We start from the raw sequence: 134,874 nt of genomic DNA, 5'->3' as shown, positions 1-134,874 counted from the left end.
TTGTTGTTATTGAGAATATACACAGCAGAACATATGCCAATTCAACCGTTTCTACATGTACAGTTCAGTGACATTGATTACATTGTCCCAGTTCCGCAACCATTCTCACCCACCTTTTCTGAGCTGTTCCTCCCTCATTAATGTAAACTCACTGCCCCCTAAGTTTCCTCCCTAATCTTTCAAGTTGCTCTTGTCAATTTTATCCCATATACATATATATCTGAAAAAAGCATAATGCTCAAGGCAGACATTCTTTACTAGTTAAGCTAAACCATTGCTTGATTTTAAGAAAACTTCAGGGAATATTTTTGGTTTAAGGTTTAAAGATTATCTTAGGGCAATAGTTTCAAGGGTTCATCCAGCCTCCACAATTCCAGAAATGCTGGATTCCATGAGAATTTTAAATTCCGTTCTACATTTTCTTCCTTTTGATCAGGATTCTTCTGTAGAATCTTTGATCAAAATGTTTAGCAATGGCAGACGGGCGCCATCAAGTTCTTCTGGTCTCATGGCAAAAGAGGCAGTTATTCATGGAGGCAATTAGCCACACACTTCCTCCTCCTATTCCTGACTCTCCTTCTTCCTCTGGTCTTTCAGGAAAATAGATCAATTGTTGTGTCTTGGATGACCCCTTACAAGCTTTTAAGACCCCAGGCACTACATAAGGAACTAGGAGGAATAGAAGCACTGAACATGTTATTAGGCCAGCTGACTGGGATGTTCCATGAAACCATGACCCTAAACCTCCAAACCAAGGAACCAAGTCCCATGAGGTGTTTGGTTGTACATAAGCAGTCTCAGCAGCCACTCTTTTTTTTCCCATTGTTGTAAATATATCTATCACACAACTTTGCCAATTCAAGTTTTCATGGGTATGTACAACCTATTGACAGCAATTACATTCATCAATATATCTGATTTTAAAACTATCCAGTTATTTGATTAACAAAGAAAATATCTCCAAATACTTAAGTATCACTTAAAATCCAATAAACTAAAAATTAATATGGTAAATATATTTTTTAAAGAAGACATTTATTATGAAAAATTTCAAACATGTAGAGCAGCAAAGGACAGTATGACAGACACCCATGTATCCATGTATCACCATATATCCACTACATAGATTGGAAATTGCTAACGTTTTACCATATTTGCCATATTCGTCATATTTAAATTCCAAAATTATGAAATAAATCCAACCATTATGTTAATATCTTTGTGTTAAGAAAAATTGTGCAAGTATTTAAAATGATTAAAGGAGCCCTGGTAGTGCAGTTTAAATATAAACCTACTCAGGTGTAGTGGTTTCAATTGTGTCCCCCGCCAAAATATCTTTAAGTCCTTACCCCGTACCTGTGAATGCAACCTTGTTTGGAAATAGGGTCTTTGCCAACATAATCAAGTTAAGAAGAAGTCATACTCTATTAGGGTAGGCCCTAAATCTGGTGACAAGTAGAGAGAAAGTTTTAGATACATAGGCACAGAGGGTGTTCCCGCAAATTGCAGGTTTCAGCCGCCTGCCTCAAAGCCAATGCTGAGACAGGAGGAGGTAAGCAGTAAAAGAAAAAAAGGGCTTTATTGAATACCGGTATTCAAGAGACAGAGGGGGTTAAATTTCTCCCAAATTCTGTCTACCCTAAAGGGTTGATGGGAGGGTTTTATATGGGGAAGATCAGGGTTACCTAATGTTTTGAGCACGTAGTCCACGTCACAAAACAACTACAAAATAACTCTTTATTAAACTAAAGATATGCATATCAGGCGTCTGGACTCTAATCAGTATGTTTGTAACAGGCTGAAAAACTCTCATAAGAATCTCTCGGCTAGTGGAACTGTTTTGCCAAGTCAAATGTGGCTGAGATAGGCAACAAGAAAGAAAGTTGCAGATTAAAAATGCCAGAGAGCCTTCCTGTGGGTTTACAGGCTGAAGGCCATTTCTCCAGAGAACAAAGAAAGAAGAGAGACCAAGGCCACAGGAGCTGAGAGAGCTCCACACCCCTTTGGAAGAGACCAGTGCAGCTGGTGCAGTTAAAAAACGTTTAGAGATTAGAGCATCATTATGGCGTTAGTCATGTCAAGCTCTCAAGCACCTATTTTGAAGAGGGGAAAACATGTAGTAAGGTATTAGGGTGTTTGTTATGTTTAAGAGTGGCACAGGCTGCTCAGCTATATTTTGAACAGAGCCTGCACCATTTTCTAAGGACTAGAGATTATTCACAGTTTATACAGCTATACTAAAACAAATGAGAAAATATATTCTCTCTAATACTAAAACACTAAAGAAAATGCATTTTCGCTACTTCAAGGAGACACAGGGAAGGCTCTCATGTGGTGAAGGAGGCAGAGATTGATGACAAGAGCTATAAGCCAAGGAATGCCAAAGGCTGCTAGTAACCACCAGAAGCTAGGAGAGAGGCAGGGAACAGGTACCCCATCACAGGCTCCAGAAGGATCTAACCCTGCCAACACCTTGAGTTTACACTTCTGGCCTCCTGAGCTGAGAGAATAAATTTCTGTTGTTCTCAGCCACCTAGTTTGTGGTAATTTGCTATAATAAACCAACCAAACCAAACTCTTTGCTGCCATGTTGATTCTCACTCACAGCGACTCTCTAGAACAGAATAGGACTGCCCTTTAGGGTTTCCAAGGAGCTGCAGGTGGATTTGAACTGCCAATCTTTAGTTAGCAGCCGAGCTTTTAACTACTGCCCCGCCAGGGCTACAATTTGTTACAATATCTCTTGGAAACAATACTCCAGGGTTAAGAGACATTAGCTGCCATGTAAGTGTGTCTTCCAAACAACTGCGGGGTGGGTGGCCTCTCCAAGCAAATCTCTGAGGACATCTCCTCGGCTGGCTATGGTCGCATACTAACCAGAGATTTGTGGTCAAAAAGTGAGTCCTAAGCTACAGATATGAAGGATGATTTCTTCTCAGATTCCAGCTGCTACTCTTTTATATTTCTGTGCCATTAAATAAAAAAAGCCTTCTAAATATCCACCCAAGGGGTGTTCTCCCAGCCGAGACCCCTGCAGGTAACCTGCACTTTACCCAATTGTCTCTCATAACTAATTTGCTGCAGGGCTTGGCTGTATAAATCACCTCCAACTGGACTCTGCATTTCTCTAGCCTGACAATCAGGCTTAAGGACATTCTACTGACAGATACAAGTTGCAGTCCAAGGGCCCGCCAGTTGCCAATGAGTTGACTCCGACTCAAGGTGGCCACATGGGTGTCAGAGTAGAACTGTGCTCCATAGGGTTTTCGATGGCTGACTTTTTGAAAGTAGATCAGCAGGTCCTTCTTCTGAGGCACCTCGCAGTGGACTCAAACCTCTAAATGTTTTCTTAGCCCAAGCTATCGGTGTTGAAACATGTCTGAAGAAAGAATGCTCAAGGAAGGGGGTGAACAGTGAAGACTCATGAGGGACTTGAGGGAAACAGAAAACAACATCCATGGGAGTGGATAGCCTAGACCCCAAGAGGAAAATTCAACTCTGCATCCATCAAGTGTGTGGAAGAGAGAGCCTTATAGGCTGTGTTAGGTGAAGGGGTGATTCATTAAAATTATCGCCTGGTTCGGACTCACCACGTCATCAATGGATAACAAAAGTAATCTGGTTTCTCATGTTAAATTTCTTATCACGAAGCAAGTGCCTCATCCAAGCTGAACCTTGAATTCCAGTTCTCTCATCAGTTAACATTCAGCCTATAAGGTAATCGGCGTAGTGTTTGTCGTGGGTTGAATTGTTCACTCCCAAAGTATGTGTCAACTTGGCTACTCCATGATTCCCAGTATTGTGTGGTTGTCCTACATTTTGTGAACTGATTATCCCCCATTTTGTGATGTGTTGTAAATCCTAGCCTCTACGCCGATGGCTTGGAGCCCTGGTGGTGCAGTGGTTAAGAGCTCGGCTACTAACCAAAAGGTCAGGTAGGCAGTTTGAATCCACCAGCCACTCCTTGTGAAACCCTATGGGCCAGTGCTACTCTGTCCTATAGAGTCGCTATGAGTCAGAATCTATTCAAGGGGTATGGGCTTTTATGCTTGTGGTTATGGTCCCATTTGGGAATGGGTTGTCCATTATGTTAATGAGACAGGATTAGGTCATGTTAATGAAAATTAGGGTGGGATTCAACCCCCCTTACTCAGGTCACTGCTCTGATCTGATGCAAGGGGAGTTTCCCTGGGGTGGAGCCTGCATCACTTTTTATCTTACAAGAGATAAAAGGAGAAAGAATTGAGCAGAGAGAGGGGGATCTCATACCACCCAGAAAGAATAACCCGGAGTGGAGCATGTCCTTTGGTCTGGGAGTCCCCGCGCTGAGAACCTCCTAGGCCCAGGGGAAGATTATTGAAGACCTTCCCCACAGCAGGCAGACAGAGAAAGCCTTCCCATAGATCTGACACCCTGATTTCAGACTTCTAGGGTCCTAAACTGTGAGAGAATAAATTTTTGTTATAGCAACACTAGATAACCAAGACAGTGTTCCTATTCCAGTCTCTTGTGATCTTGGTTAAAGGGAGCCAGACCTGTTCCCACCTGCGTCTCAGTTGCGTTCAGGCCAGTCCCAGCTCTGACAAAACCAGGACCTAGCCCTCAGCCTCAGGATCTGACCACATGCCTAAGTACTGAGCCCTTGTGAAGTCCTAAAGAGTATTGGCTTTTCTGGCCAAAGGATGGGGGCAAGGAATGCAGGGGTCACAAGGCTGAACCCACTCTTAAAGATTCCATTAGAAGGGACAGTTACCTAATAGTACTAGGAGTTTCTTCCTAGGCCCTGGGTACTTCTGAAGATAGTGTTTATAGTCCTCATTGATAAAGGCATGGTGGTGGTGTGCCAAGCCTTTCTCCTTCACCCTTTCTACCGTATCCTGGGCCTTGGGAGTGTCAGCATGCATTCCAGCTAAGTGACTCCTGCTGTAAGAGAAGTAGACCTGTCCCCTCACAAACGTGTTTCCAGAAGCTCTCAGAATTGCCATCCTCCTGGGGATCACAGCCCAGAGCCATCTGCAGAATGTAAGGCCCTGGTATCCCAAAGCCCCTCCAAAGGAGTGTTATTTCAGGCCAGAGTAATAAAAGATCCCATTTCCTTTTCCCTGGGCAGCATTTGGGCAGAGAGAACCTGCCACCCTTTCATCACAGAAACCTTAAAGGGAGGTTAGACTCCCTAACAGGTTCTAGACTTAAAAATGGGGATGAATGGGCGTCCGTGGGATCTACCCCTCCTGATCTTGTCCCCACCTCATTTCAGAGCTCATTTTCCCACTCACTCTGGCTGTTGTGCTTCATGGTGTCCCACAGCAACACTCTGGATTCCCATCTGAAGAGCTTCATATTCTTCTCCAGCTCCTCCCACTCCTTGGAGTCCTCCAGGACCTCCCATAGACCTCATCTTTGAAGGCTCTGGCTCCTAATGTCATATTTCAAAAAGTGGTTCATTCACTTATGCAAGGAACTGCTTCTGGACTGAGCTATGCTCACGTAGAGAATGTGAATATGAGCATGCAAGAGAGATGCTCTCTTCAGAAATGAATTCTCCAGCATGGGTGGTGGCAGCAAGAAGGAGTTGTCTCAAGATGGCAGAAGAGCCCACCTAGAGCCACCCCAAGGACCTCTGATTTCTGTTCATTGAGAACATGGTATCCCGTGATCCCATGGCCACCCCAAGGACCTCTGATTTCTGTTCAGTGAGAACATGGTATCCCATGATCCCATGGCCAGGACATATTTTCTTCCCAGTTGGATGTCTTGGTGAAATCATTCCTTACTTAATAGGCATAGGAATGGGTGGAGCTTTGGTTCTGATTCATCCTTCCAGGATGTAGAAACAGACTAACCTATATTAATGGAAGTAGAACTCTGAGGCCATTGGTTCCAGACAAACCTTTCTAAAATGCAACTGATCAAATGGCTCTCCAGTACAACCTGCTCTCCTGCTCAAAGGTCTTCAGTAGCCGTCTCTCATCTCCTGAAAAGTGTTGGCACACTTGATGGCATAGGACCTAAGGCCTAAAGCCAGGTGCAGCCCTGACCTCATCCATAAATGGTTTCCAGCTCTTGGTTTCTTAGTGCTGCTATAAAAGAAATACTGCAAGTGGGTCGTTTAAGAAATTCATTTTCTCATAGTCCAGGAGGCTAAAACACAAAAACCAAATCCGTTGCCGCTGAGTCAATTCTGACACATAGCAACCCTACAGAACAGAATAGAACTATCCCATAGGGTTTCCAGGGAGAGGATGGTGGATTCAAATTGCCAGCCTTTTGCTTAACCAAGCTCTTAACCATTGAGCTACCAGTGATCTTCAGAAGGCTGTAAGTCCATATCCACTGCACTGGTTATAGGGGAAGGCTTTCTTTCTCTGTGGGCTTGCGGGGAGGGGGAAGGTCTTTGTCTCTTTTAAACTTCTGTTCATTGGTTCCCTGGTGATCTTCATTTGGCCTGGAATCTATTTTCCCCAGTCTGTTTGTGCTTCCTTCTCTGTGCCTAATTTTTTTTTCAATCACAAACACACCCTGTACTGTTACGGCCTCATTAATGTAACAAAGAAAACTCTATTCCCAAATAGGATTACATTCACAAGTATTAATCACAAGTATTAGGGGTTGGGATTTACAACACTTATTTTTTAAGAACACAATCCAATTTATAACAAGCTCCAAGATTCTATCTTTGCCTTCCCCTCAACTGTAATCTCAAATTGTCTGAGTTCTATTTATCATTCAGAGGGAGAAAAGAAAAATGAAATAAAATTTTCAGAATGCCAGCACTGAAGCAAGGATCCTGCTAAGCGGTTTACATATGAAAATCATATTTAAGATTCTCATCTTTTTTTTGAAAAATACTTTGCCCCTATTTTGCAAATGGGGAGATTGGAGTTTGGTAAAGCTGAGTTTGAATAACTCACAGACATAAATAAGTTTTTGCCTTAATCACTTAAAGACCACTAACGAAAGCTATCCTTAGAGAGAGAGGCCATGCCAATTTCAATAGATGGTACTTTTTATTCTACTTTACTCCTGACCTTTTTTTTTTTTTTGTCTTGCAATGCATCAGCTGGAAACCCTGGTGGTTAAAAGTTCAGCTGCTAGCCAGAAGGTGAGCAGTTCGAATCCACCAGGTGCTCCTTGGAAACCCTATGCAGCAGTTCTACTCCGTCCTATAGGGACACTAAGAGTTGGAATCCACTCGACCGCAGAGGGTTGTTTGTTTGATGCAGCCACGGGTATAAACTCAGGATGTTAGGAAAACTTTTTTCCCTTTTCATCTATTCGTCCACACAAGAAAAAAAATACTGTGCACTTTTAGGTGACCTTCACCACTACCCCACTCCTCTCCAAACCCCTTCTCCCAACACCTCCCTCCCTCCCTTTGACTCACTACTTGTGGTGTGGGGGGGTCCCCTTCCAGTGGCTCCATCCGCCCTCTTACTCTCTTGCCCAGAGCAGGTCTCCTGCTCCAGCTGCCTCTGCCCAGCTCTTCCCAGTTTAGTCGCGGAAGAAATCCTGGACACATCCCGAAGAGAGGCGCGTAAGGAGCACGGGACTTTTATTTATTTTTATTTATAATTTATTTTAAGGAAGAGGAAGGTGCCTCGCGGAGGAAGAAACAAAAGAGGCCTGGGAAAAGACGGCGCCTGCTGGAAACAGGACGACACAGGGGCATCCGCAGACGCGGGCTCGGCCCTGGGCACCCGGGAAACGGTGGGAAGAGAGCGAAGGGTGGCTACTCCAGGATTCACTTGCTCTGCCTCCGGAAGGGAATCGGTCCTTGAGAGGCCAGACCATGTCTCGGGGAGAAAAATAAAATAAAATAAAATAAAAAAAACCAAGTCATTTTGGTGCAGATTAAATTTTCCCAAAGGAAGCGCTGCTGGGAGCTAGCGGGTGTGCTCCAGAGGGCGTTGTAATTTCCTTTCAGATGCCAGGAGATTAGCGCCAGTCTGCGAGCCTGCCCACGCTGGCAGCCACCTCTTACTTGCTCAGGGCCTGCACCACACCCACTAAGCAACTCCTCCCCAAAAAGTGGAACAGGTTGGGAGTGCTCAAATCGTGATCACTGGACCTCCGTACCAGTGTCGCCTGGGAACCTGTTAGAAATGTGAATTCCCAGGCCCAATCCCAAACCTACTGAATTACAAGCTCTAGGGGTGGAGCCTACTAATCTGTTTTAAAAGGTCCTCCAGGTGATCTGATACACCATCAAGCTTGAACACCACTGCTTTTAAGGTTTCCTGTCATACTTGGGGAAACCCTGGTGGTGTGGTGGTTAAGAGCTACGGCTGCTAACCAGAAGGTCAGTAGCCTGAATCCACCTAGGCACTCCTTGGAAGCTCTATGGGGCAGTTCTACTCTGTCCCATAGGGTCGCTATGAGCCGGAATCGACACCATGGCAGGGGGTTTACGTTTTTTTTTTGGTCATACCTGGAAAAGGTCCCTGGGTGTTACAGATTGTGTTTGACTACTAATCTAAAGGTTGGCGGTTGGAACCCACCCAGCAGCACTGTGGAAGAAAGGCCTGGCCATCTGTGGCCATAAAGAATGTAGCCAAGAAAACCCTATGGAGTGCAACTCTGCTCTGTAGGGTGAATCAACTCCGAGGCAATGAGTTTGGTTTTGTCATACCTGGGGAGCATCATGGGCTGGGCAAGACTAAAATTCCATGAAATCAGCTTCCATTCCCTGCCCACCTCTTGCTTCTGATGTTATCATTTCCGTATCGTTCCAGAAGTTACTCAGCCTTGCATCTTCAGCTCACACCACATCTCAGCTCAAACCTCTGACAGCCTTTGAAAATTCTACTACTTTTTCGTGTGCCAACAGACTTGGGGCATACTGCTATCATAGCAGTTGATTTACAAACTCCATACACATTTATAGGAAAAAAAAAAAAAAAAAAGAAACCAAACAAGTAAAAAGGAGAAAATATAAAGCACTTTCAATCTGACCTTCTAGAGATAAACCTCATTAACATATTTGTGTTATTTTCTTCCAGTTTTTTTTAATAGATTAGAGCTACAGCTAAGATATAGATATATGTGTGTATGTGTGTGTATAAACTTTATTTTCAAGAGAAAATGGAATCATACTGTACACATGGTTCTGTGATAGTTTTTTTTTTCTTACTTCATACCACAAAAACTTTTCTCTGTGGCTAAAAATTCTTCTGCAACATAGTATTTCAGTGTATGAATATGCTATTATCCAATCCTCTATTAGGGAACTCTGGTGGCATAGTGGTTAAAAGCTATGGCTTCTAACTAAAAGGTTGGCAGTTTGAATTCACCAGGCACCCCTTGGAAACCCTATGGGGCAGTCCTACTCTGACCTATAGGGTCACTATGAATCGGAATCTGCTTGATGGCAGTGGGCTTTTGATTTTTTAATCCTCTGTGGTAAGCAAATGAATTATTTCTAAATTTTTCAATATTATAAACACTATTGCCATTGTGATCCATATCTAATATTTAACCTAAGCATATTACAATATTTCCTTGGCCTACGCCTCTATTCATAACGGAATATCATTGCTGATGTCAGATGGATCCTGGCTGAAAGCAGAGACTACCAGAAGGCTGTTTACCTGTGTTTTACTGACTATGCAAAGGCATTCAACTGTGTGGATCACAACGAATTATGGATAACATTGAGAAGAATGGGAATTCCAGAACACTTAATTGTGCTCATGAGGAACCTTTACATAGATCAAGAGGCAGTTATTCGGACAGAACAAGGGGATACTGATTGGTTTAAAGTCAGGAAAGGTGTGCATCAGGGTTGTATTCTTTCACCATACCTGTTCAATCTGTATGCTGAGCAAATAATCCAAGAAGCTGGACTATATGAAGAAGAACAGGGCATCAAGATTAGAGGAAGTCTCATTAACAACCTGCGCTATGCAGATGACACAACTTTGCCCACTGAAAGTGAAGAGGACTTGAAGCACTTACTAATGAAGATCAAAGACCACAGCCTTCAGTATGGATTGCACCTCAACATAAAGAAAACAAAAATCCTTACAACTGGACCAATGAGCATCATCATGATAAATGGAGAAAAGATTGAGGTTGTCAAGGATTTCATTTTACTTGGATCTACAATCAACAGCCATGGAAGCAGCAGTCAAAAAATCAAACGATGCATTGCATTGGGTAAATCTGCTGCAAAGGACCTCTTTAAAGTGTTGAAGAGCAAAGATGTCACCTTGAAGACTAAGGTGCGCCTGACCCAAGCCATGGTATTTTCAATCACATCATGTGCATGTGAAAGCTGGACAATGAATAAGGAAGACCAAAGAAGAATTGACACCTTTGAATTGTGTTGGCGAAGAATATTGAATATACTATGGACTGCCAAAAGAACAAACAAACCTGCCTTAGAAGCAGTACAACCAGAATGCTCCTTAGAAGCAAGGATGGCGAGACTGCATCTTACGTACTTTGGACATGTTGTCAGGAGGGATCAGTCTCTGGAGAAGGACATCATGCTTGGCAGAGTACAGGGTCAGCGAAAAAGAGGAAGACCTTCAATGGGGTGGACTGACACAGTGGCTGCAACAATGAGCTCAAGCATAACAACGATTGTGAGGATGGCTCAGGACCGGGCAATGTCTTGTTCTGTTGTGCATAGGGTCACTATGAGTTGGAACCGACTCAACGGCACCTAACAACAACAACAACAACAACAACATGCCTCTACACTTGAAGTTGCTAGATCCAAGACTGGGGCTTGGATCCCAGAAAGACTGTGCTTATTTAACTAAAAACAGCATTGTGTTTATTCCCTAACAAAAATCCCTAAATCCTTGCTAATAGTCTCAAATATCAGATAAAAATGTCTTTCAAACATTGTCCAATTGTGTTACCTTGCATTGCTTAGACTACTTTTGAAGTTATTTTTTTCCATTTGACTTCTTATTAATAAATTGCCAGTCCATGTTCTTAGTTCGTTTTTCTTTGGAGGGAAGGTTGCCTTACTTAAATGATATGTATAAGCTCTTTATAGTTTACAGATATTAACCCTTTGCCATATGTTTTTGTTAGGTGCTGTCAAGTTGATTCCAACAGAGTAGAAGTGCCCAGTAGGGTTTTCTAGGCTGTAATCTTCACAGAAGCAGATCGCCACGTCTTTCTCCCACAGAGAAATATTCATCTTCCTAGATCACTGCACCATTGCAATGTCCTACATTGCTGGCTTCAGTCTCTACCCCTTCCAATCTATTTCACACATCACTACCAGGCTGAGCATAGCTCCTAGCATGTTGGACTCCTGCTAAATACTATTTAACTCAAACGATCTATCTAACCTTATCTTCCTTATATAAGTCTACCATCCAATAAACACAGCCCACGATTTTTCACTTCTGTGACTTTGCTGAATCTGTGCTCTCCATCTTGAATTCCCTCCCTATTCTCTGCACATCAAGGGCTGCGTTCCCTCAGATGTCTGCATGTCCTTCTCCCCATGGAGTGAGTCTGACCTCTGAGAGCTCATCACATGAAACACTTATACATCATCTACTATGCTTTATAAATTATTTGTGTATACACCTTACCCTGTTCCTGTACCATATATTCATTTATTTATTCTTTCTTTCATCCCATAGATAATTAAGGATCTGAAATGCTTGAGGAAATGTGCTCTTACTAGAGGAGTGTTGATGGAGAAATCAGACCTTCAGACCTGGTGCTTGACCCTCAAGTTTACTGTCTAGTTGGAGGGATAGACTTGAGATATACTTACATACATACATACATACATATATATATATATATATATATCAAGCATATATGTGTGTGGATGATCATATATACATATATGATTACATTTATAGGCATGTGTAGATCATATATATATTATCTGTTATTGATTGAATAGTGTACTCTGAAAAGATTTGTTGAAGTCTTTACCTGAGAGCCTGTGAATGTGACCTTGTTTGGAAATAGGGTCTTTGCAGATATAATTGAGATCATGCTGGATTAGGATGGGGTCTAGTCCAATAAGATTGGTGTCCTTAGAAGAGGAGAAAAGACAAACACACAGGGAGAATACCATGTAGTGATGGAGGCAAGCCAAGGAATGCCAAGGATTGCCAGCAATACCAGAAGCTAAGATAAAGGTATGAAACAGATCCTTCCTTAGAGTCTTTAGCGAGAGCATGGCCCTGCTGATGCCTTGATTTCAAACATCTAGCCTCTAGAACTGTGTAAGAATAAATTTCTGCTGTTTTAAGACATCCAGTTTGTGGCAATTTGTTACAATGGTCCTGGGAAACTAATATATTACCCATGAAAGGAAAGTTAAGGATTACAGGAGGATGGATAAGAGGGAGACCAGACACCTGCTAGGGAGGTTAGGGAAAAGCGCATTTCAGCTTACATCTGCAAGATGAGCAGATTTAGTCAGGGAAGATAGAATAGGGATGGGCGTGGGAGTAATCCATGCAAAAGAAATATCACATGGGAAGGCCCAAGGCCTTAAAGAGAGCTTGGCTTATTTTAAAACACCTAAAGAAGGTGGCCAGTGTGGCTGGAAGTCATGAGCAAGGACAAGATTAGGAGGCTAGAGCAGAGGCTGAAGCTGGAGAGGTAGAGGGAAAGCCGTGTAGTCTGTGATGAAGACTTGAATCTGAGGGCCACGGGACTCTGTTTGAGGGTCTCTGACCACAGGACATTACAGCATTCCTCTCAAGGTTTCTTGTTAAATATTAGAGCACCTTGTGGTCCTACTGCACATGACTAGTACATCACTCATACTACACGTGACTGACCACACGATTCTGCAGCATCCAAACTAGCCTATACCTTGCTCAATGAGAGGAGCTCAGTGATCATGCACTTGGAGGTCTCAGCAATGTCAGATTGATACAATAGCCTCTAATTGCTTATTCTCAGTTGTTGTCCTTATTTTGTGGCAGGACAGTACTTGTCTGTGGATCAGCACTTGTCCACAGACCACGTTTTCGGTTGTGCGGGTGTAGCCTATCTATTTGGGTCTTCTTGATATATTCAGCCAAACTCAGTCCTAACTGATAAAAAAAAAAAAAAAACTGATACACCTACAATAATCAGTCACTTCAACTGACCCATGTTTACAGGGTGCTTATGAGTCAGAATCCAGGGGTTTTTATTACAGCATTTACTAATGAACATCAAAGACTATAGCCTTCAGTATGGATCACACCTCAACATATAGAAAAAAAAAATCCTCACAACTGGACCAATAAGCAACATCATGATAAACAGAAAAGATTGAAGTTGTTCAGGATTTCATTTTACTTGAATTCACAATCAACGCCCATGGAAACAGTAGTGAAGACATCAAATGACATATTATATTGGACCAATCTGCTGTAAAAGACCTCTTTAAAGTTTAAAAAGCAAAAATGTCACTTTGAGGACTAAAGTGTGCCTGATCCAAGCCATGGTACTTTCAGTTGCTTCATATGCATGTGAAAGCTGGGTGGACAATGAGTAAGGAAGACCGAGAATTGGTGCCTTCGAATTCTGTTGTTGGTGAGGAATATTGAATATACCGTGGATTGCTAGAAGACTGAACAAATCTGTCTCAGAAGAAGTACAGCCAGAATGCTCCTTAGAAACAAGGATGGCAAGGCTTTGTCTAGTGTACTTTGCACATGTTATCAGGAGGGATCAGCCCCTGGAGAAGGGCATCATGTTTGTTAAAGTAGAGGGTCAGCAGAAAAGAGGAAGCCTCTCAACGAGATGGATTGACACGGTGGCTGCAGCAATGGGCTCAGACCTAGCAATGATGGTGAGGATGGTGCAGGACCGGGCAGTGTTTTGGTCTATGGTACATAGTGTTGCTGTAAGTGGGAACTGACTCTATGACACCTAACAACACCACCATTACTTACCAGGCACTATTCTAGCCTAAAACAAACCAAACCAGTTGCCATTGAGTGAATGACAGCTCACAGTGACCCCATGTGTGTCAGAGTAGAAATGTTCCCCTTAAGGTTTTCGATGGCTAATTTTTCAGAAGCAGACTTCCAGGCCTTCAGAGGTACCTCTGGGTTAACTCAAACCACCTATCTTTTGGTTATCAGTGAGCATGTTCACCACATGTATCCCCTAGGGATTCTACATAATCTGGTCTTAGTCTCCCTCATCTGTCTTATTTTTTTTCACTCCTTCATTCAAATTCTTACTCTATTGACACCAGACTCTTCATCTATTTATAATAGCATCCTTCAGACCTTGTTGCTCCTTCTTTGACTTCAACCTAGCCTGGAAAAATGTCTTTCAGGTAGAATATACTAGGCTAGTCACTGGCACCATAAAGTGTTTTTCTTGGGTTGAAATCCTTCACCCAGTTCCCAGCTACCTGGTGTACTGGCCTCTTGGGTGATAAAACAGTGACAAGATGACTCCAGTTACTCTTCCTAAAATGGGTTTGCCTGTCCTATCTCCACCTCTTTTACATGCTCCTCCCTCAGTTTGAGGTGTTTCTCTCTTCTTTTTCCTTCAAACTCCTCCTAGACAGGGAGCGCAGGAACCTTGTCTATTTTGTTTACCACTTTCGCCTGCCATGACTATGCACACAATAAATATGTGTATGCTGAATAAATGAATAAGTAAATGAATGAATGTTCAAGATGAAATTGGCTCCTCTATAAGCCAACCACAACCCACTAGAAAGACTTACTGGCTCTCTACTCTGTGTTCCCAGAGCTCCTTGTAGATATCAGTATTAGAGAATGAATTGCACTGACTCACAAATATATATTAATGTATAATAATATATTTAGCTCCCCCATTAGATTCCTCAATGTCTGGGGTCATCTGTTTTTTTTCTTGATAATTCTACCTCTAGTTCAACATTACCAAAGAAAAACCCTGTCTTCTGCTGAGGTTGGGCTAGGGCAATCGCCTGAGTGTCTGTACGGTAGGGAGGAGATCTGGGCATCAAAATGTTCCTCTCGCAGATTTCTAATGAATTGTCCCGTTTTTTTTCCCAGCCATATCCCTGGTGTCATGTAGGGTTTTATCTTAGAAAATTAATGGAGAGATACTCAGGTTTGAATGCATAAACTCACTTCGTTTATTGCACGATAATCACATCAAGGCATGCAAGTAAGACCTCACAACATTCTTTCAGGACTGAAGAATCAGAATTAACAATTTCAATTACAATGTTAGTTCAATGGTTAGAGTTCAAGTCTTTAGACTTCAGGCTTTTACCTTTAATGAGAGGTTTTGGGAGGAAGGCTTAACCATGGCTCCAACTTGGCAGAGGTCCCTCCTACCTAGGGTCCAAGGTCAGCGGTGGTGAACAGAATCTCCGTTCCATCTCTGCCTTCTCTCAGTGAGTGAGCAGAAATTTAGAGTTTATTTGTGAATTTGTCACATTCACTCCACACAAGAAGGGCCAGGGTGATGTTATGTCTTTTCTCCAGAGTTAGTGTTCACCTTTTCTTCAAGGTCAGAAATTAGGGAGGCTGTTTAGATTTATGTTTTCTTGTGTTACAGCATGCCAGGTCAAAGTGAATTTAAAAGTTGTTTACATACGTCACATACTTCTATGTCTAAGTTCAAAAGTTTTCTCAATAACTTTCTCATGGCGTGTAAGTTACTGATGATTCATAGTTAATGTTAGTGAGTCTCCCAGAGGTAGGCATATTTCTAAGTTTATGAGAGCTTATACATATGTATTTTGAAAGCATAATGTGACTTATACCTTATGGGATTTGAGATCATTATAGAAACATAGGAAACGCTGGTGGCATGGTGGTTAAGTGCTACAGCTGCTAACCAAGGGGTCGGCAGTTCAAATCCACCAGGCGCTCTTTGGAAACTCTCTGGGGCAGTTCTACTCCGTCCTATAGGGTTGCTATGAGTCGGAATCGACTCGATGGCACTGGGTTTTTTTTTATAGAAACATACAGAACACCTGGCATCAGAGATACCTGGTGTCTAGCGTCCTGCAGCCGGAAATGCATTTGTGTCTTATTTGTTGTTCTCTCTGCAGTTGTAATATTCAGCCTTCTCTGGTCTAACGAGTAATCTAGCTGCCCTCCAGCTTCCAAAATTCTGTTTATATCTCTCATGGGGTGTCTCTTCTCGATTCTCTTTGTATTCGAGGGTTTATGCCTTCTTTGTAAATCCTATTACTCTCATTTGGGTGGGGCTTAGAGAAGGAGCAAGACTGACGTGTGTTGAGTCATCATGCGTAACCACAAGTTGGTTCCTTTAAGTAAATACTAATAGTAAGAGATGTGATAGTGGTAGGAGTAAACGCTATGTTCCAGGAACCATGATAAACCCTGTGAGTACGTTGTCTCATTTCATTTTCAAATTTATCTTGCTTTCAAGGAGTTTATAGTCAGGCTGAGGAGATATGCCATAATACGTTAAATAGGCAAATAGCAATGACCTGGAATTCTATTGTATTCATGAGCAATAGCAGTGATATACTTCCGATCCTCTTGACAATGCTATTTCTTAGAACAAATATCATCTACTTAAGAGCCTAGGGCCCTGCTTGCTTCTTCCTGGCCCTCTGCTGTACTATGGACTTCCTCCAGCTTTTCTGAGCCTTAGTCCTCTCGTTTTTCAAATGGGGGTGATAATTTCTGATCACCAAATCATACTTTATGAGAACAACCTCTTACAACCGTTAACAGAGATAGATACCACTGTTGTTGGTGATAGTTGCTGTGGAATCAGCTCTGATCCATGGTGGCCTTAGGTATAACAGAACAAAACGTTACCTGATCCTGTGCCATCTTCATGATCATCGGTATGCTTGAGCCCATTGTTATGGCTGTTCTGTCAAACCATCTCATTGAGGGTTTCTCTCATTTTCACTGACCCTCTACTTTACCAAACATTATGTCCTTTTCTAGTGATTAGTCTTTTGTGATGACATGTCCAAAATATGGGAGTTGAAGTTTTGCCATCCTCAATTCTAAGAAGCATCCCAATAGACACCATTAAAGCAAAAAACAAAACCCACTGCCTTCGAGCCAATTCTGACTCATAGTGACCCTATAGGACAGAGTAGAACTTCCCCATAGGGTTTCCAAGGACTGGCTGGTGGATTCGAACTGCCAACCTTTTGGTTAACAATGCGCTCTTAACCACTGCACCACTAGGGCTGTGTACACCAATGCTGTTTTTAGGTGCCGTGGAGTCAGTTCTGACTCGGAACGATCCTATGTACAACAGAACGAAACACTGCCTGGTCCTGCACCATCCTCATAATTGTTGTTATGCTTGAGCCCATTGTTGCAGCCACTGTGTCAATCTATCTCGTTGAGGGTCTTTCTCTTTTTCTCTGACCCTCTATTTTACCAAGCATGACGTTCTTCTCCAGGGACAGGTCAGGCCTGGTAGATTAGGAATAAGCTGTATATAATACGATTTGGTTTAGAGAGTCATCTAAGAGCCTGGAGTCATATTAATATTAATAGAATAATATTAATAATTAGATGAAAAATCATGTTTGATAAATGAAACCCTTAGCACATTGCCTGGTATATAATCAAGGTTAACCCAGTGTTTGAGAACCTTGGTGGCGCAGTGGTTAAGTGCTGCTCTGCTAACTGAAAAGTCGGTGGTTTGAACCCACCAGCCTCTCTGTGGGAGAAAAATGCGGTGGTCTGCTTTGATAAAGATTAAAAGGAAATCCTATGCAGCAGTTCTACTCTATCTTGTAGGGTGGCTATGAGTTGAAATTGGCTCGATGGCAATGGTATTGGTTTTCTTTTGCGTGTTAGTTTTTTTTGTTAATTTACATGAGGTAGGGCTTTTGAATACTTTCCCAAATACTTGGAAACCCTGAAATGGGAGAATGGGAGAAGAGACATCCCATGAGAGATAGAAACAGAATTTTGGAAGCTGGAGAGCACGTAGATAACTTGTCAGACCAGAGAATGCTGAATCTTACGCCTGCAGAGAGAACAACCGATAAAAAACAAATACATTCCTGGCCACAGACCTCTAGACACCAGTTGCCTCTGTCCTACAGAGCCGCTATGAGTTGGAATCGACTGGATGGTAATAGAAACCCACTGTTTACCATTGGTATTATATTAAAAACAAACAAACAAACCAAACCCGTTGCCATGGAGTCAATTCCGACTCATTGCGACCCTATAGAACAGAGTAGAACTGCCCCATAGAGCTTCCGAGGAGCGCCTGGTGGATTCAAACTGCTCACCTTTTGGTTAGTAGATTTAGCTCTTATCCACTACACCACCAGGGTTTCCATAGGCACTAAAGGGCTAACCAAAAAACAACAACAACAACAACCAAAACCTAAAAAACAAACTCATTGTTGTCCAGTTGGTCTGACTCCTGGCATCCTTACGTGTTTCAGAGTAGAACTGTGCTCCATAGGGTTTTCTTGGTTGTAATCTTTATGGAAGCAGGTCACCAGGCCTTTATTCTGGGGTACTGCTGGGTGTGTTTGAACCTTCAGCCTTCCTGTTTGCAGCCGGCTTCTTTAACCATTTGTACCATCTAGTTATCATTACTTCCCGTTTAATAATTGGGGGAGTGAATGAATCAACCAACTTGAGGTTCTCGCCCACTTGGCAACTTAATTATTTTATAAATAGTACTGACTCCAAAGTACAGATCAGCTGACCTGACAGCCAGCCTCCTACTTGCCGGCCCTGGGCTTTTACTCTAGACTCATGGCTTCTTACTACTGTCAATTGTGGGTGATAATCATTTCTGTTCACCAAGAAACTATGTATATGGATGAGTTTTGAAATCTGCCAAGTGATGCAGTGTCAACCCAGAGTTGTTAATTGATCACACAGCCAGGCAACCTGGGCTTCAGCTGTCACTCCAGTCAGTTTTAATTTGGAGCACCATCTAGTGCCTATGGGTACAAACAGCATGCCACTTTGTAAATGCTTTCAGCTGGGCAGCGAGTGTTGCGCCCAAAGCAAGATCTGTTAGAGGTAATTGTTATTCTTCAGCAATTCTATTAGCCTTAGAGATTTTAAAGGTAAAAAACAGTCTCTATATGCCATTCATTCTCTAAAACTCTTCAAAAGTACTAATTAGCAATCTGGGAGTTTTTAATTAAATTAATTAATATAGCGATTGCCTAGTGGTTAAGAGCTACAGCTGCTAACCAAAAGGCTGGCAGTTTGAATCCACTAGGCGCTCCTTGGAAACCATATGGGACAGTTCTACTCTGTCCTATAGGGTCGTTATGAGTCGGAATCAACTGGACGGCAATGGATTCTTTTTAGTTAGTTATGTTTTCATTTCATAGATGAGAAAACTATGGGTAGGATGGGAGGATCTTCTGTTTGACTTTTACACAACCTGCACTTTAGTACAATCTTCTTTTGGGGTCTTGATTGGGTTCCATTGTATTTAAGGGAATGTAGTTTACAATTGGAGTCCCGGGGTGGCGAAAACAGTTAAACACTTAAATGAATAATTTCTTTCATAAGGATCAGCACAAATGTAGTTCTTATGAGGTGGAGGTTAAAGACGTCCCAAATGTCAAACTTTTCCAAATTGCCGTACCACTCTATGATCTCTTACATAAACTACTCCTCCTCCCTCCAGTTGTCTCCTTCCCATCTTTGGGTTCCATAATTTGGTGCAAAATCTCACAAAACTCACAAACCATATTAAGGAAATGGCTCATGTGGTTGGGGAAGCCGGCAAATCCCAAATCCGTGGATCAGGCATAGGCTTCTCCTGACTCATGTGGTCTCAGGGGCTGACAAACCCAAATCGGCAGGCCAGATGACAGGTTGCTGGCTAACAAGGCTGTGTAAGCTGGTCTATCAGGTCAGACGATAGGCTGCTGGCCCACAGGGTTGCATAAGCTGGCAAATCCCAGAACTGGCAGATCGGATGGCAGGCTGCTGGCTCAAATCCCAAGAACCAGAGGTCAGACACTGATGGGCTGGATGCAGGATCCAGATGCAGAGAGGGAGAGCCATGCCAGAGCAGCCACATGTACACAATGGATGCAGGTCACACCTCAGTGCAGGGCATGACTTGAGTAAGGGCGGGACTTGAGTCATGCCCTCCTGTAAGGCTGTAACTTAGATACAGCCCACACTAATCCTGCCTCACTAACATACAGACGTTACGATTTAAGACATAAAATGAAGGATAATTACATCAATCACAAAATGGAGGATAGCCACACAGAAGTGGGAATCATGGCCTAGCCAAGCTGACACATAACACCAACTACTATACCTTGTTAAGGTTCCATACACCTTAATGGTTCCACCCAATCATTGTGTGGGAGTTACAAAGACTATGGCTAGAAGGGCCATTTTAAGTAAATCACTTCACTGCAACACTGTACTACTAGCCAAAAGGTTGGTGGCTAGAATCTACCCAGAGGCACCTCAGAAGACAGGCTTGGCAATCTGCTTCTGAAAGGTCACAGCCTTGAAAACCCTACAGAGCCGTTCTACTCTGCATACATGGGGTAGCCACCAGTCAAAATTGACTCGACGGCAACAAACAACAACTGTAGTTTACAATCGAGGTCCCTGCGTGGTGCTCACAGTTTGAGCTTGACTACTAACCTAAAGGTTGGCGATTCAAACCCAACAAATGGTGCTGTAGAAGAAAGACTTGGCAATCTGCTTCCATAAAGATTACAACCAAGAAAACCCTATGGAGTACTTCTAATGTGTAACACTACTCTATAGGAATGGGTAACAGGTAGTTTACAATTAAGGTACTGGTTTGGTCCTAGGCACATAGTAAAGTCACAAACCCCTCATATCTCTTTAAGTAGATACAAAACCAACCAACCAACCCACTGCTGTTGAGTAGTTTCCAACTCATAGCAACCCTATGGGACAGAGTAGAACAGCCCCATAGTGTTTCCAAGGAGCAGCTGGTGGATTGAAACTGCCAACCTTTTGGTTATTAGCTGAACAGTTAAGCACTGTGCTAAGAGTTGAAATCGACTTAATAGCAACTGATTCTGGTCTTTCTTCAAAACCACTATTACCTACATTTTTCCTACCTTTTTCCTCCGTAAGCATAAAAACCAAAAAACCAAACAAGCCGTGTAGAGTCAATCCCTATTCCTGGTGTTTCGGAGTAGACCTGCTCTCCGTAGCATTTTTATGGCTGTCACCTTTCAGAAGCAGATCACTGGGCCAGGCCTTTCTTTTGTGGTGCCCCATGGGTAGGTTTGAGCTACTAGCCTTTCAGGTAGCACTCGAGCACTTAACTGTTTGCATTACTCAGTTCTCCTCTGTGGTGTAGAGCTTGCCTTATTAACTTTCGTATCTCCTGCACCCAGCACAGTGCTGGGCCTGTGGAAGTGCTGATTAATTCCTTGTGGAATGAATGGAATACCCAGCATTAATCTTCTAGACCACCTGACAATTAAGTTTCTCCTTGTAGATAAGCAACAAGGAAAGCCACTTATTTGTTCCTTCCATATTCTTCCCTGTCTTTGGATTTATTGCAATCTCATGGTTTCCCAGTGCTTGTCCTGAATCTATCTATTATCATCTGTCAAGTAGAAATAATAATTTCTGCCTACCAAAAGGGAAACCCTGGTGGTGTAGTGTTTAAGTGCTACAGCTGCTGACCAGAGTCAGCAGTTCAAATCCTCCAGGCACTCCTTGGAAACTCTGTGGGGCAGTTCTACTCTGTCCTATAGGGTCGCTATGAGTCGGAATCGGCTCCACGGCACTGGTTTTTTTTTTTTTTTTTTTTGCCTACCAAAAGAGATGGAAAGCTGTTAGGGAATATAATGCACATTTTTTCCAGTTGCCATTGAGTTAATTCAGGCTTATGGAGATAATCACGTGCATTAGAGTAGAACTGTGCTCCATAGGATTTTTAATGGCTGCTTTTTTGAAAGTACATCACCAGGCCTTTCTCCTGAGGTGCCTCTGGATGGACTCGAACCACCAACGTTTCGGTTAGCAGCAGGGCGTTTAACTAGAGGTTAACAATTACATAGAGGCCAGAAGAAATTTGGTAACTCAGTGGTTAAGTGCTCGGCTTCTAGCCAAAAGGTCAGCGGTTTGAACCCAGCAGCTGCTCTGCGGCAGAAAGATGTGGCAGTCTGCTTCCATAAAGATTACAGCTTTGGAAACCCTATGACAGTTCTACTCTGTCCTATAGGGTCGCTATGAATTGAAGCCACTCGAAGACACCCAACCACAGCCTCCAAAATCAGCGTTGGTTGTTTCGGAGTGCCATCTAGTGCCCATAGCAACAAACAACACGGGGTACTGTGGGCAAGGGTGTATCTGCATGAACGTTGCCCTCCATCTCTCATAATGGCCTTTGACATTTTTTTTTTTTTCTTTAATCCAAAGCCTTTATTTGATGGAAGAAAAAAAGAAAGCACAGAGAAATTATGACTTTCTCCAGATCACACAATTAATTACTGGCAGAAGTAGACCTAGGATGTGATTTCCCTCTTACCATTTCCTTGGTAAAGCGCACTGCAATTTAAAAAGCACCGATCATAGCCCTCATCTCGACTAACTAAACTAATGTCACAAAACCCAAATTTGGCAACTGCCTACGTCTGCGATGCGTGTTTATAAGGCCGGAGCTAATCAAAGCTGTTGACGCGTAGCTATAGAAGTCATAATTTGGCTAAAGTTAAACTCTCAAGTACTCTATGTGTATAATAAGCATATTGCTCCTTTGCTAATTTCCTTCTAGTACTCACTCTTTACTGTTCCCACTTTCATTATGTAATAATTCGTTGAATGTTATGCAGTTAGTTGACTTAATTACCTTCGCAGATTTTCCTATAACTTTTGGTTAAACAGTAGCCTTTATGCACAGTGAGCAAGGAGCCCTGGTGGCACAACAGTCAAGCGCTCGGCTGCTCACTGAAAGGTCTCTGCAAGAGAAAAGATCTCGTGATCTGCTCCCTTAAACGTTAAAATCCAAAAAACCCATTGCCTTCGAGTTGATTCTGACTCATAGCGACCTTATAGGACAGAGTAGAACTGCCCCATAGCGTCTCCAAGGAGCATCTGCTGAATTCGTACTGCCGACCTATTGGTTAGCAGCCTTAACTCTTAACCACTACACCACCAGAGTTTCCCCTTAAAGATGACAGCCTAGAAAACTCTGAGGGGCAGTTCTATTCTGTAATATAAGGGGTCCCTATGAGTCAAAACTGACTCACCGGCACCCAACAACAACCACCTCAGTGAGTAGCCCTGAATAGAAAGGAACTCTGAGTCATGAGATAGGAATTTGTGACAGTTGTCACTCATTTGTTTCTAAAAGAACTTGAGCAATTCATAAATGAGAGACTCTTAGTACATTTTCTGTATTCCTTCTGTCTTTCTGCCAGTGTGTTCACCCTTAGTTTCTGTTTTTTTTTTTTTTTTTAATAGTACTTCAGATGAAGGTTTACAGAGCAAACTAGTTTCTCATTAAAGAATTCATACATGTTATTTTGTGACACCTGGAAACCCTGGTGGAGTAGTGGTTAAGTGCTACGGCTGCTAACCAAAGGGTCGGCAGTTCGAATCTGCCAGGTGCTTCTTGGAAACTCTATGGGGCAGTTCTACCATGCCCCATGGGGTTGCTATAGGGTCGCTGTGAGTTGGAATTGACAGCACTGGGTTTTGGTTTTTGGTTTATTTTGTTGCCAACTCCACAACATGTCAATAATCTCCTCTTCTCAACCTTAGGTTCTCCATCACTTTGCTGTCCCTTCCTGCCTTCTTGTCTTCGTCCCTGGGTTGGTGTGTCCCTTTAGTCTCATTTCATTTATGGGCCTGTCTAATCTTTGGGTGAAGGGTGAACCTCAGTAGTGACTTCATTACTGAGCTATAAGGGTGTCCGGGGACTATACTCTCGGGGTTTCTCCAGTCTGTCAGACCAATATGTGTGTTTTTTTTTTTAGTTAAAATATTGTTGTACATTTTTCTCCAGCTCTGTCCAGGGCCTTGTGTTGTGATCCCTGTGACCTTTGAAATTTTAACGGTGAAAATTGCTTCCATTTAAGACTCGCTGAAAATATTAGTAAGTCGTTAATAGTTGAGGATGTATTTTAATTTTCTGCACTTTATAGATAAGAAAAACAAGCCCGTGAGCAACAAAATCCTATTAAAATTTGTCTAAAGGAAAAAATTTAGGCTAAAGGTGTGGTCCTCCCACTTGGAATTCATGGTATCAAGATAACCCAAAAAACCAAACCCATTGCCCTCAAGTCGATTCTGACTCATAGCGACCCTATAGGACAGAGTAGAACTGCCCCACAGAGTTTCTGAGGAACACCTGGCGGATTTGAACTGCCAACCTTTAGGTTAGCAGCCATAGCATTTAACCACTACGCCACCAGTGTTTCCGGTATCAAGATAGCCACCAACAAATTGAGGACAGCCTTAAAATATTGCAATGCAATATATCGTGTATTCTCGTATTTACACACATTGTGAATATTAAGGGTTTTTAATTTTCTTTCCCACCATATTCTTCAGGCTGTGGAAACACTGGTGGAAAGGAGCATTTTGGCTCAGGTATAATGGCCTAATTGTTGGCCATTTGCCTGCAAAATTTAAAAAGAGAACAGGAAACTTCCTCTGGGCTATTTGTAAGAATGGTTTTAGGGCAGAAGCAAGGAAGCTGACTAGAGGGCATTTAAGATGCCAGTCTTTCTTATACTGCCAGTCTCCTGAAGTCTCTTCCTGTCCACTTTTTCTCAGGCTGGCCTATGCTGTCTATCTCCTAGTGGATGGCAGCACTAGCACCACACTCTTTGAAACGGGCCCTGCCAGTGGTGTGGGAGCCTCATCCCTTGGTGAGTCTGGAAGACGCAGGTTTTAATCACTCCCAGCTGGGGCCTATGACAGGGATTTGTTTATATTAGGTTAAACTCACATGCACACACACAAAACAAAAAAACAGTGGCCTTTGAGTCAACTCCAACTATGGTGACCCCGTTTGTGTCAGAGCAGAACTGTACTCCATAGAGTTTCCAAGGGCTAGTTTTTAAGAAGTAGGCAACCAGGGCTTTCTTCCAAGGCTGTATGGACTTGAACTTCCAACCTTTCAGTTAGCAGCAGAGTGCATTAACTGTTTGCATCACCCAGGGAATTAGCTAAATCCCAAAGCAGACAGAACCCTCCTCTGGTACGCTTTAGAAGGAGAAAAGTGGTAGTAAAGTCAGCCGTCAGCCCCTGTTCCACACACCTCTTCCAGAAACTCCTCTCAGTCTCCTTTGAGTGCATCATGCTGTTTGAGCTTCTCCAGCTCCATCATAGCCTTTTGGATGTGACATTCTGCTCTGCATATTTACCTTTGTCCATCAGTGTTTCCAGAGCCTGAAGAATGTGGTGTGAAAGAAACTTAACTAATCCCTAATATTCATGATGTGTGTAAATACAAGAATACACAATATGTTGCAACACAATATTTTAAGTCTGTCCTCAATGTATTGGTGGCTACTGGAGCCTTGGTGGTACAGTGGTTAAGAGTTTGACTGCCAACCAAAAGGTAGACAGTTCAAATCTACCAGTCATTCCTTGGAAAGAAACCCTGGTGGTGTATGGGTTAAGAACTACAGCTGCTAACCAAAAGGCCAGCAGTTTGAATCCATCAGGTGCTCCTTGGGAGCTCTATGGGGCAGTTCTACTCGGTTGCTTTGAGCTGGAATTGACTCAATGGCAATGGATTTTTATCTTGATACCGTGAATTCTGAGTGGGAGGACCACACCTTTAATATAAGTTTTTTCCTTGGGGCTAATTTTAATAGAACTTTTGTTGCTCACAGCCTTGTTCAGTCTTACTCCAAAGCCTGACACTCCACAGGACACCTACTGGATCTAAGATCGCTTAAAGTTGAAGGTCCGAAAGTTGGTAGCTTCCACTTTTCAGAATGGCTTCTAAAGGTTCTGATTCAGAAATGAACCCATAGAACAAACAAGTCTAACTGACTAACCATATATGAAAGCATAATTTTCAAGAAGTTAAACATGACTCTCATACAAGTGTATCACTAGAGAGCTTGTGCACGTGTCAAAAAATGATATAAGTCCCTAATGAGGGAACAAAAAGGATGGCCAAGCTAGGTCAAAGAGAATAAACCAGACTTAAATGTGTATCTAGTCAGTGAAAGAAAGAACACTGGAAGATGACTGCAAAATTGGTAAATACAATCAGAACCCATAGGGTTCTCTCTTCTGGAAAGAATTCATTTGCCTCTCTACTGGACCAAAAAATGAATAATTTATTAATCTCCTGTAAGTGAAGAGGAAATTAATAAATCATTATTATTTTTTTGTCCAGTAGAGAGGCAAAGTGAATAGGAAAATCTGGTGGTGTAGTGGTTAAGGGTTTGGCTACTAACCAAAAGGTCAGCAGTTTGAATCCACCAGGTACTCCTTGGAAACCCTATGGGGCAGTTCTATTCTGTCCTATAGGGTTGCTATGAGTCGGAATGGACTCCACGGCAACTTTTTTTTTTTTTTGGTATAAGTGAGCATGGAATTTTACATAATCTGTCTCTAATTGGAAGTAAATAATAACCAAAAGTTACCCTCCCTTAAAGCCAAGCTGTCCAATATGGTAGCCACCTGGGGCCAATGAGGACTCGAAGTGTGGCTAGTTTGAACTGAAATGTTCTGTAAATGTAAAATGTGGATTAATTTTAGAAGATATAGTGTTAAAAAATGTAAAATATCTAATTTTTTTGAAAATAATGATTAATGCTGAAGTGATAATATTTTGGATAGTTAAATAAGACATAATATTACAATTAAGTTGACCTTTTTAGTTTTTTCAATGTGAGTACTAGAAAATTAAAAATTACATATGCGATTCACATTGTATTTTATTGTATACTGCTGCCCTAGAGCATCAGATAACATGTAAGCGAAACTTTTAGACAATAATCTAATACAACCTCAAAGGACAAGCAGTAGTAGTTTTGTCGTATTTCTAAGTTTTGAATAAGTTTTGGATAGTTTTTCTCAGCAAAAACGAAAGGAATCTGAAGAAGGGTTGGAATCCCTGGGTGGTGCAAATAGTTAACATGCTTGACTGCTAACTGAAAGGCTAAAGGTTTGAGCCTACCCCAAGTCACTTCATAAGAAAGGCCTGGTGACCGACTTCAGAAAAGTCACTCATGGGAAACCCTAAGGAGCAGAGTTCTACTCTGGTCAACATGGGGTCGCCAGGCGTTCAAATTGACTAAACGATAACCGGTTAGATTTGGTTTAGTTAGCTGCCCTGATGACTTGAAGTCTGGTCTTCAGATTTGCAGGTAGAGAGATGTGATTTGATTGATTTATATCCTGATGATTTATAAATTGGGACACCAATTTATAGTGAAGAGAGATCCAGTGACCTAGCAATCAAGACTCCACTCAGCTATTTTCCTGGTGGATAATTTAACTAAATGTCAGGAGAAGGGAGCTTGTTACACATAGAATCAGTACGAAGTGGTATGTCCTTTTATTTTTTTAATTTTTTAGCAAAATATATTAATACGATGAAGGCGCTTCACCTATTTGTACACTTTGAATAATGTCTTACAATTGCTAGTGGAAAAGTGTGTCTAACACACTAATGGACAGTCAGTCTAAGGCGGTTTTTAAGGCTGTTAGTTCATCACTAATCTTATTAGGCTGCTAATTCCCAGAGGGCTGTTTTTAAATGTTAAATGAATGTTATTCAGTGAAACCATGGGGTCATTCTTAGTTTAAGAGAAGACACCCCATTTTTTGATTTATCACTCTGCCTTATTTGTAAAGCCCCTTTTAACTTTATCACAATGGAAGACAAGCGTCTTTAAGCCATATTTTCTTCTGTAGACACATATTTGAACAGGAATTTCTGGTGAGATGTAGTATTTCCTCTGTCTCTAAATCTATAATTATACTAAATACACAGGTACAACGTTTACTCAATCTTTTCTCTCAAGGCAAAATTTGCAATTGCTTGTGACAAAAGAGCAAAATACGAAGCAGCAAACCTAGAGTAGCAAAGCAAACTTCCGAACAGAATACAGACGTCCAACTTTAGAGTGGATGAGAAGAGGTGGTATCAGTCTCATCAACAACAGATGGCATAGCTGTTCCTATCTTCTAGTACTTTTCCTCTATTTCTCTTTAAAACTTTCTGTGTTTTTCTAGCTCCAGTCTATGGTTCATCTTATAAGTAAAAAGTATGCTTTATGAACGTCAGTAACTTTATTTTTCCATTCTGTATGTTTGAGCTGCCAGGTAGAGAGTGTCCTTCTATATACTATGATATTGTAAGATATTGTTACTGGAAGTAACTTAGAATTTTCATGGGGTGAAATCCATTTCTGTATTTCAGTATAGGAACGTAAATAAATAAACACTTCTTACTTTGAAAACAGATTATCTCAATAACTCTAGTGCCAAGTCTGTTGTGAAGGGGGGAGGGTTTCCCTTTTTCTCTTATTATCACTCTTTTTGAGGACCAGAACCCCTGCTTTGCACAGACCAGAAGGGACCCTGAGCGCTTTTTATAAACAGCTCAATTTTTTGCCTTTGGAGAAGTGAAAAGGCTGCCCCGCCCCCATGTATGAAAAGACGGAGTTGATAGAGTTTAAATGTCTTCCAGTCAAGGATTTAAGTCTCTAACCCCCAACCATCAACGACCACCCCCCAAGGTTTATGTACCCTCTCCCATCACGCCCTAATTGCTCTGGACTGGTCCCGGAATCCCTGTCCCAGTCCACAGTTCCTGTGGGTCTATACGCAGAATTCACAGAGGACCTGTGTTACTTCCCTTGCGAAGAAACAAAATTATCGTGAAACTTGATGTGGAAACCATTCCGTTTTAGTTCCTACAAGAAGGGAAGCATGTGCCCAACCACTCCTGGAAAGAAGAACTTTCTGGGGCAAAGGAGTGAACAGGTAATTTAGAAGAAAAACAGAAAGTGGTGTCTGACTGCCCTGGACTTCGCACAGAGTTGGGGGAGTTGGGGCCCCCTGGATGCGTTGTGTTTGTGGTTGCGGAGAAAATAACTGGAGAGCACGAAGCCTAAGGCTTCTCGGACCCTTTCTCGACCAAACTCTGGTGATTTGGTGCAGGGCATTTTGCTATTTTCCCCCTTTTGTGAGGTGGAACAAACACAACTTGGGCGCATCGCGGCGGCTCGGAGTCTGCCAGCCAGGCGGGCGACCGGAGCACCAATCAGCGCGCGCCTGCGCTCTATATATACGGCGGTCCGGCCCGGGTGTCTCTCCACTGGCTCTCTGCTACTTGTTTTCGAGTTCCAGATCTTCATCATGTCGGAGACAGCTCCCGCTGCCCCTGCTGCTGCGCCTCCCGTGGAGAAAGCCCCGGTGAAGAAAAAAGCTGCCAAGAAACCTGCGGGGGCGCGCCGCAAGGCGTCCGGGCCCCCGGTGTCCGAGCTCATCACCAAGGCGGTGGCCGCCTCCAAAGAGCGCAGCGGCGTGTCCCTAGCCGCGCTCAAGAAGGCACTGGCGGCCGCTGGCTACGATGTGGAGAAGAATAACAGCCGCATCAAGCTTGGGCTCAAGAGCCTGGTGAGCAAGGGCACCCTGGTGCAGACCAAGGGCACCGGCGCCTCCGGTTCCTTCAAACTCAACAAGAAGGCAGCTTCCGGGGAAGCCAAGCCCAAAATCAAGAAGGCTGGCGCTGCCAAGGCCAAGAAGCCCGCTGGGGCAGCCAAGAAGCCCAAGAAGGCGACCGGGGCGGCTACCCCGAAAAAGAGCGTCAAAAAGACCCCGAAGAAAGCGAAGAAGCCGGCGGCTGCAGCTGTAGGCAAGAAAGTGGCTAAGAGCCCAAAGAAGGCCAAACCTGCCAAGCCCAAGAAGGCCGTCAAGAGTGCAGCGAAGGCTGTCAAACCCAAGACAGCCAAGCCCAAGGTTGCCAAGCCTAAGAAGGCTGCACCCAAGAAGAAATAGGCTGTTGGTGAACGCCTGCTTCTAAAACCCAAACGGCTCTTTTCAGAGCCACCACAGATCTCAAAAAAAGAGCTTAACACTTCAATCTCCGACTCGATGGGGTCGTTTATGGGAAGGCTAAGGGTAGCTTGCGGGGGAATAAATTGTAAGGATGTTGCTGAACCCTCTTACCTCCTCCCCGGCTTGCCGATAAGGTGGGGTAGGCAGGGCAGGGTGGAGAGAACAGTGGCGGCCGTGAAGTTGTCCCTTCTACCTCTCGATCTAAAGCTTTCCCTATTCTACCCCGCTCTTGGTTAGCTTCCTGGTCAGCTGTTCCGAGGCTCGGCTGTTGCTGGTGTACTTGGGATATCCGCCAGCCCCGCCCCGCGCCAGTGAACAGCAAAACAACCAGAATTAAAGGAAAAGCTAGTGCTTTGGTCTTAAGGGAATCCCGATTGGACTAGAAAAAAATCATTCAAAAGTCCCGCCCTACGAACGGGTTGGCCCACACCTCCAGCCCCTGATGATAAACCTGAATATAATTGGATAGTGATAGACCTCCTGTCTAGTCTCTGTTTTGGTTCATTTGGGTTTAGAGAATCTGCCCCTTTCACTTGTTGCAGAAATGGGTCTGGTATTTCCATGTTCTCGAAAGTCAAGACACTGTTTCCTGGGGGCGTTGGCAGCATCCAACCCTGGGAAGGAAGTGGGTGGAGGCGTCTTTGTTTTGCGAAACCCAAAACCGCTGCCGTCGAGTCGATTCCGACTCCTAGCGAACCAGGAGCTGGGTTGCAAGGCTGTATGTAATCTTTTTGGAAACAGACTGCCACATCGTTCTCCCCGTGGAGCAGCTGGTGGTTTCGAACCGGCGTCGTTTCGGTTAGCAGCCGAGCAAGTAACCGCTGTGCCTCGAGGGGTCTTGCATTCCTCTGCTAATTCTCCTTTTAGGTGCCAACAAAGGACTTCTAAAAATAGCAGCTACAGCAGCAGCTATGACCCTTCCACCAGGGCGAGGCTGGACTCTGATCTTTCCGTTCCGAGTATCCTGCAGTTTTGCAATAGTGTAGTGAATTTGTGTGTATCAAAAAGAGAACTCTTAAGCGGCCATTTTGTCCCGCCAGGCCGGCCACCCATCCACACTTTAAATAGACTTAAGTATCTGGATATTGAGGTTGCTTTAACCGCATATTTGCGCAGTCCAAATATTTCAGCGCAGAAGTATTGATTAACTATTGAAAATATATGTATGGGCGGGGGGATGTCTGATAAAGGCCTTTAGTTTTCATTAGCAATACTCTGAATTCTTTTCATATCCACGACTTTCCTCTTGAATACGGAAAGTGCAGTTCTGCTTTTTATTCTGGTGCACACACATTTTCTTGAGATCCAAGTTCTGGGGACAGGGACTCTGGAGACCTGCAATTCAGTTCTTTATCCATTGTCCCACCGACCAATCTAGTGTGCGTTAATTTCCCCATTATAGCGGTGGTGCTGACCGTGGGGTTTACCTAACCGCTCACTGCAAATGAATTGAGACATTTTAATACTTTTTAAAAACAGTAAATAAGAAAATAAGGAACACCTCTTTACTGTCACAATACAAAAAAAAAAAAAAAAAATTCCGTTATGCTTTCTTTTAGTAATTTTGTGTTATTTATTTCATTTAAGTTTTCTGTATTTTAGTGTAAAGTTTAGTATACAGAGCCACCCCTCCCTCCCCGATCTTTTATGAATTCCTCCATCTCTGCCACCCTTCTCCATTTGAGATGCCAACTTCCTCATAGGCTAAATTCTGTGGACTGGTAGACTAATTCTCAGCTCTCTATTCTGTTCTTTGGGTTTCTCTGGCCATTCCTAAAGTGAGGCTGCCCTGTTTCAAGTACTGTTTACAGTGCTATCTTCAATGCTGACTGAGAAGAATACCTCTTTTAGTAGCTACTCAAATAATGATGAAATGATTAATAACTGAGATGTTATAATACGTTTTTAATAGTTGATAAGGCTAGTCACCTTTCATTGCTGTTTTTCAGAATTTTCCTGGTTATTCTATTTGTTGTTTGACTATTCATTTTTCCATATGTACTTTGTACTGCCTTCACCTCCTACCCCCATCATTCATAAAAACCCTCAATACTCTATTGGTAGTTTGTTGGAATTGTGTTAAATTTATAAGTTAATTTGGGGAGAACCAGTACATTTATGATGCTGATTTTCCTATTCAAGAACATTTTATGTCTTTCCAGTTGTTCAAGTATTTTGTATTTGTTGGGAGAGTTTTAAATTTTCTCAAATCTTCTTGTTTCTTATTACACATTGACCTCCTTTATTGTTGGAAGTGGAGATAGAATAATTTTAGATACCTTGAGGTCGAGCATCCCATAATGTGCACATCAAAGATCCCCAGTTATGAGTGAATTAACAATCTGCAGAAAAGTACTGTCCGTAGCTATGGACGGTGAGCACAAATGCAGCTACGTATATAATTTCAAACCATTTAGAAGTCACATGAGAAAGGAAAGAGATGAAATCAATATCAATTTTAATAATGTTATTTATTTAAACCAGTGATATTTTACTTTTTTTTATCCTTGTACTAAGTCTTTGGAATATGGTGTGTATTTTACACTTAGAGCACAATTTTCACCAGCCCCTTTCAGGTGCTAAGTTAACCGGCTATGGTTTCTGGTCACCATAAGGCCATGCAACTATAAAATACTCTCTGGTCCCAAACATGCTAGTCTTCTCTGACCTCACCTTTGGTCCAAAGCTTGAGAGCCAATATTTCTCAATATAAACTATCTTTTGTGTACAACAATTTCAGAGAGGAGAGATGACTGACCTTAAACAATGGCTGACTGGTCCAGATAGAGACCATTGGACCAATTTGAGTCAATCAGATTTTCTATTAAATATTGAATTAAGTTACAGAAACTCAGGTGGCCTGTTCTCAGGGCTGAGAGCTGCCTTCTTAGTCATCACGTGGAAGAAATCAAGAGATCTGATGGACAAAAAGAGTAGCATGGAGCAAAAGTTCAATAAATAAATACATAAAATAAATTAAAAGCAGAAATGAGAGAGCTGGACAGTCTGGGTTTCTGACATCTCCTGAGTTTCCAGTTCTTTGGGCCATCTGAACTCTTATCCCAAGATCTGGGGCCACCTCACTTAGCTCAGTTTGGGTTAAGTTGCAGTACCAGATGGCCTAATTATGACAGTCCAAAGGTAATCACAATTAGTTTTATAATAATGACACCATACGCTTCTTATGTCCCTTTACTTTTTCAAATACTTTCAGGTTCATCCAGTCACTTGATCTTCACATCAACCCTATGAGTTAAATAGGGGAAGAATCAACCTAAGCAAAGAGAGTCAATTCTCTAATTTTCCTTCAAATCTCTTGGGAATGTCCAAGAGGTTGGGGTCTCAATCTGTTGGGTTTATATACTTTCAATTGATTCTAATATTGAATGTTTCCTGCAAGCATATTTACTTTAGATGCAAGATGTCCCTTACTTTCAAATTAAATGTACCCTTCAAAATCAATACTTGTACGTGTACGTTTGCATTCACACACATATATACATATATATTCACCCTTCATATATATACACACATATATATTCACCCTTATTGGAGCCCTGGTGATGTAGTGGTTAAGAGCTTAGCCGCTAACCAAAAGGTGGGCAGTTCAAATCCACCAGCTGCTCTTTGGAAACCCTATGGGGCAGTTCTCTGTCATACAGGGCAACAGGTGGGAGAGTTCATTCACAGAGAGCTAAAAATTATTACAAAAATCTCTAGATTTACCAGTTCTTTAGATACAATCTTCAACAATATTTTTGCTCAAATCTGTCCATGTTCTTTAATTTTGTTCCATTCACTTATAATTGTTCTGATAATTGACTGGCTTAAGATCACTGAGCCACAAAGATGAATCTAAAAATTGGCTACTTAGAGAAAAACACAATTGATCCTTGTCTCAATTTTATTTAGTTTATACGACCTATACTTTAATTTGACAGTGTTAATTTTTATCATTTTCAATTTTTCATTCAGTTTTATAAAAAATATTAACAATGGCAAAAATAAACTTAAAGAATTGTCCAAACACTGCTAGGGAGCCAAAAATGGCAATGAATGCTCCATAAACTAAAGCGCTGACAGATAATTTAACCCCCAAAATGCTTTTTCATAGTGCATGAATTGTTCTAATTGACCATGTATGATAGAAGTGTGGATAATACAGAAATTTAGAGTTACTTGTAATGCATTACTCCAAACTTTATTTTTATTTTTTGTATATACACAGTGCTCTTGTGGCTGACAATTTAAATGTCCTATTACCTCCCTCCCCAGGCAAAGCTCCAGGTTTTTCTTCTGTTTTCCCTGAGGATATGTAGAAGGTGACTTTGTGGCTGAAATCCATGCCAGAGTTGAACAGGTCCAGTGCCAGACAGGATTACATCATTAGAGGATTTCAGAAGGGAGCAGGGATTTAGGGCACAGTGACAACAACAGCATTGAGAGGTAACATTTCTTGAGCACTTACAAGGTGCCAAACACTAGTGCTGAACACTCTACATTTATTTTCATACACTTTCTCGTCACAGCACTTTGAAACAGGTGCCGTTAACAAAGAACCAAACCCCTTTCTGTTGAGTTGATTCTGACTGACAGCGACCCTATAGGATAGAGTAGAACTGCCGCACAGTGTTTCCAAGGGGTGCAAGGCTCTAGGGAAGGCGACTGCCACATCTTTCTCCCCATGAGCTGCGAACCACTGACCTTTCTGTTTGCAGGCAATCACTTTAATCACTGCACCACCAGGGCTACTACTCCCATTTTAGAGATGAAGAAACTGAGGCTTGGTGATGGTAAGAAAAGCGCTCAAAGATGTAGAAAATAAGTTTCTGATCCTTGAGCCAGTGTGATTATCCACTATAAATACATGTTAGCACTCTTCTTTAGAAATATAAGGGGAGCCACGATATAATTTAAAAAATTTTAGTAGCTACATTTAAAAAAAACTAAAAAAGCAAAACAAAACTCATTTTAATCCACTTTAGTTGTAATATTATAAGTTTAGCTTGTTATCAATATGAAAATATTAATGAGTTTTTTTTTTTTAATTCTATATCTTTAAGATCTGGTCTGTATTTTATTCTTAAAGCACATCTTAATTTGGACTAGCAACATTTCAAGTGCTTAACAGCCACACATGTCTAGTGTCTTGGAGAAACCAGCTCAATAGTAAATAAATATACTTGTTCTGGAGCAGAATCTAGAAGTTTCTAGGGAAACAATTATTCTGACCTTGTTCTGAAGCCCTTGGAGCCCTGGTGGTGCAGTGGTTAAGCATTTGGCTGCTAACCAAAAGAAAGGCAGTTCGAATCCATCAACCGCTGCTTGGAAATCCTATGGGGCGGTTCTACTTTGTCCTATAGTGTCACTGTGAGTTGAAATCAACTTGAGGGCAATGGATTTGGTTTGGTTGTTTTTTTTCCTGAAGCTCAGGGAGCGTCCCTAAGACCACTCTACCCATTTCACTTCACATCTGTTCTCTGGCCACACAACCGGATTTCGCCTAGGCTACGCCACCAGGCAAATGGTTTGCCCTCCGCTATTAATCTAAAGGTTGGCAGGTGGAACTCACTCATAGAAGAAAAGGCCCGGTGATCTGCTTCTTTTAAGACTACAGCCGAGAAAACCCTACGGAGCTGCTCTACTCTGCAGCACATTAGGTAACTATGAGTTCAGATCACGGGATGGTAACTAACAACTAGGTCATCACAGCCCCTCCCCATCTACCCTGACGCAGCCCAATGGGGTGTACTCCCACTTCTGAAATCGAGTTAGCCTTTAGGAGGAAACTCTAGATCTGATAAATCCCATGTTTGGGTAATCTTATTCATTAGAAGATATTAAGAGTGTGAGTGTGGCGTGAGATTGCCTGGGATTAAATCCTAGCAATGATATTTGCTAGTGGGATGACTGGCCAATTAACCAAAATATCTCAGGCTAAAGTTCCAGCTCTATAAAATGGATACAGTGAGAGAATTTGCCATACAGTGTGTAGTAAGGATTATACATAATAATTCAGGCTTCGGATGGTACTTGACCCATGGAAAACTATCAAGGTTAGAGCTACTACACAGACTTCTCTAATGAATTCATCTCTATTATCTCACTTTTATGGTGACCTTTATAAAGGAAGGTCATTTTCAGGACAGAACGAGCCTATAAAACCCTGCAAAATTGTTATCCCAGGCAACTCATTTTAGCACTGAAGAGTTCAGGTTGCTTAGAGGTGACCTTATATCCTCCTCACTAATCTTTCTCCTCCTGATATCTCTGAGAATGGTACCACCAGCCATACCCAGTACCCAGAGCCTTCGAGTCGATTCCGACTCATAGCAATTCTATAGCCATAGCATCATGCAAAGCAGCGATACATCTGAGGGGTCTGGGAGTATCCCAGGCCAAAGCAAAACAAAAACAAACCCTTTGCCATCAAGTCGATTCTGACTCATAGTGACCCTACAGGACAGAGAAGAACTGGCCCCATAGGGTTTTCAAGGACCGGCTGGTGTATTCAAACTGCCGACCTTTTGGTTAAGCAGCCAAGCTGTTGACTACTGCGCCATCAGGGTTCCAAAAATGCTCATAGTCAGCAGGAACCAAACCTGCACAGAGAAACCCCAATGGATTTCTAGCCCATCACCTTAACCACTAAGCCCCGACTACGCAGACACTCCAGACCAGAGATACTCAATTAATTCCTAGGGTGCTCACATCGAAGTGTATTGGACCAGACTGGCAGGGGGCAGAGAAACCCCATGTATAATTTTGAAAAGCATAGCCAGTTCTCATGAGTCAGAATTGACTCCATGGCACTGGGTTGGGGACGGGTAATGGAAGCATCAGGCTCAGCAATTTTTTTTTTTCCAAGGCCCTGGGAAAGGCCTTAACAGTGCGTTTACTTGGTCTTAATAGTTTTTGGTTTGTTTTTAATTTCGCAATAATAAGGTATTTTACTTACAGTTGTTTATGATGGTTGCTGATTTCCACTCAGTCTTCCCTTCCATTACAATTCACCTTGTGTCTGATTATATTGGAACGTTGGTGAGTGTATTTGGGATTTGTGTAAGAGAAAATTTAGTTGGAGATACGTTTAGTTTGGGGTTAATGAGGTAAGTGATTTATAGGCGTGCTCCTATATAGCTCAGTTTTTGTTAACTAAACTGATGAAAGAATGGCTTCAAAGAAAACTACTATTTGCTGGGATACCTGGAATGCTCACAAGAAGATGCAGGGCAAGATGTCACAGCAAGACATCCACATACCCGTTGCGCCCCCCACTGAGAGTAAGTGCTTAGTGCACAGGAGAATTAAGATTTAAAATATACTGACCCTGTAGCTAATCTGTGAAGAGTTCTCCCGATTTTTTTCATTCACATAGGAAAGAAGCTTGATACAGGATTTCCTAAATTGGAAAAAAATCCTGAAAATTACTGGACACCCAATAATGTTTTAAAACTGAAACTTCTAAATTGTCAATAACAGAAAAGAAGCTGTGATCAAACATGCTAGGAAATATCTTCCCATTGTCCATGTAGAAAATACAAATTAATTTTGAAGACATAATCTGAGTATACAGACAAAAATACAGAAAAACACTGCGGTGTATTCATAAAATATCCTCTTTCTGAATATTGTGGATACGAACTTTTTATAAATTGGAATGTGAACTTTCCATCCTAAGGGAACACTAGATTTTACAAACTTTAAAGCCCTAGGGTGTCCCCGCCAATCTACCTCAGCGAGACAGAAGCTCTGCAGTTTAATACCTCGTCAGCCATCAAACCTTAACAGATAGTGGCCTCTTTTAAAAAGAAACGGTTGTCTTTGACTCAGCTGAATTAAGCTTTCAGTGGGCATTTACATACATACAGGTGGCTAGTAAGCAAAATAGGTAAATTAAGAGTACAACCACTTTTGAGTGAAAGTGTGGGTGGCTCTGAAAAGAGCCTTTTTGAAGTCAAAGGGAAAAGTGGCAATTTACGCCCTCTCCCCGCGGATGCGGCGGGCCAGCTGGATGTCCTTGGGCATGATGGTGACGCGCTTGGCATGGATGGCGCACAGATTGGTGTCCTCAAACAGCCCCACCAGATAGGCCTCGCACGCCTCCTGCAGCGCCATGACGGCCGAGCTCTGGAAGCGCAGGTCGGTCTTGAAGTCCTGCGCAATCTCGCGCACCAGCCGCTGGAAAGGCAGCTTGCGGATCAGCAGCTCGGTGGACTTCTGGTAGCGCCTGATCTCGCGCAGCGCCACGGTGCCGGGCCGGTAGCGGTGAGGCTTCTTCACGCCGCCGGTGGCCGGGGCGCTCTTGCGGGCAGCTTTGGTGGCCAGCTGCTTGCGGGGTGCCTTGCCGCCGGTGGACTTGCGGGCTGTCTGCTTGGTACGAGCCATCACGGAGAGACTGAAAACAAACAAAAAGTCTAGCAAACTGGTGGTAAAATTGCCTTTAAATATAGTTTGAAGCGACCTGATTGGCTTTATGAAGTTTCAAAAGTTCCGCGCGATAAAACCATTGGCTGATGACTGACTGGTGATTGGTTAATAACTAGAGACTGTGATTGGATGAACTATTCCACTTCATCATCCGGGATTCCTTTTGTTAATCTCAGATATTTGTAGGGGATTAATTTTCTAAAGTTCTAGTTCTGCCCGTCTCCATGTACTGTGTGCATGAGGAACCCTTTAGGGATCTTGTTAAAATGTAAATTCTGATTCCATATATCTGAATGGGACATGAGATCATGAATCCTTAACATGCTTGCAGGTTATGTCAATACTGGTGGTCCCCACATATTAAGTACAGTTTTATCGTCTGCACTTAACCGTCTGTTTTCTTTTCCAGTTAAATTATCGCGAGTCGCCTGGACTGACACAAGCCCTGGTCATTGTAGCTCCCCTAATCCTGAGTTTGTGAAACCTTTGTGATCTATATGTCAATGTACCTGGGTGGAATATCTGGCGAAGCAGTTAAAGCGACGGTTTCAGATTTGGCGGGTACACACAGAATAGCAACAAATTGTCACTGGTTAATGTTGGACAAGATTATTTTTCTAGATTCAGAATTTGAGGAACTAACACTGCTTTATTATTGGTTAAGGACGTGGTGAATTTCCTTACTTCGTTTTTCGAGCCCCAACATTTCTCGGCCCCGCCTGTTTTGTAAAACACCTTATTTTGCTTGTTAGGTTTCTTTTTATACAAAATATTCTGAACGACCTACTTTCCTGGTGCTCTTTAAACTAATGTATCTTATTGGTTACGACACAGGCTTTTCTTATGTTACTTTTAAACACTACGTAGTTTAGGAATATACAAATACAGAGTTATCAGCTTCTCTCTTGAAAGTGTGGATGGCTCTGAAAAGAGCCTTTTGTCTGGTTGAGAACAAGGAAGTGTTTTTACTGCTTATTTGTGGGCTTCACTTGCCCTTAGCCTTATGGTGACTCTCGGTTTTCTTGGGCAGCAGCACGGCCTGGATGTTGGGCAGGACGCCACCCTGCGCGATGGTGACTTTGCCCAGCAGCTTGTTGAGCTCCTCGTCGTTGCGGATGGCCAGTTGCAAGTGGCGCGGGATAATACGTGTCTTCTTGTTGTCGCGGGCCGCGTTGCCCGCCAGCTCCAGGATCTCGGCCGTCAGGTACTCCAGCACCGCCGCCAGGTACACCGGTGCGCCGGCTCCGACTCGCTCGGAGTAGTTTCCCTTACGGAGCAAGCGGTGCACTCTGCCCACCGGGAACTGCAACCCGGCGCGGGAGGACCGAGTTTTGGCTTTGGCGCGAGCCTTACCACCCTGCTTTCCCCGCCCAGACATCGCACTTTACACTATAACCAACACGCAAATTGAAAGCGTTTTAAGCTGGAAAAACGCACTTATAGGCAATGCAGGGCTATGAATGTACCCTGCCTGATTGGTTAAAATAGACAGCCTTGTTTTGTCCAATAGGAAAAGAAAGTGTGTATTGCTTATTTGCATAAACACCGTACTTGGCAAAGTGTACTACTATCCAATCAGAGGTGAGAGTTCGTAAACCCTCATTTGAATTATGCAACTATAAAGAGAGGGCTCCAGGATTTTTCCTAACTTCGGTGGTGAAGAGGTTGTTAAGCGGTTCAGTTCCAGTTCTGAACAGTTATGCCTGAGCCTTCTAAATCTGCACCAGCTCCTAAAAAGGGGTCTAAGAAAGCTATAACTAAGGCGCAGAAAAAGGATGGGAAAAAGCGCAAGCGCAGCCGCAAGGAAAGTTACTCTATCTACGTTTATAAGGTGTTGAAGCAGGTCCATCCTGACACCGGGATCTCATCCAAGGCGATGGGTATTATGAACTCCTTCGTCAACGACATCTTCGAACGCATTGCTGGGGAAGCTTCTCGCCTGGCGCATTACAACAAGCGCTCGACCATCACGTCCAGGGAGATCCAGACGGCCGTGCGCCTGCTGCTGCCCGGGGAGCTGGCCAAGCACGCGGTGTCCGAGGGCACCAAGGCCGTCACCAAGTACACCAGCTCTAAATAGACGGGCTTGCGTAGGTTTTTCTTAATTCAAAGGCTCTTTTCAGAGCCACCTACTTTCTCGGAAGAGAGCTGTAATTGCGATCATTGTGCATAAGAGAGAAAAGCTGAGGTACTTAAAGACCAAGTTAAACTGACAAATTTTTTCTGCTGCCCTAGCTCCCTCCGAAAAAGCTGTTTTAACTTAATTAAACTCGTATTTTCAGTGTTTGATGCAATCCTTGGGATTTTTATTTATTTATACTCGAGAACGCTCTTTCTCTCCTGCGTCCCAGCACTTTCCTAGTGGTGACTGGAAGGTCCCTGGAGAATAACGGAGTGGTTAAGACGTTTCCGTGCGTAGTTACCCCTGAGAGCGTGGTTAGCCAGGCTCTTGCCCCAAGAGTGAGGAGGAGGAGGATGTCGGGTCGTTTTCGCCCGAAACATGAACTCAAGATGTCAGACGTGGCTGCCTGCATTGGGGCACAGGTAAGGGAGATCTCCGGTTGTTTTTCTGGGAAATTCTGGAGCGTCTACTCGACCTCTTTGCCATTGCACAGCCGTTTAAAAAAATTTTTTTTAATCGAATGCAAGAAATCCGGACCTCATTTCATGTATCACTTACCGTTAGGGGCTTGTCACCAGAATGGGGCGGGATAATGGCTAGAGCTCCGGGAGGACAAAGGGTTTGAATTTCCCTCTATTTCCCATCTGGCGCCACCTTGTGTCTGACTGGGAAGATCTCAGTTGGAGGGGCCCACTGCCGGTTTTTCTTGTAGGCTCTTTAGCAAGAATCTAGAACCTCAAAAGTACCGATTTTGAGTGCAGGGTACGGGGAAGGTAGGAAGACAGGGAAAAAAGACAGCTGCCAATTAAAAGGAAAAGTATGTTCAGTCTGTTTATCAGTCTCTTATGTAGATGACATACAGCAGTGTCTTTGGAGAACAAAGCAAAATTTAAAGAATTTCTCAAACAGGATCTTTTAAAGGAAAGTAAAAATCACCTTCTCCAGGATCCCAGGGAAGATGTCAGCCTCAGTATGAGAAGCACTTCCTATCCCAGTGTATGCAAGATATTATGAGACATTTGTCTTGAAAATGAATAATGCTTGGTTTTTTTTACATTATAACAATGGTTGCCTGCCCCCCAAAACAAGAAGTAGTGAACTCAGGCTGCAGTTTAAGGATCACTGTCCTGTAGGTTCCTCCCTTGGAAGGCTGACACGTAGGTAGTAATATTGTATCTTAACATCTGTTGAGGAAATATAATTTAAAAAATCTGCAAACTCAGAAAAGATCACAAAGTTGGAAGAGAAAGAACACAATTTTATTATTGAATAAGCATTAAGCCAGGAGGGGATGCATCACAGGGAATCTGCTTTAGATATTGCAAAGACAAAGAAATCTCACCCCTCTATGTGGCTAAGTGGATGCAACCTGTCTTAGTTATCTAGTGCTGCTAAAACAGAAATACCTTAAGTGGTTGGCTTTAGCAAAGAGGAATTTATTCTCTGACGGTTTAGGAGGCTAGAAGTCTAAATTCAGGCCACCAGGTCTAGGGGAAGGTGCTCTATTTCTGTCGCCTCTGGGGGAAGGTCCTTGTCATCAATCTTCCCATGGTCTAGGAATTTCTCAGCACGAGTACCCCAGGATCCAAAGAAAGCACTCTGCTCCCTATGCTTTTTTCATGGTGGCATGAGGTCCCACTCCTCTCTGCTCAATTCTCTCTTTTATATCTCAAAAGAGATTGACTCAAGATACAACCTAATCCTAAAGATTTAGTTCTGCCTTGTTAATATAACTGCTTCTAATCCTGCCTCGTTAATATCATAGACGTTAAGATTTACAACACATAGGATAATCATATGAGATCACAAAATGGTGGACAATTGCGCAGTACTGGGAATCATGGCCTAACCAAATTGATACACATTTTGGGGGACACAGTTCATTCCATAACACAACCCATTACATACATGTTCTCAAGATAATCAATTAATAATGTCTCATATCTTTATGGTTGGAGGTAGGTTTGTAGTTTGGAGCTAAGTCTGCAGGCATGCTCATCTCCTCCCAGAAAAATGGGAGTTGGGAGCGCTATCTTTCTTGACATTTACATTTCAAAGAAATGGCCCACAGGTCCCTTTGGAAATATTCCTGAGTTCTGAAATTGGCAAGAAGCTTATTTAATATTTGATTTTCCACATTTTCAAAATAATCTCTTGAGGTAGGGATTATTTTCTCTCCAATTTGTCCTTCATAAGTTTTGCCTGCTTGCTTTCTTTTGTTCTTTTATTTGTTTCTCTCTTTCTCCTTTCAAATAAGAAACTGAGAATGTTTTATCTAAAACTTGTAACCAAAAAGATCAGCAGTTAGAATCTACCAGGAGATCCTTGGAAACCCTATAGAGCAGTTCTACCCTGTCCTGTAGGATCACTATGAGCTGGAATCAACTTGAGGGCAATGGGTTTTTTGGTGTTATACCCTTAGTTGAAATGCTGGTGGCGTAGTGGTTAAGTGCTACGGCAGCTAACTAAAGGGTCAGCAGTTCAAATCCACCAGGCGCTCCTTGGAAACTCTATGGGGGCAGTTCTACTCCATCCTATAGGGTCGCTATGAGTTGGAATCGACTCGACGGCACTGGGGTTTGGGGACCCTTAGTTGACAAGCCCAAATTACATTCCAGGCTTAAACTCAAAACTAGGCCTTTCTGCCATCGCTATTTTATCTGGCTGATCTTTACAAGTGAATTAAGAAAAAAAAAAAAAAAAATCACGTACCTGGGCTGGCTGGTAGGCCTTGGGTCTATGAGGGGAGATGTGAGAAGCCAGAAATTTTCATATTTACAAATGTCAGTTGATTCTGATGAGGTTCCAACTTTCGATACAGCAAGGACAGTGGACAAGTCCATCAGCTTGAGGGAAGTACTAAAAAGGTTTATGTACCCTTTTCCTAGTTAACTAACACCCACATTTTCTCCAGAGCTACAGTCTCAAGGTGTTGAAGCAGGGTCCACAATAGCCAGCAAAAGACCACATACATGGTCTGTCAGTGCATAGGAAAAGTTTTACTCACACAGAGAAGAGACAGAGCATGAGTGGCTTCACTAGTGGGCACCAGCCTCCCATGGCCAGCACGTTCATCCCACATATGGCCACTGCAGGGCAAATGTTCTATGTTCACCCCTCTTGTACCATAGTACATAGTATGAGAGAGCTCAGTTCCATCCCTGCTGTGAACAAATATAGAAGTGGGGTTGACCAGGTGCTTTATGTTGATTGTGCATATAAGAGAGACAGAGAACATTACTGTGTGTCCAGGACAGGGGCAAGACTTCTCTGATAAGGAGAAGGAACTGGGAGAGAAAAGGCGATCCAATTTTCAGCTTGTCAGAGGAATGTTCTGGTCCCAAAGCCTTTACTTAGGCAGCCTGGATGGGTGGTGTAGAGGAAGACCATTCCTCTACCACAGGGTTAAAATAAAAGAGACAGAGAAATAACCTACACTGCATGCCCAATTTTTTCGGTCATAGTAAGTTTTGACTACCACCCTATCCAATAAAGAGAACCTGAAGAAAGGAGGAGCTGAACTGATGGAGGGAGGGAAAAGAGGAGATACCCTTGGCTGAGCTGTGGGCGCTCAGAACCAGATGGAGGGGACTTGGGAAAATTTTGATTTGGAGGTAGGGTGACAGAATTAAGAAAGGAGAAGAAAGGCTCAAAAAGAGACAGATGACAGGAGGTTCGGAGACAGCTTATGATTTGAGAAAAAAGGGGTGACAGTCAGGAGATAAGGACAGCCCTGCCCAATGCTTCATGGCAGGTGAAAAGGCATAGACTGTTCTTAGTTCTGTCTTCAGCATCCCTTAGAAACATTTCATTATTTTCCCTTGCTTTTAATTTCCATTAGATGATACATGTCTAAATCTGAGAAGAGGGACTATATGAAAGAGATCATGGTGGCAGGATTGCAGGAAGACTCATTAGCCACTGGTAATATGCAGATGATACAACCTTGCTTGCTGAAAGCGAAGAGGACTTGAAGCTTTTACCAGTGAAAGTCAAAGACTGCAGCCTTCAGTATGGATTACATCTCAACATAAAAAAACAAAAATCCTCACAACTGGACCAATAAGCAACATCATGACAAATGAAGAAAAGATTGAAGTTTTCAAGGACTTCATTTTATTTGGATCTACCATCAACACCCATCGAAGTAGCAGTCAAGAAATCTAACCACATATTGCATTGGGCAATTCTGCTGTAAAAGACCTCTTTCAAGTGTTAAAAAGCAAAGATGTCATTTTGAGGTCAAAGGTGCACCTGACCCAAGCCATGGTATTTTCAGTCACCTCATATGCATTTGAAAGCCGGACAATGAATAAGTATGACTGAAGAAGAATTGACACCTTTGAATCATGGTGTTGGTGAAGAGAGTACTGAATATACCATGGACTGACAAAAGAATGAACAAACCTCTCTTGGAAGAAGTACAGCTAGAATGCTCCTTAGAAGCAAGGATGGCGAGACTTCTCACATACTTTGGATATGTTATCAGGAGGGACAGTGGCTGGGGAAGGATGTCATGCTTGCTAAAGTACAGGCTCATTGAAAAAGAGGAAGACCCTCACTGAGGTGGATTGACACCGTGGCTGCAACAATGGGCTCAAGTATAACAAAGATTGTGAGGATGGAGCAGGACTGGGCAGTGTTTCACTCTGTTGTACATAAGGTCTCTATGAATCAGAGCCGACTCGACGGTGCCTAACAGAAACATGTCTAAATGAGTTTTTTTTTTTTTTAAACTTCCTGGAAAAATAATGCCTGCTTATTATTTAAAAAAAATAGTAATAACCACTACACATAATTGTAAATAAACAAATAAAAGTCAATGGACATTCCATCATCCAGGACTTTTTGTCTGCTTCCATTGGCATTTTCATGTTGCCAAGTTCTCCAGCACACAGTCAGGGATATATGAGGCAAGAAGAAAACAGAGAACTCACCACCCTGTTGTCCTGAGGTTCCTAGCTGGTCTGATTTCTCTTTACCTTTCAGATTCCTTTTACCTTCATTTCATATAAAATTAGGGCAAGGAATAGGAATTCCTTGGATGGTGCAGATGTTTAAGTGTACAGCTACTGATTGAAAGGTTGGTGGTTCCAACACACCCAGAGGTGCCTAGGAAGAAAGGCCTGGTGATCCACTTCTAGCTCATTGCCGTAAAAACCCTATGGAGTACAGGTCTGCTCTGGAACACATGAGGTTGCCATGAGTTCCAATACACTGGACTGAAACTGCAAAGGGTGAGGTAATAAGGGGAAGTAAGGCATTCCACCTTGGTCCAGAATCAGAAGTCAAACATCTGGCTCGAGACTTTTGAAATAATTCTTATTCATTGTTTCTAAGAAAACAATATAAAAAGACAAAATGACTATTTTTAGATGAATTTCACAAAGAACACATTCTGCGTATGAATAGCCTTTTATACTCAATAAATATAAATAAAATTGGATGTTGTTATGAGCTCTGCTAAGTGAAAGGTTGGTGGTTTGAACTCACCAGCCATTCTGTGGAAGAAAGATGTGGCAGTCTGCTTCCATAAAGAATCCAGCCTTGGAAACCCTATGGGGCAGTTCTACTCTGTCCTACAGGGTGGCTATAAGATGACGTAGGCATATAGATGGCAGCAGGAGACAGCATGGGGGCCTTCCCAACCACAGAGTGAGAAAGCTGAGTGCCTTTGGGCAGAGACTGAAGGCCAGGGAAAGGCATATCTGTGAGCACTGCTGGGAAGAGGCTTTCCTAATGGAAGAACTGTATTGTTAGTGTTCCTGAACCTGAACTGTAACCTCTTACTTCTGTAATAAACCCTATAATCATGAGTATTGCCTGTGAGTTCTGTGTGGCCTTTGCAATGAATTATGGAACCCAGCAGAGAAGTAGAGAGTGCCATGGGAGGGAGAGTTGGTGTCATAATTGGTAAAGATGGCAGAGAGAAGAGGCTTGTGTGGCCTCTGCCTCATAGGAATCAGCCTTGGGCTGTTGATGTTGATTTTCCTTTCCCCTTGTGAAGTTAGAGTAGGTCAGATGCCGCCCCCAGGCCATTTTTACACCAAGGAACTGATGAACTCAGGGCTTACAGACCTGAGACAAGGCTCTTGCCTCAGTGCCCATAGAGAAAGAACCTTCCTCTAAAGCCAAAAACAAAAAAAACCCAAAAAACCAAACCCATTGCCTTCAAGTCAATTCCAACTCATAGTGGCCCTATAGGACAGGGTAGAACTGTCCTGTAGGGTTTCCAAGGAGCACCTAGTGGATTTGAACTGCCGACCTTTTGGTTAGCATCCATAGCTCTTAACCACTACACCACCAGGGTTTGGAGCAGGTCCCCTGATTTTGGAGAGTCACTATGAGTCAGAATCAACTCGACGGCAGTGGGTTAGGTTTTTTTTTTTTTTTTTGGTTTAGCTTCCTTTAATGTCTGTGAGAAAATAAATTTCTGTTCTTTAAAGCCACCCACTAGTGGTATTTGTTACAGCAGCAAAAAAAAACTAAGACAGATTTAGTGATTATTATTATTATTATTTTTTTTAACAATGGCTTTTGAAGTACTGGAAGCCTCTTAACTGGCTTTATTAGAATTTCTGTCAGATGAATGCCACATTCCAGTTGATCTGGAAAAGGTAAACTTGAGCTATCTTTGAAAATATATTATCATTTTTAGGCTTCTGTTTCAAAATGAGGGATCTTATTGTCCCCTGTTCTTATTTGGTGTTTTGTAATGTCTATAAGGTAAACATAAAAACCAAAGTATTCATGGTTCTAACTCTTGCAGTGTAAGCTGAGTCTAGTCTGGAACACAGTCACTAAAAATTTATATTTATTTATCTGTGTCATGATCGTGTTATACACCTGACCTTTCCCCCTCCATATACATAAACATATACCACATTGGGAAGCCCATGGGAGTTCTAGAACCATGGACATGCAATGGATGTTCTTTGCAATAACTTTGTAATAATCAATAAATGACTTTGTAATTCTTTCTCTTGTTCCCCCTACCTCTCCCCATGCACTTCACCCACACTCTACAAAAGAATATTTTGGGGACTTTGGTGGAGATGACATTAACTCTATAGATAAATGTAGGAGTCATTGCCATTTTACAGTAGTGAATGTGTCCATTTGGCATTGTTTACATCTCTCCGTTCTAGATCTTCTCTCTTTCTGACAGTTAATGATTCTATATATTTCTTTTCTATGCTTTCCAAGTGCTTGGATGATACTACCACAGCCCAGCCTTGAGTCTTCTCTTCCATTCCTTAGCCTGCCTTTGTCAGTGGCCTCAGTGAGACTTAATTCAGATATTGGATTGATGTCTACAATCGGGTCTCAGGTTTTCAGTTCTTTCCACAGCTGAAGTCCACACATCTGGTTGAGAGCCAGAGAATCCAGGTGTATAGTTTGCTGTCATATCAACAGCATATAGAATGACACACCATCATATTGCTCTTCACATTTCTTCTTTTCTCATTCCCACTTCTGTTAAGATTAATATAGTCTTAAATCTGTGAAGATTGTTGACCAGTCCTTATCCGGTATTCTCTGTAGTTTATCTGTCACTGAATCTTTCAGGTTCTTACTTTCAAATAACTCTTCTTCCTTCCTGTCCTTCCCCTCTTTTCATTCCAATGCCACTGTCTTTGTTCACGCATTTCCCACTCCAGCCTGAACGCCTAATTCCAGTATCTACTTTCCAATTCATTTGACTTCTGGAATAATTTATTTTCCTTATATGTCACTTTTAAACTTGTCTGTTCCTGGTTCTCCCTAGTAAAAACAGGAACATGGGAGGAAATGCCCTCTTTCTTCAGCTGGATGTTATTTTGTTTGCATTGACTCCTGGCACCAAGCCAGCCATGTTCAGACCATGAGGAGACAAGCATTAGCTATAGCCAACACACTGAGCCTGACCTGGGTCACGATGACGTTGTTTTAGAGTCAGACCAACTCTGGATCTCCCAGGCTCTGAACATCTTCTTATGCAAGGAAATAAATATCCTTATTGTGCAAACAACCTTTGGTTGGCTTTTTTTTTTTTTTTTTTAATGAAGCCATTCATCTACTCAACAAAAATGTATTCAGAACCTCTGTATTAGGCACCTTTCTAGGTGCTGGGAATATAGTAATGAACAAAACAGGCAAAAATTTCTGTTCCCAAGGAACTCAAATTCTAGTACCTGGAGCCAAAGCAGTCCTGGCTGATGCCTAGTAAGATTCTGTGATCATAACATGAATACTTCCTCAAATGTCACAGTGCAAAATAAAAACAAAAACAAAAACAAAAACAAAAAACAAACCAAACATACTGCCATCGAGTTGATTCTGACTCATAGCGACCCTACAGGACAGAGTAGAACTACCCCATAGGGTTTCCAGAGCTGTAAATCTTTAGGGAAGCAGACTGCGACACCTTTCTCCTGCAGAGTGGCTGGTGGGTTCAAACCGAGTCAGCAGCCAGACATTTTAATCACTGTATCATCATCAGGGCTCCTAACTGTGTAATAAACCAAAGGAGGCGGGGGGCGGGGGGGGGGGGAGCCAAACCCAGTGCCGTCGATTCGATTCGATTCCGACTCATCGCAACCCTAGAGGACAGAGTAGAACTGCTTCATAGAGTTTCTAAGGAGCGCCTGGTGGATTCAAACTGCGGACCCTTTGGTTAGTAGCCGTAATGCTTAACCACTAGGCCACCAGGGTTTCCAAGTGTGTAATAGGTACCTAATATATTACTTGGAAATCCTGGTGGCATAGGGTTAAGTGCTACAGCTGCTAACCGTAAAGGTTTGCAGTTTGAATCCACCAGGTGCTCCTTGGAAACTCTATGGGGCAGTTCTACTCTGTCCTATAGGGTCGCTATGAGCCGGAATCAACTCTACGGCAATGAATTTCGTTTAATATGTTACTTACAGATTGGTTAACAAAAAACAAATATGGGCACTGGTGGGAGAGGGGGCTGTATTTAGCATTGTTTAAATATTGTGAGAGAAGGTAAAGATAAAACATTCTAACACAGTGCTGACCAACGGAAATAGCCATGTATGTCATTTTAAATTTTCTAGTAGCCTCAATAGTATATTTCATCTAAACCACATAGCCAAAGTATTATTGCAACATGCAATTCATGTGAACAATTATCAATATTTTACATCTTTTTCATACTAAGTCTATTTTACATTACAACACATTTTATATCACACTTACCACATTCCAAGTTCTCAGTAGCCACATATGGCTAGTGGCCACTGTTTTGGATAGCTCTCCTCTGGCTAGAGATCTGAGAGAATATGCTTGGAATTACACATTTATTCAAAAGCAGAAGCTCTTCCTTTCTTTGTTCACCCTGGTTTTCACCTTTAACTCCTTCAGGGAATTTGTCCCACTTCATGGTTCAAGGTAGGCTTGTATATCTCCTTCCTTATGTTTCCATCTCACCACATCCAGTGAGTGGCTGGGTACCTCGTACCACCAGATTTGTCTTCGGAGTAGCTCTTTCTTAATAATTACCTCAGTGCTAGCTAGTTTTTCCTCAAGTGTGTTCAAACTAAACTATACTTCTTTGACTTATTTGAGCAAAAACTAGATATTCACTCTCTTGTCATAGCTTATAGACACCAAAAACCAAATACCAAACCTCTTGCCATCAAGTCGATCCCAACTCACAGAAACCCTATAGGATGGAGTAGAACTGCCCCATAGGGTTTCCAAGGAGCAGCTGGTGGATTTGAATTGCTGACCTTTCGGTTAGCAGCCTGAGCTCTTCACCACTGTGCCACCAGGGCCCTTTGTAGACACCAGTGCATGTCCAATTATCTCACTTTCACTCTTCCTGAACTTGGAGTTATAACTGGTGAAAAACTACTTTTCCTTGCATTTTATATGGAATATAATATTCCTCACCATCTTTCCTGCAAAAGCTGTATTCCACAAGATTTGTTTTCAAAGGCTAGTGTCTATCTAGTGTTTACTTATTTTGAGGCTCTTACTGACAGGATTTTGTTAAATTGTTCTATTCATATCAGATGTCAAATGCTTCTTGACTCTGACTTTGGGTGACTTCAAGTGACTGGTGCATTTATTTTCCTTTATGACTCAGTGGAATATAGATTCTTGATGTTGTGACTGTCTGTTCTCACCCTTTTAGCTTGGGTTTTCAAAGCAACCCTTAATCTAGGCTTTTTTTTCCCCCTAATGTAACCCTGTGTATTTCTACTATTCCATAACACAGCCTACTGTGTCTTCAGGAAATTAAAACAGTTTTACCTTCTCGTTTTTGGCTCCTAACATTTCCCTGGCTTTGAATACATTTAGCCTTTTATGATATATTTATTCTACCTACCTGGCCAGCTTCTTCATATCCTTCAGGTCTAAACTCAAATGACTTCCTCTTGGTGACATTTTCCCTGTCCATCCTGTTTGCCTGCCTTGTCCCCACCTCTCCTTGCTTTTTCTCCATTCATCACCAAAATATATATATATTACACATTTATTATGCACTTACCTTATTGTATATCTCCTCCTACTGGAATAGTATCACCACAGGGCACAGGTTGTGATCTACTTGGTTCACTGCTTTACACAGTGTGAATGAACCCTGATGGTGCATTGGTTAAGTGCTGAGCTGCTAACAGAGGGCTTGGTGGTTGGAACCCACTAGCTGCTCCTCGGTAGAAAGATATGACAATCTGTTTCTGTAAAGATCACAGCCTTGGAAACCCTAAGAAGCAGTTGTAGTCTGTCCTGTAGGGTCACTATGAGTTGGAATTGACTCGTGGGCAGTGGGTTTGGTTTTTTGTTTTTATATACACTGGAACCCTATCATGCTCAGTTATTGTATGGTAAATAAACACTCATGCACATTTCCCTCATGAACTTTTTCTTGACCCTTCTAATTAATAACTATTGCCCCTCCTTTCTGTATTTGGAGTCATGGTGGTATAGTAGTTAAGACCTACAGCTGCTAACCAAAAGGCCAGCAGTTCCAACCCACTAGCCACTCCTTGGTAACTCTATGGGGCAATTCTACTCTGTCCCATTGGGTTGCTATGAGTCAGAAATCCACCCAAGAGCAATATTTTTTTCCCTGTATTTATTACTGCTGTTGATGGTGAAGTTTTTTTTTTTTTTTTTTAAGATAAAGTAGAATATTGTTAGAAGAAAAATTCCTAGGTGTCAGAATATTTGTAAGAGAAAGATACAGAAACTGAACAACTTTATTTTCTTGCCAGGTTCCCTGGATGAAACTAACCAAATGAGGGTTCTTGTCCTGTCCTATTAGCTGGTCGAAATGAGGCGGACACCACACCACCAGTTGCAAGAGAAACAAAGTGGAAATTTATTTTGCACAAACAAGAAGCAACATGAGGTTTAGAAGCCCAAAAGACCACGTGTTTGAGGGGGTTGGGGAGCTTTGTCACTTACAGTGGTGTCTGGGGTTGGGTTTGGTGCCCAGAACTCTCCACCTTCAGCCCTCCCATATCCACATTTGGAGGTCCGGATGTTGAATCATGTCAGTGATGTTCAGGTCCAAGGACAGATTGAGGACACAGCTCTCCAGGTCCTAGCGTGCACCAAAATCCTGGTTCGCACATGAGCAGGATTCTGGCACCAAATTCGAATTGTGGTTAGGGCCGCAGTGTGGTCGGGCCAAACTGCAGTTAGAAGCCTTGGCTTGGCGGGCTGCTGGGGGGAACATGGTAGAATGGAGGGAAGTCTTGGCAGAGGCGTCAATCCCCCATCTACCAGGTTCCTTTTAATCTTAAAATGGGTTAGAGCCGAAGGTCTCATCTTCTATAGCTTCTTCTTGCTGCCTAGGTGAGCTGGCATAGGACCGGGCTCTAGCTGGAACCTGTTGGGGTAGATGGGGTGATATCCCCATCACAGCATCGTCTGCAGGTGGAACTTTGGGAAGACACAAACTTTACTAAAAGATTAAACAAACAAGGCCCAAATACAAACAGCAGGACCCCCACAGCCAAGGATCTTAGAGGGGGAAGACACCATGTTAAGTTTGGGATTGCTGCCTTTACTGTATATCCCACATATCCTGTGGAATTGGGCCTGGTTGAACTGGTGGGGCGGGGGGGGGGGGAGGTGGGTGGTGAAGCAGGCCCAGTGACCTTTTAAGTGGAGGGTGTCGAGGTGTTTATGAGATAATTATCTTGCCATTCTGGGGGCCCAGCTCTTCCTCCAGAGAGACACAGGAAATAAGCAGGATATAAAGGCACATATAGGCGGTAAACGTAAACAGAGTCAGGTAACAACCTACCCAGTCACCAGGGGATGACAATCAGCTGGCACAATTGTCTATCACTTGAAATCCTCTGAAGCCTGAGTTTCGCAGTTATTACTGTCCTGCCAATTCTTACTGTTCTGCAGGGCCTGTTGGTCGGTACCCTGAGTAGAGGCTGGCTCAGTGTGAGAGTGGGGGATCCATACTCCCTTTCTGGTGATCTTGATTGCAGTGCTGGGGGTTTGTTCTCCTGCCAGGTCTGTAGTGCTCCAGGTCTTGACCCGGAAAGAGAGACTGCAGGTTGTAGAAGGGTCCATCATGTCATGAACTGGTAAAAAGAGTCAAGCACCCCTGCCACAGAATACAAATATGTTTAATAACAGGCTAGCTTTGTGCATGTCTCTAGCCTCCAAGGTATTCTCAGGACCCAGAGTAATCACGCCCTCCCACAAGTTACAGAGGAGAAGACGCCCATACATAAGCTCAAAACGGCTTACCTTAAGTTTGGTTCGAGGTGCAACCCTAGTCCTGAACAGAGCCAGGGGAAGGGCCTTAACTCATGTTAATTGGATCTTCTGGCAATGTTTGGCCAGATGGGCTTCAATAGACCGATTCACCTTTTTTTCCGTGCAATCTTCTCCTGGAACATATTCCTGCTTGTTCCTCTCCGATGCTGCTGAGAAGGTCTTGTTTTCTCTTTTTTTGCAAATAATGGACTTTAATACTGAGGGAGACCTCTTCCCTCTCTTCCTACTTCCTGCTCACCTTCTTTTGCTTCTTCTTTACCTTCTTTCCTCCTTTCTTCCTATTTTTCTTTCTCTCGATATTTTACCTTTTTCCTTCTATGCCTTTTCTTATTTCCTTTTCCGTTTTCTCTTCATTCTTCCTGCTTTCTACCCTTTTACTCCTCCAAGACTCATTAACTGTTTCTCCCCTGTCCGTCTCCTATTTCTGCAATTATCGTGAATGGCCCATATAAAGGTCTTCTGTAACTTGTGGCAGTTAGAATCAGCCACTACTACTGGGGTCATGGTTCTTCTCGCCCAGTTGGCCTCTAAATTGGCCCTTTGGTGGCCCTGGGCCACTACTGTTTCTTCTTGCTGATGTCCTTTGCAGTGTACCACAGCCAGAGCAGCAAGGAGTGACACCGCTTCAATGAGTTGTAAAATCTGTTGGCCCTGTCTGATTTCTTTACTGTCCCAATTCAGAAGCTCCCTCTGCTTCCACAAAGCCCCATATATGTGTAAAACTGGCAACACGTACTCGGAACCCGTATAAATGGTCACTCACTTGGACTTGGCCAGCCGCAAGGCCGGGACCATCGCAATTGGTTCAGCTTTTTGGGCCGAGGCTCTGTTTGTGAGAGTGTTTGCCTTGAGGACCTCAGTGCAGCTGACAACTGTGTAGATTGCTCTCTGTTGGCCACCCTCAACAAAGCTACTTTTGCCTGTGAAGACTTCTAAATCAGCATCCACTACAGTTGATCTTGTGGGCCTGGGCAGCTGGCATGGATCAGGCCCACCGCCTGGACACAGTCCTGGTGGATGGAGTCTCCCAGGGGCGGAGTGAGGAGAGGGGTGGCTGAATTTGGAGCGACAACAGGTCGAGCCACCATGCTGGGATTATCAACCAGAGAGGCCTCGTGTTGAATTGCTTGGTATTCGCCCTTTCTCTTGGGACACTCTCTTTTCCAGTGGCTTTCCTGCTTACAATATACACACACTGGTTACTTCCCAGCAGCGTTTGGGGTCTGGCCCTGCAAGTGCGCATGGTCTTCTCCTCTCAGAGGGCCCATTCTGTACTTCTGTTGGTGGTAAGGTAACCTGGCATTTTCTGCTTTTGTCTTCCCTGTGGTTACAGACCTTGAATGCCGTCTCGCCTAGGTGTCTGATACTCATAGTTACTCCCCTCTCTATCTTACAAAGTTGTTTCCCAATGTCTGGGGCACACTGTCTTATAAAAATACTATTGACCATTTGAGCATTTGCTGGGTCCTCTGGATCCTGATCAGTAAATCCTTTCGAAAAAAGCTGAGAGATTCTTATCTTTATGCTGTTTAATTTTATATATCTTGTTCCAATTTAAGAGCCTAGGCACTCTACCTTTAAGGCCCACTAAAAGACAGTCCTGATACAGGGTGAGCCTACCTTACTCTGCTGTGCGATTGTGTTCCCAGTGGGGGTCTTGGAGGGGGAAGATGTTTTCAACTGCATCTCCAGTTGGCTGAGCGTCATGTCGCCTTTGAGTTCTTCTGGGGCCTTGTCTAGGACCATCTCCCTCTCTTCTCGGGGGGAAGAAGGTGTTTAAGAGAGATTGACAGTCTGCCCATGTGGGATCAAAAGAGTTAAAGACGGCAGTAAACAGTTCATACATTTTCTTTGGCTTCTCTCGACATCCTGAGGTGTTATTCTTCCAGTTAATCAGGTCTGCTGTACTAAAGGGAACCTGAACCCGATCCATGTCCCCGTCGCCAATGGAGTTGTTTGACAGAGGGGATACTGGCAGGAGGCTGGCTCTCCCTGTTGGCTCTGTTCTGGCTTTGGGACACCCTGGGCCACATTACTCCCTTGATGGGGTGTCCCCCACCTCGTATAGGGTGACAGCAAGGGAGGATCGCCAGGACATTTGGACGGCCCTTGCTGTTTGATTCTCTGTCCCTTCCCTCCCGGCACAGGTTGGGGGGCGGGGAGAAGTAAGCTGTGCGCGCTGCTGGGGTCCAGAGGGTCGCGGTGGACTTTTTCTTTTTCCCTACGATCACAGCTGAATTAAATCCCACTTCTCTAAAGTATACCCTAAGGGTGAACACTCCGGAATGCTTTAGTATTATCCATGTTCTTACTCCTATACACTCGCACAAGGACAAACAAAAAACACTCCAGTCGTACTCAAACGAAAGGAAGCCCCCCCGCCAACCTAGAGGAGCATCCATGAGAAAGACAAAGAACACTAATACAAAAAGGACATCCTCTGAACCAAAACCACACACAGAACCAAAACCTGAGCCTAACCAAAATCAAGGACCCAAAACTAAGTTGCCCGTTTTCTCCTGTTGGAGAGCAGAGGTAGAGAGAGAGAAACGGAAAGAGAAAAGGAAAGTGTTCTGAAAGAAAGATCTTCGCCAATGGCAGGGTGATCTCTGGAGTGACAGGACAATCTTAGCAGGGCTTTGATCCCCCCTTACAGCTCAGGCCTTGAGATGGCTTAGTCCTGCCTCAACCCCTCCCACCATCGCTGATGTTAGGGCAACCTGATACCCTTGGTTTCAGATGGGGTGAGGGACACCAGCTAGGCTGAGGAAGGGTCCACGGAGCCAGGACCCCCACTTCCCTTATTTTACAAACCTTGTGGTCGGGTCTTAGGGCTGCGCTGTCGTCACCCTCTTCTTTGCCTTGCTCCCCAGGGGGACTGTAACCCCTCTGAGGGGGGGAGCTTTAACCCCCCTCAGGTGACCAGAGGAATAACCAGGTTCCGCATGCTTACCTTAATTCAGAGGCCTTTCCCATCAAGTTTCCAGTTTCTGTTTCCAAGGTGAGGTGGGGACCCAGCGGACCTCATCCTAGGGCGGGGATCACGGCGGCCACCTGAAACTCCTTACCAACCAAGTGGGGTCGTGGCGAGACTTAAGGGTTTGGGGGTCCGGATGCTCACCGCTCAGGTTTCAGAGTTTGCAAGTCCTGGCAGAGTTGCCAAAATCTGTAACCCAAGCATTCTTGCCCTGTACTATTAGCCGATGGAAATATGAGGGAGGCCACACCACCAGCTGCAAGAGAAACAGAAAGTGGAAATTTATTGTTCGAGCAAACAAAGAGCAACATGGGGTTTAGGGGCCCAAAGATCACGTGCTCACTGTCTGAAGGAGTTGAGAAGCTTTATTATTTCCGGTGGCATTTGGGGTTTGGGTTTGGTGCCTGGAACTCTCCGCCCGTAGCCCTTCCATGTCCACATTTGTAGATCCGGATGTTGAATCATGGCGGTGGTGTTCAGGTCCAAGGACAGATTTAGGACACACCTCTGCAGGTCCTCCCCTGCACCAAAATCCTTGTTCCCATCTGCGCAAGATTCTGGCACCAAATTCAAACTGTGGTTAAGGCCGCAGTGTGGTCCGGCCAAACCGCAGTAGAAGTCGTGGCTTGGCGGGCTGGGGAGGGGTGGGGGGAGGACGGAGTCTCCAGGAGGCTTCAAAACTATAGTTCCCGACAGAGGGCTTAGGAGCAGGTTTTCTCAGGCCTAGGTGCTTGTTCCTTTTACCATCCTGTTTGGGAATAAAGAGACCCTTAGGCCTGAAACCTCAGAAATTTCCGAAAGCATTCTCCGCCTTCTCCAGGACCCCATGTGCTTCTATCTCATGGGCCATAAAAGGAAAAACAAAATTTCTCGTGGAAATCGCTCTTGATTTTAAGTTCCTGAATGTGAGAGGCTAAACGAACAAACATACAACGTGAGAGGTTAAGACTACATAAAGATTCTGTAATATCCTCGGTGAATGCACTGCTTTATAATACCATAATCTCAATTTGTGTGCAATGGATGGGTTATTCTTCCATTTCCTGAAACAATCCCGTGACTCTTTATAATCTCGTACTTCAGTGTTGCCAACCCTCTAATCTGAAGGGGTACAGTAAATTAGGGAGGAAGATGGGGGAGTTTTCTGAAAGAACTAGTCTGATGTGTTGTAGCTAAGTGAGAAAAGAGAAGGGATGGGGGGTTGGGAAGGGCATACGGGAAGGGTAAGAGATTTTACAGCAAGTATTTGGGAGTCCTTGGCGTCTTAGCTCAGTGTGGCGTTGGGCAAGGTAAATAACCTTCTAAGTCCGTTTCACAGTCTTCAAAATGGGGATAATACTCACTGTATATACCTTCAAAGTAATCCTGAAGGCATTATATGTAAGATATGAGAGTAAAATAGACTTGCTCTGTTAGGTCACAGGCTAGCTCATGCAGTCTTTGCGTTCGTATTTTTGTTTGTAATTTAAGGAGACTTGTAAAGAATCACTTAAATTGTTCTCCCTCTCTCTTTTCCATTCTCGTGAGATTTAAAAGAGTTACAACAATGTCTGGAACAGAAGTGCTTCTTAATTGTTTACTTAGTAATTGTCTGAGTCTATGTAGGGTCGCTAGGAGTCGGAATCCACTGGAACGCAAAGTTTGTTTTTTTTTTATTATTCCTTTTCGAAATTGAGTCAGAAGCCCGATAAAGGACCAGTAGCCAACGTTCAGAACAATACGGTAATCCCTACACTCCAGATTACGTTAAGAAGGGTGTTTTAAGAGAGCATAATTATTTCAGTTTTTAATTATTAGTACTCAAGTAAAGGCTCATCAACTCGGATTACCGATTGGATCAAACATAAACCTCACACAAGAACGAAGGGTTATATGCAAATGAAGGATGCAGGTTCTGATTTTCTATTGGGTATTTGACAATAGCCAATGGGAGAAGTGCACACAGCATGCCCCCTATCAGTATAAATACCTCTCTTGTGTAGCAACGTAATTTATTTTTTCAGGCCTTGTCGGGTTGGCTGTTTATATTGACCGGCAGTTATGTCAGGCCGTGGGAAGCAAGGAGGCAAAGCTCGCGCGAAGGCTAAGACCCGGTCTTCCAGAGCCGGCTTGCAGTTCCCTGTGGGGCGTGTGCACCGTCTGCTCCGCAAGGGCAATTACTCCGAGCGTGTTGGTGCTGGTGCTCCCGTGTACCTGGCAGCGGTGCTGGAGTACTTGACCGCCGAGATTCTGGAGCTGGCGGGCAACGCTGCCCGCGACAACAAGAAGACTCGAATTATCCCGCGCCATCTGCAGCTGGCCATCCGCAACGACGAGGAGCTCAACAAACTGCTGGGCAAAGTCACCATCGCGCAGGGCGGTGTCCTGCCCAACATCCAGGCCGTGCTGCTGCCCAAGAAGACTGAGAGCCACCACAAAGCCAAGGGCAAGTAAAGCATTCTATACGTGTATTTCCACACTGACGAGCAAGGAGGTAATAAAAGGCTCTTTTCAGAGCCACCTACAGTTTCTGTTAAAAGAGCAGTCGCGCTGCGGACATTAGTTCTTTTCTCAAAAAGGCTTTGCCACAGATAAAACTATTAACTTTCGGGAGCACATTGCTAGGTCTTTTTTTCCCCAGTGGAAGTACTTGCTAGAACATTGGGTGTGAGGTAGAAAAGCCATAAACAAAGTTCAGCGTAAGAAGCTTCAGCCTTAATGGGGGTGAGGGGCAGGCAATTAGATTTGTAGCCAAGCGGAAGGAGTAAACACAAATCTGTATTCCAGAAGTGCCTTACGGAAAGTTTTCCAGTAAAAAAGAAATTTGCCATCTCGGGAAAGGACAAGTAACAGCGAAAGCCTTTTGATTTTTAACCGTTGCCCTCCATTTCCTGATAAAGATTAAGGAACACGTTATGCCCTACCTTATGTTCAACAGTTTATAATACATAAGGTAAATTACACACCTTAACATTTAGATCATAAATTCTCTGTGTCTTCCGAAATGGAGTTTTTTCCCTCACTGCACGTGAAGGTAGCATACCCAAGAGAGTAATTATATATATAGATAGCTATGCGTGTGAATGGCCGGCGAAGTTTTTTTTTTTTTTTTTTAAATAGGCCATACGCAAATCCCCCCAATTTCATACAAGATATCTTCGAGAGATTGCTTTTTTAAAAAACAGTATTCACTGGAGGATTTCGTAGTCTTCGGATTTCTACACTACTTCCCAATTTTAAAGCTTTTGAAACGTGCAGTGCAAGATTATTTGTCCACAGTCGAGAGACAAGAGAATGGTTAAGTAAGACGACATCAGAATAGACGGTGACGCGAGGGCGTGATTCCTTCACCAACCGGAAAGCAGCTCTTAACCCAGGTCGCCTATGGCGATGGACCAATCCGGAGAAGGCGCGGGGACTTTTGAATATTCTCGGGCCCACTAGTTGGTTGTCTGCTTCTATAAAAGAAGGGTAGCTCTTTCATTCCCTCAGACGCTTCTGTCAGCACTCTAGTTTTTACAGCCCTAGTTATGGCTCGTACCAAGCAGACAGCCCGCAAGTCCACCGGCGGCAAGGCGCCCCGCAAGCAGCTGGCCACCAAAGCTGCCCGCAAGAGCGCCCCGGCCACCGGCGGCGTGAAGAAGCCCCACCGCTACCGGCCCGGCACCGTGGCGCTGCGCGAGATCAGGCGCTACCAGAAGTCCACCGAGCTGCTGATCCGCAAGCTGCCTTTCCAGCGGCTGGTGCGCGAGATCGCGCAGGACTTCAAGACCGACCTGCGCTTCCAGAGCTCGGCGGTCATGGCGCTGCAGGAGGCGTGCGAGGCCTACCTGGTGGGGCTGTTTGAGGACACCAATCTGTGCGCCATCCATGCCAAGCGCGTCACCATCATGCCCAAAGACATCCAACTCGCTCGCCGCATTCGCGGGGAGAGGGCGTAAACTTGGACTTTGGACTTTTTTTTTTCCCAGTAACCCAAAGGCTCTTTTCAGAGCCACTCAACTTTTCTAAACAGAAGCGGCTGTAGCAGATTATGCACATGTGATATGGTGATAGGATTATGTAAAAGCTACTAAATTGTTTCAGTAGCCACATTGTCAGTAAGTGGTGCGTGCCCTTTATCGTATGAGGAGAGAAAACGAACAATGGGATGGTTTCTCCTAGAAGGCAGGAGGTTTCCACGTTCCCAAAAGCTATATGGAAAGTGCATCAAGTTGGGCTAGTCTTGTTAAAATACCTAGTTAGTATCAAATTTAAATATGAGAAGAAGAGTATTCAGTCCTGTAATTCCATGTCTTAAAATATAAGGAATAACCTGTGAAGTCCTCCCTGATGCCTACTGTTTTTCTTTGTAAAGGATTTAAGGTAACTTTTAAAGTTGAAGTGTAAGACTTTTCAATATTAAAAAGCCTTCGCCCTGATACTTTACCTAGGTATGTATATATATACATATATGTATATACATATATATATACAAATTCCTTTTACTTTAGACTACCCATGGGAGGGGTCTGAGAGGCACCAGTGTCCTTGTCCTAAAATAAGGTTACTTTCTCCCCGACTCAGCCCTGGGAGGGGAAAGGCCAAGTTTTTTTTTTTTTCATAGATGCCCTTGTTCTCACATACACTACTTGACTTTTTTCCTCAATATTTTTTGCGTCTGTAGGAGAAAAGGGAGTCCTGGTGATGTGGTGGTCAAGAGCTCAGCTACTAACGAAAAGGTCGGCAGTTCGATTCCACCAGGCGCTCTTCGAAATCTTGTGGGCCAATTCTACTCTGTCTTATAGGTCTCTATGAATCAGAATCGACTCAACGGCGATAGGTTTGGTTTTGCTTTTGGGTAGGAAAAAAGGTGAGTTAAATAGTAGGACTGATAGGATAGCATTAAGCTGCTGGTAAAAATGCCCATTACTACCAGAAGGCAGTGGCTTAGGTCGGCAATTCCAGGAGCTGCAGAACATGAATTCTGGCTTCAGTCTTCACTCCCTTGCACCCCTCAACACAGCAGCCGCCACGTGTCAAAGAGAAAAAGGTAAGCACTCTTTTAGAATGCATCATCCTTTTGGAAAACGTGGTGGTGTTAAGCATTCAGCTGCTAACCAAAAGGTCAGCAGTTCAAATCTACCAGGCGCTCCTTGGAAACTATGGGGCAGTTCTACTCTGTCCTGTACGGTCGCTGTGAGTCGGAAGCGACTGAGGGCAATAGATTTGGTTGGGCTTTTTTTTAGCCTTTCTGGGGAAGGATTCCAGAGAACCCTGGTGGTGCAGTGGTTTAACGCTTGGCTGCTAACCTAAAGGTCGGCATTTTGAACCCACCAGCCTTTCCCTGGAGGAAAAATGTGGCAGTTTGTTTCCCTAATGATTTATAGCCTGGGAAACCCTATGGGGCATTTCCATCTGTCCTACAGGGTCCCTATGAGTCGGAATCGACTCAATGGCAATGTGTTTTGTTGTTTGTTTAGGAAAGACTCTGGAAGCTGGCAGAATAGAGCAGCATTTGAATGCTAGGTTCCCCGTGTTCAACCCCAGCTTTACTATTTACCTACTCTCTTACTTTTTGCCTTGGTTACACAGTGGTTAAGGGCTCAGCTGCTAACCAAAAGGTTGGGAGTTGGAATCTACCAGCTGCTCCTTGGAAACCCTATGGATCAGTTCTACCCTGTCTATAGGGTCACATCTACAGGGATGTATTTACTTATTTTGGTGTGATCTTAGACAAGTCAGCCTCTCCATCGTTGGAAAAATGGGGTAACACTACTTACCTTATAGGGTTGTTGTTGGCATGATATGAATAGATTTTGGGGCACATAGCATTGTATAGTTACTATTAATTTTCCCAGGGGCTGTGTATAATTTTACCTTACGCTTTAGGATTTTTTTAAAAATTTGAAAAGAAAATTCAAACTAGCCTCTGAATTTTCTTCTCAGGTGGAATTAGGTAGGTGCATAGATTCCGCACAGTTTAGAAACGAACTTCAGTAGATATTTAAAAATCAAAGAACAGAAGAAATTGACAGCTGTGAAAGAAAATGTAGTGAGCATTTTGGAGAGCAGTGCCAGCATTTTAATATAATTGCACGAAACATCTATTTGTATTCGAGGTGTGACTAAATGGGCTCTTGACAAAAAAATCTTGTTTAATGTACAGATAGGTCCCTGGTTTCTAAAATGGTTTGCACTCAGTTAACCCAGGGGTTGTTGGTTTGAACCCACCAAGAGGTATTTCAGAAGAAAAGCTGTCGATTAGATTCCTTAATAAAGTTTATAGCCAAGAAAACCCTATGGAGCTCAGTTCCACTCTGTACAACATGGGGTCACCATGACTCAGAGTCGACTGGATGCTGAGAGGTTCGGTTTGGTTAATGTACAGATCATAATGTATATACATCTATTAAGAGTTAGTTGTTGCAAGACATAGGAAGGACTTTTCTTGCCCAGGAGTCTATATGGTGATTTGTGAAAAAAAGATGACTTGCAGAGGAGAGGAGAAGGTATAGTTTGGGGTATATTTTTCTGATGATCTTTAGTAGTAGCCTTTCCAGTTTTTCAGGTATTAGGGAGATTAACACAACAGTGAGAAATTAGTGTAGAAGTTTGAACTGTACTGTAGGCCAGACTGCAGGAAAGGCCTATGGTCTTGATTTCCAAGGCACTTTGGGGAGAAGTGCAAAGCAAAATTTTTGGACAGTCATTTTTAATATGTCATGTATGAAAAACAAAACACTGAGTCCATCAGTATCTTGTAATCTTTGAAATGCTGTGATAAAAAATACAGTTCTCACTAATGTGTGCATATTTGCTGTTGGTAACGTTGTCGTTGTTAGGTGACATTGTGCTGGGAGTAAAAGCTTGAAAATGAGATCCCAAGGCAATATCCCTTCAAACCCAAGCATGCTTTAAGTAATAATAAGTTCAAAGAAAAGTACATTTATGTAGGCATTGTTTGCACCAATCTGTCCTAACGCTTTGCTTGCGTTAACTAATTAAAATCTTTACAAAACTTTCCTAAGTACTATCATTATCCCAGCTTTATAGGTGAAGAAAATGAAGGCAGCATTGTAAGGACCTATCCAAGGTCACACAGCTAGTGCGCTCATACACCTCTGAATGAAAAGAGATAGTGCTTTGTCAATAAAAAGAACCATTGCTATCGAGTTGATTCCAACTCATCGCGGCCTTATAGTACAAAGAACTGTCCCATAGGGCTTCCAAAGAGCGGCTGGTGGATTCGGACTGCCAGCCTTTTGGTTAGCAGCCGAGCTCTTAACCACTGCGCCACCAGGGGTCCATTTTTATTAAAGTAAAAGCACGTATTAAAATCCTCAGCCTAAAACACAGCTCAGATTCAAATAGCAGTGCAGTGAACAGGAGCAAGAAATCGAGGGATTAAAATTATGTCCCCTCCCTCATAGCCTGTGAGTCACTCACTGCCTGGGAGGCGGAAGCGCTGTTTCCCGCCTGAGCTTTCAGTTCTCAATGAGGTCCGATGCTTCATTATAAAGTACTCGTGGCTCAGCGTTCAGTCACTGCGTTCTGTGAGCTTCTGAGTAGAAGAACTTAGTCATGTCTGGCCGTGGAAAGGGCGGGAAGGGCTTGGGTAAAGGGGGCGCTAAGCGACACCGTAAGGTGCTCCGGGACAACATCCAAGGCATCACCAAACCCGCTATCCGGCGCTTGGCTCGTAGAGGTGGTGTTAAGCGTATCTCTGGCCTCATCTATGAAGAGACTCGTGGGGTACTCAAGGTCTTCCTGGAGAACGTGATTCGCGACGCTGTCACCTACACCGAGCACGCCAAGCGCAAAACGGTTACTGCCATGGACGTGGTCTACGCGCTCAAACGTCAGGGTCGCACTCTTTACGGCTTTGGAGGTTAAGGTTATGTACCTCCTTTTAAAAAGTTTTGTCTTCCCAAAGGCCCTTTTAAGGGCCACCCACTGATTTACAGGAGGAGCTGTGCTCTAATGTGTTTTGCGGTATTCAGAATTTAGGGTGCCAAAGCAGCTGCATTACAGTGTGGACTAGGCATACCTATGAGTGCCTTGAGGTTTTAATAGTGTTTGTGATTTACTCGGAAGTAGATCCCCGGGTCGCCTGAAGCGCCTCTACCTGGGCTCAAATCTCAGTTCCCAGGTTTAAATGCAGCCGAGTAAGTTAACCCTTTTTTGCCCCTTATTGCCTTTACCCCTTGGTTTGCCTTCAGTGGCCCGCCCTCTTCCAGTCAATTGGGTAGCGCACTGCTGAGCGCGGAATCTTTAGCCAATCAGAGAGCAAGAGCACGAATGGTATTGGGGCTGGTTTAGAAGAGGAAACTGCTGAGGCAGCTGGAAGTCCTTGTCTTTTCACCTCAGTTCCTGTGGCGTTTGTCAGGGCCATAAGCACTTTACCCCTTTGGGTTCCGGTCTGCCCCGCGCTGAATGGAATTGGACTATTACATACCGGCTATGGTTAATTTGGAAACACTGGTGGCGTACTGGTTGAGTGCTACGGCTGCTAACTAAAAAGGTGGACAGTTCGAATCCACCAGGCGCTATGGGGCAATTCTCTGTCCTATAGAGTCGCTGTGAGTGGGAATCGACTCAACGGGAACGGTTTTCTTTTTTTAATGGTTAATTTGGAGGGAGCCTGTTAAACGGTAAGATCATTTTTAGTATTAGGGTTCAGCCAATGCACAAGGACCGCGAGCTTGCAAGAGTACTGGCCAGCGGCTTGCAGGCGGGCAGTTGGATTAAAATACATCAATACAGAACGTCGGGTGTTTATTCCCAGTGTTTCTGCCTTTGGACATGTCAGAGAAGATCTGCAGTCTTTTGGCTTTATTAACTGTTGTTCCTACACCCAGCTCAGGCTGGTCGCACCCCAAACCTTCGTCAACTCGGTCTGCGTCAGCCCAGCTTGCTGAGAAATAAGGCGCTTCCTGAATTTGAGCCTGGCATCACGACATGCCATGTCCCCACCCCTCGCCCCCAAACTCCGTGATCTCAGTTTTAAAGGAGCCTTGGTATTGCTGATTTTTGCTTAAGAAGTTTGTAAGTCCCCACTTCCTAGATAAAGGGAATGTGTGTGCTACCTAATTCAGGTCTCTGATTCTTCCCTCTGAATTCATTCCAACGAAGGCCTCTGGCAGGGCCTTAGGCTGAAGCTGTAAGGGGGAAGCCTCCTCTGAGGCAACAGTTGCTCTCATCTCCTCTCACACCTCCCTCCTCCCCCACCTTTTTCCAGCTCTCTTTCCCTCCCCTTTTGTAAAGTGCACATTTGTTTATTTTTACTACGAATATTTTAAACTCTACAAAATGGTTATGAAAAGCTTAAAAAAAATGATGTTCCCAAATTGAGAAATCAACCAGCTGAATATTCAGCAAATTAAAAATGATTTAATGCTTGAGAAATGTATTAATGACTACTTGGGCAAAAACAGAACTTTGTTGCCTGGTTATTCTGTTTGCTAACAGGCCTCTCTCTGAAGGAGATATTGAGTGGGCAGTTGAATAAATGAAATTCTTGAGTTCAGGTGAGAGGTCTGGACTACAGATAAAAATGCAGAAGTTAGTGGAAACAAAGTAATTGTTGATCAGAAGTGACTGGATAAATATGGTATGAAAAAACCCACTGCCGTCGAGTCAATTCCGACTCATAGCGACCCTATAGGACAGAGTGGAACTGCCCCGTAGAGTTTCCAAGGAGGACCTGGTGGATTCGAACGGCCGACCTGTTGGTTAGCAGCCGTAGCACTTAACCATTATGCCACCAGGGTTTCCAAAACTATGGTATGCATATGTGCATATGTGGAGTCCCTGGATGATGCAAATGGTTAATATGCTTGGCTGCTAACCAAAAGGTTGCAGGTTCCAGTACACCCAGAGGTGTCTCAGAATAAAGGCCTGGTGATCTGAAAAATCATTGACAAACTTGTTGAGCACAGTTCTAGCCTGACGCACACGGAGTTGCCATGAGTCCAAATCAAATGCACAGCAATGGCTACGAGATATATGTTGTTGTGTTCCACTGAATCAGAATCATAGCATCCCTACAGAACAGCGTAGAGCTGCCCCATAGGGTTTCCAAGAGGGGGCTGGTATATTCAAACTGCTGCCCTTTTGGATAGCAGCTGAGCTCTTAATCACCATGCCACCAGGGCTCCTCGAGATACATAATCTCCATAAAATAGGATACTACACAGCCCTACTAAAGAAGGGAAAGTTCTGTGTGTACTGTCTCTGGAGTACTTTAGCTTAGTTCTTGGACTTATTTGTTCTAAGTGATGGACATCATCCATGAAGAAAGCAAAAGGTCACTGAAAAGACAGGAAAGAAAGAAAAGACCAAGACGGTTGTCAGAGGAGACTCTGAAACTTACTCTTGAGCTTCGAGCAGCTAAGCAAAAGGAAGATTGATAGACATATTATTAACACATTATATAATGTATAATATAACTATAATATTATATTTTGATGTCATAGTGAACAAGACTTTATTGATGGTTAGATGTGGGGTCAGGGGAAGAGAATAATCAAAGGTAATTCCTAGGTTTGTGTCCTGAGCAACTGGGTAGAGACTGGGTAAGGAATAAGATTCACAGGGCTGAAGGGGTTGGGAATTAAGAATTCTATTTCAGACACGTTATTCTTGTGACGCCTTTTAGAGATGTAAAGGCGAGATGTTTAGTAGAGAGTTTGTTATATAAATCTTGTGTTTAGGAGAAGTTTGGGATTAGAAATGTAGATATGGGAGTCATCAACATACATAGGAGTGACGTTATAAATTAAATAAGATCTGGTGTGTGTAAGTGCCTTGTACACAGCAGGTAGTAATGAAATGCCTGTCTTTTTCCTGTTCCTTCCCTTCTACCATTGCACCTCTCCCTACCCTCCCCACACCCATGCAGCTTTCATATTTCCACTGGGATCTGTCAATGCCCTCCAACCAAACCCACTAAAACCCAGTGCCGTCAAGTTGATTCCGACTCATAGCGACCTATAGGACAGAGTAGAACTGCTCCATAGAGTTTCCAAGGAGCTATGTTTCCAAAGTTGCCAAAGGCTATGAATTACAATGCAGTTGACAAGCTGGGTTTATTAAGTGGTTACAACAAGGGAGAACATGATATGAGGAATTGTAGAATGTCTCAGAGCTTGTTAGAAAGGAACTTACGATATCTGGACTCGTGTTAGGTGATTTTGAGAAGAGGTCTAGGAAGTTAATTTCTGCTTTATTACTGGATGAAGTCAGGAAAGAGAAGTACTTCTATGATTGGTGTATTAGTTTTCTATTTTGTACCGTAACAAATTACCACAAGCTTAATGGTAAACAACACAAATGTATTAACTTACAGTTCTGTAGGTCAGGGGTCCAACACAGGTCTCTCTGGGCTGAAATCAAGGTGTTGGCAGAGCTGTGTTCTTTCTTGAAGGCCCTGGGGGAAAGAATCTATTTCCTTGCCTTTTCTTTCTTTTATAGGCCACCACATTCCTGGGCTTATGGTCCCCTTCCTCTATCTTCAAAGCCAGCAATGGCTGGTCTAGTCCTTTTTACACCTAATCTACTTTGACCTCCTCTTCTGCCTTCCTCTTCCACTTTTAAGGACCCTTGTGATTACACTGGGCCCACCTGAATAATTCAGGATCATCTCCCCACCTGAAGGAGGACGATTATCAGGTGGAAAACAGAATCCAAAAATTTAGAAGAAACACTAGTCGAAGCTAATATGCAGAGGATGAAATCATCCCTCTATAAAAAGGATACTAGAAAGAAAGAATTAACTGAAAGAGGCATTTGTGACTATCTCTTCAGATAAGAATGTCTCCCTATTAACCAAACTAAAATGAGTTCACATCTTTCCTCCAGCTCTGAGTTTCTGAAGCCCAATCTACTTACGTTAATGCATAATTGGGCCAGGAGACATCTTTGCTTAAAAACTCTGTTTAGCTACAATGACTAGGACTGGACAATGCCCACACATCTGTATGTAGTACACAAGGTGCTTCACAGAGCAATGGGGCCCACTCTGCAGCCTCATTTCCTGCTACCCTGCCTGGAGGTTGTCTTTTTTTTTTTTTTTTTTTAGTGGCTTTTTGAGTATAATTTGCATATTCATTTTAAGTGTATAATCCAATGAATATTAGTGTATTTACCTAGTTGTACAATTATCACCACAATCTAATTTTAGAACATTTTTATCACCTTAATTTCTATTTTTCTCAATCAACTGCCCCTTCCTCATCTTCTGGGTCTGATGTAGAGCCTCAAACACCGGCTTCCGATTTAAATCCTACTGAGCGTTCTTTAAGGATAAAACAGTCCTCTTGTTGTAGAGAAGAATGTGCGTGCTGTTTCAAGTTAAAACAGAGAGGTTTATTAAGGGTTTGAAACAATTACAATTGGGGAGCCATAGAGCCCACTGAAAATGGAACCAAATAGTCCCCGGGCAGCGCTGTTATACAAGTATTCTTGTGGTGTAAAATCAGGACACAAACCATAGGGGCGGTAATTACAGGAAAATCAGTGAGTATGACAATAATCACACTCTGATTGGTTACCGATTATTAATAGTATAGTTAGTGATATTACAGATAGTTTCACAGGATGCTTATATCATGCCCACAAGGATGCTTACACGTGTTTTGACTATCTTACAAAAATATCTTGTTGACAACAGCACCCAGACAGCACTCTTTCTGAGTACTTGTATTTTGAAGGGTGTAGATGGTCACTGGAAACCCTGGTGACATAGTGGCTAAGAGTTTGGCTGCTAATCAAAAGATCAGCAGTTGGAATCCACCAGGTGCTCCTTGGAAACCCTGTGAGGCAGTTCTACTCTATCCTATAGGGTTGCTGTGAGTTAGAATTGACTCGAAAGGAATGAGTTTGATATTTTTTTGTAGATGGTCACTTGGTCAAGACCCCTTGGGGCATATGGTTTTATATTCTGGTTTAGACCACTGAGGAAAAAACATGTTTTTCTCAAAACATAGCTGTTTAGTCTAGAAATGCAGATTAAAATTAGATGGCATAGTTAGCATATTATACCTCTGTCTCACTGACTGCTCTGAAAGTTGTCTTTTTCTGAGATACTCTTCAAGGTCGATGTGAGAATTTAATGAGATAATGTAGTCATTAACTGAATAAAGCTCAAAAGCACCTACTATGTGCTAGGCCAAGTTTAGGTAATAAGAAACAAACCAAAACTATTCTGAAGTATCAAGGATCAAGGTCCACTAGAGAATACAAACTCTAAAAAGCCAATAATTATTGTGAAGTTGATAAAATTATAGAAGTTTAATCTATAGGTACAGTTTGTGCTTGACTACTAACCTAAAAAAAAAAAAAAAAATTTTTTTTTTTTTTTTAGGTCAGCAATTAGAACCTAGCCAGTGGCACCACGGATGAAAGGCCTGGCCATCTGCTTTGGTAAAGATTACAGCCAAGAAAACTCTCTGGAGCTCAGTTCTATTCTGTAACACCTGGTGTTGCCATAAGTCCAAATTGACTTGATGGCAATCTTTTTTTTTTTAATTACTCAAGATACAAAGGGAAAAATAAAAAAGATGCAAAAGAGTGTCTAGGCTAAGAGTACGAGTAATCTTGGCAGGTTAGGAAGAAGTATCCTGGAACAGTCATCCTTGAATTAGAAATTGAAAAAAGAGCAAGTTTAGGAGGGCAATTAATGGCTGAAAGTATAGCTTATGTAGTGGCTGGGAGATCTGAGAAACAATGAACTGTTTGAGAGTAAGAATGGGTTTCTTCAAGTCTGTCTGTGTTATTGGGAGTGAGGAATGGCGTGGGATTTAGGAGAAAGAAACAATGTGATCATTGTGAATGTCTTCTTATGATTTTTAGAATTTTAGCCCAAAAGGTAAGGGAAATTACTTGAGGATTTTGAGTGTGGCAGTAGTTTGCTTATCAGAAGGATAATTCTGGCAATAATATGGACAAGGAATTGGAGGGTGGCAGACTGGTGATGAAGAGATCAGTTAGAGCTTCCAGTAGCTCCGGGGAGGAATGGCAGATGGTATTGTGTAGTGGCTTAGTGTCAGGGAGCCCCTAGCTCCAGACTGATCCAGCCGATCAACCAGAAGGGGACCATGTCATTTATTCTCCAAACTGGAACACTTTGAGAGTGAAAGGAGGGTTCCTATTAATAAAAGTTTTATTTGTAATGAAACAACACTCTTAATACTTAAACCAGGTCCAAATCAAGCCCATTGCCATTGAGTCAATTCCAACTCATAGTGACCCTAGTGAGTAGAAGTGCCCACAGAGTTTTATTCACAGGCTGTAATCTTTAGAGGAGTAGTTTCGCCAGGTCTTTTCTCTGGAGTGTAGCAGCTGGGGGGAGTTTAGATTAGCAGTCAAGTACTTAACCGCTGCCCCATTAGGGCTCCTATTAAACCAGGACAATAGGTGTAAAATGAGCCTTTCCTGGGTAACCAACCAAGACTTATTATACTCATCATACTTATCAGTTGTGTGGTCTTGGGCAATTCAATTATCCTCTCTGAGCCTGCCTTTTCTATTTATTATGGAAACCCTCGTGGTGTAGTGGTTAAGTGCTATGGCTGTTAATCAAAAGGTCAGCAGTTTGAATCCAGCCAGGTGCTCCTTGTAAACTCTATGGGGCAGTTCTACTCTATCCTATGGGGTCGCTATGAGTCGTTAATCGGGGATTATATGGACAGTTTAGGTTTTTGTTGTTGACTTTTTTTTGTTGTTCTTAGATTCACTGTGCAAGTGAACAGTGGTAGTTGCAGTGAAAATGGAGAAAGGAGTGAGCACATACATGGGATTTCAAAGGTGGACCATGTGGGACTTGGGGATTGGATGTATGGTGTGAAGATGGATTTGAGGATGGCTTTCGGGTTTTGGACTGAGGTCAATTCAAGTGGTGAGTAGTTGAGGGACATGATGAATTTTGCTTTGGATGCCCTGTCGGATGTACAGATAAAGACAACACCGGACAGTCATTGGAAAGGATGGAAGTCATGGATATAAGTGAGATCTCTAGGGAGATATGTGTGACCAAAGGGGCAAGGTCAGAAACCTGGGGGATACTAAATACAGGACTGAGGGAGAGTAGAAAGAAAAATCAGAGGCAGAGTCATGATATATTAAGGAAGAGTCAAAAGGAAGAGTGCTCAGCGGTGTCTAAAACCGCAGAGGTCAAGAGAAAGACAGTGTCCAACTGGATTATCGGGTAAAAGTGGGAGTGGGATGAGGAAAGTCAACTGCTGTGGCCTGTGGAGGGGGAACTGGTACCTGTGAAGGAAAGAAGAAAAGTATGGCTAAGTGCTGAGGGCCGTGTTGCTACTCAAAGAAAGGGAGGTGCCTTTTCTTCCTAGGCCAGATTTTAATTTCCCCTGAATCCAATGCCTGGATATGCTGGTATTGTATGAATCTGGTTTCCTCCCAGCCCATCATTTACTTTTTCTCTTTTTTTTAGTGATAATTGCAGTTCTGTTCTCAGGACATGTCTTAAGGCCATGTAGATATCTATTTCATAATCCACAAAAATAAAAACCAAACAAAAACCCACTGCCGTCGAGTCAATTCTGACTCATAGCGACCCTATAGGACAGAATAGAACTGCCCCATAGAGTTTCCAAGGAGCCCCTGATGGAATCGAACTGCCAATCGAACTGCCGACCTTTCGGTTGGCAGCCGTAACACTTAACTACTATGCCACCAGAGTTTCCAAATTATGCCACCAGAGTTTCCAAATGAAATCTGCTCCGACTCATACCGAACAAAAGCCCTATACGTCAGAGTAGAAGCACAGCTTACAGTGTCCAAGAAACCACTTGTAACCACCGCAGCACCAGGGCACCAAATAGTCCGTAGTCGGCAGGATTCGAACCTGCGCGGGGAAACCCCAATGGATTTCTAGTCCATCGCCTTAACCACTCGGCCACGACTACAGTTTTAAAGACAAAACAAATTTTCCCTGGGTTTTCCCATCCCCCTAGATGGCTCCCTTGGAGAATGGCATTAACTCATCAGTTCTGACTGGATAACAGCCATGGATGGGGTTCGCTGATTGGACAAACTGTTTCTCTTTGTTCCCTAGAAACGGATGCAAGCTCCTTACAACGCCTGGTCTTTTTCCATTTATTCTTGAGTTGGAAATACTGTTTTTTACTTTATCCAGTTAAGTGGGGCGAGGGAACTAGGTGGGGAATATGTGCGCCTTTGACTGTATACATGCCTCAGGCCAAATTTTGCCACTCAGTTTTAAGTAAGAGGAAAAAACGTCACTTTTCCTCACTGTGAGCTAGGGCTACCAAATCCTTAATTGCTCGAGTCCTTATATTATGCCTCATCATTACAGCTCTTCTTTTGACCAGTTGGGCGGCCCTGAAAAGGGCCTTTGGAAAATAGACTCAGAAGGGTCAGATAAAAACTTTAGCCGCCGAAGCCGTAAAGAGTGCGCCCCTGGCGCTTGAGCGCGTAGACCACGTCCATGGCAGTAACCGTCTTGCGCTTGGCGTGCTCGGTGTAGGTGACGGCGTCGCGGATCACATTCTCCAGGAAGACCTTAAGCACCCCACGGGTCTCCTCATAAATGAGGCCCGAGATTCGCTTGACACCGCCACGCCGAGCCAGACGCCGAATGGCAGGCTTTGTGATACCCTGAATGTTGTCGCGCAGCACCTTGCGGTGGCGCTTAGCGCCGCCTTTCCCAAGACCCTTCCCGCCTTTGCCGCGACCAGACATGATCACACAAGCAAGCTCACAGCAAGTGAGCAAGAAAGACAGAGCTGCTTCTTATATACCTACTGTCCCTCCCTTTTCCTCCTCCACCCCCCGGCGAATGAATGGAAAGCCCGCCGGCGGGAAATGTGACGTCAACAGTCCCCTCCCTTAAACCCGCCTCCAAATGCTGGAACTCGCGAGAGTGAGGCGGAGCCCGGTTTTCCAGCCGGCCTTTGCTTGTTAAAGTGGGTTACCCTGTTCTGCTTGAAGTAATTAGGTTTAGGAGTTTAAATATGTACATGTGACATTTTTAAAAATTTCTTTCGAAAGAAGAAACTCTTTAAAAGGCAGAAAGATTCATTCACGAGAAACTTGAAAATTGTAAAAGCGTCAAGATCAAAGAGTATTAATTTGAACGTTTTAGACTTTAAAAAAAGTCTGTACTGCTTTCCACCCACATAGTGCTTTGATATACCTTTGACAGTTTTATTCATCTTTCATAATTGGTGGAGCATTTAATGCATTTGAAATGCTTAAGGACCAGTTTACCCGTCTAATGTTCAGATAAGAGTACACATGTAAACCAGTGAAAGGTTCATGCCAGGCTTTCAAGCATATAGTTGACGAAAACAGTTAAATTTGATGGTAGTGTCTTCTACAGCCATTTTACTTGAAAACGTGGGTGGCTCTGAAAAGAGCCTTTTGAGTGAGGCGATGTTTCCACGAAAACTTAGTTAAAATCATGCTCGTTCTCCGCGGATGCGGCGAGCGAGTTGGATGTCCTTGGGCATGATAGTGACGCGCTTGGCGTGGATGGCGCACAGGTTGGTGTCCTCAAACAGCCCCACCAGGTAGGCCTCGCACGCCTCCTGCAGCGCCATGACGGCCGAGCTCTGGAAGCGCAGGTCGGTCTTGAAGTCCTGCGCGATCTCGCGCACCAGCCGCTGGAAAGGCAGCTTGCGGATCAGCAGCTCGGTGGACTTCTGGTAGCGCCTGATCTCGCGCAGCGCCACGGTACCGGGCCGGTAGCGGTGGGGCTTCTTCACGCCGCCGGTGGCCGGGGCGCTCTTGCGGGCAGCCTTGGTGGCCAGCTGCTTACGGGGCGCCTTGCCACCGGTGGATTTACGGGCAGTTTGCTTTGTGCGAGCCATGATAAACAAGGTAGAAGCAGACGGTTAAGAACTGATGCCAGTACTTTCCCCAGCGTCTTTGCTAGTATTTATAGTTCCTGAGGTGTAGTGATTGGATGAGAAAATATTCAAATATCGCGCGCTATGTTCTGATTGGTCTTTTTTTAAGCGCGCCTTCTGGCAATGGTGCAGTTTCATTGGCTACTATATTCTGCGCTCTGCTCCTTTCACATTTTACCTTCTTTTCTCAACTTTCACTAGTCTGAACGCGATGCGTTTGATAGAGCAGTTAATTTCCTCATAAAACTAGATTTCAATGATATTGTAGTCCCTCAGTTCTGTGAAATCCTTCAGTTCATCGGGGAAAAAAGGGAATATTGCCCTTTCTCCCCCACCCCCGTGAAATGTATACGTCAATGCTATTCTACCTGATATTAGTTTAGAAGTCCGCGAAACCTTTAAAAAAAAAAAAAAAAAGGGAGTCCTTTGTGATGTTTTAAGTGACCGAGAACCTTTACCTTTCATTGAAACCTACAAGTAATAACCTTAGATATCGAAGTAATACACCGGCGTTCGCCGAAACATTTTCTGTAACCTGTGTCCTTTTTCGCTGTTTTCTAATTTCTACACTTAGAGCGCTGTCAAGGTTTTACATCCTGAAGCCTAGAGAACACTTCCCTAGATGTAAAGCGGCTGTGGTATTACTTTAATAAAGACAATTTGGCTGATCAGAGTGGAAGGTGCAAGACTTCCTTTTGCGCGAGCAGGCAGCTCAGGAAAGTGAACTTTTAACATTTTAATAATCTCTAAAACCTACATGCCACCAAGAGCGGAAATATTTGTCCTTTTTGTAGTTCTCGGTCTTTGGGGGCAGGACTCCGCCCTGCGCGATGGCGACTTTGCTCAGCCTTGCGGTTGGCCAGCGGCCAGTGGCGCGGGATGATGGCGTCTTCTAGTTGGTGCCGGCCACGTCGCGCACCAGCTCCAAAATGGCGGATGCCAGGTATTCGAGCACAGCCGCCCCGTGAACCCGCATGCCGGCCCCCAGTAGTTCGTAATAATGGTCCTGACAGAGAGAGTAGTGGATTCGAAGTGGGCAAAACCCAACAACTTATTTCCTTATAAGGAAAACCTCACAGAACGTAAGATGTGATCATTTTACACAAAGAGGAGGTAGCACAGATTATCCCTTTTTATTGGTTAAGAAACCTTTACTCAACTGCCAATAAAAAAGCAGATCTAGCACACCTTATTTGCACAGGGGTTCCATTGTTTTTGAAGCCAGCTCAACCGAAAATCAGGAGGCGAAAACCATTATTTCAATGAAACTAGGGTAGAAACCTTCCTTCAGTCAGCTCATTTGTGGAGTTTTTTTTTTTTTTTTTTTAGCAGTGTTTGGTGGTTGTTACTGCTGGAAGCGTTTGATTACATCCACAAATAGAAGTCTGTTTTCTTAAAAAGTGTACTCTTCACGAAACCCCTGTACAGGAAGTTTGTATTCGAGGGTTCTGCAATTAACTAGCGTTCAAACAAAAAGAAGCGCAATTTTGTTCTCACTGGCTCTTTTCTAAATTCTTAACAAAAAGAATGTAATATATTTTAAAACTATAAAGTCCCAAAATGGGTAACAGGAGAAAGTAATAGAGAAAACGGGAGGGAAATGTATCTAGGACCTTTACAAGTGAGCTCCTCTTTGACTTATTAGAATCGGTTGTTGCTACAGTTAGGTGGTTTGAGGGAGGTGGAGACAGTCAGTTTGCTTGCTCTAAGGCCGGACTTGTTTGAGAACAGCAACCGCGCGCGCGCGCGAATAATACGTGATATCCAAGCTCATGGAAGGGCTAGGAGCTCGGAACCTTGGGCAGGAAAGTGTAATGAGACCCTGGTTCATCACTGCTTTATTCTGTTAGTCTCTGGTTCGCAATGTGAAGTCGCTCAGCTCCTTGGTGCTTCCAAATGCTCTTTATACCATCAGACAAGTTAAAGGATTGCCCCAAAATCTTACTCCTAGGACGTCCCCTGTCGCTTCCCCAATAAGGCGAGATCAACCCCGGTCATAAAGCGTATTAGGAAACTGTGTAGTCCACTCTGCATTTAACTTCAGTGCTCGATTTTGAGCTCTTGATATTTCTTCAATTAAAAAAAAAATCACCATGTGGTAATAGCATATGGTGATGTGGAACATATATAGGGTGTAAACATTTGGGCTTGTTCGGGGTATGTTGTAGGAACGGATGATTAACAAGGGCATAGAACATTCGTGTGTGAGATATGTTAGGCTGCGGAAATAACATCCAACTACAAAAACTGCATTTGCTCTGACAAACCTTCCACACTTACAACATGAATGTTAACTGCGGTGTTAGTGATTTCTGGAGATCGAGGTGAAATTGTCAGGTGATTGGAATTTAGATGGCCTCCCTCTATTTGCAAACCAAACCAAAACACACACCACCTGTTTTGGGGGAGGAAAGTAGCACTCTGACGTGGCTGGGCAACAGAGAGCTCGACCCTATCCCACTCACTGTTTCCATCTCTACATGGGAAAGCCTTGGGACCGCAGGCGCCGCTGTCTGGGTGCGCTTGCGCGTCAGAGAGAAGCGCAATAAGCCTACTCTGCCTCCTGCAGCCATCTGAAACCCAGTGTGCTAGGTGGCGGCACAGGGGGCGCTCGGGGGGCGGGCGTCGGCGCGCACCAATCACGACAAGGTCCCGCCCTATAAATACGCGGCTCTCGGGCCCCTTTGCGTTCTCCTGTCTTGTCAGGTCCTAGTGGTTTTTTCTGCTCTTTCCTGGTGTCGCCATGTCGGAGACCGCGCCGCCCGCCCCGGTTGCTTCCACGCCTCCTGAGAAAGCTCCCCCTGCCAAGAAGGCGAAGAAGCCGTCGAAGGCTGCCCCTACTACCAAGAAACCCGCAGGACCGTCTGTGTCGGAGCTTATAGTGCAGGTAGTTTCCACCTCTAAGGAGCGCAGCGGCGTGTCCCTTGCCGCACTCAAGAAAGCGCTGGCAGCTGCCGGCTACGATGTGGAGAAGAACAACAGCCGCATCAAGTTGGGCCTGAAGAGCCTGGTGAGCAAGGGCACCCTGGTGCAGACCAAGGGCACCGGCGCCTCGGGCTCCTTCAAACTCAACAAGAAGGCGTCTTCCGCTGAAGCCAAGCCTAGCAACACGAAGGTGGCAGCCAAAGCTAAAGCAACAGGCGCTAAGAAGCCTAAAAAGCCTGTTGGGGCTACCGCCAAGAAAAGTGTGAAGACTCCGAAGAAGGCTAAGAAGCCTGCGGTGGTAAGAAAATCTAAGAGTCCCAAGAAGCCTAAGGTTGTGAAGGCCAAGAAGGTATCTAAGAGCCCTGCTAAAGCTAAGGCGGTGAAGCCTAAAGGAGCGAAGACAAAGGTGACCAAGCCGAAGACTGCCAAGCCCAAGAAGGCGGCTCCCAAGAAAAAGTAAAGTTCTGGTTGGAAGCTTCTTCAATAACCAAACGGCTCTTTTAAGAGCCACCTACATATTTCAGGAAAAGAGCTCTAGTAACAGATTTTTCAGCCACTTGTAAAAAAGGAAGAAAAAAAAAAATAGCTTTGCTTAGCACCAGGATTACTCTGCGAGTTCTTAGTCTTCGCACCTGAGCATTAAATCTTAACCGAGTGGTAGGTCTTCAAAGGTTTTATGGTGGTTCCGAATAAGTCCCTTGCCTAGTTTTCTCTGCCAGAGGCAACTGTCCTGTAATTAGAATCACCTGGGGGGCCTTTCTGGCCATACCCGTCACCTTGGCATCCCATACTAATTAGCCACGAAGATCGGACCTCTGCCCCAGACTTGAAGCGTGTAGTACGTGCAGACATGGGTCTACTCCCGTCCTGCGCGTTGTGTCATCAGGGTCTATTGTTCAGGCAGCCTTTTCCAAAACCTGTTGGCCCTGAAAAGTCCTTTTGGGGTAAACAGCGAAACCTATAGTTAAAACGCTTGATGTCCTTGATCATGATGGTGACCTGTTTGGCGTGGATGGGGCACAGGTGGTGTCCTCAAATAACCCCGTCACGTAGGCCTCGCACGTATGTAGCACCTTCGTGGCGGAGCTCTGGAAGCAGAGGTTCGTCTTAACTTGCGCGGAGTCTGTTTGGTGCGAGCCATTGCCCAAACAAAGGAGCTTGGCTGCCATGCAGTTTTAGAGCTGAAGCTCAAAAGCTCTCACTCGCTTTTTCTGCTCCTTTCTAGCAACAGAACTGCCCTGATTGGATAATACTTGAAAATCCCACTCCGTGCCTAACTGGATCGTATTTCATCGCGTGCAGGGCTTTCAACCCTGGTGACACCACCCTACATTAATACTGGGAGCCTTTTCGCAGAATTGCCCCGTAAAGCTTTTGGAATTTAAATAAATTCTGGGGTTCAGATTTTACTAGCTTGTCTATTTTGTTCATACTGAACAAAGATAGCATGAATTGCGCTTACTCGGTGCAGCTCAATTAGTTGTAGAACTTTATATATGCATATACAAATTTATTAAAAACCGGTTGTTCTGTTTTTTCTAATGGTCTTTTCCTTTTTTCCATTGTTCTGCTTGGCTCCTTTCCTCCCCTCACATATGGACAATTCACACTCTTGCTCCCCCTTCCCTAACTCACGTAAACAAACTGGTATGTAGTCATGCATGTTTTCCTTTGAACTCAGACTTACATAAAAAAAAAAAAATACCCAAAACATGCCTTGTTTTGCTTTTCGGTCAGTTTGTTTGTTTTTAACAAGATGGTGATATTACCCTTCTCTGCATCTTGTTTTTCTCTATTAACAAAACCTTTTAGTCAACTGGTCTAATTACATGCTTCCTCATTTTTTAAAACATATTTCACATGAAGTAGCATCATTTATTCATCCATTTCCTATTGATAGGCATTCACATTGTTCCCAGTTATCGCTGCTCACCATGGTGCAAATAAAGTCCTCAGTCTGGGATTGCTAGGTGAGAGTATGTATTACATTACAGACTACACACATGTATATAAATTTTAAAATACTAAAATGTTTTAGTTACAAGTTTCACAGCTTCTACATTTCCACTCTTGGTTAAGAAGGCCAACTCCCTCCATTACTTATGCAGGCTTCTAGATTTTCTTTTTAAAAATTCATTGCTTTAAAAAAAAAAGTTTTTAATCTTTAGTTCATTTAGGATTTATGTGGTATTAGAAAATGTACATTCTTCCATGTGGATGGCCAGTTGTTCTCAATTTATGAAACAATCCATCCATTTCCCCACTGAACAAAAATGTACCATCTTTATTATTTATTAAATTCTCATATAATGGCATCTATTTCTCAATTCTTGCTCTTTTGTACTGATCTTTTTGTCTATTCCTTTGTCAATACCATATTAATTTGATTATAATGGCTTTATAATATGCTCTGATATCTAAGGTAGCAAGTTCCCACTCACAGTTATGTAAAATTTCTTGGCTGTTCTTGGGCATGTATACGTCCAATATACACTTTTAAACCACTTTAGTCAATATTCAAAAGACTGTATTTGGTTCTAATTTTAATTGTGTTAAAATTATTTTTGGTTTATTTTGTGAGAAGCTTAGCAGCGACATTTTCTTCCCATTCAAAAATATCTTCCCACTTTTTCAGTTGACTTATGATTTAATTGTTTTTTGTATGTCATGTATTTTCTTAATTGTATTCCTAATTAGTCTACAGACTTGTTTCTATTGTAAATGGAATACTCTTCTCATTTTCTTTCTTTTTTTAGGTATTATTGTTAGGAGGGAAGAAATGTATTGATGTCTTCTACCAGCTAACTTTCCAACTTCTGTAATTCTAGTTTCGCTTTCTTTCTTTACCCTTTAGAATCCCTTGATTTTTTCTAGTCATCAACAAAATAATTTCACTGTTTGTTTTCTTCAATGTGACTATCAAGTATTTTCTTTTCATACTGTGTTTTCTAGAATCTCCAAGAAAAGTCAAATAATAATTTTAGCAGGCATCCCTCCTTAGTTCCTGGTTTTAACAGACATAGTGGTATTAAGTATTTTGTTCTTTAGGATAATATTCATTGCTATTATTTTTAGTTTTTTACCATTGCTCTGCTCCCTCTTTATTTTTGTTATTTTTGGCACTTCTGTTGTATTTAAATGGTTCCCTTTTATTCCTATTTTCCTTTGAAATTTTGTTTTGCATGTTGGCTAGATTTTTCTCATATATTGATATGATCATACAGGTTTTCTACTTTTTAAAGTGGTTTGGTGTTTTCTTAGATGTTAAGCTCTCAAAATCAATGTGGCTGAAAGCCTCAACTAGAAGAATGAGGAGTATTCTTCTAAGAGGGTCACCTATAAGGGAGGAACAGGTGTGTGATGGTGGAGTTAGGGAAGGGTGAATCAGAAATCCTTTTGTGAAGTTTGCAGAGCTATGAGATTACATGGTGGAGGAGGGAGTGATCAAGGGATCAAATGCTGTTGGTAGATGAAGGTGAGAACAGTACACTGGGTTTAGTAGCATGGAGTTACGGTGGCCTTCACAAGAGTACTTTTGTGGAGGATACAGTTGAACCGAGTTGGTGTTATAAACTTGAAAGTCACTGGTATATCCACGGAGTTTAAAGTCATGAGGTGACCAAGGAAGTGACTAAGAGTATAAAGAGACAAGAGAGGACAGAGTCCTGAGGCATCCAACATCAAGGGTTGGGGAGACTTGGTTCTGACCATTTCTCCTGGATAAATACAAATTATTGCACTTCTTAGTGCTTTCACTTATTTAAAAGTAAAAGGGTTGAATTAGAGCAGTGTTTTTCAAACATGGAATAGAAGAGAACAGAACATATTTGTACGTACCACATCAAAGGTAAATATGGCTTCGTGGAAGTTAGGTTTCAGGTACTAATGTTAGGCATTCGTAGGCACGCGCTGGGACATGAAGAAAAATGCATTTCTTATTGAGGATCACAGTAAAAAAAAAAAAAACTCTGAACACCAATGGTTAGGATACTCCCTATGGTCATTTCCAAATCCAAGAATCTATCATTTAAATTGATGTTCTGATCACAGAATTATATTAGATCTAGTATTAATACAAATTAGCAGAGAGAGATTTGACATCAATCTCATTGATTGTCTTAGGGATCTTCCTAAGATAAGCAGGTGACAAGGGTGACATAAAAATTCTGTTTACTAATTGGTTTATCCCTGTGGGGCTCTAAAAAGAGGGGAGGAAGCAAAGGAAAGCATAGGAGGTTATATGACTTCCAGGACTGACTGAAGATCAGTGGGGCCTCTTAGGAAGAGGTATATTAAACAAAAACAAAAAATGCAACCAGTTGCTTTAAGTTGACTTCGACTCATGGCGACCTGATGTGTGTCAGAGTAGGCTGATTTTTCCAAAGTAGATAGCCAGGCCTTTCCTCCAGGGTACCTCTGGGTAGACTGGAACCTCCAACATTTCAGTTAACAGCTGAGCAATCCAAGCATCCAGCATAGGGGACTGGATAACTAAACCATGGTTCCTTCACTGTGGCACTATTTGTGCCATCCAGAGACTAAGATGGTACAGGCTACAAATAATGGGTTTTGGTAAGTAAATCATACAATAATCACACATAGATGGGAAAAAGACGAAGGGGAAAAATCTCTCATCTTTGATTTTTGTATTGTGAGTAGCCAAAGTAAAAAAGGGAAATGTTGGAGGCAGGGAAGGAAGAGGGTGGATTACTGGTAAATTTTTTTTTTTCTTTACTACACCATAATATATTTTTCAAGTATTTGAAAATCAGCCCAGATAAGTGGAAGTCAGCAAAAAAAAAAAAAAATATTCTGCATATAATAACAGAACTGGACTAAAACAGAGGTATGAACTACTAAAAAGTTGTTGAGTAAAATTCCATCATGTGTATGTACCATTTTAATCAGTTACCTATTGTCGGATTTAAAAATATATATATATTTAACAAAAATTACAGTCATTTTCAAGTGTTATCTCAGAATAGATTCCCAAAAGTGAGATTTCTATGTCAAAGCGTAAAAAAGTAACATTGCAAATGACAGGTTTTGGTAAAATTACAACAAAGCAACCTTAAAAACAAATACAAAGACCTAAGACATGTTATTAGACCTCAACTATCATTGATCACATCTTTTTAATTTAATTTTGAACAAACTATATATTAATATGATTAAAAAATCAAAACTATATAAAAAGATGTGCACTAAGAAGTCCACACCTCTGTCCCTTCCATATGGTTCACCTCTTAGTGTTTCTTTACGCAAATCGAGCTAAACTATATATCTTTTTCTATCCCATTCAGTTATAGCATAACACATACATGTTCTGTACCACTGTTCACTTAGCAGTCTGTCCTGGAGCTGTGTCTGTAACAGGACACAGAGGTCTTTCCTCACCTCTTTCCACAGGTACATGATATCCATCTTGTGAAGGAACCATGGCTAAGTTATCCAGTCCCCTATGCTGGATGCTTGGGTTGCTTCAAGTATTTTGCTATTGTAATCAAAACCAAACAAGTAAATTACTTTACTCGTGTCCTTTTTTGTGCACTGTGAATGTCCTTTGCCCACCTTTTTATTAAGAAAACTGTTGGCTCCTTTTAAATCTGATTCTAGAAGCCCTACATATATTACAGATAAGCCTTTTGCAAAATGAGTTGCAAAATGTTTTTCCAGATAGTCATTTATTTTTTAACTTTGTTTATGATGAATTCTGCTCTGCAACCTTTTTATTGTTATGTAAATGAATCTGTCAATATTTTCATTCATGGCTTTTAGTTTTGAGTAATAGCTAGAAAGGTCTTTCCTGCACTAAGAATAAATTAACCTATATTTTCTTCTATTACATCTGTGGGTTGCTTTATTTTTTACATTAAAATTTTTGATCTACTTGAAGTCTATCCTGGTTTTAGAAGCAGTTATCCAGCTGGCTCAACAGCTTATTAAAAGTTCTTCTTTACCCCCAAAGATAAAAGTGCTGTCTTTAGTGTATACAAAATTCTTGCCTTACTTGCACCAATACCACACGGTATTATTATTACTTTATCAGTGTTCCACCTCATTTTTCCTCAAGAACGCTTTGGCTATTCTTAGCTCTTTGCATTTGCATATTAAGTTTGGACACTTTATTTCTATAACAAAACTTGTTGGAGTTCTGATTAATATTGCACAAATTTATTGATCAATTTGGTGACAACTGACACCATTAAAATACTGAGTGTTTCAACCATGAGTACAATATATTCCATTTCTATTTAATTTTATTGTTTAATTTCAATAATGTTTATACTTTTCTGTGTAAAGATCACGTATCTTGAAAATTCAAATAATTCATGGGAAAACTACAAGCATAAAGAATAGCAGAGTATTAGGCTTAAAGGCAGAAAAATCAATAACCTTCTTATATAGAAACAATTGCTAAGTAGAATAACAGAAGAACAGATTCCATTTACAAATGGCAAAAAATAAAATACTTAGGCATAGATGTAACAAGAATGTCTAAAACTTATGTGAGAAAAACTATTAGAATAATGCTGAAAAATGCAAAAATAGGTTGCAATAAATGAAAAACATTCCATATTCTTAGATAACCAACCAGTTGTCATCCGGTTTCTGACTTACAGCAACCCCGTGCATTTGAGAACAGAACTGCACTCCATAAGGTTTTCAATAGCTGTGAACTTTCAGACGCAGATCGCCAGGCCTGTCTTCCCAGGTGCCTCTGGGTGGATTCAAACCGCCAATCTTTAGGTTAGTAGCCAAGTGTTTAACCATTTGCACTACCCAGAACCACACGTACTTAGATATGAAGACTCGATTTTAAGGATATCAGTTCTTCTTAAATTTATAATTTATATGCAATCCCAATTTAAAAAAAAAAAAAACTATCACCTCCCTCAGCCAATGCTTTGATTTGATTTGATAAAAAGTTCATTTAGAAAATAAACAAGCAAGAACAGCTAGGAAAAAAAAACAGAAAGAACAATTGAGGGATGAGAGGTAGACTACTATGTATTAAAACGTATTGTAAAGCCTCTGTAACTAAAACAGAGTGGTAATGGTGAATGAATATATAGACAGTCTGATGAACCAGCACAAAATCCACAAAGAGACCTAAGTGTATATAAAATTTAGTATAAGACGGCAAAACAAATCAGTTAGGAAAACCCTTTTAATAAATGATGTTAAATCATTTAGATAGTAGTATTAAAAAAAAAATTGTATCTCTTCCTCCAACTATATACAAGGATAAATTCTAAAATGACCTAAGCATTAAAAATATAACTATGTAATTATTAGAAGAAAATATGGGTTAATTACTTTATAAATGAGTGGGGAAACCTTTCCTAACTGACTCAATATCTAGAGCATAAAAGGAAAATATTATTAACTTTGACAACCTTTACCTGGCAAAAAGCACCCTAAGTAATAAAGACAATTGACAATCTGAGAAAAAAAATATTTGCAAGCAGTACGTAAGTAGGAAGTCCTTTCTTGCTTTTCCAGCCATTCAGGCTTCCTCTTGTGCCTCCTATTGACAAAGACTAGTGGGGAGGCAGTTGGCAAAGCAGAAATGTGGTTTGCAAGATCCTAGCTATAGCATCACTGCAAAATACAGAAGAGATTGGATCTTAAAAGCCACCACATGGCGGTATCAGATCGCCTCTGCTGCTGTTCCCTGGATGCCTCATCATTCCTTGGTGTTCCCTCTAAGTCTGTCAGCGCCTTTGTAAATAATCCCTTCATTATGTTCTTTTCGGTTAAACATTCTGGTTTAACTCTGACCTCTTGGAACCCTAATATGGCACTTAGACTTTATAGGGCTGAAGGAGTAAAAGATGGCATGTGCAGTTCAATCAGGAAGTTGGCATTCTACCATGATGGCTTCTATTGTTCCCATGAAGGTGGGATTAAGATAAGAGCTGAAAGTGAGTGCTGGGAGAGAGCGGGAGGGGCTCAAAGCTTCGAGAGGGAATATCTGGAATACCTTCCATACAGAATGTAGGTTCCATGAGGGCAGAGACTGTCTTATTCACCACTTAATCCTCAGTGCCTATACTACACAAAGTCGGTGCTTAATAAATATTTGTTGAATGATTTAAGCAGAAATAAAACAAATCTTAGAAGGTTGGTACTGGTGGGCAGTATAGAGAACCCAGGTGAAGCTCATGACCATGGATTTATATGGACCAAAAAATTAAAGATTGGGAGCTTTTCCCCAGCCATGCTGGAGTACAGGTGTACCATGCTGGGTATGGGGGTAGAAAAAAGTTACATGTGTGATCTTGCCTGTGCAATAGAAAGACCATGAGGCAAAGGACTAGGAAATACTGCAACTGAAGTAAGGAGCAGGGGAAGCTTGCCACCAGGGAGGGAAAGAAGTGGAGATGGGAGGGGACAGAGACCTGCTATTTCCCATCTATGTCCCCTGGGTATATTCCCACACGATAAGTGAATTCAGTTTTCAACCATCACTAAAATTTTGTTCTTCATTTTATGGTCATTTGTTCCACATCCACAATGAACTTTTATTACTTCTTATAATTATGCAACTCACCAAGAGTTAAGAATCCATGGCTACCACTTTGAGCTGGCAGAGAAGTCATGATTCCCTACTGAATGCCAGTATCTTAGCTTAGGTGACTCAAATTTGGGCTTTGGCAAGATCATAAACAACTAATTATCTTGAATTTTCAGATTGAAGAAAGAAATTGAGGGACGAACAACCCTAAAACTGGAAACTCTACTGCCTTATCACTGCTGATTTTTACATGGGGCAGGATAGAGTAAAACCGTTTTGTACAGATTCAATACATGTTGATTCTTTTAATCCCTATTCTTAAATTGAGTTCCAGTCAGTGTTCCTCCATCTAGGCAGCCCCTTTCTCCATCCTGCAATTGTCTTTCATCATATATCTCTACCAACCTATCACCCAGGGCACCTAACACATACTGTAGTATGGGGATCAAGAATGTTTCTAAAAGGTAAAGTTCAGGATGAGATTTATAGCTGAAGGGAGCCTTCCAGGAGACAGTAGACTGATACGCCTTGAATACAAAGTGGACATAACAGGGTGACACTGGAATATCACAGTGTAGGTCTCCCAAGAGGGTGGAGTGTGGGAAAACTAGAGGGAATTGTTCTCCTGGAACCAGAAGAGAGGGAATTACGGAGCCAGAGTGTTTCAGTGTATTCCCAGATTTGCCCAGCAGAGGGAGCCCCTGGCAGATGATGGGCTAACCATACAATTAGAAAAAGCTGAAGCTGGGGGCTTTCCAAAACATCATGCCTGCTATTTCCAACTGTTCGGAGAAAAGGTTAAATAGCCAATTATTAAAATATTCAGAACAAAGTATCAACAGCTATATTTACTTTTCTACATTAACTTCTAACCTTTATAAATCTGTTGAGTATATTTTCCATAGTTTGTCATATACACTCAATTTTGTATTTTGCTTTTTCTTTTTTGATTTAAGCCAGCATTTTTGTTAGCTTTCTGTGTGTTGATAATAATCATTTAAATACTATATAATTCTTCAAACCTGATTGTACAGCTAAATTTACAAAGCCACTCATCCGTTTGGTTAGAACAAATTCCAAAGTATTTTGGCTGCTATATTAACTTTGGACGCCCTGGTGGTGTAGTGGTTAAGAGCTACGGCTGCTAACCAAAAGGCTGGCAGTTCAAATCCACCAGGTGCTCCTTGGAAACCCTATGGGGGGACAGTTCTATTCTGTTCTATAGGGTCGCTATGAGTTGGAATCAACTCGACGGCAATGGGTTTGGTTTGCTTTTGGTTTATACTAATATTTCCAAAATTAGGTATTTGCTTCCAAAATTAAGAATTGATTCCTTAAGATATGTTCCAAGGTAATGGCCATTTATGAACTTTTCATCATATTACCGTATTGACTTTATCAGAATTTCTTAATTTACAAAGCCATTCACTTTATGTGGTTTAGGACATTAACCTGTATGCTTAACTTTAAAGGCTAATTGAATGAATAAAATGCTCCCCTCAAGCTTGTTTAAATTTGTATTTATTATGTGGAAGTGTAAAAACAAAATATCAAAGGCAACATCCCCTGCCCTTTTTTTTTTTTTTCCAGAAGTGCCGAGTTTCTCCTTTACCAGAACCAGCATTTAATCAGCAGATGACTATACTGTCTAGATTTGTTAGGCTAAATACTTTAAAATTCCCAAAGCAGATGTATTTTCCTCTTTCGTATTATTGTTCTCTAAATTCCCCATATCCAAAGAAAACATAAGAGCCCTCCATGTGCTCTAAACACGGTTTTTGCCTGTTATCAAATATGACACACTGGTGGTCCCTTAGGCTTAAGCTCATTTGGTCTGTGAAACATTACTTGGATTATTCCATAAGTCACTAGACAATGGCTGGTCTGAAAAATTGACACCTTACATGTTACCAGTGGAACAGCAGCAAACTTTTATTAAGCTTCTTTAGTAAAAGAAGCTTATTTGTTATGTTTCTCTGTCTTCTATCTACTAAAGAAAAAAACAGAACCTTCCTAGTGGTTAAAACAAAATTTTTGCTCCATCCCACAATTCTCTCTCCCGTATTTCAGCAGAGCATAACAATGAATACTTTTGATTCCGTGTTGATGAAGTTTCTACTGATGGCTTTGGTTTTCTTCATGAACAGGGCAAAGGTCATATGGTAAGAATAATGCCCAATATGGTGGCAAAACAGAAATGAGTGTAGAGGAGGAGATTTGCAATAGCCAGTGTGGAGAATGGGGAATGGACTGACTAATATCTCAGCAGGTACAAACCATGACTCTATGACAGTACATGGTATTTCTCTAGCACAGCCCAGCTGCCTAGGGACAGATGTGGTTGGTGGGGCTGACCAAAATTTAAAGTTCTGTTCAACTGGTGAAGTGCAAGAATAAGGGGACAAGAGAGATAAGGATATCAAGAGATGCAATGGATGGACAGACTGTGATGTCTTGGCAGAATAGGGCAGGAACTGAAGAGAGAGGGCAGTGCAGAGATGGGGATAAGACAGGGATCATGGGACTAGAAGGGGTCAAACCACAGGGCGATGCAAATAACAGAGTGAAAGGTCGATAAGGATGAGACTGTGGAGAGGAATATGCAATGTTGAATTTATTTACTACTTCAGAGAGATGTTGGCTAGGGCTTGTTCCAGATGATGGCTGGATTCCAGGGGGGCTGATTCTGAGTTGTGGCTCTGATGGAGCGGAACACGGGAGCTGAGCAATGAGGAAATGATAGTCCAAGAGGGCACTTCTCAAATTCCAGTGTGCAAAATCATCACATGGGGTCCCTGTTAAAATCCAGATTCATGGGCCTCACCTGAGACCTTATTTTATCGGAATGTGGAGAGTGAGGCCCAAGAAGCTGCATTTTGTGGTTCAGGCCTTAGAGGAACTATATTCCAAGGTGTTGGGTGGGCTTTCCACATGAGCACTGAGTTCACCCAGGCTGGGGATAAGGCTAGGGTAGAACAACATGAACTAGGTGATGAGGTCTATACCGAATGTGGGCAAGTGACCAGGTTGTTTGACAACAGTGAGAGAGCCACAGGGTGACAAGGCTGAATGGCCTGGCTGCAAGTAGAGGGCTTTTCCCTCAGGGTGGGAGAGTTTAAGTGTGGAAAAAACATTGGGGAACACTGAAGACACACCCCACCTCTCAATCCCAAAGCTGTGGGATAAGGGGAGTATCTAACTTGCAGGAAGAGAGCTCCTCAGAAAACAACGCTCTCAGGGGAAAAGCCAGGATTCTGTCAAGGTCTGGAGCGTGTAGGAAGAGACTAAAGCAAAGAAATTTTCTCTACCACATCACACAATATCCCACAGGCTCCGGACTGGCTTGGTTGGATATTAACACAGTACTTAGCCAAGGCAGTATTTTCAGCACAGAACTGACGGATAAAATGATGTTCAGGTCAGATGACTCTGATGATGACGAATCACACCAAAAAAAGAAAATAAATGGAATAACTGAGGCAACTTTTGGCTTTGGTTTTTAAATCAACTTCATCGAAATATAACTTATATACAGTAAACTGCAGAGTTTTGACAAATGCATACACCCATATTACTACCACCTAACCAAGATACAGAATATTTCAATGATCTCAAAAAGTTTCCTTAAGTCCCTTTGAAGTCAATCCAGTTAAGACCTAAATAAGTGGAGAGGTATGCCATATTTGTGGACTGGAAAGCTTAAACTCTTAAGACGTTAATTTTCTTCAAATTGCTATACAGATGTAATACAGTCCCAATAAAAAATACATCTGGCAGAAACTGGAAACCTAATTCTAAATTTATATGGAAATGCCAAGGACTAAGGGTAACCTAAGCAATCTTTAAAAGAAACAAGTCCAAGGACTTTATTAAAAACCTACAGTAACCAAGATAGTATGTATTGGCATAAGGATAGACACATAGATCAATGGAACAGAAGCACAAACTCAGGAACAGACCCACACATCTATGGTTAGTTTTTTTTTTTTTTTTTGAATGCTAATTTGGTAAAATAAACATTACATAAAATTTGACATTTTAATCATTTTTAAGTGTTCAATTCAGTCACGTTAATTACATTCACAATGATGTGCAACCATCACTACTATCTATTTTCAGAAGTTTTTCATTCAAAGAGAAACTGAGTGCCCATTAACCAACAACTTCCCATTCCTTTCTCCTCCCAGCCTCCAGTAACCACTCATTTACCTTTGGCTCTGTGTATTTACCTACTGTAGATATTTCATATAAGTGGGATCATATAATATTTGTCCTTTGTGTGTGACTTATTTCACTTAGCGTATGATTTTAAGGCTCATCCATGTAGTTGCGTGCGTTAGACTTTCATTTCTCTTTACCACTAAATAATATTTCCTTGTATGTATATACTACATTTTGTTTATCCATTCATCTGGTGACGGACACTGGGTTGTTCCCACTTTTTTGCTACTGTGTATAACACTGCAATGAACTTTAGTATACAAGTATTTGTTTGGAGTTCCTGCTTTCAAATCTTTTGGATATATACCTAGTAGTGGAATTGCTGGGTTATATGATAAACCTACTTTTAGCTTTTTGAGGAAGTGCCAGTTTTCCACATTGTTTGTACCATTTTACATTCCCGTTAGCGATGGATAAGGAGTCTAACTTCTCCACATCCTCACTAGCACTTGTTATTCCCAGGTTTTTTATTAAATAGCCGTCCTGGTGGATATGAAGTAGTATCTCATTGTGGTTTTACAATACATATATCTGACAAAGGACTCGTATCCAGAAAATATAAAGAATCTATAACTAGATTAATAAGATGACAAACAAGCCAATTAAAATAATGGGTAAACCAAAACCATAATGAGATACCACTTCAACCCAATAGAATGGCTAAAATTAAAAAGACTGACAATCTCCAGTGTTAGCAAGGATGTGGAGCAACTGGTACTCTCATACACTGCAGGTGGAAGTGGCCAATCTTGTCACCACTTCAAGAATTTGGCTGTTTCCTATAAAATTAAACAATTACTTATATAGCCCAGTAAACTCTACTTAAGAGAAAGAAAATATGTCCATACCATGACCCGTATACATGTGTTCATATCAGCTTTTTTACAATGCTATAAACTAGAACCACCCCAAATGTCCATCAGCAGGTGACTAGATAAACGAATTGTAATATACCCATATCATGGAATACTACTCAGCAATAAATGGGACAAACTACTGATCCATGGAATAACATTGATGAATCTCAAGAACATGTTGAGGGAAATAAGCCAACACAAAAGAATGCTTATGATATAAATTCCATTTTTATGAAATTCTAGGAATGGGAAAACTAAGCTGTTAGTGAGAAATCAGTGGTTTCCTGGGCCAGAGTTGTAGAGGGCAGGGCAGTGACTGCAAAGGGGCAGAGGGGAACTTTCTAGGTTGATAAAAATGTTCTGTACGTTGATTATGTCACTAACTATATGAATGTAGGTCCCTGAGTGATGGAAACAGTTTGCACTGGACTACTAACCTAAAGGCTGGCAGTTTGAACCTACCCAGCAGTGCCACAGAAAAAAGGCCTGGCAGTCTGCTTCCATAAAGAGTACAGACAAGAAAAACCACGGAGCAGTTCTATTCTGTAACACATGGAGTCATCATGAGTTGGACCCAACAGCAACAGTTTTGGTTTGTTTTGTTCTTAATACATATTTATAAAACTCATTGAATTGTACAATTAATAAAACTAGTTGCCATTGAGTTGACGCAGACTCATGGTGACTTTGTGTCAGAGTGGAACTGCACTTCATAGAGTTTTCAATGCTGATTCTTCTGAAGTAGATCACCAGGCTTTTCTTTGGAGGAGCCTCTGGCTGGACTCGAACTTCCAACCTTTTAGTTAGCAGATGGGTATGTTAACCATTTGCACCACCCAGGGACTGCATATAATTCATGCAGATACCTTTTATTGTGTAAAAATTATTCTTCAATAATGTTAATTTGTTATTCAATATATTACTGGTTGAAATGGAAAGTAACTATTAATACCTTGAAAGAATTAAGTTATTTATAATAAAAATTAAAGAATACTATGGAAATTAAAGGGTGAAATAATGGCATGATTAATTAAAATAGAAAACAACTTACAAATTTTATCTTAGCCCGTAGCTGCCTCCCTAACTAAAGCCACCTTTGAACCTTCCATGTTCCATCATTCTGGTTGTTTCATATTTTCCTAGTTTATCTGTCACTAAACAGCTATTGGATAAACTCAGTCATATGGGGATTTAAAGACGTTATATGCTAAGTCTAGCAGGTACATTTTAACTTCTAAAGAAAAAATGAACAAAAGGAGGAGGAAAGAAAGAATAAAGATATAACAACAAAATTAAAAGCCAGTTCTTTCAAAAGCACTGATTTCTGGCAAAAATGACCGTCTTAGTTATCTAGTGCTGCTATAACAGAAATATGACAAGTGGGTGGCTTTAACAAATAGAAATTTATTTTCTCACAGTTTAGGTGGCTAGAAGTCCAAATTCTCTGTCAGCTCTGGAGAAAGGTCCTTGTCTCTTCTGAGCTTCTACTCCTTGGTGATCTTCATGTGGTTTGGCATCACTCTTCTCCCATCTCTGCTAGCTTTCGGTGCTTGTTTAATCTTTTATATCTCCAAATGGATTGACTCAAGACCTACCGTAATCCTGCATCATTAATTTCAGAGAGAAAACCCATTTCCAAGTGGAATTATAACCACAGGCATGGAGGTCAGGATTTACAACACATATTTGAGGGGGACACAATTCAATACATAACAATGATGAAAAAGAAATAAAAATTTTAAAAATAGGGGAAAATCTGCATTTGTTGCAGTCTATAACAAATTCTAGTGAATCGCTTTTGAGAATAAACACATTCCAAAATTTACACAAAAGGAAGAAGCCTCAAAATAATTAACTTTGAAATACAGGATCAAAAGTGGACCAGCCCATGCAGATAACAATGTCACAGTAATAACATGAGCCTCATATTGGCAAAAAAAAGAAGGAACATTTGAAGATAATCAGGAACTCAGAGTCAGGCTCAGGTGGATAAGGGGACTAACATATTCACAAGAAAAGGAAGCAGTGCAGAGATAGTTTGTAGATGATGCCAGGAAAACTGGCTCACTGAAAGACAAAAATTAAACTGGATCCTGACCTACCATCACATACAAAGGTGGACTCCACGTGAACAAAAGTCCTAAAAGGGTAAGGTAAAACTCTACAATTTGTAAAAGGAAAGGAGACCATTGTGCAAACTAAAGGGATTGGGAAAAACTTCTCGAACTAAACCCCATAAGCACAAGCCATAAGACAAAAACCAATGACTCTGATGATATGAAAATGAAGATTTTCTGTTCAATTAAGGAAGCTAGGACGAAGTTAATTCACCACCTCCCGGGTTCGAACCCCCTTCCCCCGCTTTGGTCTCTTAACTCACCACATTCTCTCCATGTCCCTGGGCGGGACTCAGGTCCGGAGTCACCATCTCCAACACCTGGAGATTCCTTCAAGAGCGGCTGCATCCTCAGAGCTCTTGTCCTTAACAGGAAAGAGAGCTGCGTCTGCGGAGGCCGCTGAAGGGCTTCTTGGGGTGCTGCGTACAGATCTCAGTCCCTGAGACTGTGAGAAAGGTCCCTAGGACTCAGACCATCCTGGGTAAGGGGCGGAGAAGTGACCTATCACGTGAAAAGCGCTGGAAGGAGGGGCGGCGGGAAAAGTAAAAACTGGCCACCTGTGGGGCGCGCCCAGCATAGCTGGAGGCACTAGGGGGCGCTGGTGCCCGCGCAGGCCGGGGGCGGGGCCAGCGTGGTGGCGGGGCTCCTGCGGCGTGAGAGGCGGCTCCAGGCAATCAGATGCGCCCCGGCAGGCCATCGCGAGAGCGTTCAGCGCAGCTGACGCCGGAGTCCTGCTTTGGGCGATCTCCTCCTCCCGACCCTGGACCCAGCGGATGAAGTCCTGCTCGGAACCGCTGCTTTCTGCGCCTTTGCTCACCTCTGTGCGAGTGTTTCATAAATAACTGAATTCCGAATGTAAGAATCGCCTCTGAGGAGAGATGGGTTGTTTTATGGACAAACAAAACAAACATAAAAAAAAAAAAACTTTGTAAAAAATAAACCCGTAACCGTGATCTTCCAGGACCTTTCCTGAACTCTAGCAATGACTACGGCAGGGAAGTAAAAGCAAAAACCAAACCCGTTGCTGTCCTGTCGATCCCGACTCATAGCGACCCTATAGGACAGAGTAAAACTGCGCCACAGAGTTTCCAAGAAGCGCCTGGCGGATTCGAACTGCTGACCTTTTGGTTAGCAGCTGTAGCTCTTAAGCACTACACAAGGTTTCCAGGAGAAGGCTATGCAACTTAAATTCCCTCGAGGGCTCAAGGAACAGTGTCCCCGCCGTTTTCGCAGACCCCGTGGAGCCTCGATTTCCCCGTAGGCAGCCTAGCCAGGAGACTGCCCTCAATCCCAGGCGCAGGCCCAAGTGACCGAGGCCTGGACTCGGTCCTCCGACTCCTGGTCCTGCCGGGATGGCGGGAGGCCACAGCCCAGGGCAGTGGCACGGGTCCTTCCTCCCACCCTACTCCGGATCGGGTACACCGGGTAGTTGCAACACCTTGCCGCTGCAGAAATGATTTCTTATTTCTATAGCTGGCCTGCATCCCAATCAATTTCTTATTTTATCTTTATTACATCGTTCCTTATGGTTTCCAAAAGTTTGCTTTGTTAATTAAAAAAAAAAAAAAACTTTAGTTGAATGCTTATTTTATCATTCTTTCTTGTTCAGCAATTTAAGTGTTTAAGGGAAGGATACAGAATTCCCTCTGAGCACAGTGCTCTAGGGCCTGCCAATGTTAGGGATGCCGCCTGGATTGCAGGATGCCGAGGTAGAGATAAAACCCCCAAACCAAACTCAGCTGCCATTGAGTTGATTCTGACTCATAGCGACCCCATAGGACAGAATAGAACTGCCCTACAGGGTTTCCGAGGAGCGGCTGGTGGATTCAAACTGCCAACCTTTTGGTTAGCAGCCTGAGCTCTTAACCACTGTGTCATCAGGGCTCCAAGGTACAGTTTAGTTTAGCAATATTCATGCTGTGCCTTCATTTACCCTGTGTTTGAAAGTGGCCTTTCTCACTTATCAAGTGGGTCCTAGGCCCCAGACCTGGATTAGTGTGCTGGGTCTGTAGGGGCAGAGAATAAATAAGACAGGGGTTTTGTTTCTAGCTACTACCCAGCCTGTATTAATATGACTATAATGTCCGAGGCTGGGAAATGTTGGTGACTGTCTGAACTCTTCTCTTTCTTACTTTGGGCAGAAATGGATGCCCAACCATGCCTCTGACATCCAAATATGGCTCTTTTGCTTTATTTCCTTTATGCCCAGAGTGATTTCTTGAGGGGAGTTTGCAATTATCATATGTTCATTTTTCTTGTTGCACTGGATAGTAGTCTATCATCTGGGGAGGCTTAAAAATTAACGGACATTCATACTTTACTTCCTTTGAGAAGAATTACTATATAATTGGTGATGTCAGAGGACCTTAACATCAGCAAACATCAATTTTTGTACTTTAGATGAAGGTTTACATAACAAACTAGCTTCTCATTAAACAATTAGTACACATATTGCTTTGTGACATTGGTTACCAACCCCGCAACATGTCAACACTCTCCCCTTCTTGACCTTGGGTTCCCTATTACCAGCTTTCCTGTCTCCTCCTGCCTTCGAGTCTTTGCCTCTAGGCTGGTGTGCCCCTTTAGTCTGTTTTATGGGCCTGTCTAATCTTTGGTGGAAGGGTGAACCTCAGGAGTGACTTACTGAGCTAAAAGGGTATCTGGGGGCCATCTCTTGGGGGTCCTCCAGTCTCTCTCAGGCCAGTAAGTCTGGTCTTTTTTTGTGAGTTAGAGTTTTGTTCTACAATTTCTCTAGCTCTGTCCCGGACTCCCTATTGTGATCTCTGTCAGAGCACTGGGTTGTGGTAGCCAGGCACCATCCAGTTGTACTGGACTCAGTCTGGTGGAGGCTGTGGTAGTTAAGGTCCATTAGTCCTTTGGACTAATCTTTCCCTTGTGTGTTTGGTTTTCTTCATTCTCCCTTGCTCCTGACCGGATAAGACCAGTGGAATATCTTAGTGGCCGCTCACAAGGTTTTAAGACCCCAGATACCACTTACCAAAGTAGAATATAGAACATTCTTCTTATAAACTATGTTGTGCCAATTGAGCTAGATGTTCCACAGCCCTCAGCCCAGTAATTCGGTCCCTCTGACAGCAAACATCACTTTTTATATCAACTATAAATTACTATGAAATTTAACAATTTAGTGACTTTTTCTTGTCATTGGTAATGTTGTTTGTGTGTTGACTGACTTTATTGTCCTCCGTTGGCCCACTCTAGTAGAATATGGAATATAGCTTTGAGAATAAACCTCTAGAGAATTAAGGTCTATTTGATCATATCTGAATAAAAATAAAGACTGTCAACAATCATTTCAGCAACGAGTATTTGTTAAGGTTTATAAACATTTCAAGACAGTTGGCTTTAGCACATTCTGGAAAACATAGAATTCTTTTTGAGAACTGAGTTCCCTGTCAGAATTTATTTTTACTCTTAATTGCCTTCCTATTTCAAGCATCTCGTTGTAAGCTAATTTTAACTTCTGTCTCACACTTTACTTTGTTATTGCCTACATCATCTAGGATTGCAGCTCAGATTACTAACCAGCCTGCCAGTGGTTGGAAGATTAACTATTTTAATCTTCCTGCTCTATTACACAGTAAAAAAAGAAAGAAAGAAATAAAACAAAACCCGCTGCTATCAAGTCAGTTCTAACTCATAGTGACCTTATAGGACAGAGTAGAACTACCCCATAAGGTTTCCAAGGCTATAAATCTTTACAGAAGCAGACTGCGACATCGTTCTCCTGAGGAGCAGCTGGTGGTATCAAACCGCCAACCTTTCAGTTTGCAGCCAAGTGCTTTAACCACTGCACCACCAGGGCTCCTTTTTATGCAGTAGGCAGAGACAATTGCAACTTTCTCTCATCCCCTACATACCCGTTCAAATGGCCTCAAAACAGGGAGAGAACACAGGCTTCCTGGCCTCTGGGTCAGTCATTGACTTTTCCCTGCCCATCACTCAAGAACTTTTGGAAATCAAAACCCTGAATCCACTGAAGAGGGATAGACAAGACAATATATGGTCATTGCTACTATCTCACTTTCCCTCAGTTCAGGCTGACAATCTGTGGTATTTTTACAGTCTTTATATATCCATTCATTCCATACATATTTTTTAAGTGCACTGGGGAAAAAAGCAGTGAAGAAAGCAGTCCAAATCTCTCTCCTCACGGGATGTACATTATGTTCTCTGTGCTGGTTAAATCAAGAAGGAGACTTTACTTCTTTCTTTACTCATCTGGAGGAGGTAGGAACAAAGGAGAGTATTGATAAACTTGGAAATAGGGCCGGAGTGTATCAGAGAAGGAGGCCTTTGGGAAGGTGAAAATGTGGGAACCGGTGGTCATGTTATAAAAGGATACAACTCCACCCTCACAGTCCAATAAAACCCCCACAACCAGGGGCTTCTCCTTTAGATGAAGGTAAACTGGGAGAGAGGTAAGTGCTATATAGCCTTTCTTTTTGCATAGCCTGATGGTCCAGAATCCAAACTCAGGCTTCTGCTTCATGCTCTTGTCTCTCTGCACATTTTCTATACAAACTCCTAAGTCCCACCCAGTTCCTTCTCCCACATCTACTTCAAAGTAGTGTCTTCCTGAGGTGAAACCCTCACAGCCCAGGACACAGGGGAAGGCACTAAATCTCTTGGAAGAAGTGTCAAGATTGTCCTGGGAGCATCCACGAGTCACTTGTCTCCGATCCTCAGACAGAATTAGTTCACGATGAGCTGTATCTGGATCCAGAGTCACACTGACTGCAAAGAAAGACAATATTTTTTTGGTGTTGAAAGCATAGTTCATTTTCAATAAAATCAGCCTGTGTTTGAATCTAAGCATTGTTTCTTACTAGCTGTGTAAGCTTTGGCAAGGCATTTAACTCTCTGAGGCTCAGTTTTGTTAAATATAAAGTCGAAATTGTCATACCTGTTGCAGAGCATGATGGGGAGGAATGAAGGAGCTAACATACATTTGGTGCCTGTAAAATTCCTCACACATGGTAAGTGGCCAATAAATGGTAGTAATAGTAATATCATCATTGTCATCATCTTCATCATCATCACTGACTTAGTCACTCAGAGAGCTTAAGGACCAGAACTACCTAGAGCTGATATGGTTACTGTCCTCTCCAAAGACCTTCCTCTCCCTCGTGGATCTTCCAGTAATCCTGGAATACTGGGACAGAAAGGAGTCCTTCCCCATGTCCATTGATAACTACCAACACTGAGGATCAAAGAAGGAACCTGACTCAGCTAATGTCATAGCTTGTTATTGGAAGACCCACAGTTCTACCTAGACCTCAGACACACACCCAGTCCCATGACTTTTAAGTGTAAGCTCCTCTTTCTTACTTCAGATAAGGTTCAATAGGGATTAGTTTAAGGTAATACACAAAGGACCAATATACATTAAAAAAAAAAAAAATTGGCTAGAATCAAGCAAGACAGAAAAAATATGGTAAACTAAAATATTTTAGCAATAATATATAATAATAAGCAATGCAACTTTAAAAATGAAAGGTAGTAATAAAATGTTTTAGCAAGAGAGTTAAGAAGTCTATGTGTTACTGGGCTAAACACTGATCAGCTGGACTGTGGCAAGAAGAGAAATAAAGTATTCTGAAACATGTCCTGTTCTCTGTTTGCCCCTCCAGACCATTCTCCACCTTTTCTACCCCACTCTGTCCCAAGGAAGGCTGACCTCTGTGGATATATCAAACAGGCTCCCTCCCCTTTGACTTCTGTGTGATTCAGCCACTGGAAAGCATTAGAAGACACCATGGGGTCAGAAGGAAGCAGAGTAAGGAGTATTTAGTACCACTGTCCCTCCCTATTAGCTATGATTTGGATGGTCTGTTCTTCTATCTTGGCTATAGTTGCCTATAATTACAGCTCCCTATGCCTGTCACTTGAGGCCCAGGAAAGGTGATGTCTCCCCACTATCAAAGCCCTGGGTTCTTCACTCTCCTTGTTGATTCCTCTCTTCCTTACTTTTGAAAATAACTCCTTTATTACTCTATTGGCACCCTTTATCACTAGTCTGCCCTCAACAAAGTTTGGGGTTTCAATTTACATTCCCTGAATGATCCAGGAAAACTCAGGTTAAGAAATTAACAGGTTTACAAATTGGTAATACCATTTAAAGGACAAAATGTCAATTGGACTTTAAAAATTCCATCTATATATTGTTTATAAACCCACTACCCACTGCCATCGAGTTGATTCCGACTCCTAGCGACCCTATAGGACAGAGTAGAACTGCACCATAGAGTTTCCAAAGAGCGTTTATAAGTGATACATGTAACAAAAAAATACAGAAAGGTTAAAAGTTAAAAAATGGATAATATATTTATATAGCTGCTATAGCTATTCAATGTTGTCAAAAGATATTAAGTGAAAGCATTATTAAGGATGAAGAGGGTCACCTCATAAAGATAAAATGTACTATCTGCTAGGAAGATACCACAATTCTAAACATGCATGCCCTAATATAGCCTCTAAATCTACAAATCAAAAATTACAGAATTACAAAGAGAAAGACAATTCTACAATCACCCCTATGACCGTGAAATATTTTAACAGCCTTCTCTCCATAATGGATAGATCATGGCAGATGAAACAAATAGAAAACATGAAAGATTTAACAAAAAACAATCCAGATCTAACAGTCACATATAAAATCCAGAAACTAATAAGCAGATAATATGCACTTTTTTCAGGTATTTTGATGCTGTTAACTGCCCTTAAGTTGGCCCCAACTCATGGCGACCCCATGCACAAAAAGATCAGACTACTGTGATCCATAAGGTTTCTACCACATCATCTCAGGTTAGGTAAGATTTTGCAGCCAAATGAGTTATGAAAACACTCAGTTTTCAGAGCTTTTTGAATTTTGTAATTGTAGATAAGGGATTGTGAAAGTATGGCAAGTACCATTTAAGAGAATCAAAGGAGCGGGAAGCTGAGCTTTTGAAGTCGGTAAAACGTGGTTTTGGTTACAGTTCTAACATTTACCATCTCTGTTATCTGGGCCAAGTCCTTAAAACCATTTGGATCACAGCCCATAATACTCACCTTTCTTGCACTGCTGACAGTTGACTGAAATAAAAGTGATAGATGCTATAATTGCAGCTAATACCACGATGTGGTTTTGATCATGTGCCAGGCACTGTGCTAAGCATTTCCACATGTTCATGCATTTAATTTTCATGATAATCCAATGCAGTAGGAATATTTAATGTTTCCATTTTTCAGATTGGGAAACTGAAGCAGTGATTTGCCTGGGGTCCCACAGCTAATACATGGGAAAGCAAGGATTTGAAGGGTCTGCACAGATAACCGGTATGCTGTGCCTCCTGTCTGAGCATTGGAACTAACAAGGAAGAGTGTGACGGCTCCACTGAAAACAACAAACGACCTCTCAGGGACAGGTCATGAACTCAGTTACTGCTTAAGTTCTCTTCTGTCCACATAGCGCGTAGAGATTTTTGAGTTCACTTACCTTGATGGCTTCTTAGCATTTTCTTCACATCAAAGTAAAGCTCAGGAACATTGTACATGTTGTTAAGCTCCAGGGAGATGGGTTCTGGTGTTTCTAGCTTCACAGCCCAACTCCTAAAACAAGCAGAGTTCCAAGACTTCTTCAGTGCTGCATTCCATTCACCTCTATATACCCCAACCCTCCCCTCCTACATTCATACAACACTTACCTCTTCAAAGTGTCCTTCACATCCTATAGAGGAAGAAAGACAAAAGGTGAGTGTGGGAACATCAGTATTTCATGGGGCTTGGCATGTGGAGCTGTTCTCTATAAACCCACTTTTCAAAGGTGTAAAGAGAACAACTCCAGCCTTAGGTATTGATGGATGCCCAGAGATAACGGCCACATCCCAGTCCCCTTGGAGATTCCACATGGTAGGACATTTACCAACCTCTGAGTCTCTTAATTTTCCTTTCTGAAGTCTGAGGGGAGCTGTAATGTTCACAATCACGTCAACCTGTGGGCTACTTGGAGAAGGGGCCAGAAGCTTTGCCCATGTCCCCTTTGACAAGACTTGCTTTTGGTGATCCAATTTCCTTCTGAGTGAGCCCATATTGGAGATCTTTTATGATGAAGGTCGTTAGTGGTGAATCCATGCACAGCCCCTGACTGGGTCACTAAAGTGATGGCAGTAGGTGTCACATAGTGGTGATACAGCCAAGCTACACTCTCAACCCTACAGTGTACTACTAGTAGGAGCCAAGTGTAACAGTCCAAGGTGTTAATTTCAATGTGCTGGACCCTTCATGCAGCTGTAAGGAGACCTTGTAATATCTCTGGAGCAAGGGCTCTTCAAGCAAATAAGGGAAAAGGTTCTCTCTCATTTTGGCTGCCCCACTTTATCATCACCACTCACCTGGAAGAGTATTTCAGGAGAGAGTCTGAATGTCAGGGTTCTGTGCACAAAGCCCAAGGGGAAAATGGTGGAGAAAGTCATTCCATGGTTCTGTTGGGCTCACCAAGCTACATCCACCCAGATGGGCTGTATTTTTCTAATTATCACAAGGCTCCCCTATAGACTAGTAGAGGCCATCCTGAAGATACTGATGCATATTTAAAAGAAACATTACTTTAAATTTCCCCTGCTAATATGCTGCTTTTGAGTAAGGCGGGCAGTCCTTACAATTTTTTTTCATGCTTCCTTACCATTCCCCTCTTTAATAGATCAATCACAGATACTTTCTTTTCCTCCTCCAAGCCCACAGCCTCACCTGTAGCAATTCCTGGGGTGAGCCCTGACATTTATCCTCCAGATCCAGGATGTAGCTCATAAGTTCACAGCTCTTCAGCTCCAGGCTTTCATCATTGTCCTTCAGTCTCCTTAGAGTCTGTTCTTCTTCCCTCTCCAGCTTCCACAGACAAAGCTTCTCCTCTTCATGCAAGAAGATTTGGAGATTCTGAAAGTCAGACTGTATTTTTTTTCTCTGAGCCTCTATCTTCTCCTAGAGACATGAAAAAATGCTCAGTAATTGTGGCAGTATTTTTCCATGAGCCTCTTGAGCTAGAAGAATGTTGCAGGTTCCCTGTAGCAGAGTCATGCCTGGGAGGCAAGCACTCAGCTGTGTGACGGGTTATCCCCAATTCTCCACAATCACATTATTTACTTCTGTCTTCTCCAGCCAACATACAGGAGAAGGGTGGGGGTCAGGGTACTAGATAATTTTATTATTGAAATAGGGCCAAGTTCAAACACTTTATCAGTTTCGAGGATAAAAACCAATTTTTATTTGAATTGTAAGAAGGTATCTCTGAGTCTGAGGGAATTTCCTGAAGCAAAAGTTTGTAATGAATATCAACAAAACTGTATTTTAAGGGAACCAGACTGATAGAAGAGTCCATCATTCTCAACTGCAGGAGGTCCTGGATTGGCATGCTTTTATTATGAATTAACTGAGAAATATTTATCCATCAGTCTAGGGTCAAATGGTCATTTAATCATCCCCATGTGTAAGACTGGCAGAAACCAAATGATATACCTTATGGAGCTCAGCTTGCATTTTGGGGACGTAGAGTTACAATTTCCAGTAGTGCTTACTCAATTTATGCAGCACTTCAATGCCTGTGATGTTGTGGTAGAAGGTCATTGAGTTAGGATGAAGTGGAGCTTTTTTTCTGTAGAAGACGGGTACAGCCTTAACTCTTGTATTGATGGGTTTCCATATATTTTGGTTACAGTCAAGTCCCTTCCCTTTCCCCAAGATCCCTGAAATGAGGGAAGTAAGAGTGTCCTCTGAGAACTAAACTTTAACCTTAACACCCTTGGTGTCAAGGGTCAGGGAAGAGATCGGAAAACACGCTTGAAAGAGGCAAAATAGGGCTGTGGGATTTAACTGAAAGCTGATAGATTACGTAAGTATTTCCATAAAGGAATGTGGTTGTGAGAATGGGGAAGCTGGCTAGCCCTGGTAATATCCTCAGAGACCCCATCTTCCTGCAGTTACAAGTATGTAGGTTCTTGCAGCAGTTAGGGTCCTCATTATATATTAAATGGGTTTCCCACATCAGCCTCATGAGCTTGAGGAATATGAATCCTACCTTGGAGTGAGTCTGTTTCTAGAATGATCACAAACTCAGATTTTTACCTTTCATTTGGTTATTTGAGCCTGAAAGGCTGAAAAGCCAGCTCCTGTACTGTAGTAACTGCCAAGCTAATAAGGTTGAGGCCTTCAAACCAGTAAGGTATTTTGAGGTATTTACAATTCAAATCTAGTCAAGGCTGGTTCTAGGTAAACGAACACAAATTCTACTTCTGCTCACAGAGGTATCAGGAATTCTAGCCTACTGTTGAAGAATTTAAGGTGTGGGGGGTAAAAGCTAAATTCTCACGGATGTAAATAAATAAAAACAAAAAATGGTTTCTTCTGCTATTTGGTCTGGTTTAGTGAGAATAAGCCATCATTGTCTGCCTCAACTATCCCCTGGGGACGAGCTCTAAGATGGAAAATAGCTTGAGATCGATAAACTCAGATTCTTACCTTCCATTCGTTTATTTGCTTTGTCATCAATACCTTCAGATTCACACATTCATCGTTGAGTTGCCTCAAGTTTGTCACAACTTTCTCAAGTTTTTCCTGAAGGAAAAATTCAGTGAGTAAGGTCAATTCAAGTTGCCAATGCTTCATTAGGCATCTAAATGTGTCTGTTCCCATGGGGAATCCCAGCTCCTCAAGATATGTTAGCATAACAGTGAATATTTATTGAGTCCTATGGTTTGACAGAGTCCTTAGGTGGTACAAATGGCTAAGCACTCAACAACTAGACAAAGGGTTGGCGGTTGGAACCCACACAGAGGTACCTCAGAAGACAGGCCTGGTGATCTGTTTCTGGAAGTTCCTGGCCCTTGAAAACTGTATGAAGCAGTTATACCCTGCACACACTGGGTTGCCATGAATCACAATCAACTCAACTGACGACAACAACACAGTTTGGCAGGGAGCATGCTAAGGGCTGTAGTTGCAGTAACATATTTGATCCCCTCAGCAACCTGAGCAATGGATAGGATTCTTAACATTTTTTCTGCAATAGAAACTGAGGATTAGAAAAGGTTTAAGTAACTTGCCCAAGGCACTATTAACTACTCAGTGGTTGAGCTGTGATTCCAACTTCCATTGATGCCCAAGTGTTTGGCACGCATAGAACTTTGTAGGAGTTATGGGTGGGTCAGGAAGGAAAGACATGCGTGATGGCTGGAGTTACTAGAAACAGGTAATGGAGGAAGGGGCCCTGTTATCTTTAAAAGGATAGTATCATGAAATCAACTTAAAAAGATTCACTTACTGTGTAAAGCTTGGCACAGTGGTTAAGAGCTTGGCTGCTAACCAAAAGGCTGGCAGTTCGAATCCACCAGCTGCTCCTTGGAAACCCTATGGGGCAGTTCTACTCTGTCCTATAGGGTCACTACAAGTTGGAATTGACTCAATGGCAATGAGCTTATGGGTTATGTCAAGCTTTTAGTTTATTTTAAAAAATAGTTGCTCTCATTTTCATAGAAAGCAATTTGAAGCTGAACCAAATTGCAAATTTTGGTCAACACTGAAAGAATTGGCTCCTGTCCTTCTGTAAACCCAACAAGTATACTTTTCAATTTTCTAGCATTCTCAAGGAAGGGCCCTATGTAACTAACAAAAGCCTGCATTGCCCTTGTTATATCCCAAGTGCTATTCTGAGCTTTACATATACTATTAATGTCCTTAAAGCTCAGAACAATCTCCATTTTACAGATGGGGAAATCAAGGCATGAAGACATTAAAGATCTCTTATTACTGCTGTGAAAATAAAATATTAAATAATTTGTCCAAAGTTACCCATCTAGCAAGTGGCAGAAGTAGAATTTCAACCTGAGCAATCTGGCTCCTGAGTCTGTGTTTATAACCATTACCCTGAGCTGCTCCTCTTCTTACTATGTGGGGGGAAAGTAATTAAAATGTGAATATTCACATTACAGTTATTATCTGTTCCATGAAGCTTAAGAAAGAGCCACTGTGTGTTGAACGGTATTGACATGTCCTTATGAAGAATCAGGAGCTTTAATATAAGACCACCTCCACACCCATGGAGCAGGGAACAAGGAGTCCCACAATGGGGACAACATCTTCTAGGCAAGACAGAGAAGGAATGTGGCAGTGGACTATTCTCACTGCTCCTTCATTTTGCCACGCCAAGGGCAGCTGTCCTTTGCGTGATCTTGCATGAGAAATCCAGGAGTTGCCCCAAATCACTCCCTCTCCTTCATCATCTACAACCAATCATTTCCAAACCCTTCGATTTTCTTCCTGAATCTTGCTTGAAACTTCCCTCTTCCCTTTCTTATTGGAATAATTTGAATTTTACTCCTTGATAGTCCTTATGCTTTATCCATGCCAGGATGATCTTTTCATTTTTGGTGTTTCATTATTCTCAAGGTTACGTATTTTATATGTTGAATGTTGTTGTTGTTAGTTGCCATTGAGTAGATTCTGACTCATGGCGACCCTCCGTGTGCAGGGTAGAACTGCGTTCCTTAGGTTTTCAAGGCTGTGACCTTTCAGAAGCAGATGGCCAGGCCTTTCTTCTGAGGTGTCTCGGGGTGAGTTCGAACTGCCAACCTTTCAGCTAGTAGTCCAGCGCTTAACCGTATGTACCACCCAGCCATTTGCTCCATCCTCAGAGTGATCTTTTCAATGACAACCTGACCCATCATTTCCCAAATGAACATCTCCTAGTGGTCTGTACCATGATGGGCTAGGATACAGACTCCGAGCTGATAACAAGTTTCTGGGCCCCAACCTTCTTTCCCATGTCATCATTTGCCTTTCCATACGCACAGTCCCCATCCTCGTCACCATGAGTCAGGAAAGCTCTCACTGCCATGCATTTGCATGTGCAATCCCCTCTGCCTGGAATGCCCTCTCTTTTCTCCATCCCTCTATATATGGTTAACTTTTGTGTCCTTCAAGAGTCACTTCTTCCAGGAAGGCTTCCCTGATATCACTCCCTATTCCCTGCTCCCTCTCGTCACCCAAAACAGAGGGTGCCAGGCAGTCTTTTTTGCAGGTTTTTCTTCCCTACTAAGGTCCTTGGGTAGCACAAATGGTTTGTACTTGACTACTAACCTAAAGGTTGGTGGTTCGAATCCACCCAGGGGCACTGTGGAACAAAGGACTGTGACTTCCTTCTGTAAAGACTATAGCCAAGAAAACCCTAAGGAGCAGTTCTACTCTATAACACATGAGGTCTCCTTTGGAATCGACTTGAAGGCAACTTTTTTTTTTCAATGTTTCCTCCAAGAATGTAGAAGCCCCAGTGGCACAGTGGCTAAGAGCTAGGCCGCTAACCAAAAAGTCAGCAGTTCGAATCCACCAGCCTCTCCTTTGAAACCCTACAGAAACCCTGTCCTATAGGGTTGCTATGAGTTGGAATTGACTTGACAACAATGGGCTTGGGCTGAAAATGTAGGCTATCTAAAAGGTAGTGTGTCTTTTTCCCCTGTATTTTGAGACCCTACCACGTGGGTCCCATTGTGGTTTTTTTAAACGGTATACCCAGTGTGAAGCCATAAAACATGCAGATGTGGGTTTGACCACAATGTGTTCTAGGACAGGGGGAAGTTCACTCTATCCAGAATGGAGAGACAAGAGTCTGACCATCTTGCTGAAAGTCAGGATGGACAGTCTGGACTTGATTTAGTGAGGACCCATCAAAACTGTTTTTCAGAAGAATGACACAACGAAAGCTGCACTTCCGGATCATAATCTTGGGTTTCAGACTAAACAATCTCAGGTCTTGGAGAACAGCATGAGACCAGGCCTTGGCGAGCCTCTCTGGCCCCCACACTCACCTTGTACCCCTGGCTTACATCTTCGACAAGAGCCGTGGTGTGCCCTTTGTGCTGCGGTGCCCGCTCACAGCGCCAGCAGATGAGCTGGCCCTCGTCTTCGCAGAACAGGTGGAGTTGCTCTCCGTGTTCTTCACATACCATTTCACAGTTCATCTCCTTGATGGCCTCAATGAGGCTTCCCAGCTGCTTGTTGGGCCGGACGCTCGCCGTTTTAAAGGGGGCTCGGCACTGAGGACATAAGAACTTCTCTTCCTGTGGTTTCATGTGCCTTATGTTCTCAAAGAAGCCCACTATACATAAGTGGCAGTAGCTGTGTCCACAGCTGATGCTCACTGGGTCAGCCATCAAGTTTAAGCAGATGGAGCAGGTGGCTTCCTCCCTCATCTTTTTTGCAGGTGTGGCTGAGGCCATGGCTTTTATTAAAAACCTTGAACAGTGGATCTAGAAGCAGAGATAAAGCAGCCAGAATTTTCAACAGTGATGGAAATACACCTCACATGAGCCTCTGTGTGATGAGTTGGCTGTCGCTGGACTGCACGGGTCTTAAAGTCTTCTTTCTAGAGAGAAGAAATGGACTAGAATCTAGAAGATGCATAAACATCTAGCTGTGTTGTCTAATATGGTAGCTATTACCACATATAGCTGTTTAATTAAAATGAAATAAAATTAAAATTCAGTTTCTCAGTCTTAGTAGCCACATGTGGCTGGTGGCTATATGACAGCCCAGATCTAGGACATTCCATCAGTGCAAAAATTCTCTTGGACCAAGTGCTGAGACAAATAGAGGAGTAAGGAAGGTGTCCTCACAGAAGTTGCCCCAAGAGAGAGAAATCAGTGAGGGAGTGTGAAACTTTCACATCCTAGTGAACATCAAGAATTCTCTTTTTGACTGGTAGCAACACTGGAGTAATTAAGTGGTCTGTGAAGTTTCTAGGAAACCCTGGTGGTGTAGTAGTGGTTAACTGCTATGGCTGCTAAGCAAGAGGTGGGCAGTTCGAATCCCCCAGGTGCTCCTTGGAAACTCTATGGGGCAGTTCTACTCTGTCCTATAGGGTCACTATGAGTCAGAATCGACTCGACAGTGGTGGGTTTGGTTTTTGGTTTTGTGAAGTTTCCATTGACATAATCAAGTTTGAATCATCCACGCCCAGATCTCTCTACCCTGCCCTCACTCCAAGATGAAAAAAATTCCGGAGATTAATAAAGTCTCAGTGGAGACCCGCCAGGGGAATATGAAAATAACCAAGGCAACTAGAAGAACCGGTTTGTCCTTTTTCCAACCTCCCTCCTGCTACTTCTGGAAAAAAAAAAAAACAAAACCCAACCCCATTGCTGTGGAGTGGATACTGACTCATAGCAACCCTACAGGACAGAATAGGAGTCTCCACAGGGTTTCCAAGGCCGTAATCTTTACAGAAGCAGACTGCCACATCTTTCTCCCGTGGAGCAGCTGGTGGGTTCAGACTGCTGATCTTTCAGTTATCAGCCAAGTGTTTAATCATTGCGCCACCAGGGCTCCTTTCATGGTACTTAGGGAGAGAGTACTAGAAAGAGAGATAGAGAGGGGAAGGGTTAGTCTGGGGGGCAGAGCTCCCAGAGAACTAGGGCCTTGACTGTCCCTTCTCCAGGTCAGGACTGCCTCCCAGAAGTCCAGGGTGATTGGAGCACAGGGAGTTCGCAGAACTTGTGGGCAAGCCTGGCCAGGACGTGGGGGAGGTGGGAAAGGAGGCAGGTGGGGGCAATCAAGCCTCTGTGGGATCCCTGGTGCTGGACCCCCTAATGTCCATCAGTAAAGACGCAGCCACCAGAGACAGCAAAGGAATCTGACCTCTCACCCCCTGCTGCAGCTGTTTCAGGAACCTAGTCCTGTTTCCCTCTTCCCATCCCTGAGAGTTTGGGAGAGAGATTGGAAGGAGAGCGAAAAATCGAAAAGTGACCTTTCCTTTGAACTGACTGAGCCTGGAATTAAAAACAGGATTTTGACTAAAGTTAACAGATCTATGGAGCCCTGGTGGCGCAATGGTTAAGAGCTCAGCTGCTAACCAAAACATCGGCAGGCAGTTCCAATCCACCAGCCGCTCCTTGGAAACCCTATGGGGCAGTTCTACCCCGTCCTATAGGGTCCCTGTGAGTTGGAATCGACACAACTGCAATGGTTTTGGTTTACCGGATAGGTGTTTTCCCTCTGATAATCAGGACCGTTCTCTTGGAGCCACACAGAGTGTCATCTTGGAGAATTCTATTCCTCGGCAGATGATTTCTATCAAAGGATACACGAAGCCCCTCTCTGCCCGGGCTGCTGCGCTGCTAGGGAAGAAGTGCCTCCCCTCTTCTGAAGTCCCAGGGTGCTGTCCTGGCCTTCAGTCACCTCACAACCCGGATCTTCTGAAATGTGGCACGGAGGGCTGGTGAAAGAGAAAGGAAACACGAGTGAGAGCTATAAGGAAAAATTCTGACGATTTTCAGATTTGGAGAGGCTCTCGCACCACGAAGCGTACCTACCCCACCCCTCACCCACACACACACATTCACACACGCAGAAATCATATCCCTCCACCAAGAAAACCTGGGCCTGGGCCTTTCCCAAGTTCGTTGCTCCACAGCCGACCGTCACATATTCCCTGCTAGTCCCCTCTGTAGCGGCCACTTTCGGAGTGTGGGTAGAAAAGTTAACTCAGACCGGGTTAAACTCAGAAGTGAAACCACTGTGGGAGGCGGAGCCCCAAAAGATCCCGGAAGGAAACAGTGAAGTTGAAGTGGAGGGAAAACAAAAAAGCTAGCTTTATAAACTTACTTCCTCAAAACGCTTCTCACAGCAGCGCTCAAGGGAGGGCCCAACGTCCGCTGGCAGGAAGTCTTGCTGGGTCTGAGCACTCTGATTAACTTTGGCAGAGACAGATCCAGAAAGTAAAGCTCGTCCTCCGAGGCAGTTCTGAGCCATTCGGTTTGGGACTTTCGAATCCTGGCAGTTTCTTGAATTAGCAGTTTTCCTTTCACCGGTGATGTTCCTGAGTTTCAGTTGGTTGCATCCATGGGGCTAGATGTAGGCAGGAGAAGCCTTCCAGGGAATTGGGCAGGAAAGAGTTCATCTGAGAAACAAGAGTCCAGTTTGGGATATCTCGACCTATTCCCTGTTTGTTTTTCCTGAAACACAGCTCTTAACAAGCTCCTCAGATAATCGCTGAACAACTGCACCCCCGAGCAATTACAACTCTACCGGTGCTATTTTTATTCTTTTAAAGCTCAGCTTTCTAGCACCTAGAAAGATTAACCGAGGCCTCCAGAGCTTTACGCAAGGATGCCCCACCGGCCTCTCTCAGACTTCACACCTACCCCTCTCCCCTCTCTCACTCTGCCCAGCCATGTGGCCTTCTTGCTATTCCTGGAACTGGCCAATTAAACCCCCCTCCAAGGTCTTTGGGAATCCCTGGGTGGTGCAAGTGGTTACCTGCTCTTCTGCTAACCCAAAGGCTGATGGTTGGAGTGTGCCCAGAGGTGCCTTGGAAGAAAGGTCTGGCAATCTACTAAACAATCAGCCATTGAAAACCCTATGGAGCAGAGTTCTACACTGACACACATGGGGTGGCCATGAGTTGGAATTGACTTGATGGTGACTGGTTTTGGTTTGACCCAGGTCCTTTGCACTTACCATTCTGTCTTCCTGAAATGTGCCCTCACCCCATAGTTACACAGTTGGCTCCCTCACTTAACTGAAAGCCCACTGCCATTGAGTCTATTCCGACTCATAGTGACCCTACAGGACACAGTAGAGTTCCCCATAGGGTATCTGAGAAGTGGCTAGTGGATTCGAGCTGCTGATTTTTGGTTAGCAGCCTTAACTCTTAACCACTGCTTTAGTTTCCTGTTAAAGGTCACCTTGTTAGAAAAGTCTTCCCTGACTCTCTGCTAAAACCAGCATCCAACTTTACTCTCTCTACCCACCTACCCTGTTTTATTTTTCCACCTAGCGCTCATCTAGCTAACACAACAGTGAATTTGTTTATTAACCTGTCTCCACTTAATAGTCTGTTCTGTGAGGGAGGTATTTTGTCTTGTTCCTGGCTGTGTCCCTGTCATATAAATGAACTAAAGATGGCTTCTGTGGAATGGCCCCAAGTTGTTTACTTCTTTATAGGAAGTTGAGACTCGTTAGCCCAAAAAAAGCCTGCTGGCACCAAACTCAAATATCCAAATATTCAATTGTTTCAAAAAAAAAGTCCAAATAAGCAGATTTTTAGCCACCTAGAGCCTGCCTGCTTTACATACCCCGTACAACTGCAGCCAACATCTGCTGGCCTTGTAGTTATGAGACTACAAAGATGCTGCTGCCTTCAGAGCCCACTGACCCAGAGACCACCCAGCTTGTTGCAGGCGGACATCACATAGGAACACATAAACTACTCCCTTCCCTTTCACAGGGTTTTTGGTGCCGTCTTTCCTTAAGGTGCCTCTGGCAGACCTTCTGCTGTGGAGACCTCCGCTGTATGCAGCTGTTAATACATTGGCCCCAATAATCTCTTGCTGCATAACACTGCTATCTAGTAATTATATATTTTTCCTTGATCAGTCCTGAATTCTCTCGACTTCACTACAATCCCCTATGCTGAAATAAACTCATTGCCTTCCAGCTGATTCTGATTTACAGCAATACTCTAGGACAGGGTGGAACTGCCTCATAGGGTTTCCATGGCTGTAATCTTTATGGGAGCAGACTGCCATGTATTTCTCCCACGGAGCCCCTGGTGGGTTCCAAACTTAGAGTGTAATAGATTCTCAGTAAATATAGGGCTGCCAGACTTAACAAATAAAAATAGAGGAAACCCTGTTACGTTTGAATTTCAGATAAATGACAATTTTTTAGCATAAGAGTGTCCCAACTATTGCAAATTAAAAAAAAAAAAAATTTTTTTTTTAATTAAAACAAAATCTGAAATTCAAATGTAACTGGGAATCCTGTATTTTGTCTGGCAACTCTAAATTCAATATTTTGAGACAGTAAAGCTATCACATGCCTTTGCTAAAAAGGTTAGTTTATGAATGCTTCGAAGTTCAGTGGAGCAAGGGCGGGGGTTTGGGGACTATGGCTTAAGGGGACTTCTAAACCAATTGGCAAAATAAATTCTATTAAGAAAACATTCTGCATCCCACTTTGAAGTGTGGCTTCTGGGGTCTTAAATGCTAACAAGCAGCCACCTAAGATGCATCAATTGGTCTCAACCCACCTGGATCAAAGGAGGATGAAGAACACCAAGGTCACAGGATAACTATGAGCCCAAGAGACAGAAAGGGCCACATGAACTAGAGATTCACATCATCCTGAGACCAGAAGAACTAGATGGTGCCCGGCCACAACCGATGACTGCCCTGAGAGGGAGCACAACAGAGAACCCCTGAGGGAGCAGAAGAACAGTGGGATGCAGACCCCAAATTCCCATAAAAAGACCAGACTTAATGGTCTGACTGAGACTAGAAGAATCCCTGCAGTCATGGTCCCCAAACCTTCTGTTGGCCCAGGACAGGAACCATTTCCGAAGACAACTCATCAGACATGGAAGGGACTGGACAATGGGTTGGAGAGAGATGCTGATGAAGAGTGAGCTACTTGTATCAGGTGGACACTTGCGACTGTGTTGGCATCTCCTGTCTGGAGGGGAGAAGGGAGGGTAGAGGGGGTTAGAAACTGGCAAAATCGTCACGAAAGGAGAGACTGGAAGGAGGGAGTGGGCTGACTCATTGGGGAAGAGTAAATGGGAGTATGTAGTAAGGTGTATATAAGTTTATATGTGACAGACTGACTTGATTTGTAAACTTTCGCTTAAAGCACAATAAAAATTAGTTTTTTAAAAAAAAAGGCTAGTTTATACTTTGGCCATACAGTTACAGCTGTGGGAGGGGTGGAGATAGAAGCAGATGTCCATCTTCTGTGCTCTGGTGCTTTGGTGTGGGTGTGAGTCCAGCTGGTGGCAAGTGGAAATCCAGAAGACAAAACCAAGAGAGCGCCTCTGAGATGGATCAGTAGAAGAGCATAGAAGGGACTCCTACAACATGGGAGCCAGCAGATTTTTATTAAGCATGTACTGCGGTAGGCATCATGCTAAGTGCGTGGGAATAATTCACATTATCCAGAGGGAAACAGATCTCAGCTATACCCAGTGCCGTCAACATCTATATCTCAGCTATAGGTGTTAAAAAATACTTTTGAAGGTAAAGTATGAATCTCACACAGATATAAAAATGATCGTGTTTTAAAGATTTTCTTTATTCATTGGTTGACACATTACGGCTTCTGGATCAAATCTAGCCAGTTGTTTTTGTATGGCTCTAGAGCCAAGAATGCTTTTTTTTTCAAGTTTGTAAAAGATGATACAATAAAAAACAAAGATTGCTAAGTGAGGAACCTTTATTTGTCTTCTTAAATAAAGACAACATAAAAAAAAAAAAAAGACAACATAGAGCAAATGAAATTATTCTGGAAAGAGAATATTTGCTACCTAGGCAAATTAGAAAGGAAAAGAATAACTGTTCCTATTTTAGGCAAAAGCAATAAAAAATAGGCCAAGGAAACAAGCCCATCATAACTGAGCAAACTTGGCTAACATTTTAACACATCTCAGAACTTTTCAGTCAGGTATTACCAGCCAACACAAATAAAATTCATTTCTACATTTTGTCCTTTGTTATACTCTTTCATATTCTGGAGCAAATTGACACTTTAGGACAAATCTCAGGGTGTCCATAAGGTCAGAATTCATGTAATAATATTGCTAAGATGTTATTAACATGCAACGTGTTCAGCATTGCTCTCTTTGAATGAATTAAAAATAAGCATTAAAAAATGTCTCATTTTTTTAAATTTCCAATGCAGTAATCATAAATAGTTGTAACCTACAAAGTAAAAGCTCTTTGGGATCCTCAGAAAGTTTGAAGAGGCTTGGAGACCAAAACAAACAAAAACAAAAAAACTCCCCAAAGATGAGAATCATTGCTTTAAAGCAAAATTACTCTTTTCTTTGAAAAAATAGCATGTACATAGTTTTGTTTCTCTGAAAATATTGCTCCTAAATTATATTCTCTCAGAAAACCCTGGTAGCATAGTGGCTAAGAGCTACAGCGGCTGACCAGAAAGTCGGCAGTCCAAGTCCACCAGGCGCTCCTTGGAAACCCTATGGGGCAATTCTTCTTTGTCCTATATGGTTGCTGTGAGTCAGAATTGACTCAATGGCAACATGTTTGGCTTTGTTTTAAAAATGTTCTCAAACACTTATGTTAATTATAACTTTTAGCCAAAGTCACTTTCATTTCACAGAGTAAATAAGGTGGTGGATAATTGAAAACTCAGTTACATGTTTTGGCAGACTAGCAGAGCTCGTGAATACACACAGCACAGCTTTATACAACCTCACACACCCCTTATACAGTTTCTCAAAGTAGCAAAAACAAGCACTTCATTAACATGGACCCAAAATACAGCCTTTCTATAGAACATAAAAGAAACACAAGAATATAAACTTAAAATTGTGCTAAGTAATCAATGTTCCCATGCTGTATCTTACTTAGAAATGACCCAGGCATCCAATGTATATCCATTGATTAACTCAATTTAATATCAGTTCAAGGTTTTAAGTTACCTAATGATCTTCATGCAGACATACTACGTAAAACATAATTAGTATTGAAATAAAATTTGTCAGCATCGTGAATCAATTTGGTTACACACAATTTTACATTTTTAATAACCTTAACATTAATCCAAGTAATGCTAGATTAATTGATCAGCAAAATCTATATAAGTTGAGGAGGAACATACCCCAGTAGAATAAAAACGTACAGCTGTGTTATACTTAACAAGGAATCCTGGTGGCATAGTGGTTAAAGTGCTAGGCTGCCAACTGCAAGGTTGGTGGTACGAGCCCACTAGCCTTTCGATAAAGATGAGGCAGTCTGCTTCTGTAGAGATTACAGCCTTTGAAACCCTATGGAGGCAGTTCTACTCTGTCCTATAAGGTTACTACGAGTTGTTGTCGGCTCAACAGTAATGGGTTATGATACTTATCATGGAAAAATCAGAGAAGACATAGCAGTTTTTATTAAACCAGTACATATTAACTTAGACTAATTTGCCAAAGACCTACCTAATACACAGGCAGGTGATACTCTCAGTCATTTGGGAGTTGATTCTGGTATCATGGCATCACATGCACGAACATAGGCACAATTTACCAAATTACAGAAAATTTAAGAAAAATGATGTGATGGATTGAATTATGTCCCCCCAAAATGTGTATCAACTTGGTTAGGCCATGATTCTCAGTATTGTGTGGTTGTCCTCCATTTTGTGATTGTAACTTTGTGTTAAAGATCATTAGGGTGGGATTGTATTGCCCCTACCAGGTCACATCCTTGGTTCAATGTAAATGTAGTTTCCCTGGGGTGTAGCCTGTACCAACTTTTCTCTCTCAAGAGATAAAAGGAAAGAGAAGCTAGCAGAGAGTGGGAACCTCATACCACCACGAAAGCAGTGCCGGGAGCAAAGCATGTCTTTTGGACCTGAGGTTCCTGTGCTGAGATGCTCCCAGACCAAGGCAAGACTGATGCATCACAAGGACCTTCCTCCAGAGCTGACAGAGGGAGAGCCTTCACTGGAGCCGGCACCCTGAATTTGGACTTCTAGCCTACTGGACTGTGAGAAAATAAATTTCTCTTTGTTAAAGCCATCCACTTGTGGTATTTCTGTTACAGCAGCACTAGATGACTAAGACAAATGCTTACTCTTATTTTGATCCCCACTGACACCAAAAGGTCAGCAGTTCAGATTTACCAGCTGCTCCTTGGAAACCCTATAAGAGCAGTTCTACTCTGACCTATAAGATCACTATGAGTCGGAATAGAACTTGACCGCAATGGGTTGTTTGTTGTTCTTTTGTCCGTCTGTCAGTTTGTCATACTGTGGTGGGTTGTGTGTTGCTGTGATCCTGGAAGCTATGCCACTGGTATTTCAGGTACCAGCAGGGTCATCATGGTGGACAGGTTTCAGCAGAGCTTGCAGACTAAGACAGACTAAGAAGAAAGGCCTGGGAATCTACTTCTTTAGGTCATAATACATTAGTGGATTTAGAAATCAATTTTTATGGGTCTCAACAAGAATTTAAAAAAAAAAAAAAAAGAAGACTAGTAAAGAAAATGTGAGAATCCATGGCCAATGAAAACTCTTTGGAGCACAACAGAACGTTGCTCGACCCACTCATTAGGATGAACCAGTCACTGAAGGACAGCATGTTTGGTGAAGTTGAGGGCTTGGGACATCTCGGGAGACCCTCAGTGAGACGGATTGGCACAGTAGCTAGAATGGCGGACTGGAACATGCCAGTGATCACGAGGCTGACACAGGACCAGGCAACATTTTGTTCAATTGTACACAATGTCTCCATGAATCAGAGTTAACTCAATGGCAGCTATCCACCTGTCTATCTCGTTCCATGGATTCTCACATTTTCTTTACTAGTCTTTTTTTTTAATTATTATTCTTGTTGGGTGCCACAAAAATTTATTTCTAAATCCTCTAATGTATTACGACCTAAAGTTTGAAAAGCACTTAACTAGAGGATTTGAATAATGATCCCACTAACAACGAAACAAAAAAACCCACAGCTGTCGAATTGATTCCAACTCGTAGTGACCCTATAGGACAGAGTAGAACTGTCCCAAAGGGTTTCGAAGGAGTGGCTGATGGATTCAAACTTCTGACCTTTTGGTTAACAGCCAAGTTCTTAACCACTGCATCACCAGGGCTCCAAAGATCCCACTGGAATCCTTAAAAGGCTCCAATGAGGATGATGACTTTGACCTCACAACTCCAGGCTGGGAAATGTCATGCTTCCTTATTTCTCTAGATTACATCAAACCCGACTTAGCTCCTATTTGACAGGGTTGAGAGAACTGCTTCTTGTTCAGGTTTTGAGGGGTGGGGAGCATTCCTCCACCTGACCTGGGGTTGAGAAGATGGAGGAGAAAATGATGATCTTCTGTCTGTTATAGCCTCCACTGAGCAGCCTAAGACAGTGCAGTCCCCTCCAAAGGAAAGAGTCTCACCTTCTCCCTCGGTGCCGGGTGAGGCACAGTCCAGCCCTCGTACCTACCTAGGCGTTTGGGACTCCCACAACCCCTGCTGCACAGGGACAGGGCATGGATTTCAACTATTCTTGAAAAACAAAAATACCAAAGACCCTTAAGCGACTTACATCCCTCTGTGCTCAGTCTGGAAACTCTGGTGGCCTAGTGGTTAGGTGCAATAGCTGCTAAGCAAAAGGTTGGCAGTTTGAATCCACCAGGCACTCCTTGGAAAGTCCATGGGGCAGTTCTACCCTGTCCTATAGGGTCACTAGGAGTCGGAATTGACTCTATGGCAAAGGATTTTTAATGGTGCTCAACCTAAGCCTGTCCCCACTCAGAGGCATCTGCCCTCTGCCCTTTAGCTCCAAGAGACCCCAGATTTGCAAACACAAAGATCTTTTCATTCTGTACTGGTAAGCCCACACTTTTTGCACTCAGCTGATCTTGGAAGGGAGGGGGAGGCAGTAGGAAATAAAAAGAAGGGGCACATCAGTACCCCAGTAATTCATCTTGCACAGAGTATCTGAAAGCAGGAAGCACGCAGAGAGTTACTTCCTAGACTCTGACTGTAGATCTTTCTGCTTTTGCCACCAACTCCTTTGGGACCCATAAGCCTTCCTGGCTGACATTAATTTTTTGTTGTTGTTGTTGCTCTTTTTAGGTTGTATATTGTTTTATAATTGCTCTGAAGGGTGTGGTGAAAAAGTGTGGTAATGGCTTGGGGCTCATCTGCATCTCAAAATGCTTCCAAGCTAGCCACCTATTCCTCTCTGTGCTGTGGCTGTGTCTCACATGCCTCCTCAATGCCCATCTGCAGGACTCAAATGCTTTTCAGTAGCCAGAGCCAGCAGCCCAGGGCAGAGAAACTAGCCACTATGGCCACAGTGAGTGGTCTCACTTTGGCACCCTGAGACCTGTCAGATCAATGCTCTGTGGAGTAAAGGCTGTGGGGTCAGGGCCAACTACTTAGTAACTCAGCTCCAGCTTCTCCAGTTCAAAATAGGAGCAAAATTTCACCCCTGCCCAATTTAGAACTATTAGGGGGAAAAACAGATTTACCATCTCAAAATAGGACTTTGTCACATTTATAGTTCCAGGTGAAAGAGACATTTATAATATATGCACAATAAATATTTGCTTCAGAAATGAATATATGTAGTGGCACAATGGTTAAGCACTTGGCTGCTAACCAAAAGTTGGCGATTAGAACCCATCAGCGGAGAAAAGACCTGGCGATCTGCTCCTGTAAAGATTACACCTAGGAAACTCTACAGGGCATTTCTACTCTGTCATAAAGGATTGCTGTGGGTCAGAACTGACTTTATTGCACCTAACACCACCACCAATAACAGTGGTTCGAGGGAGTTGGTAAGAGTTAAACTTGGAATCTGGGAGCAGCCCGGGTCCAACTCTGGGCAGCGGTCCAGGTGCTGATCAGGTGCTGACTTGAACACAGGAGGTCTGTGCTGAGGGCAACAGACCTAGGGAAGGGAACGTGGGGGAATTCAGCCCAACTCCAGTCCTCCTAGTTCAACAATTTAGGCTGGAGGCCAAATTGAGAAACAGGTTCCTCACTTCCCAGCCCTAAAGGGAGTCTCTCTTCAGCACTGTGATTTCCTGGGTACTCACAATGTCTTCTGACATTTTGCAGTGACTTGGGGTGTCCTGTGCTAACAGACAGCATGCATAGTACAGAACATACCCACTCCCAAGGCAACTGGAACATGGGGAGAAGAAAAAGAATGAGCCCCTAATCCCTGATCCTACAATGATCCTTTGTAGATCCCCTTGACTTTCACTGTTGTAGATGTGACTCCGGACCCAGACCCAGCTCAACCCAAATTTATCTTATTAAGGGATCAGAGAAAAGGAAGACAGCAAAAGTCAAAAAAAAAAAAAAAAAAATTATCACTACCAAAAAAGAACGCGAAAAAAGCAACAACTTTACGACAGGATTTCTCTGTGGCCGCTCCCCCGCCTCGCACCTGTTTCCTGTTACATGAGGGAGGGGCTGGTTCATGCAGTGAGAGGAAGGTCTTAGCAGAGAAGAGGGAATTCCTTTGAGCTTTCTAGGGAAGCAAATATTTGCATAAGAGTTTTCCAGGTGAGAAAGCATGTACAATAGAAAATACATATGAAAGAATATGCCGGTTTGAGAATCAGAGATTATATATTGTGACTAGAAGAAAGGGTCTTAGGATTTGATCTCCACAAAGAATTAGGGTTTGGAGATGTATCTAGACACATGGTATGATAGTTGTTGTCTTGTGCCTTCGAGTGGATTCCAACTCATGGCAACCTCATGTGTTACAGAGTAGAGCTGCTCCATAGGGTTTTCTAGGGTGTAATCTTTATGGAAGCAGATCACCAGGCCTTTTTTCTGTGGTGCTGCTGGGTGGGCTCCAATCACCAACCTTTAGGTTAGGAGCTGATCTCAAACCACTTGTACCACCCAGTATTGTTCACTGATGAATGCCAAGTGTCTAGGATAGTGCCAGACATAGTGACTATGGAAGAGTAACTCTCTGAGCTGCACTAAACACACAATACAGGAAATGTTGGTGTATGTGTGTGCATGCACTTGTGTGTGTGGGGGGTGTGTGTTGGGGTGGCAGGAAAGTTAACATGGCAGGTGGTACCAGAAAGTACTGGATCCATGGTAGTCACTGGTTTCCCAGAGAACTACTTCTCTTCCTCCTGTAGGATATATTGATGGTTTGGAGAAAGTGAAAATGGAAGTAAGAGGCAAGCTGGGCCTCTAGGAAAGGGAGCTTAGAGGAGAATTAAGAACTACAAAGTACAGCTGTGATCTTGAGGACAACTCTTCAGATGACCAAAGAGAGGAAAGTAAGCCCCATTTAGAGGTAGGAAAAGAGGACTAAGAATTCTAGGTAAAAAATTAGCCTGGGAGGAGATTGTTCTGACCTATTCAGACTGAGGGGCATGAAAAACAACTTCCCCAAAGGAAGTTTTAGCATCCTTTGCATATAGGTTGAACCTACATTTCTCAAGACATATATGGCTGCTTGATTGAAAGAAGCCAGCTCTGAGGGTGGGCTGGGACTTGGGTGATTATCCCTGGCTGGACAGCCCTGGTGGCGCAGTGGTTAAAAGCTCCACTGCTAACCAAAAGGTCAGCCGTTTGAATTCACCAGCCACTCCTTGGAAACCCTATAGGACAGTTCTACTCTGTTCTATAGGGTCGCTATGAGTCAGAATCAACTCGATGGCAATGGGTAACCAAGCCAAAGCCAAACCCTTTGCCATCAAGTCGATTCCGACTCATAGCGATCCTATAGGACAGAGTAGAACCGCCCCATAGAGTTTCCAAAGAGTGCCTGGTGGATTCGAACTGCCGACCTCTTGATTAGCAGCCATAGCACTTAACCACTACGCCACCATAGGTTCCATAGAGGAAGCTAATTGATTTAGGATTCCCCTTTACAAAAAAAGAACACAAAATTACAAATACAAAATTATGTACAAGAGTGAATATTTATTTGGAATGAGAAAAGAAGTCACACAAGTGTATAAATTTTAAAAACTGGCAAATGTCTCAAATAGTACAGCATATAAAAAATAACACAATTCTATTAATTTACTGCCTGACACACCTCTAGAATACTTTTTTCCTACATGTTTTGGCTGCATGTTCTTGACTACCTCTTTATATGACAACAATTTTGTAATGTTTTCTATAGAAAGAATAAAAAGATAAGTCACTAAGTGGGGCATAGAACTTCTTGAATTGAGAGAAACTGTTAGCCAGATGTCATTAGTATTTTTATTGTAGTAGCATATTATGAGTTTTATATTTTATCCAGAGATCTCAGTATTTTGTAATAATCACCAAAAATTTGAATATTTTTGAATATGTTTATATGACTCATTCCTTGTGATTAATTGGGTTGTCAAACAGGCCAAGAGCTTGTTCATTAATTCTACTGGCAACTTAACACTTCTTAATAAATTACTCCTTTTGGTATGACTTAAACTTTTTTTTTTTTTTTGGAAACCCTAGTGGCGTAGTGGTTAAGAGTTTGGCTGCTAACCGAAAGGTAGGCAGTTCGAATCAGAATCGACTGGATGGCAATGGAGAAGAGGGAAGCATTTTTATTACAATTTGCTTCTTGGTGTGAGAATAATTTCTACTTGTTTCATCAATCATCTTCTATCCCAATACTTGAAAAATTTTGAGATTATTTGCATATTTTTCATAGCTTTTAAGTAAGTGTTCTATATCAATGTAGCATTGTTGTTAGCTGCTGTCAAGTGGGCCCCTGACTCATGGTGACCCTATGCACAATGGAACAAAATGTTGCCCAGTCCTGAGCCATCCCCATGATCAGTTACAGATCAGACCATAGTGATTCATAGAGTTTTGGATGGCTGATTTTTGGAAATGGATCAGCAGGCCTTTCTTCCTAGTCCTGCAGGAAGTTTAGAAGCTCCTGTACCAATCCTAAGTGGATCATTTTCACAAAGTCAACACATCCCTGAGTCCACGACCTAGATCAGGAAATGGAGCACTCCCAGCACCCAGAGGTCTGTCATTCACCATGCCATTTCTGCCTAAGCCAACTTCTATCACCATAGATTCATTTTGCTGGTTTTGAATTTTTCTTAAACAGAATCATATAGTATGTACTGTTTTATTGCTGACTTCTGTCCTTAAACATAATGCTTGTGAGATTTATCCATATTGTTGCAAGTAATAATTGTTCCTTCAGATTGTTGTCTTGCACAAATATACACAATTAATTTATCCACTGAACAGATAATGTTCATTTGTGTCATTTCCAGTTATTCGCTGTTATGAGATATGTTGCCATAAACATTATTGTACATGTCTTTTGGTGTCCATTTTTAGGAGTAGAATTGCTGAGTAGACAGTAAGTGTGCCAGGTATTTTCTAATTTAGTTGTAGCATTTTATACTTTCACTATTATTATTTGAGATTTGCAGTTGTTATACACTCTTACCAACACTCTTTAGCCATCCCAATTGTGTGGTAGTTTCATATTATGGTTTCAATTTGCATTTCCCTGTTGACTAACATAGGTGAACACTTTTGAAATTTTATTGGGTCTTAAACCTAAACCAAACCCATTGCCATCGAGTCAATTCCAACTCATAGCGACACTAAAGGACAGAGTAGAACTGCCCCATAGGGTTTCCAAGGAGCAGCTGATGGATTTGAACTGCCAACCATCTTATTAGAAGTCCCTGTTCAAAATTCTATTCTTTTTTTCTATTGAATTGACTGCTTCTTTTACTGATTTTTAGATGTTTTTTCTGTATCATCAATATTAGTTCAGACATATGGATTGCAAATATCTTCTCTACTCCGTTTGCAAAAAATGGTGCCGTTTGACAAACAAAACTTTTTAATTTATAGTTGTCCAATTTATTGATCTTCTCTTTATGGTTAGTGGTTTTTGTTTCCCATAAAATAAATCTTGTCTAACCCAAGGTTATGAAGATATTCTAATATATTTTTGTCTAGTAGTTTTATTGTTTTACCTTTCACATTTAGATCTACACTGTATTTAGAACTGAATTTGGTATTTAGTGTGACAAAATGATCAAGGTTAATTTTTTATCATGAGGATATTCCATTGATCAAGCACCATTTATTGGAAAAGCCCACACTTTCTGTACTGCACTACAGTGTCAGATATGTTATCAATCAAGTGTCCTTAATCTCTATTCTGTTCTATAGGTCTATTTTTCCATCCCTGTGCCTATACTATACTGTCATCATCACTATCACTTTATAATAAGTCCTGATATCTGAAAATAAATACTCTTCAGTATTATCAAGATTGCCTTGGCCATTTTTTCCCCCCACCTCCTGGCCCCACAAAACCCTTTTGGGATTTAGGTTGGCTTGCATTGAATCCATAGATCAATTTTGAGATAATTGACATAAACACATAGATCAGCAAACTATAATTGAGAGTCTAGAAATAAACCTATACATTTATGGTCAATTAATTATGACAGGGATGTCAAGGGAATTCAGTGGAGGAAAGAATAGTCTTTTCAACAAATCTTGCTGGGGCAACTGGAGATCTATACGCAAAAGAATGAATTTGGATGCCTACTTTACCCTATATAGAAAAATTAACTCAAAATGGATCAAATACTAAATATAAGAGCTAAAATTATAAATCCCTTAGAAGAAAACATAGTGGTAAATCTTTGTGACCTTGGGTTAGCAATGGTTTCTTTGATAATGACAAAACATGAGCAACAAAGAAAAAATACCTAAAGTGGATATCACCAAAACTAAATTTTTTTTTTAATGGTCAGTTGACTTTTTTTTTAATTGTACTTTAGATGAAGGTTTACAGATCTAACTAGTTTCTCATTAAACAGTTAGTACATATATTGTTTATGACATTGGTTAACAACCCCACAACATGTCATTACTCTCCCTTCTCAAACTTGGTTTCCCTATTACCAGCTTTCCTGTCCCCTCCTGCCTTCTAGTCCTTTCCCCAGGGCTGGTGTGACCCTTTAGTCCCATTTTGTTTTATGGGCCTGTCCAATCTTTGGCTGAAGGGTGAATCTGAGGAGTGACTTCGTTACTGAGCTGAAAGGGTGTCTGGGGGCCATACTCTCAGGGTTTCTCCAGTCTCTGTCAGGCCAGCAAGTCTAGTCTTTCTTTTGAGTTACATTTTTGTTCTACATTTTTCTCCTGCTGTGTCTGGGACCCTCTATTGTGATCCTTGTGGGAGCAGTTAGCGGCAGTAGCCAGGCACCATCTAGTTGTACTGGACTCAGTCTGGTGGAGGCTGTGGTAGATGTGCTCCATTAGTCCTTTGAATTAATCTTTTGCTTATATCTTTAGTTTTCTTCATTCTTCCTTGCTCCCAAAGGGGTGAGACCAGTGGAGTATCCTAGATGGCTGCTAACAGGCTTTTAAGACCCCAGGACTACTCACCAAAGTAAAATATAGAACATTTTCTTTATAAACGATGTTATCCAATTGAGCTAGATGTTCCCTGAGACCATGGGTCATACAGCCCTCAGCCCAGCAATTCTGTCCCTCAGGGAGTTTGGATGTGTCTATGGAGCTTCCATGACCTTGCCTTGTACAAGTCATGTGGTCTTCCCCAGTATTGTGTACTGTCTTTCCCTTCACCAAAGTTACTGCTTATTTTTGTCTATTTAGTGTTTTTCCATCTCCACCCCTCCCCTCCCTCGTAACCATCAAAGATTGTTTCTTTTTGTGTGTAAACCTTTTCATGAGTTTTTACAGTAGGGGTCTCATGCAATATTTGTCCTTTTGTGATTGACTTATTTCACTCAGCAAAATGCCCTCTAGATTCATCCATGTTATGAGATGCTTCACAGATTCATCATTGTTCCTTATCACTGCATAGTACTCCATTGTGTGTATGTACCAGAGTTTGTTTATCCATTCATCTGTTGATGGGCATCTAGGTTGTTTCCATCTTTTTGCTGTTGTGAACAATGTTGCAATGAACGTGAGTGTGCATATGTCTATTTGTGTGACGGCTTTTTTCTCTAGGCTGTATTCCTAGAACTAGGATCGCTGGATCATATAGTATTTCTATTACTAGCTTTCTAAGGAAGCATCATATCATTTTTCAAAATAGTTGTATCATTTTGTATTCCCACCAGCAGTGCATAAGAGTTCCGGTCTTCCCGAAGCCTCTCCAACACTTGTTATTTCCTGGTTTTTTTTTTTTTTTTGATTCGTGCCAGTAATGCCAGGGTGAGATGGTATCTCATTGTGTTTTTGATTTGCATTTCTCTAATATTTCCTCATATGTCTATTGGCTGCTTGAATGTCTTCTTTTGTGAATGTCTGTTCATTTCCTTTGCGCATTTTTTAATTGGATTATTTTTCTTTTTGTTGTAGAGGTGTGGGATTTTCTTGTCGATTTTAGAGATTAGAACTTTGTCTGGTTTGTAATAGCCAAAAACTAAAAAAAAAAACAAAAACTTTTTTTTTGTGCTTCATAGCAAAAAGACAACTCACAATATGAGAGAATGTTTTTGCAAATCATACCTCTGATAAGAGACTTGTACTTAGAATATAGAAAGAATTTTTATAACTCATTAATAAAAAGATAAATAACTCTATTTCAAAATGGACAAAGGATCTAATTAGACATTTCTCCAAAGAAGATATACAAATGGTCAATAAGCACACTAAAAGATATTCAACATGTGCATTTGGGGAAATGCAAATCAAAATCACAATGAGCCACTAGGGTGGCTATAATAACCAAACAGACAAACAAAAAACTGCGCAATAACAGGTGTTGGTGAGGATGTGGAGAAATTGGAACCCTTACACACTGCACGTAGAAATGTAAAATGGTGATCCACTTTGGAAAACAGTTTGGCATTTTCTCGAAAAGGTTAAATATAGAATTAGAATATGACCCAGCAATTCCACTCTTCTGTAGGTATATCCAAGAGAATTAAAAACATATGTTTATACAAAAACTGGTATGTGAATGTTTATAGAAACATTATCCAGAATATCTAAAAGTGGAAACCAATGTCCATTGAAAGATGAAGGGGAAGTATAATGTGGTATTGTCATACAATGGAATGTATTCAGCCATAAAAAAGAATGACGTATTGATACAAGCTTGAACATAGATGAACCTTGAAACCATTAGGGTAAGTGAAAGAAGCCGGACACAAAAGGCCACATATTATATGATTCCTTTTATATAAAATGCCCAGAATAGACAAATCCATAGAGACTGAAAGTAGATGAATGATTATCAGGGTCTAAAAAAAGGGGAGAATGGATAGTAACTGTTAAAGGATATGGTGTTTCTTTTTGAGGAGATGAGAATGTTCTGGAATCAGCAGTGGTGATGATTGTACAACCCTGTGCATATATTAAATACCACTGAATTGTGCATAAAAAAGGGAGAACTTTATGGTATGTGAATTATATCACAATATGAAAAATTAATAGAAAAAAATTACCAGGCATGCAAAGAAGTTGGAAAAAGTCTGCAATGAGGAGAAAAACCAATCAAAACTTACCCAGAATTAATACAGATGTTAGAATTAGCAGACAATAATATTTAAATAGCTGCTATAACTGTATTACATATGCTCAAAAGTTAAAAAGAGATCTGAAAGGTTTTTTAAAAGATTCAGATTGAACTAGAGATGAAAGCTATGACAAGGGAGACAAAAATACACTGGATAGGATTAATCGTAGATTAGATATTTTTTGGTTTGGTAGATATTGCAAAATAAAACAGCAGAGAAAGAAGGCATAGCAATAGAAACTATATAAAGTGAGAGAAGAGAAAATAAACACAAACAAAAACAAACAGGGCATCAGTGAGCTCTGGGATACTTCAAGCCTCCTAATGTACAGGTAGTCCCCGATTTACAACAAGGTTCCCTTCTAATGACTCCCTTGTAATTTGGTTCTGACATAAGTTGAATACCTCATTTTTTTTTTTTTTAGTTTTCATCATTATTGCCTTTTAGTATCAGTATATTTACACATCTCGCAGTTTTGAACAGTAAATCATAAAATTGAACATCTGTGAGTGAACATCTGAGAATGATAACATTAGCAAATTATAAGCTACAACATACTACTTATGATAAGACGTACCAAGGCAAAACAAACCAAAACCCACAAAAAATAGATGGTGGTAACTTCAATACATCGTAAGTTGGGTGCTACTTGTATCTGTTCTGAAGGGAAGGAGGTATGGGAGGAGGGTCAGAAAGAATATTTGAAGAAATAATGGTTGACATTTTCTAAAATCTGATGAAAACTATAATTCAAGAAGCTCAATGAACCACAATCACAAGAAATATGAAGAAAACAACACCAAAGTGCATCATAATCAAAGCATTCAAAATTAGTGATAAAGAAAAAAATTCTTAAAAGGAGCCAAGAAAAAAAGACAGAGGAACAAATCTATAGATGACAGATATCTCACTGAAGCAAGAAGACAGTGGAACAAAATCTTCAAAGTACTGAAAAACCTAGACTTCTTTACCCAACAGAAACATTTCTTAAAAATGAAAGGGAAATACAAACTACTTCAGAAATATAAAAGCTTAAGAAATTCATCACCAGCTGATTAGATCTACAAGAAATGTTAAAAGTAGTCATTCAGACAGAACAAAAATGATGCCAAATTGAAATACGGATCTACACAAAGGAATGAAACCACTAAAACTGCAATTAAATGGGAAAATAGATAAAATTTTAAAAATATTATTTAAATCTCTGTAAAAGGTGACTCCCCGTTTCAGCAAAAAAGTAACAAAGTAGTGTGGGGTTTATAACATACGTAAAAGTAAAACATATGACAACAACAGCAAAAAAATAAGAATGGGAAGTAGAAATATTTTATCTTACATGTGAAGGAGCCCTGGTGGTGAAAAGGGTAGGTGCTCGACTGCTAACCGAAAGATTGGCAGCAGTTGGAACCCACCCAGCACCTCTGCAGGACAAAGACCTGGCAATCTGCTTTTATAAAAATTACAGCCAAAAAAACCCTATGGGGCAGCTCACCTCTGTCACATGGGGTTACTGTGAGCCAATGGTACCTGACAACACCACTTCTGTATGTAAAGTGGTATACCACTTGAACATGTGGTGTGAAGATAGGTTATAATAAATTAATGATATATTCTATAAACTCTAAAGCATCTACTAAAATAACGAAACAAAGAATTATGGCTAATAGGCCACAAAAGAAAATGAAATGGAATTATAAGAAAATTTTCATGTTGTCCAATAGAAAGGAAACAAAGATAAAAAAGGGAATAAAGAACAGATGGGTGAATAGAAAACTAATGGCAAGTTTGTAGACTTAAATCAGCACATATCAATAATCACATTTAATGTAAATGATCAAATACCTCAATTCAAAGGCAGAGGTTGCCAGATTTGATTAGAAGCAATATCCTACTATACGCTGCCAACAGGAGACTCACTTTAAATATAAAGAGACAAATAGTTGAGAACACTGTTACTTCTCACCTGGTTTACTGTACCCTCTTCACTCATCTTCCTTTATCCACTTCTGCTTTCTCCCTCCAACCTATTCTTCACATTGCTGTCGAAGTGACTTGTGTAAAAGTGATTCTGATTATGTCAGTCCTCATCCTCATCATGGCCTAAAGGGCTCTCCCTGGTGTGGTCCTGGCTATGTTCTCAACCTGATCTTTTGCCTTTCATCTCTCCAGTCTCTGCTGCAGCCAAATTGGATTTCTTTTAGTTCTTGAACATATCCTTGCTATGTTCCTTGTCCCGAAATTGTCTTTACACCAAACTCAAATGTAGAGAGGCTTTCCTTGACACATCTAGGCTCTGTTAGTTCCCTCCTATACAGCCTCATGTTGTTGTTGTTGTTAGGTGCTGTGGAGTCGGTTCTGACTCAGAGCGACCCTATACACAACAGAACGAAACACTGCCCGGTCCTGAGCCATCCGTATAATCGTTGTTATGCTTGAGTTCATTGTTGCAGCCACTGTGTCAATCCACCTTGCTGAGGGTCTTCCTCTTTTCCGCTGACCCTGTACTCTGCCAAGCATGATGTCCTTCTCCAGGGACTGATCCCTCCTGACAACATGTCCAAAGTGTGTAAGACGCAGTCTCGCCATCCTTGCTTCTAAGGAGCATTCTGGTTGTACTTCTTCCAAGACAGATTTGTTAGTTCTTTTGGCAGTCCATGGTATATTCAATACTCTTCACCAACACCACAATTCAAAGGTGTCAATTCTTCTTTTGTCTTCCTTATTCATTGTCCAGCTTTCACATGCATATGACGCGATTGAAAATACCATGGTTTGGGTCGGGCGCACCTGTCTTCCAGGTGACATCTTTGCTTTTCAAAACTTTAAAGAGGTCCTTTGGAGCAGATTTACCCAATGCAATGCGTCTTTTGATTTCTTGACTGCTTCTTCCATGGCTGTTGATTGTGGATCCAAGTAAAATGAAATCCTTGACAAATTCAATCTTTTCTCCATTTATCATGATGTTGCTCATTGGTCCAGTTGTGAGGATTTTTGTTTCCTTTATGTTGAGGTACAATCCATACTGAAGGCTGTGGTCTCTGATCTTCATCGGTAAGTGCTTCAAGTCCTCTTCACTTTCAGCAAGCAAGGCTGTGTCATCTGCATAACGCAGGTTGCTAATAAGTCGTCCTCCAATCCTGATGCCCCGTTCTTCTTCATATAGTCCAGCTTCTAGGATTATTTGCTCAGCATACAGATTGAATAGGTATGGTGAAAGAATACAACCCTGACACACCTTTCCTGACTTTAAACCAATCAGTATCCCCTTGTTCTGTCCGAACAACTGCCTCTTGATCTATGTAAAGGTTCCTCATGAGCACAGTTAAGTGTTCTGGAATTCCCATTCTTCCCAATGTTATCCATAGTTTGTTATGATCCACACAGTCAAATGTCTTTGCATAGTCAATAAAACACAGGTAAACATCCTTCTGGTATTCTCTGCTTTCAGCCACGATCCATCTGACAGCAATGATATCCCTGGTTCCACGTCCTCTTCTGAAATCGGCCTGAATTTCTGGCAGTTCCCTGTCGATATACTGCTGCAGCCGTTTTCTGAATGATCTTCAACAAAATTTTCCTTGTGTGTGATATTAATGATATCGTTCTATAATTTCCACATTGGGTTGGATCACCTTTCTTGGGAATAGGCATAAAGATGGATCTCTTCCAGTCAGTTGGTCAGGAAGCTGTCTTCCATACAGCCTCATAGAATCTTTCATAAAACAGAATTACTAAAAAGTGTTTAGCGATTTTTGCTTACCTCTAAACTCTTCATTCCAGGATAACGCTGGGTACATTGATATACCGTAACCTCCACACAAGCCCTTACCCTCTTGCCTTCCGTATTTTTTGGTATCGAGGATATATCATCTATAACTTATATATAATATAATAAATATATTTCTACCAACCTGTAGCTTGCTTTTTCACCCTCTTAATGGTATGCTTTTGTTTAGAAAATTTTTGTTTAGAAAATTTTGGTCTACCCCAGGGTCTTGAAGCTATCTTCTTATTTATTTTTTTTTCCTAAAAGCTTAAAAAAAATTTTATCTTTTGCATTTAGATCTACACTCCATTTTCTGTATGATGTGACATTTGTTTTTTAATAGTTTTATATCTAGTTGAGTAAGCTCCATTTATTGAAAATATCATCATTCCCCCCACTATACTGAAGGCTGTGGAGGCGGAGGGAGGGGGGTAGAGAGGGGGCACTTGCCCTCAGTCACAAGTGCATGGGGTGCTGGAGGAGGCCCCAGAATAACATTGTGAGGTGCCACAAACATGAAAGGCCCCTGACTAAGGCAGTGGGACAAGAGAGGGGAAGGCATTTCTGATGACCTTCCCTGCTACCAACGTCTACTCATCTTGAAATTGTGGGAGGGAAGTGCAACTTAGAGATTGCCCCAGGTGCTGTTACCCTCACTACGTCCCTGCAAGGGTCACCTTAATTATAAAGAAGGTGACCATTTATGTGTGAGTCTGTTTTGAGGATCCACTTTGACCTATAAGCTTATTTATCTGCCTTTGCACTAACACCTATGCTCTCAGTTGTTACAATTTTCAAAGCTTGATATCTGGTAGTTGAAGTCCTCCAGCTTTGTTCTTCTTTTTCAAGGTTGTCTTGATTCCTTATTCATTTTATTTCTACATAAATATTAATATCAGATTATGGATTTCTACTAAAAACCTTTCTGTGTTTTTAATTGTATTGACTTAAAAGATTAATTTTAGGAGGAAAGGAGAATGAAGAACACCAAAGATACAAGGTAATTTTGAGTCCAAGAGACAGAAAGGGCCACATAAACTGGAGATTACATCAGCCTGAGACCAGAAGAACTAGATGGTGCCCGGCTTCAACCAATGACTACCCTGACAGGGAACACAACAGAGAACCCCTGAAGGAGCAGGAGAGCAGTGGGATGCAGACCTCAAATTCTTGTAAAAAGACCAGACTTAATGGTCTGACTGAGACTTGAAGGACCCCAGTGGTCACGGTCCCCATACCTTCTGTTAGCCCAAGACAGGAACCATTCCCAAAGCCAACTCTTCAGACAGGGATTGGACTGGACAATGGGATAGAAAATGATGCTGGTGAAAAATGAGCTTCTTGGATCAAGGAGACACATGAGGCTATGTTGGCATCTCCTATCTGGAGGGAGATGAGAGGGCAGAGGGGGTCAGAAGCTGGTGGAATGGACACAAAAAGAGAGAGTAGAGGGAAGGAGTGTGCTGTCTGATTAAGGGGAGAGTAATTAGGAGTATATAGCAAGGTGTATATAAATTTTTGTATGAGAGATTGACTTGATTTGTAAACTTTCACTTAAAGCATGATAAAAATTAAAAAAAAAGATTAATTTTACAATGTTGAGCCTCCAATCCATATTAAAACCTGCATATTCCTGTGTTTATTTAGGCTTTCTTTAATTTCTACCAATTTTATCTTTTGCAGTTTTCAGTGAGAAAGTCTTGTACATCTTTTTGTTTGTTTCTTTGTTTTCTTCAAAAGTTTATTTTGAAAACTTTCCAACCTATGCAAAAATTTAAGAATAATTACAACTAACATTTAGATGATCTTAATCTAAATTCACTTGCAAATATTTTACTCTGTTTTCTTTCTTTTTCTGTGTGTGTGTGTTTCTTGTGAACCATTTAGAAATATGTCGCAGACGTCGAGACACTTTATTCCTAAATGCTTTTACATTTATCTCCTAAGAACAAAGACATCATGTCACATAACCACATTACCTTTATTACATCTGAGAAAGTTAACATTCATACAATAATATTATGACACACAGTGCGCATTTAAACACTTAAAAGTAACTGTTCCAAAAATACACTTTATAGCTTTTTTTAAATCTAAGATACAGTCCAATCCAGGCACATACATTTATTTAGTTGTTGTGTCTTTTAAGGCTCCTTTTATATAGCTGTTATTGTTAGTTGCCATCAAGTTGATTCCAACTCATGGCCACCCCATGAGTGCAGAGTAGGACCGCCCCATAGGGTTTTCAAGGCTGTGACCTTCCAGAAGCTGATCACCAGGCCCACCTTCTGAGATGCCCCTGGATGGGTTCCAGTCTCCAACCTTTTGATTTGTAGTTGAGCGTTTAACCATTTGCACCACCCAGGGACTCCCCTTTTATGCATAACGGTCCCCTATATTGAGTCTGGCCGGTTGTCTTCTAATATAGAATGTAGACCATCTGAATTTGTCTTATTGTTTTCTAATCATAACATTAAGGCTACACTTAAAAAAATTTATTGTAGTAAAATATATCCTAACAAAAAGTTGCCATTTTAGCCATTTGTAAGTGTACATTCACCACTTTGTGCCACCATCACTGCTGTCTATTTCCAGAAGTTTTTCACCATCCCAAACAACTCAGTACGCCTTAAGCAATAACTTCCCACTCTCCACTTCCCCAGGCACTGGTAACCACTAATAAACTTTTGTCTCTATGTATTTGTCTGTTCTAGGGATTTCATATAAGTGGAATCATATGATGTTTGTCTTTTTGTGTCTGACTTATTTCATTGAGGAGAGTGTTTTTAAGGTTTGTTCATGTGGTGCCATGTATCAGAATTTCATTTCTTACAGATGTTGGGTGGAATATTATATAAATATCAATTAGTTCAAGGTGATTAATAGGGTTGGTCAGATCGTCTATGTATTTATATTTTATGTGGTTATTCTGTTAATTCATTCCTTGGGAACCCTATGAAGCAGTTCTACCCTGTTCTATAGGGTTACTATGAGTCAGAATCGACTCAATGGCAATGGGTTTGGTTTTTTTTTGTATTCCATAAATTGCTGAAAGAAATGTTGCAAAATCTCCAACAGTGATTTTAGACTTGTCTATTTTTCTGTTTAATTCTTTCAATTTTGCTTCATGTGTTTTAAAGCTCTATTATCAGACTTACACGTATTTGTGACTTTTATATTTTCTTGATGAACTGACCCTTTTACTAATACAAAATATCTTTTCTGGTAATAATACTCTTTGTCTTCAAGTTTACCTGTTGTTAATATGGCCATCCCAGCCTTTTAATGTTTACTGTTTATATAGTATAGCTGAAGTAGCAAATATACTTTTTCTTAAGTGTGTTAATATTAGGGAGAATATATTTTCTCATTTGTTTTAGTATAGCTGTATAAACTGTGATTTATCTCTAGTCCTTGGAAAATGGTGCAGGCTCTGTTCAAAATATAGCTGAGCAGCCTGTTCCACTCTTAAACATAACAAACACCCTAATACATTACAACATGTTTCCCCCGCTTCAAAATAGGTGGTTAAGAACTTGACATGACTAACGCCATGATGATGCTCTGAGTAATCTCTAAACATTTTTTAACTGTACCAGCTGCACCAGTCTCTTCCAAAGGGGTGTGGAGTTCTCTCACCTCCTGTGGCCTTGGTCTCCCTTCTTTCTTTGTTCTCTTGAGAAATGGCCTTCAGCCTGCAAACCGACAGGAAGGCTTTCTTTCTTGTTCCCTATCTCAGCCACAGTGGACTTGGCAAAACAGCTCCACTAGCTGAGAGATCCTTATGAGAGTTTTTCAGCCTGTTATAAATATACTGATTAGAGTCCAGATGCCTGACATGTTTATCTTTAGTTTAATAAAGAGTTTTTGTAGTTGTTTTGTGATGTATAAGACCATCTGTGGACTACGTGCTCAAAACATTAGGTAACCCTGATCTTTCCCATATAAAACCCTCCCATCGACCCTTTAGGGGAGACAGAATTTGGGAGAAATTTAACCGCCTCTGTCTCTTGAATACCGGTATTCAATAAAGCCTTCTTACTGCTTACCTCCTCCTGTCTCAGTATGGGCTTTGCGGCAGGTGGCTCGAACCCACAATTTGCAGTAACATAGCTTTCTCTATACATTTATTTTCAACGTATCTTTGTCTTTATATTTAAGGTGTTTCTCTTCTAGCTAGTATATATTCAGTTCTTGCAGTTTTTTTTTTTTTTTTTTAAATCTATTCCAACAATCTTTACCTTCTGGTAGGAATATTTAAACCATGAGTACTTGACATTCACATTTATTTTTCTTCCTGTAGTATGCTGGCTAACAACCCCCATACGATATTGAACATCAATAGTGGTAATTGGAATCCCTGTTTCAATCCTATTATGGGTGACATTTCTAGTGATATAGTTTTCTTTTGCATTTAAACGTATCGTTACATTTTGTGTGATTTAAAAGGAGGAAATATTTTTCGGGAAAATACCATGACCACATCTGCCAATTTTGTTACCATCTCCCTTTCACATTTTTACATATCTACATAAACCAAAAACAAACCAATCTCAGTGCCGTCGAGTCGATTCCAACTCATAGCTACCCTATAGGATAGAGTAGAACTGCCCCATAGAGTTTCCTAGGCGCTCCTGGCAGATTCGAACTGCCGGCGCTTTGGTTAGTAGCGATAGCACTTAACCACTACGCCACCAGGGTTTCCATATACATAAAGGGCACATTATTAAATATATTTTACATGGCTTTCTTAGAGCCATCTCTGCTTACATGTTGACCAATAGATGGCACTCTTGCATCTTTGGTGGCTTAAGCCCATGAGGCTTTGCCTTTAAGAAAGCATAAATATTTCTTTGACCGGTATTAAAGAAATGTACATTTAGGCTGGCTCACATGGATGATTTTAAATGATTAGAACTTACAATGTTAATTATATCCAAACAGTCATTTTAAAATCGATTCGTTTATTCCTATAATGAGCATATTGAACAGCTTCTTTACGGCAGCCCTAGCCTTCACTTAAGAATGTGATTTACTTCCTGTAAGAGTTTCCAGAAAGCTGAGATGTGTTAAAAACAAAACATTACATTTTAAATGCTATAAGAAAGCTAACAAAAAGTGTTGGGACTGAGAGAAAGAATGCAGGTTCTGAGCCTCCCTCTTCCATAAGAGCCACCGAGCCTGGGGTGTCCCCACAGCCAACCTGCTATGCGAACCTCAGGAAGGGGTAGGATGGTTGTTGAAGATATTGGGCCTTTAAACCCTGGTAAATATCTGATCTCTCAGCAAAACTGTTCAATTTGTACTTTGTCCTCCAGACTTGCTGGAGCTGAAAAGCCTGAAAGATTTCACCTCAAAGACCTCCGTTTGAAATTTCTAT

General features: G+C 42.1%; 10 protein-coding genes and 1 non-coding gene across 13 annotated transcripts; 6 read left to right on the top strand and 5 right to left on the bottom strand.

Moving 5' to 3' along the window:
• Positions 1-29,172: 29,172 nt before the first annotated feature.
• LOC100670827 (histone H1.2) lies at positions 29,173-30,632 on the top strand. The gene has a single exon (XM_064281765.1). It carries the CDS (start codon positions 29,229-29,231, stop codon positions 29,868-29,870), a length of 642 nt encoding a protein of 213 aa, XP_064137835.1. The 5' UTR covers positions 29,173-29,228; the 3' UTR covers positions 29,871-30,632.
• Positions 30,633-36,335: 5,703 nt separating this feature from the next.
• On the bottom strand, positions 36,336-80,864 carry LOC100671112 (uncharacterized). Its single transcript, XM_064293573.1, has 8 exons — positions 73,621-80,864; positions 59,887-60,048; positions 59,733-59,843; positions 58,349-58,597; positions 56,050-56,124; positions 54,861-54,987; positions 40,312-40,432; positions 36,336-38,415 (listed from the first exon to the last, which is right to left on the bottom strand). Exons 1-8 carry the CDS (start codon positions 74,023-74,025, stop codon positions 37,908-37,910), a joined length of 1,758 nt encoding a protein of 585 aa, XP_064149643.1. The 5' UTR covers positions 74,026-80,864; the 3' UTR covers positions 36,336-37,907.
• LOC100671396 (histone H2A type 1-D) lies at positions 38,729-39,780 on the bottom strand. The gene has a single exon (XM_003416422.3). The coding sequence runs from the start codon at positions 39,736-39,738 to the stop codon at positions 39,346-39,348; it is 393 nt and encodes a 130-aa protein (XP_003416470.1). The 5' UTR covers positions 39,739-39,780; the 3' UTR covers positions 38,729-39,345.
• Positions 39,995-46,298, top strand: LOC100671682 (histone H2B type 1-B). The gene is made up of 2 exons (XM_023555720.2): positions 39,995-40,904; positions 44,324-46,298. The coding sequence occupies exon 1, from the start codon at positions 40,060-40,062 to the stop codon at positions 40,438-40,440; it is 381 nt and encodes a 126-aa protein (XP_023411488.1). The 5' UTR covers positions 39,995-40,059; the 3' UTR covers positions 40,441-40,904; positions 44,324-46,298.
• Positions 58,197-59,553, top strand: LOC111752374 (histone H2A type 1-D). The gene has a single exon (XM_023555718.2). The coding sequence runs from the start codon at positions 58,253-58,255 to the stop codon at positions 58,643-58,645; it is 393 nt and encodes a 130-aa protein (XP_023411486.1). The 5' UTR covers positions 58,197-58,252; the 3' UTR covers positions 58,646-59,553.
• Positions 59,677-63,641, top strand: LOC100668564 (histone H3.1). The gene has a single exon (XM_023555715.2). The coding sequence runs from the start codon at positions 59,722-59,724 to the stop codon at positions 60,130-60,132; it is 411 nt and encodes a 136-aa protein (XP_023411483.1). The 5' UTR covers positions 59,677-59,721; the 3' UTR covers positions 60,133-63,641.
• On the top strand, positions 63,702-64,873 carry LOC111752376 (histone H4). Its single transcript, XM_023555728.2, has one exon. It carries the CDS (start codon positions 63,755-63,757, stop codon positions 64,064-64,066), a length of 312 nt encoding a protein of 103 aa, XP_023411496.1. The 5' UTR covers positions 63,702-63,754; the 3' UTR covers positions 64,067-64,873.
• LOC100672832 (histone H4) lies at positions 71,474-72,934 on the bottom strand. Its single transcript, XM_023555726.2, has one exon. It carries the CDS (start codon positions 72,893-72,895, stop codon positions 72,584-72,586), a length of 312 nt encoding a protein of 103 aa, XP_023411494.1. The 5' UTR covers positions 72,896-72,934; the 3' UTR covers positions 71,474-72,583.
• TRNAS-AGA (transfer RNA serine (anticodon AGA)) lies at positions 72,018-72,099 on the bottom strand. Its single transcript has one exon. It is a non-coding gene; the product is annotated as a tRNA-Ser (tRNA).
• On the top strand, positions 76,736-78,100 carry H1-1 (H1.1 linker histone, cluster member). The gene has a single exon (XM_064281777.1). The coding sequence runs from the start codon at positions 76,808-76,810 to the stop codon at positions 77,447-77,449; it is 642 nt and encodes a 213-aa protein (XP_064137847.1). The 5' UTR covers positions 76,736-76,807; the 3' UTR covers positions 77,450-78,100.
• Positions 80,865-94,320: 13,456 nt separating the features above from the next.
• TRIM38 (tripartite motif containing 38) lies at positions 94,321-109,271 on the bottom strand. 3 transcript variants are annotated; one of them, XM_064281699.1, is made up of 9 exons: positions 109,128-109,268; positions 108,729-108,966; positions 107,913-108,105; positions 106,562-107,118; positions 103,221-103,316; positions 101,457-101,687; positions 100,415-100,437; positions 100,207-100,319; positions 94,327-97,463 (listed from the first exon to the last, which is right to left on the bottom strand). In XM_064281699.1, exons 4-9 carry the CDS (start codon positions 106,970-106,972, stop codon positions 96,940-96,942), a joined length of 1,398 nt encoding a protein of 465 aa, XP_064137769.1. In that variant the 5' UTR covers positions 106,973-107,118; positions 107,913-108,105; positions 108,729-108,966; positions 109,128-109,268; the 3' UTR covers positions 94,327-96,939. The 3 variants fall into 3 exon arrangements, with proteins under 3 accessions (XP_023411497.2, XP_064137769.1, XP_010594474.2); XM_010596172.3 differs by lacking the exon at positions 107,913-108,105; XM_023555729.2 differs by lacking the exons at positions 101,457-101,687; positions 107,913-108,105 and having other exon boundaries at positions 94,321-97,463; positions 109,128-109,271.
• Positions 109,272-134,874: the final 25,603 nt, after the last annotated feature.

The sequence above is a fragment of the Loxodonta africana genome, chromosome 1 (assembly GCF_030014295.1).
Source record: "Loxodonta africana isolate mLoxAfr1 chromosome 1, mLoxAfr1.hap2, whole genome shotgun sequence".
Taxonomy (NCBI): Eukaryota; Metazoa; Chordata; class Mammalia; order Proboscidea; family Elephantidae; genus Loxodonta; species Loxodonta africana.
Note: the sequence above shows the minus strand (reverse complement) of the source record. Positions and strands in the feature narration are given on the sequence as shown.

Bases quoted from the DNA above. Each gene is read 5' to 3' on its own strand.
- LOC100670827 (XM_064281765.1), top strand. From the start codon at position 29,229: ATGTCGGAGACAGCTCCCGCTGCCCCTGCTGCTGCGCCTCCCGTGGAG.
- LOC100671396 (XM_003416422.3), bottom strand. From the start codon at position 39,738: ATGTCTGGGCGGGGAAAGCAGGGTGGTAAGGCTCGCGCCAAAGCCAAA.
- LOC100671682 (XM_023555720.2), top strand. From the start codon at position 40,060: ATGCCTGAGCCTTCTAAATCTGCACCAGCTCCTAAAAAGGGGTCTAAG.
- LOC111752374 (XM_023555718.2), top strand. From the start codon at position 58,253: ATGTCAGGCCGTGGGAAGCAAGGAGGCAAAGCTCGCGCGAAGGCTAAG.
- LOC100668564 (XM_023555715.2), top strand. From the start codon at position 59,722: ATGGCTCGTACCAAGCAGACAGCCCGCAAGTCCACCGGCGGCAAGGCG.
- LOC111752376 (XM_023555728.2), top strand. From the start codon at position 63,755: ATGTCTGGCCGTGGAAAGGGCGGGAAGGGCTTGGGTAAAGGGGGCGCT.
- LOC100672832 (XM_023555726.2), bottom strand. From the start codon at position 72,895: ATGTCTGGTCGCGGCAAAGGCGGGAAGGGTCTTGGGAAAGGCGGCGCT.
- LOC100671112 (XM_064293573.1), bottom strand. From the start codon at position 74,025: ATGGCTCGCACAAAGCAAACTGCCCGTAAATCCACCGGTGGCAAGGCG. The intron at 54,988-56,049 runs GTTTGTAAAATA...CCCCGAGAAGAG, and splicing joins CCCTAAGACCCGACCACAAG to AGGGAGATGGTCCTAGACAA. The intron at 40,433-54,860 runs GTAAGGTAGGCT...CCGTCTATTTAG, and splicing joins GAACACAATCGCACAGCAGA to AGCTGGTGTACTTGGTGACG.
- H1-1 (XM_064281777.1), top strand. From the start codon at position 76,808: ATGTCGGAGACCGCGCCGCCCGCCCCGGTTGCTTCCACGCCTCCTGAG.
- TRIM38 (XM_064281699.1), bottom strand. From the start codon at position 106,972: ATGGCCTCAGCCACACCTGCAAAAAAGATGAGGGAGGAAGCCACCTGC. The intron at 100,438-101,456 runs GTGAGGCTGTGG...CTTCCTCTATAG, and splicing joins CACCCCAGGAATTGCTACAG to GATGTGAAGGACACTTTGAA. The intron at 97,464-100,206 runs GTAAGTGAACTC...CTTTCTTTGCAG, and splicing joins AATGCTAAGAAGCCATCAAG to TCAGTGTGACTCTGGATCCA.